Source organism: Pagrus major, chromosome 1, assembly GCF_040436345.1.
Source record: "Pagrus major chromosome 1, Pma_NU_1.0".
Taxonomy (NCBI): Eukaryota; Metazoa; Chordata; class Actinopteri; order Spariformes; family Sparidae; genus Pagrus; species Pagrus major.
This window is the reverse complement of record NC_133215.1, coordinates 5,010,263-5,154,441: the sequence shown is the minus strand read 5'-3', so window position 1 is coordinate 5,154,441 and position 144,179 is coordinate 5,010,263. Positions and strand designations below refer to the sequence as shown.

General features: G+C 41.5%; 3 protein-coding genes across 3 annotated transcripts in view; 2 read left to right on the top strand and 1 right to left on the bottom strand.

Moving 5' to 3' along the window:
* Window positions 1-18, top strand: part of LOC141003442 (slit homolog 1 protein-like) — a 58,916-nt gene extending 58,898 nt beyond the window's left edge. The window contains exon 38 of the mRNA XM_073474787.1: window positions 1-18. This exon is cut by the window's left edge and continues 245 nt beyond it. Within this exon, the coding sequence (XP_073330888.1) occupies window positions 1-18 (18 nt within the window).
* Window positions 19-32,120: 32,102 nt separating this feature from the next.
* lcor (ligand dependent nuclear receptor corepressor) lies at window positions 32,121-107,815 on the bottom strand. The gene is made up of 7 exons (XM_073478492.1): window positions 107,719-107,815; window positions 63,074-63,139; window positions 54,650-54,729; window positions 49,819-49,951; window positions 42,403-42,864; window positions 38,902-38,992; window positions 32,121-33,267 (listed from the first exon to the last, which is right to left on the bottom strand). Exons 1-7 carry the CDS (start codon window positions 107,813-107,815, stop codon window positions 32,121-32,123), a joined length of 2,076 nt encoding a protein of 691 aa, XP_073334593.1.
* Window positions 107,816-113,871: 6,056 nt separating this feature from the next.
* LOC141006222 (MORN repeat-containing protein 4-like) lies at window positions 113,872-126,473 on the top strand. Its single transcript, XM_073478374.1, has 4 exons — window positions 113,872-113,938; window positions 121,677-121,791; window positions 124,945-125,054; window positions 126,271-126,473. Exons 1-4 carry the CDS (start codon window positions 113,872-113,874, stop codon window positions 126,423-126,425), a joined length of 447 nt encoding a protein of 148 aa, XP_073334475.1. The 3' UTR covers window positions 126,426-126,473.
* The last annotated feature ends 17,706 nt before the right edge of the window (window positions 126,474-144,179 follow it).

Genomic DNA, 144,179 nt, shown 5'->3' with positions numbered 1-144,179 from the left:
TGCAAGGACTGTGTGTAGTACTGTGGGAATGATGGTACACACACACACACACACACACACACACACACACACACACACACACACCAGACACAGCACACACCAAGCTAAAGAGGTACACACACTGTAGGGATTCTCTCACTGATAAACTGACATTTTCTGTTTGTTTGGTGTGCTCCGGCGCACAGACGACGTTTTGTAACATAAGACAGTTCTTCCCTCTCGAGTCATGAAATCAACGAGTCAACCTCATCGTCATCTTCCTCCTCTTCACCTGCAGCAGGAGAGCCTGCGCTAACTACCTAACTCCAGCTCATTTTTAATACTTGTGTGTTGAAAAAGCCTCCGTATGCCTTTTTGTATGTGTCCCGGATGTTTGGCCGGTGAAGTGCTGCTCTTGATTCCCTCACAGCTACGACGGTCGCACAAAATAAAGGTACTAATTAAAGCCGGGGACTCGTTTATGAAATTGAAGGTTTCTTAGTGTTAAATTCACTCCAGCTTTATCTGAAATGTAAAAAGCTTGTCAGGCCTGTCAGACTTCACAGCAGCACTGAGGTGTGTCAGTCTGATAGAGGAAGGTGAAAGAAAATGACATTTGAAGTATTGTTTTCCTGCAGACGTGACTGATGTTTCTCCTCCGCTGTTGCTTTAAATAATTGACGTTATTCAGCAGGTGTGAGGCGGACGTAATGTGCTGAAGGTGAAAACATCAGCCCGTCATCAGCCTCGCAAATTTTGTGAAATGAGCTGTAGACTCTCAAAGATTCTAGTATTTCTAACCGCCAACTCATTACCACACAAATACTCTCAGACTGGAAAATACTGGAAGCTGTAGATTATTTAAGACACAACCCAGAGTACAGAAATATGTAAACACGCTATGTAACTTGAGTTAAGATATTACTTATTAAGGAGTGGATGTCCTGCACAATGTCACAACACAGGAAATTTGGTAAGTTAAATGTAGACAGTAATGTGATGAAGGTTGTGGTTTGGGGGGTTTTGTCCATTTTAAATAAATGACACTCATCGAAAAATGAAACCTTTTCTCACAATAGAAAATCTCTAAATTGTAAAATAAACCCGTGTCATTGAGTTTAAGGCAAATTCAATGTAAATAAAAGGGTCATCGACTCACTGCACACAGCATGTAGGTCAGAGGTGACGGGGTTCACAGGGGACAGCAGAGGGGTCATGACACGTTCCCATCGCTGCTCACCAGACGCCCGTCCTCCCAGTTTCCTCTGGCGGGGGTGGGGGGGGCTGGGAGTGTGTGTGTGTGTGTGTGTGTGTGTGTGTGTGTGTGTGTGTGTGTGTACTTCTATCTTTGTGAGGACCAGATCTTTGTAGACCTTGAGAATGAGGAGATTTTGTCTGTTTCCACTTGTTCACAGGTCTCTTTCAGGGTTTAAAATTGGTTTTAGAGTAAGTTTGAGTTCAAGTTGGAGCCGCATGTCGAAACCTCAGCTCTGTTATGTGTCTAACACCAGATTTTGATGGTTTTGGCTACTTGAGGGCAGTGCAGTAAGCCGTTAACAAAACATATATTTTCATCTTATACATGAAGCTGTTGGTAAAAGTGAAAAATGGAAGATACCTCGTGCACAGCAGTGCTTCTCTGCCAGCACTCACCAGGATAAAATTAACACTGTTGTATTAATACGTAGTTACATTAAAAGCAAGAAGGAACGATCTACACGTTTCGCATGTATCTTAATCATTTGCCCTGTGCTCCTTTGACCCGACCATCCATCGCCAACCTCCTCTCTACGTGGGCTTTGTCATTTTTTTGTTACTTCGCCTAACTTCCTCCTTTGCTGCTGTAATAATTAATACGGCCACTAGAGGTCACCGACTAAACAACAAACAGAAATGGGTCATAATAAGCTGCTTTCACTGCCTGGAGGAGCGACTTCTTTAATAGGCATGCACCATAATATCAGCACGTCATCGCTATCTGCTGATAAAGTGAAATATTGACACTGGCCGGATATTAACATTTCCTCTGATATGACAGGCGGATAAGATGACACTTTAATTATGCAAAAGAACCCTGACTAAGTCATTTTCTTAAATGTGAATGTGTACACTTTGGAAAAGCACGATAAGAGAAGACATAATGATAAAATGTTGATACCACTACAGGACAGACTCTGACAGGACAGACTTCTCTGCAATGAGGTGGATAAGATATAATATTGATACCGACATTAGCAGTCAGCCAACAGTCCTTGGAAAATATCAGCATATCGGATATTAAAATGACTGTTTTATAGAACAACATGGTTATAGTCCTTCAAGTGGAAACAACTTCCCCATCCCAGGCATTTAAAAAAAAAATGCCATTATTGTTGGCGCCGTCGATGCAAAGACAACCAGATCGCTCTCCGTTTTAACTTTTAGCAACTACAAACACCAGTTAAGTGAGCCTTTCATTTTCATTTGGAGATAGAGACAGAATAGTACGGTGAGAGCGAAGTTTATAGGGAACCAATCCAAACTCTGGTGGTGTCAAAAAAAAAAAAAAAGTTGTGAGTTTGAAGTGAGCTATCACCAAACTGAAGGTATCAATACAGCCGCTGTTCACCCTGCTGCCGTACCACCAGACTACAGAGCAGCTTCACTCCGGCTGTGAGACTCGTTAACTCATCCCCAACATAAAAAATATTGTATCCTGTGTAGCATTGAAGGGACTGCAACTTGGCGTACAACCCTGTGCTGCAGAATGAATGAATGAATGAACCTTTATTCAAACATTCAAATATTTAAAGTAAAACAGCCCAGAGGAAAACGTTGGGATTAGCTGCGATGGTTATGGGACGTATTATGTGAGTCAGGGTCCTCACAAGTATAGAAATGCAGTGGTGTGTGAGTGTGTGTGTGTGTGTGTGTGTGTATGTGTGCGTGTGTTTGTCACTGTAAGACGCTTCCAACAACAAGAACGCTGTCCCCCATAATGAGCTTCATTATACGACGACGCAGCGTGTTTGTTCGGATCAAACGCTTCCTCTCCGATTTGTCAGACGAGCCAGTGAACGCTTCACAGAAAAATGCCACACAGAAAAAATGTAGCTTTTATATATGATGACATGTTATTTATATGGATGTGAAACTAAAATAAAGGTGCGTGATATTAATTTTTAACATGTTTTTATTTGTTTTTGTTTTAGTTGGATGTTCCATAAAAGCCGCGTTGTTGTCATGAATCACATTCAAACTAATGTAGCTTTTATTATTATTATTATTATTATTATAACTGCAATACATCTACACACAGTAACAGCCTAACAGATTGTAATATATATTATACATTAAGCTTATAATGCATTTGATTTTGTCATAGTATTTTTATATGTTGAAGAGGATGTTGTCACTGTATCATCTGTAGACTGTAGAGAAAAAAATCTTTGTTTTTTAAGTTGCCAAAAAAAATGTTTCCAGACCAACCTCGCATCATTGATGGGAATTTTACAAAAAGAAAAAAAAGGAAGAAAAAAAATAAATATGGGGCTAGTGTTTGGGTTCATGTCGTCTCACCTGAAAGCAGACGCCAAGTAGTGCTTCTTTTTTTTTCCTATTTATTTAAATAAAGAGCTGTTTCTCCTCCATTGTTTCCCTCTTCTCCATTCTTTCCTCCTCAACCTTGACACTGGCTCTGGTTTCTCTTGTTGTTGTTGCCCTGACCTTTGACCTCGTTGTGTCACGGCTGTCTAGTGTCCGGGGCTGAAGTCGATGGGCGATGGCAGCTCGTGGAGATGGAGCAGAGAGAAAAAGGGGAGGATAGTGGGGTGGGTGGGAAGAGGAGACTCTGAAGAGAGGTAGACGGAGTGATGGAGGAGGAGAAAGATGGAGGACAAAGTAAGGAAGGATGGAGGGAGAGAAAAAAGGGGGGGATGCGAGGGAGGGGGCAGCGCTCTGAGACTGAAGCCGTTTAATGAAACAGTGATTTATGCGTCCCCGCGTAACCATAAAACATAATATATACCCCCATCGGCTTTGACGGAGTCCCTCCTCCCCCAACACACACACACACACTGAAACACACACCCTTCCAGTCTGCTCTCTAGTGCAAACTGCTGCATCCCCCACCTCCACCTCTGCAACCCATCCAACCGGCCTCCCACCCCCGCCTTCAACCTCCCTGCACCACCATCTTTACCCCTTCCCCCCTCTCCTCTGCTCTGCTCTGTCTTTAAAGGAGAATAAAATCATGGCAGCAGCACCTTCCCAACCCCCCGATTCCAATAAAGCCTTCACATCTTCTCACACCGACGATCTGCTGCCGCACACAAAGGACAAACACACACACAGCGATGGAAAAATGGCAGGCTGATTGTCGGCCGCATTGACAGAGACGATTGATCGCGCGCAGGATAACCGAGGTGTTTCATCTCCAAACTGCATGAAGAGAAACAATGCGTCCAATTTGGCTAAAAATACCCGTATCATTGAGTTCATTCAGAGGAATTTATGTTGAGGCGAAACTCAGATGAAAAGAGGAAACGTATTCGATCTCTGGGGGGAAATTGGTTCATTAAATCAGAAAAAAGAGAAACAAACTAATAAATTGGCTCTTTCTGGTTGAGTTTGTCTGAATTACAGTCGCACGCCGACAAAAGTGCCTTAAAGCCTCAAATCTACATAATCTGTACACACAAATACTGTTTAAATACAAACAGTGAGTACATTTACGTGCATGTTAGTATCCCAGATTTTTGCACATAAACATGTTGACAGGTAGACGCCTGATAGCTGGTTGGATGGAGGCGGTAAAGACACTCCTGCATCGACACAGATAATCAGAAACTTGAGTGATGTTATGATCGTGTGGATATAAAAAATATAAATAAGTCCTTCTTGTTTTTTAAGTTCCACGTAAACATCCTGAACCTGAACGAATCCAGTACGAGACTCAAGACCGGGAAGCTAATGTCCAAAAGCTGAGAAGACTTTTAAACACACTAAAAACAAATAAATAATAATAATCATCATTTTGTTTAAACAGCACACGAGACCAAAGGACTGTAATGATGGGAAATTAAAATATTACACAAATAAAATCATAATAAAAGATACAAACTAATAATTTATAAAACATAAAGTCAGCATCATTCATGTGCTGATGGGTGAGGAAGGAGACAGTCCACGAGTCAGTGTATCAATAACGTATCACTAGTGAAGATATTGATCGACGTATTGATTGTCTATATCAGCACTTGTCCAGCTCATTGGGACAGACGTGTTGTTGTCAAACAGACAAGCTGTCAGATATCAAGATAGTTTAAAAACACTGGTTCGGTTTCCCGTTATCAGTAAAAGTTAATGATTGACTCACAGTAACTCCTCCACAGAGCCCAGTCCTGTCTCTGAGAAACCATCCTCACTCAAGGTCCACTCACAAGCTTTTTCCAGGACTTCCCACTTCTGAGAGGACCGGTACCTTCCAATAGTTCTGATCAGAATGTTTCCAAGGTAACAAGTTAACTTTCAACCTACAGATTTACCAGTTTGTTGTTATACGACATGTTGTGTCCCAGGCCCAGTTATTAGCATCCCTGATGTTGTAACGTCTGACAGCAGCAGAGGGCAGCAGGTTTTAAACACCTGCAGAGGACACACACACACACACACACACACACACACACACACACACACACACACACACACACACACACACACACACACACACACACACACACAACTGTCCAACTATCAGTGTTGTCCACAGAGTCAGAGGTGTTTATACCCGGCTGTCCCTTTCCTCGTGTTTCCTTTACTTATCTCCTCTCTCCTCGTTTCTTCTCTTGTTTCCTCATTTCCTCTCCTCTCCTCTCCTCTCCTCTCCTCTCCTCTCCTCTCCTCTCCTCTCCTCTCCTCTCCTCTCCTCTCCTCTCCTCTCTTGTTTCCTCATTTCCTTTTGTTTCCTTTTGTGTCGTCTCCTCTTGTTTCCTCTCTTGTTTCCTCATTTCCTTTTGTCTCCTCTACTCTTGTCTCCTCTCCTCTCTTGTTTCCTCATTTCCTTTTGTCTCCTCTCCTCTTGTCTCCTCTCCTCTCCTCTCCTCTCCTCTCCTCTCCTCTCTTGTTTCCTCATTTCCTTTTGTCTCCTCTCCTCTCGTCTCCTCTCCTCTCCTCTCCTCTCCTCTCCTCTCTTGTTTCCTCATTTCCTTTTGTCTCCTCTCCTCTTGTCTCCTCTCCTCTCATCTCCTCTCCTCTCCTCTCCTCTTGTTTCCTCTCCTCTCCTCTCCTCTCCTCTGCTCCTCATTGTTTTTGTTCCCTCCTCATCTCTCCTGTCCTTGCCCTCTTGCTGCCTTCACCTCTTGTGTCCTTTCCTAATCACTCCATCCTCTCTCCTCCTCTCGTTGAATGAGCTCCTTTGTTCCTCTCTCGTCTCCTCATCTCTCTCCTTACTCGTACTCTTGCACTCCTTTTGTTTTTCAGCCTTTTTTTTTCGTCTCTTCTTTTGAAAGTGTAGATTAGTGTTGTGTTTTAGATAATTAATTCACCCTGAGCATTTAAGTTCAGGGTTTCGCTCAGAAGATGAGCCCGGACTTATTGTCAGGTATCATAAAATAAATCAGTCTCCTTTACAACTTGTTTATCGGAAGAAGCTTGTATATTTCTTTGTGCCACTGAAGAAAAGTTTGAAGACTTTAATCCACTGGAGAAGCTTTGTTTGGCCTTCAGAGTTAACGTCTTGTTGTATTTTGATTGCAGGACTGAAATAATAAATATGTCCTGACATCACCACTGCAGAGAGGAGAAACACTCGAGTTCAACTTGTCCAGGATCCCCACGAGACAAGGAGTCTTGGCCTTGAAAGTTTTGGGAAATAGACAGAAATAGACATTGAAAGTGCTTGGATGTATATATTTGTGCAAGAAGAGAACTTAAAGTTTGTTGTTTTTTTTTTTACTAAAAGAGGAATTCTGATATTTTTAAACTTTTAAACACCTGCAACGTAATTTTGGAGCAACCATCAAAGTGACGTCCACTGAAAGTTCTTCTTTTTTGCCACCGACAGGTTCAGATTGTTTTTTATCCAACGAGAAGTCTCGAAATAAATTCCCGCTGGCGTTTCCTCAAAGTGAAACTCCTCCCTCCGACTCTGACTCACGTTTCCACTGTGACAACTCACATCTCGGGAGATCTCAGAGGGAGACTCCTCCCGTCGAACGAGACTAGTGTTTGTGGTCACAAAAAGGATCTTAGTACTTAACAAACAGGTCAATCTGTTCTCTGTCGACACTTTTCAGAATCACAGCCTCAGACTGTCGGTGACGAATGAAAGCACTTTTAGTGGACGTTACTTTGAGGCAGTTGCCCCGAAGGATTGGCGTGTCGCTGCTGATCTACTCTAAAACTTTTATAATTTCCCTTTAGCATTAGTCGATATGATATGTTTTGCGTGTGTCTTCTGCAGTTGTCTGCCGTCTCTGCAACACAGCAGCACAGTTGAAACAAAGTTGTAGTTAAGCCTCGATCCATGTCTCAAACTGTGCCGTGTTGGATCCTTGAAGTGAAAAGAATTTGGCCTGGAAAGTCCTTGAATTTCATGTTAAAGAAGGTTGCTCATCTTTTCATCCTCAACTTCAGCTCCTTTTAACAGTTTTTATGTCATTTTCTTTATTTCTCTTCTCCCTTCTTCTTCTTGTGTTTACGTTCCTGTCATTTATCAGTTTCTTTTTATTTCAGCTCTTCGTTTCTTTTGTTTTCTGTTCTCATCCCCTCTTTGTTTTTTTACTCTTAATTCTTCTCTACGCTCAGTTTTTATTTATCACATTTCATTCGAGCCCATTTTCTCTCCTCTCCCTTATCGTCCACTCCACTCCTTACTTTTCTTTGTTCATCTCCTCCTCTACCACCTTCTTCTTCTTCTTCTTCTTCTTCTTTGTTCACATCCCTCGTCTCTCCTCTTCCTTTTCCTCCCCCACACTCTCCCTTTTCCTTTCTCCTCCTCCTCTCCTTTCTTACTTTCACCTGTCTCTTGTTCTTCTTTGCTCATCTTTCTCCTCTTTCATCCTCTCTGCTCTTCTTCTTCTTTGTTCACTCCCGTCCTCCCTGCTTCTCCTCCTCTTTTTCCTCCCCCATCAACACACACACACACTCCCTCTCTTTCGTCCTCCTCTCCCCTTGTTCAGGTCTTTCTTGCCGTAGAGCAGATGTCCTTTTATTGATATGATCATGGTTAGTGGTCTCTAGGTGCTCATTGGATCCACTGTATAACCTCTCGCTGCCAGCGGCCCGAAACACACACACACACACACACACACACACACACACCCTGCGGCTATTGCATCTCTTGAATACAGTGAACCGCAAAAAAGGAAAGAAATGAAAAAGAGAGGATGAATTGGAGAGAGGAGGAGGAGGAGGAGGAGGTTGGGATGAAGGCAAACAAAAATAACTAAAAAGATGAGGAGAAGAAGAAGAAGAAGAAAGGAGGAGAAAAGAAGTTAGGAGAGGAGGTTGGGGGATGAGTGACAGAGAAAGAAGAAAAAAAAAGATGGGGGAGGGGTTTGAGAGCGCCGGAGGCAAACTGAATATTTCAGGCAGTTGCCAAAAGAAGGAGTCGAAACTACCAAGGTGACCTGGGAGGAGTTCCTGATCGAGACGAACGACAGAAAGAAAGAAAAAGGTTGCCATCAGTCCCCCATAGAACAGTGTTTCAATCATTTTCAATTAGGTTTGACCTTGTTGAACATTTGCTCTCCTTTCAGTGTCAGATGAAGTTGCGATTATGAGGTTTTCATTTCGTTCCCTGAGTGCGTTGCTTTTATTTTGTGTCACGGCCACATCGCTCAGAGAGCTGAAGACGTCCAATCAGACGTGTTGGCGCGGAGGTCTCTGGTTCAGCGTCTTGAAGGCTGCAGACTGAAGCCTCATTCACATTCACACTCACATTCTGACAACACACGATGGAGCAAAGACAGTGAGAGAATCGTGTAATTTGTGGATCAAGGAAACCTTTTTATAATCCGTCTTCTATCTCATGTCACTGTGAAGCACGTTGTGATCTCTCGTACAGAAACGTGCCGTATGAATGAATACAGTTATTCTACTCTGTAATTCTACTTTTAACATGAAATAATGACGAATTTTGAGCAGATTCTCTGTGATCACAGTCTGAATTTTGACAAAAATGAGTAAACCAGATGTTCACAGGGTTTGAAAGCCTGCAGCTCACCTCCAGTTAGTCAGAAGTGAAGAAGCTTCTTGGATGAGCGGTGAAACGTCTTCAAGTCCAGTTGCCTACGATCCAGCACTTAGTATCACCGTGACCTGGATGACTCAGAACCTTCATCAGCATGATATTTAAAGGAGCATTCTGTAGTTCTGCCAAATAAACAAACTCTCTTTGTTTTCATGACTGAATAAACTGAATAAACACACAATTTCTTACTGTTTTACTTTGTTTATATGTGGCGGACCCTGCGTTTGTATTATTACCTCATTAATATTGTAAACATTAATATTCTGGGTTTGAATTTCTTCTCCAAAAACTACATTTTGCATCTTTAAGTCAGACTTCACATCTGGGAAAAGTGATTAGGGATGTCATAATTGTGAGTTTTATCTTCCAGATCAAAACTGTTTCTTTGGAAAATGAAAAATTAATCAAACACGTTGACTTTGTGTCCTGCTTTTCCTTGTGTGTTTCACGATTAATTATTTAAATTAATTAACGCTGAGGAAAGGGACGAAGAGGGCGCTCGGCAGGGAGAGAAAATAAGAGACTTGCTGTAAATTGTATGATTACTAATTTAAAAAAGTGTTGCTTCTTCAAGGATATGAGTTAATTTGATTCTTGTTTTCTTACATCTGCAAACTGGGACTATAAATGGAAATGAATGAGCTCAAACACAAATCAAAACACTTACGTTGCAGCCTCTCCTTTACAGCTGAAGCGCTCAGTGTTTGATGGAACGAACATGATGAAATATACGAACTTATAATTTACACGCCTGTCAGTTAAAGCTTAACAAGCATGTATAGTTTGATCAATAGATGAACAAATAAGTATAAAAGACGAGAATACCTATTTCCAATTGACTATTTAGCGCTATAATCACCTATAAATAGTTGTTTTTTTCCTCAGGCTGGATGTATAAGTAAGTTTTTTTTAATGATTTTAACTGTTAGTCAGATTAAAATGACTTAATGTATGATATCATGGTGGCTCCTGTGGTGCAGTAATGTAATATAAATCCATACACTCAGCAGGGGATAAATGCTAAGAGGCTGATTTGTATTTAGATTTAAATGTTTAATTACAACAGATTAATATTTGCACTCACAGCAGGTCTGTTTACATTATTGTGTCGTTACCACCCTCCGCCACACGGTGTCGCTGCTGCAGAATTGAACGTCGTGCCGCTTCCGGTTGTTCCGACAGGTGATCATCATGGCGGGCTAAACAAACTCCAGGTGAGGGGAGAAAAAAGGCGGCAGATTTACATTTTTACAGCGAGAAATTAGGAAATGAATTATCAGACAACCTGAACAACAAGAGAGGACGGCGGAGCTGGTGACTGTCGAGCTGAGGCTGAAGCTAACCGGCTAACAAGCTAGCTTAACCGGCTAGCTTACCTGACACGAGCTAACGGTCGCTGCACAAGTCGGAACAGCAGCTTTGGACTTTGGACTTCATCATTTCGTGGTTTAATAATGTCTGGATGTGGATGTTTCTTTCAGGAGGGAGAAGAAAAAGATGTTTTAATGAAGGTAAGAGCATCATCTGTACTGCTGGATTAATCTAATGAGCTGTGGTTGTGACAGTCTGGTTAGCTACTGATTAGCAACTAGCCAGGTAGTGTTCAGGTCTGATGCGAGCGCGCTTAACATTCAATATTTAACCAGTGAAGTTACTTTACTTTAGTATTTACATTTACATTTTACATTTTGGACGCGAGTATTGTGCTTTTTACTCCCGATATTAATTTAATAACTTTAGTTACTAGTTACTTTTCAGATTACATTTTATCGACAATCAGATAAAAAATGCCGAATACTGAATCTGATAATCGGCCAGGCTGGTGATGGGTTGTCCCATAGTATACAGCATATGCATACAACTTTACTTATAAAGCCTAAAATCACAGTCACAGTTTCCTCAGTGGGCTTTACAGTCTGAACAGTGGACGACATCCTCGGTCCTTATGATTTCTAACCCTCTAATGTTCACCTGTGACTGACCGGATGTTGCTGAATGACCTCTTTACTGACATACAGGCAGAGCTCAAGTACAAATCTACCTGCCTGAAGTCAGTTTTTACTTGCGTCTAAACATCGTATCGTTGGTTTTTCCGTCAGATTGCCAATGAAATAAACACATTTAAAAATGTGCTTCTTTGTGGCTCTGATGCAACATCCTAATAACTGATTGGTAACGCTCTCTGTACAGGACCTGAAAACCTACTTTAAACAATTAACCGATAATTATAATGTTCCTGTTCTTCTGCTAATTGATTTATGTCACATCACCACTGAACTCCATCGAACGCTACTGTGCATCGGCAGCTGGAGCAACGTATTAATAATTCATGTCCTGCATGTGGGTGAAGGGTAAAAGACAAGTGTATTTGAGCGGCACCTTTCTGAGGCAGGGGTTAATAAAATCCGCTTCAGGTGAGCAATAAAAGAACATTTAAAAGAAAAGTCAGACTCGGTATGTAAAAAAAAAACTAGGTTAACAGTGAAGTGAGTCACGGCGGTTCACCCTCCACTGCTGCATCGGTTTCTGTATCGGAGCTTGTTAGCAGCCGCCGTCCTCGGTGTGTAGCAGCTAAACGCAGCTCAGACAGGCCTGGGGAGACGACCGCATGGGGCTGGCGCTGAGTCTTAATTGAATGGAGCTGATGCGGTTCTATTAATCAGTAATGGGGAGCCTTGCTGGGCCCAGCCACCACACACCGCAGCGGGAGGGGTTTCTGATGGGGCCTCTGACATTTTCACAGCAGTCAGTATGTATTTGAAAAAACAGAGAGCGAGGAGGGAGATGTGTTCGTGTCTCCAGAGTAAAGGTTGGAATGAAGAGAATATTTTACATAAAATGCTTCGGCTCGTCCCTTTCTTCAGCACACATTTCTGCCATGCGCTGTGCGGCAGGACACAATGGGAGCCATTAAAGCTCTTTATCACAAGGTTGCTACTTCTGCACTTTTGCTCCATCATCTCACACTGGAAAGAATGGCAGCAGCAGGCAGTTAATGGAGAGTGTAAATGCTAGAAATGACATTTCTGCTCCTTCTCTGCTGTGTCCTGTCACATGTATACATGTGCTGCAACATGTCGTCGATTGATTTATTAAGTCGATAAACTTAAAATTGATGGTCAGCCATTCTGCTCATCGAGTAGTTGTTTAACTAATTATCAACCAAAGATACAACATTTTTCTTGTTTGCAGCAGTTTATTTATTCTTGTTTTAATATATACCAGCGTTTAATTAAATATGTTGGCATGTTAAACTGATGACAATGGGCTCTGGTAAACAATTTTCTGACTTTTCATTGTCTAATTAGTGTCAGTAAATTAAAGAAATCAAGAGGTGAATCAATAATGCTCCCACTGATTGTGAATCTGTGAAAAAATGTGCAGACAGCAGAGCAGAGAACGAGCTCAGGTGATAAGAAATCAGTCAAAATAATGTCTGTAAGTGTCATAAAACCGTTCCAAAGAATAATGAATCAAAACACCAATTAATGAAGCACAAACCTTTCAGGAAAGCAATATTTTCAGCTGCTTTACCAGCAGTCTACCATCCACCCGTTCCCTGTTAACCTCCATATCACTAGATAATTTTGTCTGCAGCCGGGCATGAGAAGGTTAACTGGCAATCTATTTCTATTATAGACTAGATGATTGAGCAAACTCTCGTTTCACCTGTGTAGTTGTTATTTATGACTGTAAGGGATAAAAGGAAATGATCCAGTTGTTTTTTGCAACAGCAGCGTCAACAATAATACCACTCGTAAGCACTGGGGGGGTTGTCTGTTACCACTTTAACTTTCCAAACTCTTCATTAATCTCCTCATGAAGTCAGTTTCACCTGCATCTTGCATACTGTATTTTCCTGTGTGAGAAAGAGGAGCATACTTCGTTTTTGGGCCATGGGTCGGCTTGTAAAGAAAACACAAAATGCAGGAAATATTTCTGCTGTTTATTTTAAAAAACGGTACAAATTAAACAGCAATTCAGCTGAGCTGCTTTTGCCATAATTGTTCAGAATATAAGGTGAAACCAAATGGCTCCAATGTAAAATCTGAGTCCCACCACGGCACTTTCTATCTGCATACTTGAGGCGCAGAGTACAATGACCCCGGCTGCACGTTAGGAATTTTTATTCAGATTTTTTGCCCCTGATTTCCATTTCTTTTCCACAATTTGAAACATCCAATTCCCTATGCACTGCAAAAATGGACCAAAAATGAATGCATACTGCAAACACACACATATAGACACTGGGGTGAAAAGCTATTTCAGTATGTGTTTAATAAAGAAAAGACTCGATGAAAAAAAAATGAGGTCAGACCTCCAAATATTCAACATCTCGGTAGTCAAATTCAGTCAGACGCAGACCATGAGCGGCCATATATGTGCAAATGAGCGAAGTATGAAACCACACACACACACATGCATATAGTATCTAAAGAGGGAGTCCTCTCGGAGCCTTAGGCACAGTATGAGAAATAAATATTTGATAGGAGGATGACCTACTTCCTGTTCCCTGAAAAGTTATTTGTCTTTTTCTGCCTCCATCCACCGCAGAGGCCTCTTTCCTCAGGCACAGTGAGAGAGAGAGGGAGAGAGACACTTAGGTGGAAAGAAAGACGAGAGGGAGAGCGAGGAGGAGGAGGAGATGCAGGGAGACAAAAGAGTTGGCGAGCAGAGTGAGAGGTGATCTGGAGAGAGAATAGATGTTGGATTGAGTTTTAGTCCCTCAGAGGCAGAGACAGTCCGCCGGTAGAAGTGATCTCACCGGTTGAATTAAACCTTTGGGCACCAGGGCGACCGACTGAACAACACCGATGTGAAGACGAGCAACACAAGTAAACAGCAAAAACTTGTGACCCCCACGAATTATATTGAGATTTGTAGAGTGACAACAGAGGGAAGATATGGATTTTCTTTTCAGCTGATACCAATAAGATCACAGGTAATTTTCAAATGTCTCTATTTTAAAAAGTTTCCAACCTGTAGTTTCTGCACACCTGACCGCCAGCCGTCCACCGATTGCAGACACTCTAGAAGATGCTCGTGCTTCCACCGTTTCAGCGGCGTCCAGAAGCAGCGCTCTGCTCTGCTCCGTGGAGAATACACACAGTCTATTTTTGATGGGAGGTGGACTGCAGCCGCATCAGATCTATCCAGACAGGAAGTCAGACAGCGAAACCGCATAGTGCATCTGGTCAGTTTTCAGAATAAAACACCCCGTGCAGCTTTGGGATCTACAGCACAACAGAGTCATAAAGATGAACGATAAACACTCCGTGGCACTTCTGTGTCGTGCTGTAAGCGGGTCATTAGTTTATGATAGCGTACTCCATTTCAAAACTAACGTTAGCTACTGTTGCTCTCTGTCAGCGGAGCGGAGAGAGGCGCTGGAGAGAGTCACAATCCAGCTGCATTAAACAACTTAAGCAAATCATGCACAGGCTCTATGGGCAGCAGAGAGAGACGGGGATGGTCACATAAAAATACATTTAAAAAGTGATTAATACATGTAAATTGCTAGAAATTGTTACATGTAGCCCCTTTTTAAAACAGCCCAAAAACAAAACAATTGGATGATGAAGTACTACTAGTCGACTCAACCACAGTAGATGCACAAAAGTCAAGGAAAAATATTGAAATAAACACAATCCAAGCAGCTTGACAGAGCTGTCCCTTATTGGCTATACTTTCATCCAGCAAGACACAGTCTCTCTCTTTCTCTTTCATAATTCCCCAATGCTTTGGCCCGAGGGGGACTTAGCTTAAGCCCGGTGGGCCGCCTCGTCTTGCGGTACACTGGTGAAAACCTTGAACTGTAAACTGAATATATATCCGTTGGTTGTGTGCAGCAGGGAAAGAGGTAGAGCGGGAGCGACTCGCCACTGTCCTTCCTGATCGACCATGTCAGCTCAGAAAAAAGCCGGTCGAGATCAGATGTTTTTTTCCACCTCGGCCTGTTCGTGTTGCAGCGCTGCTCTCGTCTCTCCTTCTCGAGCTGACCATCACTTTCACTGGTTGAAATGAGAAACATCGCAGGCGATATGTCAAAACAGCTGCTGCTAATTAACAGTGATTCTGATAGTAACATGATAGGATGACATGTATGTATGTATGAATATATATATATATGTATATATATATATATATATGACACGCATACATGTATGACAGATTTCTTTTCTCTCCAGCTGATCACATCACATCAGCTTCAGGAGTCGTACACGACCTGCAGTATTTTGATTGATAAAGTGTCAGATGAAGAAGGCTGCAGCTGTTATTTCAATGTGTCAGAAACATATTAATCCACATTTAAGTGTCACATTAGACTCAGTATTAGCAGATACACAGTACTGAAGGATCATATAATATTATTACATTTTATTTTGATGCTGTTATTATTTTATCAATATGATATTGTTGGTACATCATATAGGCCTATCACTGTAACATCAAGACTGTCTTTTTTCTCTCTATCTGTCACTCATGCTGTGACTTACAAAACACAGATGCATATCACTGACTCTCATGCAAACACACACACACACACACCCTACCTACCAACCACAATCTAATCTTCACTACCGAACTCTTATCATGTCACTACATACACCATTATAACTGCTTTATGTAACTCTATCTATCTATCTATCTATCTGTCTGTCTGTCTGTCTGTCTGTCTGTCTGTCTGTCTTCTTTTCTTTTAAGGATAGGATGGAGGCCAGCAAAAAACAACAACTCTAATATAGAGAGCTAAAGCTGCTGTTCAGCTAGTGATCATTGCTCATTCTGTATTTTCTCTGAGTAAGATTTTCCTGGAAAATCTGGAAAAACATATTTTTACTCTTTCTAAAGGTCCATTTATTGAAACTACATTATGTGGCTGTAGCTAATGGAACAGAAGGTATCTTAAACAGGCTGGGTGGTGGATCTCCGTGCACATCTGTAGCAAAGCTTTTTGAAAAATATGTCTAATGTGCAGTACAGAGAATGGAAAGCTGTCAAGTGCTTAATGCTGGCATTCAATGTCTGTTCAGACTCACAGTTGGTGGGCACTTGTTTTCTTTTTGGTCCCGCTTGAATTGTGATACATATGATGTTTGTCAATTTTTTCATCAAACTAATCAATTATAAGACTGTCAAAACACGTAATTATAAAGACTACACACCTAACTTAAACATTGTAGAGCTGCTCCTGTATATTAGCAGCTCACAGGACTGGCCAACTCTCCTTTCACATAACTGCAGTTGTCCATATGACCTGATTTATTGTGATGTTCACCTTTTTGTTAATACCTTTTTCTGTGCCGGGGCGGCAGCCATGTTGGTGTTGGTGACGTATGTTGTGTGAGATGATGTAGTTCACAGAGCGGTTTAAGTATAGTAACTATATTTTTTATTAATTTTACTTTATTTACGACAAACTGAGACTTTCTTGACTTGAAAAGTTATCTTTATATTTTCAATTTCATCCTTTTTCTTCAGTTTGTCCATGTTTACGTGATCCTTCCAGTACTGCCTGTCATGCAATGTGCAGCATTTTGTCTTGAGTTCAATGAAAATAATACTAGTGTGGGTGGTTACTATGACTTAAGTTTGATGGCTCTAGGTCGAAAGTTCATAGCAAAACAATAACTTCATAAAATATAAAGGATGTTATAGAATTAATAACCCAACAGTGTTTGAAATACGCCCTCTGGACCACCTGCAATATTAAAATACTGCTTTTGTGTTAATGCATCAATAATTTAACACTGAGCGGGTCCATGCTTTAACTTGTATTCCCATGTGTTAACTGGTGGCTTTAGTGTTTAGTTACTGTAAGTGCATGTGAACATAACAATTGATAGATGGGTCTAGGGGACTTTCCGGGTCATTACATTTATTTAATCTGTCACAGGGAAGGGATGGGAATTGAAGCAGGTTTTCGAAATTGTCCAATCCATCAGAGTCGTCGTATGCCTCTGAGCTTATCAATTTTTTTTTTTTTTGTTGATGCCGGCATTTTCAGACAATTGTGCATTGCAATACAGTGACATCAGACTGGAAACAGGAAACAGTGTTCAAGTAAAGGTGAAGACACCAGAAATACGCTGAAACATCTTCCCCAGTTGGACTAGTGACTTGCTAGATTTAGTAGCCCGATGTGGCGTTGTACTTGCCTGGGCAATGCTTATTACTAAGCCCTGCTGTTGCCACAGCTAGCTTTCAGGCTACGACAAGCTTGGAAAAACTGATCAGGAATCAAAAAGGGAATCTATAAAGGATCGGACCAGTAAGCAGGATCGATAGTGGTATGAGTATTAATATAACCTAATCGATTCCCATCCCTATATGGGGGCCAGTTGTAAAATATAAATTTCAGTAATCTTTGGTTAACACAAACTTTCATGTAAATGGACATTGAAAGTTACTTCTAGACCGACAAGAAGCGTCTCAGCAAACGGGCCAAGTTTGGGGTTCAAGGTCAAAAGATCACAGACAAAAACACTGGAAAAATGTACAATCTCACCAGCAGTTCTTCTCATTCAGTGGCGATTTTTAAGTCAGAGGGTCATAGCAAATCAAGATAATATTGCTGATGTAGCGTCTGCTGTAGTGATACCTCTCATAACAAGTCGAGCCTGTGAGGCGGATGCTGTCTTTACCTCCTGGTTGTTCCCTTAGAGTACTTAACCTTTGGGGACCTCTTCCTTTATCCAGGCTGTTAACCCAGGGAGTGGAAGGGAAGGCAAGGGTCAGAGGTCAACCATGTGCCTTCACTCAGGAATGGAGGAGTAGATGAATGTCTATCTAAAAGGAGAAACTCACACACCTGTAGTTCTTGACATCCTCAAAACAGTAACACCAGTTAGATATATATACAGAAAGAAATCAACACAAATGAGACACGTTTTATTTTCACAACAAAATTTATTAGAAGAATAGTGGTTTTGAAAAGAAGGTTCTAGCATCCAGTGAATACTACCTTACACAACATTACAGCTGAAATGTGTGGCAAAAATGGCAATTTTCTTTTTTTTACCAAATTGAATATAACATAACCAGTAAAATATTTTACACATGCACAAAGACAGATCTAATCAGCGTCGCCTGACGTTCAATGCAAAATGAAGTTTAAAAAAAGGACTGTAGGAAATAAAATCATCAACTTTCATCTTTTTGTCAAAAAAAAAATCACAGACATTATGAGACAATTTATTATTCATTAGCCCAATCAGAAAAATCAGATTTTGCATTCAAAACAGGGAGAAAAAGAGAAAACAAAATAGTGCAGTCAATCAAACTAAAACCAATTATTGTGATCCTTGTTAAGTGCTCATTTACACGGACATCGATAATATAAGCCTAGAAGAATAAAAGTCCAACTCACAAGGTACAAAATAAGAACGAAAACCAAAAAAATATTGTACATAAATAAAACTACAATATGAGAAAAATATTTTTTAAATTATACAATTTTTTGTCAAACTGTAAACAGTAGATATTGAAAAAATGAGGTCCATTGGGGTATTTGGAGAACCTGTGTGTAAGTGTGTAGGTGTGTGTGTGTGTGTGTGTGTGTGTGTGTTTATGTGTTTGTGAGAGGTACAGTCCAGGTGGGACCAAATTGTGAAAGGGGGCTTGAGCGTCCTGAGCATCGGTACAGTGCCCCCTCGGGCCCGCTGGACTGAAGGAATGAGGTATATCGTCAAACCCAAAAGCAAAAATCTCAGCGGAAAAGAGGAAAAAGCCCAGCAGGCCCTGCGGCGGGGCATCCAGCCACCCGTTAAGAACCGAGGTGAGATTACGAAAACGTCAGAAACCTCAGCAGGACAGAAATCGAGACTGAAGAAAAGAAGGAGGTTTGTTGTTCTGTCCAAACTAGAGTCCAAACCCCTGGACAACACTTCCTGCGTCTACCCAAATATCATAAGCCGTTTCCAACCCAATCAGAGCTATCTCTATCACAACAAAATCAGTTTACTACCAAAACCAACATCAGGAATGTAGAAGGTAATCTTAAGAGATCCTTACAACATAAAATACAACTTATTTTTTAAGAGCCTTTACACAGTTCTCACCAAATGTCACTGATTTGATTGTTGTAAGAGGTAAAAAATTTCGGCAAAATTCGAAATACACTCCTGTGCCTCTAAACCACGTCAATAAATATCTGCTTCTGCATGACTAGTTCTTAGTGAAACGCAGACTAAAGTCTACAGGAGACGTCCAAAAATCCAACCCAACACTTAGCGACATACAGCAGAGGTTTCAACTAATCACAGCAGAGAAGAGTGGCTGTCTAAAAAGTACAAATGAGAACAGTTTCACTAAAAACTGCAAGCCTTTTCCGTTTCTCGCCTTGTTCCTTCACAGCTCTACAGTTCTGTAGGTTTGGTAACACAGCGCCAAGCTGAGCTCCGCCATTTTCCTGGTTTCACTTGCGGTGAGAGAGGCTTACTTAGTTTTCCCTGAAGCTTAAGAAGAACTAAAGGCAGATCTGTCACATTCCTCTGTTGTGTGTAACTCCATTGGCGGCGGAGAGAAAAAAAACTTTGTCAAGTTAGCAATTCAACCAGACGAATACCCGAACATGAGGTACTGTAACTGCAGCGTTCTGTGGTTTTTAAGCCAACATCCTGTATGAAGGGTCGTGTAGGCTATTAAAAAGCCAAATCACTGTTTTGTGCACTTGTATGAAACGTTTTTTAAGAGGTTAGCTTGGTGTAAGTCATTGTTACGTTGGTGATTTGTAGCCACACAATACAAGAAGGATACGTCGATGCTTGGCACAGAATAAAAGCCTCGGCACCTGACGCAAGTCAGAGGGAGAACAGAGTGCAAACAAATACACAGCAGTCCTGAACTGAGAGGAAGATTGACATTCATAAGATACTAAAAATACCCCAAAAAATAGAGTAGAGACAGCTTAATAACAGAAAAAGAGAAATAAACCCATGAGTAGAACACAAAATAACAAAACTCTGAGGGTGCGAAAAACTGCTTCTGATCATTTAAGAGTTTGGCGCTATTTTTTGTCTTCATAGGAACAGGCTATTGAAAATAAACTATAGTTAAGGTTGATCACTGCTAGGCCTCGGTGTAGATTAAGTACCTGAATAAGAGTGAGAGCAGTGTTGTCAAGGGTCCCTGAGGGTGTCTGGGTAATGTAATTTGGGTCTGTAAGGCGCCCAGAGAGAGGCATCTTTTCCTACAGACAACCAGGATACGTTCAGAGATGCAATTCTTCAAACTTGTACACTGTTCCATTAAGTTACTGTAAGAGCACAGGTAGATTAATGTTCCTTTAAAAAACAGCTCTGAGGCTAAAATCTGTTTGAAGAAAAACTGAGGAAAATCAAAAAGAGCCAGCTTTTCACATTATTTCTTACACAGCCACACAGATTCACACTCATACACACTTTTTTTGTTACTTTACACAAGGAAAAAAATGATTGCAAAAGAGCTTTAGCCAAAAAACCACTACGAAAGCTGTTGCGGTGACAAACAAACACCTTAGGTGCTCCTTCTCAGGAAAGGGATTTTTTCTTAGGGGCAATATTTCATATTCAAAACATCAGAATCTGTCCTGCGGACAACATCCAAAAAAAGCGCTTTTGGATTAACCAGCCTCTTCGAACAAAAGGACTGATACAGGGGTATGTACACCAGCATGCAAAAATATCGAGAGGGTCAACGTTCACGAAACCGTACGTCGCTCCCAGCAAAGCTTAAGGGAGATGCGTTTTCTGACAACTTCACTGTCTGTTGGGTTCTGTAGAGAACCTGAACAGGATCATCACCCCCCCGCCCACCCTCCACTTCCTTCATTTAAAACAGTCTTTACTTTGCTAGACATAAAAACACACAAACCGTTCCTCCTCAGTGCCTTCAATATACAGTTCCTCCTCACCTGTTAAAAAGACAGGCGAGGGTTGATGGGTAAAGCAGTTCTATATACAACTGTCCTGAAGACATCCCACCCCCTGCAACCCTGCAGCTCCCCCCCGCCCCCAAAGTGACGCCAACGTCCAAGTCATCTTCATAAATATACTGTCTTTACAGTGTCCGCTTCAGAAAAAAACCCTCCCGCCCGTCCCGTCCCCAGTTTTCACATAATCAGGCTTGAAAATACTACAACTACACTAGATCCTAGTTCCACTACTTCTGTTAACAAAAAGCTCAAGTCGCCCTGCCCCTTCGCCCTTTGCTACATCATGGGGAATAACAAGCAACAAAGTAAGAAAACGAACACCAAAAGCAACAGAGTGGGAGTGATTTCACCTAACATACTGCACTGGACTTCTGTATTGTTTCCCTGAATCATTAATGGAAAAAGGCTCATCCTCTTCCTTTTCAAGATAAAAGTTTATGACATTAGAGATTTGTATATACATATGCATTTGTGTTTATGTATGTGTGGGGCTTGTATAGGTATATCTATGTGCACATATAGAGTATTTCTTATTCTTAAATATGTATAGTTAAATTAGAGGTTAGTTGTGTTTGCGTTTTTTTTTTTTTACATTCAGTTTTTAACGACGATAAAGAGTAGATAAGTAGATAAAGAGGTATGCAAAAGGAACAACATTGGGAGTGTGTGGTTTCAAGTGTTCCACGTATTGGCCTTCATCCTTTCAGCAAACCCACTTTTAAAATCAAAAGACGGCAGGAATTTTTTTGTTACGCTGAAATCCCATCTTTTGCGGGGATTTTAAGACTTATCTTCTGCGGATCGTTCAGAGCTGTCGAATCGTCTTGAAAACAACCTCCTTTCCGTCTTTCACTGAGGAACGCAAGGTGGGCTGCAAAGTCTGAGACCAAGAATGTCCACAAATCAAAAGACAGAAGACGTACGAGGATGTGAAACCAAAGGAGTATAAAAAGCTATGGAACCTCCACTGGGCGCTACACATTGCATGGCAGAAGAAGCAAGAGGGGAAACAAACAAAGACAAAGGAGAGCAGATGAAAGTGCCCAGGAGACGAGTGTTGATGGACAGGATCTGACAATATGTGGAGGTTGTCAAGGTTACATGGATTTCTTTTCTGAGGTATTCTGTGTTGTAAGTTTTTTTTTTTCTTCTTCTTCTTTACATTTTTGCACACCAAGAAAACACCAAGATGGAAAACATTATCAAAGACTTAAAGAAAGAACGAACACTCAACGTTACTTTCCCAAACGCAGATTCAGTCAAAGCGCTCGTTTTTTTTCTTTCCGTTGTTTTTTTTTTTCTACGAGCAGCTTTCCTTTATTTTGACATTCGGGAAGGCAACAGTCCAAGTCTTGTAAGTTAGGTCTTCAGAGGACAAACGAGGTGGACCGTTAAGTCAGCTCCACATGCGCCTCCCCTGCTGAGAGTTATTCATATTTACAATCCTTGCTGTTTATAAAGCACTGAAAAAGTATTTGGCTGAAAATAATGTACAGAATCAGTCAAAAATAATAATAATAATAAAAAAAGGCTTTTCAAAGACCCTTTTTAGTGATGATACTCCGGCTCTCATGAGTCAACTCCAGCCAGATGAGTTTGAGGTGCTCCACAAGAGTTTCTGAATAGTTTGTTATGGCAGTGGGAATCATCTGCATGACATTTAATCTTCTGTACTGCCAAACTTCCTGGCCGAGGACTGAACTCCGATATCCGCTCACCAAGTGCCGGCCTGTCTGACCTGACTATCGATCACGCCCATGAACCAGTGTTTAGCTCGGCTATAAATACACTGGCTGGTGTGGTTATCTGCATGTAGTGTAGACTTCACAACTGATAGGTAACAGGGAAGGTAAGGTTTCAAACGCAGAAGACGTCAAAACTTCATAGACAGCAAAAAGAAGCTACAAGAGGATCACAGCATTGCACTGGCAATTTAAACAAAACAACCCCGCTCATTAGCTGATTTTTTTCTTCTTGTTTTTCCATTTTTAAACACAGAAACTAAAAATCAGGCCTGAGCCCGCTACCCAGAAAACATCAAAACAAGAGATCAGAGACATCATACAACATTAACGGCCAAACCTTTAAAATATTGAATCTCTTTTGTGGAGAGAGTTCATGAAATTTTCACTAAGGCTGAAATATTAACCGACTGCCAAACATACTGTTTGTGTGATGTATGTTGGCGTGTTTTTTTCTTCTAAATATTGCAGAGGATAATGACCACCCTTGTTGCTAAAAGAACATCAAGCCCTGTCTTAAAAACTCTAAATATGCAAGTTCCTCATCAGAGGAGAAGTGCGGCAAAGCCTCTGTGAAAAGATAAAAGAGAAAGAAAAAGAGAGGTTGAGGGTAGACCATGTTCAAAGTCCTCTGGACTGTGTATACAATCCCAAGAGGCGGCAGTGAGGTTTATGAAAAGGCCTGATGAGAGGTGAAGGACCTGGGACTGCCAAGGAACACCCCATCTCTCCTGGGATAAACAAGGGTCTGTCAGCCCCTCGGCACTCACGCTCTAGTGGCCAAGGATGCTGAAAGGATGACAAATAGTTAGGGGGCGAAGGTGAAGGGAAGGCGATGGAAAGGGTTTATGACTTTTCATCAAAGAAAGTGACAATAAAATCAAACGTTTACAGGGTTGTCGAAGAGGAATGCGTGGCCCTAACCGACCACCTACGGCAGTGCAGCAGCATCACGGTGCGTCTCCAGAAACTGCACACCTTTTTGAGTGACAGGGACAATCAAGATCTGACACATTTCCGAGAGGGAAAACGACAACAGGAGATCGTAATAGTCAGCAAACAACCCGAGGACACAGTGTCTTCAGGGACTGCCGACGGGAGAGATCATCCGGCTAATTCTTTGCTGCATTTAACGTTCATCAAAACCCAGACACAGACATTCTGTTGTAAATATGTTGTTCGCCAGTGTTGGACAAAGACTTTGTATAATCATGTCTTCTGTCAATAGCATTTGTTTTGAAAATGCAGCGGGCAGTGCCAGATGAATCGACATGAGAAGCTGTATTTTTTGCAACACGATGGTATCAATTCTACCAAATTTTTCAAACTCGACCCAAAAACCTCCGTGCTCATGTGCGAAGACGTGCAGGTAATAAACCAGTGTTAACAGAGCTGGATTTGAGTTCAGAGCAACAGAGACCAGCTGGTCCATGTAGGTGGCTCTAAAGGGCCAGACACACCTCCACATGGGAACAATGCTGCAAGATTGTCATGGCAACACACAAGGGCGCCTTATGAAATGCACTCTATCACAGAGCATTTTGACCAGATTCCCTTCACACAGCTCTGTTTTTTATTTTCCTTTTCATCCTGCACATCAGGTCTGATATTTTGTCCCTAACAATCCCCTTCCCTCTCTAAGTGGAGTTTCAGATGAAACCGTGGCACCTGTTAATCATAGGTACACTGTGCCGAAGTAACGTTTGTTTGTGAAGTGAATTTCAGCATCGTTCCATTAAAAGCCTGTTGTTTAACTGTGGCGTGGGGGTGGGGATGGCGACCTTCAGCGGCCTTTATTCTTCTGTACTTCACTTAGATTTCATCCTCGCACTCCCATCCACCTCCTCAGACCGCCACGTCTATCTGGCAAACTGTCTGTCTGCCATCTGTAAGGAGGCTTTCTGACGAGGCGGAGGGGTGAGACGCACGCCAGCTTCGCGGGCTCGTCGGAGGCGAGAACAGCCAGTGTGAGAAAATGTCTGCCTGCGAGCCTTTCACAGTGCAACATAATAACAGGGGGGGGCTGGGAATTTAAGCCAACAAATTTGACCTGAATCTCACATGACATTTTGCTTCAAGAGGAGAAAGCCGTTCTTGAAGTGACCGCTCTGTGATTTCACACGGGTGGTTAGATTATACGTGATTAGGAAACCAACCCTTAGCGATTTAGATTTGAGATTGTGATTAGAGTCTTCAAAAGGCACTCCTGATTCCACTGATTGAAGAACAACACATATATAATCACTTATTCCTGGCTGCACCGTCAGACTGAATGTGAGTAAGGAGTTAAGTGTGGTTCGTGAAGTTGATTATTGGGCCAGGGTAGGAAAATAGAAATCAACAGCTTTGAAAAATATCAGGAGGGAAATTAGAAACCATATTATATACTGTGCTGAAGAGGAATTCAAGGTTCGGTTTTCAAAATCCTAATTAGTAGGTCACACTGTGCGTGCTCTTATTTTATCTGAATTGTAACATAATATAATGGCTCAACTTCACATTTTAACATTAAGATTTTAATCTCCAATTTTCACACTCTGGGTCAAAAACTGGCATTCTTTCCAAAATTCCTCCTAATCATTAACCCACTGCCAAATTTCTTGTTTAGTTAATTATAATGGAAGGGAGTGAAGGTGTCTGTTGTGTTGATTGCTGCGCATCAGCATCATTCCAGAGGCGTGTCTGGCCTTTAAGATCTGTACTCAGCTCTGCTTTCAAAGCCAGGCTGCTACTGGGAGACTACTTGTCACATCTTCACAAATGCTTTGACATTTACAACACTTGGCATCGCACTCGGCGACGGAGGAGATGCACATTTTAACAGATCTGTTCGCGTCACTTTGACAAATGTCTGTGGGGAAAAATGACAGCATGGCGAAGCTTATAACACAGAAGGAAAACTGTAACTGTCAGTCCAATGCGCTGATTATTATTTTTTAAAAATGCACTCAAAGTAGGATGGATCTTGTTAGAAAGAGAGGCAGTCGTCTTGGATGTGTAGTGAAAAGAAAGATCCACCCAAGAACACATCAGGCAGTTTCTCAGATGGAGGATTTAAGCCTAGTGTTGGACTTTTCACTGAAATAGTCCAAGACTCTGGACTGGAAACCTGACCTAAAATATGAAGTTACTGGTGATATCTTAATATTCCTGCATCTATTTTTTTTTAGCTTGTAGTGTTGTTTGTGTCTTTGGGCCACAGCAACCTTGAAAGGCTGTCACATGACACAAAACAGGAGCAATGCTCTTTTTCTTAACTGGAAAATGTTTTTGTCCTGTGTTTGGATTGTAACATTCTTCAAACTAAAAACTCTTCAAACTAGAAGAGAAAGAAATGTCTCTTTAAAACGGACTTTGTAAATATGAATTAAACAACGTACTGTGAAAAGGACATGGCTGCCTTCACAGTAAACTGTAAAACTGCGGGCAGTCACTGAAATAGACGAGGCAGGTTGAAGGAAGAGATGTGAAAAACAACAAACGTAACTGCAGGAATGAGCAGATCATAACAGACTGGTCACAAACAGTGGGACAACTTAAGGGAGGATTTGTACTTTAACAAGACTGGTGGGTAGATTTTTTTTTTTTTTTTTTTTAAAAGAAGAAAAAGCAGTCTTTGTTGAAAGCAAGAAACAAAACAAAGTAATTTTCACAGAGGCAGTGCCAGCAGTGTCCCAGTGTGCCAGATCAAAATCAGCCAGCAGGGCTGATGTTCTGCAGGCTGCAGACGAAACACACCCACCTGCTTCTAAAAGAGAAACGACTCCCAGCTTCATAATTATACATATAACCCGCCCACACAAAGTGTGGCTACCTGATGAGGAGGGAGAGTATACAGTATGTTTCTGTAGGTGCGTCATGCCTCTATATATGTGTGTGCGTTCTGCATGTGCTAGAGAGAATACAGCATTGTATTCACAGAAACCTGGCTTCTGGCTTTTAAAGAATTTGTCTTTTCTTTTTTTTTATAAGAAAACAAAGACAGGAAAAGAAGACGTCCTCAGAATAACAACAGTAGGAACGACGACAACAAGAAACGACAATTATTCAAAAACTGCTTCCGTCGGTTACATCTAAAAATCTGGAGACGTGCCGTACTAAAAATCCTGATTCTTCTTTGTGTGTGTGTTTCTAATGTACAATCAGCTGCTTTGAAGTGGTCGGACCTGAGGTATAAATGACAACCAGATATGCAGCGTGACACAGAAAGAAACAGAAGAAACCTCTCTGCAGAGAGGAGCATGGCAATCATATACATTATGGGTCTTTCTTTCCTGGCAGCCCGCCTCATCACACACCATCCTGAAACAAAATGGCATGTCATGGGGCGTCTACTAAGTGAGGTTACAATAGTTGCTGTTTGACATTTTTCTCTTCTTTTATCACGTATTTGACAGTCTTTCACTCAAAAGAAATAAAAATTAAGTCAACCAAAAAAGTGAAAAGCAAAAGAGAAATCGATTGGCTTACCTGAAGATGCAAAAACAGTAAAATAAATACATATATATTCATAAGTATATAGCTTTTTTTTCATCATATAAAGGTACATTTTCCTGTGTGTGGGGTGTTTTTTTTGGAATGCAGTGTAAAAGATTTTGGATAGGATATTTATCTTTATACAAGACAGCAGATAAAGGAAGGTTAACTTGTCCACCTGTCCCCCAATCTCCCCTCTGGGTCTCTGATTTCTCTGGGTGTGAGAAATAAAAACAAAATGCACAAGTTTCAACATGGAGTTACGTTACACCTAAAAACAAACAATAAATCAAAAAAAGAAAAGGGAAAAAAAAAACCCTCAGTGAACAAAAACACCTTGTTCTTTCTCAGACCAGGGTGGGACCGACCTGATTTATCGCCTCCAGGGTGAAATCAGACGACTGAATCCCAAAATGTTTTGACGTTCAGAGGATGAAATGAGAGGTTTATGGCCCTCCCATTCCAAACCCATCCAGTAATAAGATCAGGAATATCTGTGCAATCCCTGTGGGTCTTTTCTTTTTTCTCAATCTGTTGCTCATTATATAGGTCTTTAAGGTTCTGTTGTTGCGAAAAAATACCTGAAAAGAGGTAGGGTGGCAAATATTGGTCAGTCAGACATTTGAAGCGTCTCCCTCCTCCCTTTGCAAGAGGGAGGCGAAACAAAGAAAAGAAAAACGAACAGATAATAAAAGAAGAGAAACAGCGGAGGATACTATATTTCCCAGAGTATCGGCTATCCCTTCGCCAGGCTCCCAGATAAGGTATACATAAAAGTACGAGGCACGGAAAGGAGTCATTATTCTGAGATTGAGGTATATCACTTGGTCTCTGCTGACCAAGTCGACATATATTTTATATACTGTATATATAAGTCTTTAAATTACATCTAGTACAGGTAGTTAAGTCTGTGCCATTTTCCGACTGACAAATATTGCTGCCCATCCCATTGGCTCGATCCTGAGACATTTACAGTACTGAAGGCTACTGTTGCACGCCCGCGTCAGAAAACGACTGCGTTTCCAATGCAAGCAGCGTAAAGTGAAAGTAAAAAGCAAAATAATAAAAACAACAGTCTGTTAAAAATGAACTGACAGTGCCATCTTTTTTGCAGATCACTGTTCTGGATTTGTAAGTTATGAGATATTCAGTTCACTACATTCATTATGTATTTGTTTATATATATGTCTATAAATAGATATATACTGTTCTCTTAAGTATATAATCTAGTATGAGGTTTCTTTAAAAACAGCAGTGAGACTCAGTTGCAAGAAGGAGGACTTTTTCGGACAGGGGGAGCCGTTAACCACATGACTACAAACAATCAAAAAAACCCAAGAAAAATCTAATTAAATGAAATAAATATGTCTTAAATGGCATGCACCTCAGTAGATAAGATCAGGCTGAAAATGGGACTTTGGAAAAAAATGTAATAAATCGTGCTTTTTAGAAAGTAATAGGAAATTATCGAGCCAAATGTACAATAAAGGATTTAGTGTAAGTTATACACAGATAGTTTGACCGTCGAGGAATCACCTTTCTCGGGAATTCAGTCTAAGTGCTGTTGAAGTTTATCCATGCAAGCCTGTGCATTAAGTGCGAATTACGCTATTTCTATACGTAGATTTTCTTTTTTTTACTCGCACAAATCCATGCTTTACATGCATTACATGAAACAGGCTAACAGAGTGCCTTTTACTTTGTTTTGTTCTGTTTTTAGATGGAGGGGGCACACTGTAAGTCGTGCTTTGTCAAACTGTATTCACAGCTGCTGGCTAAGTGAGCAGCTATCATGCCTTTCATCAGAGGCATGTACATTAGAAGTGCTTTGCTATCAACACTGGGGCTTCGATCCTGTTTTAACTATCAGATCAGTGCATTGTCCTTCGCTCAGTCCAAACCTGACACGCACAACAACCTTTTAGACACCTCAAATGCTCAGCATTGTCAAAGTGTTGGACGCATTTCATGCATGAGGACCCTGGAAATACTGTTGTTCCAGGGGTTTTTTTTTTTTTTGGAGCTTTTCCATTGGCCGTGCAAACCTGCCCATCAAGCCAAGGGAGCTACAAAGCTTAAGGTGGATAACCAATAACCACTGAGGGGAAAATTAAGATTGTATGCAACAGGTAGTAAATCATTCTAATTATAATTAGATTGTAATCAATTCATAACTTTGAATGAGAGTCTCTGGCTCAGGATTGATTCAATTGAAATCCTCTTATTACAAACGTATTAAGGTGGTCTGACCCCAAAATCAGCCAAAAAAGTGGTGCATGCCATTTTTAAGATTATCAAAGAAAAAAAACAAATCAAATAAATAAAATGTACAATACATTTCAAAAGGAGTGAATCATCATCGTTTCATCTGAACATAGAGGTACAGTTCTCATGTTTAAAATCTCAAAGACTGGGTGAGCACCAGGCAGTGTTAGGAGCGACGAGCAACATTTACCACAGAGCAAAAAAACACGACAAACAAAAAGCTTTTGTCATCTCCTCCGGTGTTTTCCTGATGGAAAATACCAAAAGAGCTTCTTTTTTCTTTCCACCTGTGTCCTCTGAGGGATATTCTTTCCCCGCCTGGTTAAAACATGATGATAGATTTTCTATCCCTGGTGCTTCAGCGGCGAGGGGAGGGAAAACGACGAGACGACACTACACAAAACTCAACTTGTTCAAGCTGTCTACCATTTTTTTCTTGTTTTTTCTTTTTTTTTTTTCTTTCAATGGTGGAGGTAATCGAGAGGGGGAAAAAAAGAGTAGTTTGGGTCCAAGCTGCAGCTTTCTGAAAGTCTTCACACACTAAAGCTTTTTTCTTCCATCTCTCTGTCCTCCTCATCGCTCCCTGCTCCATATCCCCCAGAGAAGAGCTACACTACATGCATAACCTCAAACAGCTTTTCTTTCTCTCTTGTTTTTTCTTGTATCATGAAAAGTGCTATTTTAGAAGTTAAGCGCCATGAGTTCGATCCCCAAACCCAGCGTCAGTGTTTTCTGTTCTTTATCTTGATTCGTTAGCAGGTCTTTCTGCCATCGCTGCCATATTTACTCACATAGCCCCTCCTGAAGACAAAGCATTAATGAGAGGCGTGTCTTGTCCTCCTGTCTGTCTACTATAGGTCCAACAGGAAGTGGCCGTATTTGAAACCCACATCATCTGTCTCAGTTACCCTGAGTTAAAATGAGGAGAAAAGAAATCATCTAGAATCACGGATTGGCTTTTACATCATCAGTCATAATAATTTATAATATATTAAATCTGCCTTTCCCTCGCCTCTATCAACTACCCCTCCCCACTGCATATTGCCCACCCACCATCCCAAAATGAACACCCCTCTATAAATGCACAACTGCCTTTAAAACTGCCTTCAAAGTTTGAGGGAGAAGAATTTCTTTTAAAACTCAGCTTCGTCGCTTCTGCTTAGTTTGATTAGAAAAGGATAAAAACATCAGCAATGTGTTGTTGTTAGCTAAGACTAGCTAAAACTCATTTGCTAAGGCTAGCTGAAGCCTTATAGAGGAGCTAGATAATCAGCTGGATAGCAGCAGGGTTTCACATTCTGATCCTAAAAGGCTTTCATCCAATAAAGATCTCCATGAGGGGATGAGTTCACCATCACTGGTCACCATTTGGAGGACGACCTGAAGGCGGCTTTGGCATTCCAGGATCAGCAGTGAGACACTGATGGAGGCCCATGAGGTAGCATTACGCCTTAAAAACAGCTGATCCATAATCAGATTACCCCTCAACTTGTCCCTTGGCAAAAAAAAAGAGGGTTTTTAGAGCTTCCCGGGATCTGATTATGGATCAGCGTATGCAGGCGATGTGCACCTCTGACCCGTTGTGAGGTTGCAACTGGGCTTCAGAGACAGACCATAATAAGTGCATGATGCAAGGGCAACAATGCCGAGGTAACCTGGTCTGTAAGCGCCAGACCCAAAGTGTAGTGCAAAAGAAAGCAAAACAAATCAAATGAAAAGATAAAGATAGAGGAAAAGATGTCGATTATAGAAGTCAGTAGTGTCCACGAAACTCACAAACATGCATCCCTGAATGACTTGTGTGTCTTTTCTCATTCAAAAAGGACGGGTTAATGTTGCTTTCGTCCGCACAGAGATTAGCAGAATATCTTAAGGAGGAAAGAAAAGGTTTGCAGTTAAAGCGTCATGGCTACCTGGCAATACGAGAATGGGCTTTGATTCAGAACCCTGGTGAGGAATATCAATGGTATGATAAAACCTTACAGTTGGCTTCGAATGTAATAGACAGTTCACTTACCAATTTTCAGCTAGTACTCCATGAGAGAGGGGAGCAGTAAAGGGACTAATTTGTCAGTTTTTTTAAGGAGTTAATTTTCAACTTTCCCCTCATTTTTCCCCAAATTGGAATGGTCCAAAAGTCCAAACTGCTTTCATGAGCAGCAACGTTTCAGTGTATCAAGTTCAGAAAAGAGGGGGATTGGGTTTTTGGGCTGAGGATTATCAGCATGCTTGTGGAAATTTCATTAATTGTCATTTAACCAGTGTCTTTAGCTGCATTTGTTAAGCCCCTGGATATAAAAGCTAAACAAATGCTTATACAGCACCGCTCAAGCGATGCTTGTTAAAAACCATCCGATTAGTTGTTTATCTCCAGTTTGTTTTAAGAATCCTCCTCATATTATCCCTGCGTTTGTGCTCACCCAGATACTGCAAAGTAAATTGGCACAAATAAAGCCCCATCCGTTTTCAAATTACTTTAGTCATTAGACTGAGGTTTACATGTGTAAGTCGTTTAGTCGATTGGTTTGAAATTGTCATCAATCTCTTCTTTGACATTGTCCTTGAGCTCAGCAGCTGCCAGCGGCTGGCCGTTATCTCGTGGAGTTGTGGTGGGCGTGTTCTCCGACTCTGCGGGAAAATCCTGGCCTCCTGCTTCCATCTTCATCATCAGCTTGACCTTCTTCTTTGGGGGGTTCTTCAGGGTTCCCAAGCGCTCCTTGACCTTGTACTCCAAGGTGCTGTGCGGGATCCCGTACATGTTCTGAGCCTTGGACACGCTCATCTTCCCGCTCATCACTACTGCTATGGCCTCCTCCAGGATCTCACTGTTGTACTGGCGATAACGGCCCCTCTTCTTCCGCGGCTGCTTGGAGTTTGGGTCCCCTTCCGCGTCGGAGGTGGAGTACGCCGGCCCAGAACTTGAGTGGTCCAAGTCGGAACTCCAGTAGTCAGTGGCCCCATCTAACAGGCTTCCAAGGCTCCCTCCACGGCGGTTCTGCTTAGGCAGGATGGCTCTCAGCTTCCGGCTCAGGGTGTTATCCCCGTGGCCACCAACCCCAACCCCCATGGCACCAAAGCCATACAGCTCAGAGGCATGGGAGTCCCAGGAGAGATCCATGCCCCGAACTTGTGGGATTTTTAGGTCGACAGGAGGTGAGTGGCCCTGGTCTCTCTTGCCATCATTATGGTGGTGTTGAGCCTTGGAGACCTGATTGTGGTGATGGTGGAGGGAACTCTTGAAGGAGAAGGCTCCATGGTGGTTGTGGTGGTGATTCTCCAGGAATGTTGGCAGGTCTTTGAGGTCGCTGAGGGCCCCGCTCAGAGCTCCACTGGCCTGTTTTAGCTTCAGCAAGCTTTCGAGGTGGGCCTTGCTTCCCCAAAAAGAGGAGGAGCCCTTCTGGCCAAGCAAGGAGTGGGACTGGCCATGATTGAGCAAGCCGACTGACTCTAGATTAGCCAATGAAAGAGCAGCAGGCTGGCTCAGGAGGCGGTGCTTCTGGCTGAGGAGCTCTTCCTTGATACGCAGCGAGCGGGCCAGTGGAGGCTTGAAGGAGTTGGAGTTGACGTAGCTCTCCCTCAGTCCGTCCTGCAAGCTTCTCTGCAGCAGGCCATCCTCCTCATCCACCTCTGGCAGGCTCTGATCCACTTTGGGGGAACATCTGGATGAGAGAGAAAAAGAGGACAATTTAGGAACAATGTCATTTAAATTAATCATCATTTTATTTTTTACCATCCTACACACGGGGAAATGTTATCAAAACATTTTAAGATAAATCTGACCTTAAAGTCAACAGCTTTCAGTGTCTACTTACTACTACCTTTTGTCCCTCAATGACAACAAGTATCACTCATGGTAGTATTTTGTGACTTAGATTGATATATTACTATACTATACTATAATGAGGCCCACCAGGTCCTGCTTAGAAAAACAAAGCGAATCTCAGTAATTCTTGCACATCAGTCTTTCTTTTCATACAAGCAGAACATCAGTAGGCTTACAATTTCACAAAACAGTCGCAAACAAGTTGTTTTTCCACAGCCCTCAATTATTCAGCATCAGTTAGTTGTTAGTAGTGACTCTAATTGCATTCAAACTGAGGCAGCAAAAGGATGTGATAGTCATTAGGTTTTTAATCTTTGATCTCATTAAATATCAACAAATACTCTCTATGCAACTTAAACTTATTAAATGTATAATTCAGATCACATCCAAAAGGATCAAATTCAGTAATTAGCTTAGCTCTCTTTTTTCTTTTTTTTTTTATTATTATTTTTTCTCTGCATTGGCAATCTTGGGTTCACTCTGGTGTATACCAACTTACTATTTTGTTTTTTAGTGCCATGTGAAACTACTGTTTGAATGACATTGTGACTATTCAGATTTTGGGGGTGAAAAGATACGTTTTTATATAGAATAAATCAAATAAAATGTACAGTATGTAATAGTAATGTCTGCTAAGTGAATTACAAATGAAACGGCTACAGACTGGAGAAGAAGCCTCAAAGCAAGGATGCAACAACAAAAGCAATCATAATGGTTTTATCCCACTGATACTTCAATATTTCATAGCTGTGATACTTTTTTTGTAAATTTTACATTATCAGGCCGATTATTTATCTGTTCGATATATATCGTGCATCCCTAATCTTAGATAATTAAGTTGTATTGAACTGAAATTATAACAACCTGTGTGTCTTCTTGCCAAGACCCACTAGTCTAAAAGCAATCTCACAATTCAATATTTCCAATAAGAAAAAAATGTCTCTGCTGCTGTAACATATGCTTACATGCAAAGTGCCGCCACTTGAGATGCTGCAGCCAGTGTCTCCACTGCTAAGTAACTATAGCAACAGTGAAAGGGCTCTTTAAAAAAAAATGCTCCCTTAGGTTTAAAATAACAGGAAATAGCTTGTCAAGTCAGCAGATCGCATGGGGGAGAAAGAAAACTTGAGGGTGTCTCTCCATGGAGACGTATTCGGGTGAGCTACAGTGCAACTGACTTTGCGATGTGGGGAGTCCACAGCAGGGGCTTACAGACAGATTACCACAGTGGGCGGTCTTGGGCACGTTGAAAACAATACAGGGTTAACGAGAAGCTTCTGAGTCTCCACTCGAGTCTACACTTTAATAGAGCGTTCAGTTACAGTAAGCATACAGTCATCAGGGAGGCTGCACCAGACAGTAATGGTGGGTCTGAGGATTCGATGTGAGCAATGATTTGAGGAAATGAAAGGAGCAAAGAAATACACATCGTGATTGTTTGAGCATCTGGGTGTATGATCTGTGTTCCCAGAACAACATTGAGTGAGTACTGAAGCTCAAGTGGTTTATAAAAAAAAGAGTGTAGTTTTACACTGCAGCCATTACTTACTTTAGTTAAATGTTTATATCTAAGCATTTTATTTTAGAAGCTCTCAGTAGATTGAATGTATTTAAACAAATAGACAGTCAAGGGACAAATCTTCAACCAAAACTAATTATCCTTTTTTGCTTGTAGCTCCTAAACAGCTTGTGATCAACCAATTAAAAACAGTAAAATTATCAATTACAATAACACTTTTAAATCAAATACCATGTGAAATCCAAATAATAAAATCATATACAGACTAAAAAATAAGAAAATTATTTTTTTTGTGTGTGTTTTTTTTGCACAAAGGCCAGTAACCTGTAATGAACACACAGACCTGGTGTGTGCTTTTTGGATTGTCTGCCTGTCAAAGATGAATGTGTGTTACTGGGGGTGGTACTGTAGGGTCCGCCTCCTCCTGTAGTTAATATTACATGACCCGATCATTAGGCACTCCCGGTGAGGCTCGTGGCCTTAGGGCCTTAGAACCCTGAGGCAGGAGACAGAGTTCTGTCCTGAGGGGATTAAGGTGCTGTTTCTAATTTTGCTTTCAGTCCTTTGGAAATACTCCACCGTGCGTATTTTAGCAGGTAATATCTTGTTGTGTTAAGAGTAAAAAAAAGAAACCTTACGTGTCTGTAGAAAAGATTTTGCTGAGCATATTTCTTTTTTCTTTTTTACATTTCTTAGTCTGAGAGATCACCGTCTCCTCAGCGTCTGTCTACACATTGACCCCTTTTAAATGGAGACTTCCTTTTCTCCAGGAAACTGACAGTTCCTGGGAACATTGAAACAATAATGGTGACCTCACTCTACTTGAATTGGTCAAAACAAAAAGACTCATGAATAAAATATTGCAAATGTCTTTTTTTTTTTTAGTATGTGAATGCCTTTACAGTTCAGGAATGTCCTTCAGTGTTTTTTTCTTCCATTTCAACAGCAAATGTTTCATCAGGTTTATCACAACTTGGGTATTAGTTTAATATTTTTGGCCATCATTTCTATCAGTTATGATAACACTGTACTCACTTAGGTACCTGCTGAGATCAGCTGCCAATTCAGTGAAAATAAGAGCCAAAGTGTGAAAGACTAGAAATATCCTTTAAAGCCCCTGCCAGATGCCAGGTCCATAACTGAAAATCTGTGGCTGCTCTTGATCCATTGATACATTTTCTTCCAGTTAGGGTTAGATTACAAACTAGTGTGGTAAACACTGGACTTGTTTGATAGCTCTGTATCTCGGCAGCATTACCTTTCAACAGTAAGAAAATGCATGTGTTGGCCGCTTGGGATTTGTGTTAACTGTTATATCGATGCTAAACTTATCAAACCTCAGTTCAGAGAGTAACTGAAGGTGTATTTGCGGCTCGATCAAAGAATCACTGCCCACATGGTGGGCGCAGGTTTTCTATGCCCACAACTGCCACCACTGCGTCCTCGCCGCAATCAAGCGCTTGGGGCTGAGTATTGAACCTCTACTAATCCATCTTTGACCTACAGATCAAAAGTATTCCTGGAAATGGCAACCACGATTAGCGTCGATTGTTTATTCCCTCTTGATGCAAGAAAAGTACGATGGATACAGATTCAAACATGACTTCAAGGCAGAAAACATGGTCATCAATAAATGATTGGGCTGCAATGCCGAGAATTGTCAATAAAGGCACTGACTTCTAGATGAAACGAGAAAAGTAGTCACAGCCTCCGTCACGTGTTTCACACACATTGCCATTGAACTCTCACTCTGGGGTTGGGGGGGTGGTGGACGTGGGAGGAGTCTAAATTATAAATACCTGTACACAAGTATGTATAGCCTTGCCATGGGATTGATGGCAGCTCATTGATCGATCAGCTGAGCCAAACCAATAAGTAAGATATGGAAGGTGGGAGGCGTCGGCAGATCTTGCTCGCGGACGATCACGGGGGAATTAAAGTATGCGCCCACAAATGTAGAGAGGCCGAGCGAGGGCACGGCCCTTCTAAGACCTGCAGAGCTTCGCTTTACTGTGCTCGTGAAGGTATTTCTCTTTAAGCCAACTCCTACCTACCAACAGGTAGTGGTTAGACTTTCTACGACGTCTGAAAGTTTATCTTTGTGAGCAACTTATTGTAAATATAACCGTGTTCAATAGAGCCGCTAGTATTTCTTTCCAAGTTTGATATGTTAAAACAGTGATGTTTATCGTATAGACTGTGTGAGATTTTATCACTTACTCTTCCAGCAAAGTTGTGATTAAACCCATTAAACCAACCCAATATAATAAAAGTTTAAATGGTTTTACACTTTCAGTAGTTTGTAATAAGCACTTGCAGAGAGTCAAACACTGTAAACATAAAATCTGCTGTGTGGCCAATTAAAACAGATATCTGCAACAGCTTGTGTGTATTTACAGGACAGTAAGTAAAGTACACTCGGATGGGAGTCAAGGATCAGAACTCTTGAGAGCAGTTCCAAATTGTCCAAACTGTTGGTTTTTCCGTTCAATTTATAAAAACAATTAAGTCAAACTTCTGCGTCTGTGCTGCTGGAAACTAACAACACGTAGAAGTCCTGGCGGAGAGGAAGAAATGGTCCAAAGCGTGGCTTTATTTCAACTAGAGAGATGACAACAGGGCTGATCGTAATGTCAGTAAAATGATATTTTCAGCCCTTCCCAGGATGAATATCCATTTATATTTACATCAGCACCACACAGGCAGGGTTAGCAGATTTTTTTTGGACGAAGAAAACCGAAATGAAAATGAATGCTGTAAGAGTCTCTCATTTTTAGATGATAGACAGATGAAATCTCACCAATTCCCACCCCTAAACTCAATTTTGCATTTTCCAGTGAGGCATGAGCAGAGGTGAACTGAATGCTTACAAATGTCATCATGTCTCTTTTTGGTGCTGCTGCTACACAGCAGTGGAATTACTGTTTTGCTCATCTTTACTTCATGCATCTTTTATGAGAATGTTCAAGGATCTTCCTGGTGCTTCTGCATGCTTTCTCCCATTTACCACATTTGACTTGAAGTCTTTTACAAGCTGCTCTGTGGTTGGGTTGAAATTTGCTGTTTGCAGTAATGTGCATGCATTTGCTGTGAGAATGTCAGACTTCACAGACTTTAATGTATTGTTTAATGGAAGAAGCAACTACTGTCATATTTTTGTTTATTTCCCTTTTTATTTTATACTTTTGCTGGCAGCATTTTACAACCCAAGTTTCGGATGTCGAGTCATGTGGAGTAATTTGTCCAATAAGCATAGCTATCTAGTTGTTGTTGTTAGCTAGTTGGCTAGATGTTCATCCAGCGCAGATCTGCTAGAAAATGAGGTGACGTGAAGTTTTGAAACAGAAGTAAGAGGACATTAAATACTGAAATCTTCACCACTCGCCTGAAAAGTCGATTGTGGACACCTGCAAGATTGATCACGTCTAAAACCGTCAGATCGCCTAACCCTTGCTACTCCACAGTTGTACATTTGGGATGTCCTATATCAGAGCTATTCATTTGATAAGCAAAAATAATCTATAGAAGGCTGTCTTATCAGAGCTACTTCAGGAAATGTGTACAGTGTACTGCGTCAAGTGTCTCTTCTCAGTTTGATTTATTTTAATAGTTTTAGAGTTGTTAAACAGTGAAACTATCCAGTACTTTACAAGAACAAAGTATAGAAAAGTTGAAGCCTGTCTTGGATGGTTGTCATCTGCTTGTGAAGTCGATATTTGCTGGCGAAGAATGAAGCTTGACCTGCAGTTTGGCATTCATATACGGTCCTGAACCCGAATCATCACCTCAGGCCAAACCTCCACACAGCATTAAGACTGACACGTGCTCTCTGGGAGGTGCAGTGCAGAAACACAACAGCACTGACTGCTTTAACCTCTCCAGTGTTGTTTTAGGCACATGACTGCGCCGCTCCGCTAACAGAGGCCAGTTCCACTAATCCTGTTGTCTTACCCTTTGACCCCAGGCGCAGGAGAGAAGCCGGGGAAGGCCTTGTGGCTGCCAGCGCTGTGGTTCTTCTTGGTGGAGAGGTCCAGGACGCCATCTGAGGGTAAAATCACACAGGAAAAAAAGAATAAGAAGGAGATTCAAGCACAAACACATCGAATCTTATTCAGAGCATTTCTGCTCACATACCTCTATGAATTTGTGTTGTAAAATGTAGGTTGGTCATTTTGTACGTTTGTTAAGCAGTAGTGAGATGGATGTCAGACTCAGAACTGGCCTTACTGGGTAGGTACGTGTACTTACAAGGACTTTGACTCCAGTTTACATTGCTCTCAGTGTACTACACACTGCTAGGAATGAGTACAGCAAAAACTGAGAGAATGAGATAAAGAAGGACTTTTTAAAAATGTTAGCAAACATTAGCAATTTGCGCTTAAAAATGCAAGTTGAGTGAGTTATGTGAAGCACGCGACTTAAACATCCGATGAAGCAACAGAAATGACATATTTCCGTCATGTTTTATGCACGTTTTTTGTTCGTTTATTGTAGTTTCCTGCGAGTTCACCCATCACAGCGTTCCCCCGTGTTAGTCTTTTAACGACGCTAAAAATGTGTAAAATTTACCTCATTTCCCTCCACAGCGAGAGATCACTGCTGTCGATCTGTTCATTAATGAACTGCATCTAATACACGCCAACAGCTTCGGCAACTTCTCGTGTTTGTGCGAGTCTGCATATGTCAGACTCACACTTCCGTTTTTTTTCCTCATTCTGTGGCGAGCTGACGAAAAAAGACTTGAGATATCCTGTGTGCTTCAGAGCAGGTGGAGTCTCTGTGACACTTCAGCAATGAAGTCTGGGAAATATGGGAACATGCTGTGTGTGAAATCTCAGTTTATTTGTGAATATGTTTGTCAGGCAAATCAGGTCACCGAGCACGCACGGAGAAAGACACATCATCAACGGAAATTCAAGTGAAAATGAGTTTAAACTGAGCTGCTCTTTTGAAAAATCAGATTATATTACATTTGAAAACAAAATATTGAGCTTTATTAGTATTAAACTCTGACTGTGCAGCTCATTGTTTTTTTCTTTCATGACTTGAGAGCTCTATTACATGATTAGGACGTGAAGTAACCCTGAAAGATAGAGTATGGATAAGATATTATTCCTGTCTGATGGTGTAACTTTTCATAAAGCTCCTAAATTACTGCTTTTTTTAAAGCCTGAGATTGAAGAACATGCAGCATCTACACACAAACATGCAAACATATACCACTAAATTCATGAACAGACTTTGTGTGCGTCTCTCTGTGTGTTTCGCTGGTGTAATCCCGAGAGTGCCGCTGACCTTCTGACCCCTCTAACCCACACAACCCTATATGGGCATAGTACTCACTAATCTTCAGGGATTTTTGATGTTTAATCGGACAAAAAAAGAAAACATGAGGTGATATTAAAATGAAAAACAGAGTGACCGTACAGCCCAGAGACGGAAAAAAAATAATCTAGTCACGTTTATGGTAGTACAGTATACACAGCACACACACACCAAAGAACATGTGTGTATTTTGGCTCCAACATGAATCTTAGGGATGACGGCCATGATTAATTATGCATAACAAGATGCACTCGTGAGGTTCTCTGAGCTGAACACGTAAATTAGCATCTACATTAAACTGAGCTTTCAGTTTGGATCATCAAAATCAAACAAAGGATCGGCGATTCTCCCAGAATCCCGCCTGTCTAAAGGGGAAAACAACACTCTGAAGGGTTGGAGAGTATTTTTCTTGCTAATCTTTTTTATTTTTTTAGAATAAAATCAAGCTGCTGTTGTAAAATGTTGAAAAAATACCTGCGACATAGCTGTCAGTGCTGAAAAAATCTATATAATCAAATAAGATATGGAGTCATGACCTAAAAGTCAAAAGTCAAATCGAACAGGGGATTTAGAGAATCTTGTACTATCGTAAAACATCGTATTATGATATAACTTTTGATTTAATGTCTTCATTTTTATGTTCAAATATTTTATGTTCTGTCATTAATTTATTTTCTGTTACTAATGTTAATAATTGTTTAGTAGGAAGTCAGACTCATTCAGCATCACAATTAGCCAAAGAGTCACTGAAAGTCTTAGCTGTGATGCTAATTCAGACATCACCGGCCTGATGTGGGTCCAATTTACTGGAACAAAGAAAAATAAAAAGGAAAATCTATAAAGATTGAGAAATAAGATGTTTAGTGGTTAACAGCCCTGACATAAACTAAACATAACATCATCTTAGGAAACAGTTGGCTCTTTGTGTCCACCTGTCCAGGATTCACTCCGCCTGCTCACCAGGCGGTCTCTATCTGTGTCCGTCTGCTGGCTGGTAATGCGGGTTGATCAGAGCTTGAAATAGGTGCCTGCTGCTGTTGGATACAGGTTTGATTAGAGAGCTGAGACTGAACCAAACGGTAAAAGTGCCATAACACCAAAAGAGGTTTAAAAACACTCCGTAGAGTAGCAGAGCCCTGTTGCTTCGTCACCTGATTCATTATTAATGTAAATATATTGAATAGTGAGCATTAAAAATGTAATTTTCTTCCTGAAATTACATCTACTGTGTAATTTAAATGAGTGCGTGCGTGTATATGATCCAGCTTTGAGGATAATCTGAGTCAGAATTCGTCTAAAAGGTGTTCGTGTGTGTGTGTGAGAAGGAGAGGGAGGGAGATAATGTGCGAGCATGAGGTGGATGTAATGCCTAAATCTTTTTTGTAAAAAATTAAGGAGGCTTACTGTAAGCAGATTCCAAAAAGCTGGTATTAAAGTGGGGGACCAGTCACACTGTGGTGACGGTTGAAACAGCGAGCTGTCGCATCAACCCTGCAGCTCGCTCTGCGAGCGAAACGCAGACCCCCTGCTGGTTTGGTTTGATTAAACGTAGATTGAGCCCTGAGCTGCATTTCAGAGCTCAGTATAGTGCTGCAGACCCGATCCAAAAGATGACGGCTTTTCAGTGAGCCGTTCACGGGGCCCGATCTGTATGTGATGGTTGTGAGTCTCTTCGTGCAGTCGTCCGTCTTTGAATAATGTCAAGGTGGTGAAACATTTTGTGAACATTTGATGTGTAACTCTTAACTACAGATGTTTGTTGTCCAGAAAAGAAATGAAAATACCTTTTTAGATTCATAAACTGGTCCTGAACAAGGCAATGGACCACATGAATATTCAATACCATGATTAGAAATGGGGAATGCTGACTTTCTCCAAACATATTGAGAAGACACCTTATATATTTTTTTAAATATATAAGTTGGGTTAGACTTGCAGCTGTCATATTTAAGGTCGGGTTAAGACTCCAAAGAATTAATAGGAGTCAATAGTCTGATAGGTGAGAAAAACGTGTGTGTGTGTGTGTGTGTGTGTGTGTGTGTGTGTGTGTGTGTGTGTGTGTGTGTGTGTGTGTGTGTGTGTGTGTGTGTGTGTGTGTGTGTGTGTGTGTGTGTGTGTTGCTCTCACCCTGCTGGCTGGGCTCTGGATCTTCCTGGTTCTTTTTAACGGAGAGGTCCAGCGGGCCGTCCTGGTCGGCCATGAGAAGCTTGCTGAGGACGGGGTTCTGTGCAGAGGCAGCAGCCGTTCCTCCTCCTCCACCATTACTGGCTCCTGTACCGTTGCTGCAGGCGGGAGCTGAGGCGGCGGCAGCGGCGGCGGAGGTGGGGCTGAGGCCCGGCCCTGGGGTCGGGGACGGGGAGGAGGAGGCAGACGATGGAGGGGAGCTTGGCGCGGGCAGGGGTCCTCGCGGGGAGCTCGGGGCCAGAGACGCCACTCTCGGCAGGCTTTGGTCCTTCATGATGCCGTTGGGCAGGGGCGAGTCGTCCTGAGTAGTTTTTGAGGTATATTCGGCAGCGAACTGGCGGATCATTCGCTGCATGATCTCACGAGCCACTAGAGGAATGTGAGGTTCTGAGAAACTTGGGAGGTCTGCAGAGAAACAAAACACAGGACCAAACATGTCAGCATCCCGTCCTCCAGGAATTTGGTCAGTCATTGCTACGTTTGCCAGTTTATTTATCCCATTTCATCCTGAATATGTAATCCTGATGCTATGCTGAAATAATCCAAAAATCACTCGGAAGCAGCACTTAATCCGGCCTATTGACCATGATGGAAGCACCATGATATCAGTGCATCCTGCAGATTATCACCACTGTCTACAGCGTCTCACACTTGACTACTTGTTTCTTTTCTCTGTTTTTTTATCAGTGTAAATTGAGTAGTTTACTGTTGGTTGGACAAAAGTATCAACCTGAACACATTGCCTGGGGCCTCTGGGAAATTGTAACATCAGAAATAAAAACATTGACTGTAACCATAGTGGAAAGATTAATAGCATGTGAAGGTAAGTGTTAGCTGCAGCCCTACTGTCATCTACAGTAGAGACTTCTTGAATTTCACAGCAGTTTTTATTCTGCAGCTCGTTAGTAAGGAGTTAACAATACAATGTTATGAAGATTGTGATTATTTTAAATGTTTAGTCAGATGTCATCTACAGGAAGAGATGCTTCTTTATCAGATGGTAGTGATCACATGATGCCTTTCTGTAATGCACTGTACTGTCAGATATCCTATCATACCATATATTATCTCATCATCTCGAAACAAATCAAATTAGCAGCTTGCATTTGTGCTTTTTTATCACTAATCAGTTCCATTTACATTATTATATATCCATACTTTACTACCAGCGTTTCCCCTCGGTTTGTGGAAGGATCTGAGTGTCCTTCGCTTTAAATAAAGAATAAGCAATTCCACATCATTTTGGACCACTGTAATATATCTGTGCAACTTAATAAAATATACAAACAACACACCAAAAGCTTTAATATTAAACTTGCTAAAGGAGTCCACTGGGGACCAACTACAACCGTTGGATCTGGGAATAGTAATTTAGAGCTGGTTTGATGCTCTTCACATTGATTTTACGTTCATTAAATAAGCCTGATAATGGAACGGAAAACGCTGAGCGCAGTGAAACAGACGACATAAATAAAAGACCTGTTTCAAAGTGCAACAAGTGGCAGGACAGCACTGAGAGTCTGTGAGAAAACACAGATGTCAAAAATCAAACTGTCCATTATCCCCCGCTGCGACAAAACAAACCCACTTCAAACGCTCGTCATTGATCTCATTTGTTAATACACATCGAGCAAAACAGCGACAGTGACGACACATTTGTTATTAATGCATTAATCTGGCGTTGTCCCAGATAAGTCAACTGCACTTATCTCTTTACAACCAGCATCTACATTATTTGGATACATACATGCGTGCGACTGAGTCGGACCCTAAATCCTCCGAACAATACATTAGCCAAAAAAAATCTAATCCCACAGCTATACTGAAATAATCCCAAAAAAGAATCACATATATTCCATACAGCACTTAATCCTGCCTATTGAGTAAGGCTAAGGCTCCATAATGTCAGTGTTCAGCAGTTACATGCTGGTATTTTCCAGCACATCTGCTTTCCCAGCATGCCTGGGAACTCAGTTATTTTCAGTTTTTTTTTCCAATTATCGCCTAGTTTTCTCAACTCATTTGTAATAGTTCTGGGTGTTTCATAGCCTGATTACTGTCTCATCACATCGTGAACTCCACACTACAGAAGCAACGAGGGTTACCAAGTAAATGTGTGACAAATACTGTAAAACCACCGATGATCTATCGCGCTCCATTTGAACTTAACTCCCTTGTGGGCAAACAACAGCCCGAGGCCTCAAGATTAAATGCGACTTATTTATTTTGCAGTTCTGAAAAACTTATCAAGCACTGTAACAGTGAAGAATGTTATCAAAACAAAATGTTTTCAAAAAGTGTTTTACAGATGATTTAAAAACCGCTATGACAATTAACACTGGAAATGCCAGACGTGAACAAAACACTGGAGTCAAACATGCAAGAAAACAAAGAGGCAAAAACAAATAATGTCAAAGCCTGTTTGTTCTGAGAAAAAAATGTCCTCCCTTTAGTCGATGTTTGATAAAGACATGAAACTTACAAGAGTGTTTAAACAACAATCTGTTCAACGTTTTGGATGATAGTGGAGTCAGTCTTGTGATTTGTACTGATCAAACTGAACTTGAAAAATCACAAAATCAAGGAAATGCACTAACTACCACAGCACTTTTATTCTACATGTATTCTGAATACTTTTTATCTAAGTTTATCTTGTGTTTTAAATCTGATGTTTTTATGTTTATAACCACAGGCTGCTGTAAAGCTGTGTCACAGACCTCTGTGTAGGAGTTGTTGCCATTTGTTATTTGTGATAGATTGCTTAATCCCTTGTTAATGTTATTTGACCTAAACATCGCACTTAGTAATCCCTGCCACTGAAATGATCCTGTTGACATGGCGATAAAAGAGCTTAACTACCTGTTAGCAATTAACAGATTCTCAGAGTTGTTCTGGTATGGAGATACACTGTGTGGCCTTTGCCCACTCTGCAACAATCAAACAGGCTTGCCGTGTATGCTAAGAAAAAACCCAGGGAGCGGATTAGTCTGCTGGAATTGTGCCCTAATTATGCAGCTCCATTTTGACAGGTGCAGGTTTCATGCTGCAGTGACTTGCTGGGATAAGGCCCGTTGTGTAACACTACCGGCTCGCGCAAAAGGTACACAAGAGGTCTCGGCTCGCTACAACAAAGCAGAGTGATTTGGCAACCGCATTTTTCCTGAAGCATTTCCTCCAGTAGCTCAGGAATTCAGCCGTCCACCCTGAGAGAGGAAGCTTCATGACGGACGCAAATGGCTGCAGCGCAGCACACATGGGTCATGTGTTAACGTGTGTTGATTTGCTTTGTTTATTTCTCATATGTTTTGCAAGACATGGAAAAGGTCGCCGTCTTTGCAACAAGAATCAAAGTTTGATCGATGATACTTGAAATAGTACATTACTTTATAAAGCTGAATTTAAAACGCAACAACTTGAGAATAGGAGGTGTTTCAAAATGCCTGCCGCAATCAAGAGAAAAACAATATTTTGGATGATTTGTTTTTAAGCGAGTTTTGCAACTTTCTGTCAGCACAAGAAAGGAGTCATTATGGTGCATGGACCTGCATTTCTATAGCGCTTTTTCCGGTCTGCTGACAGTGTATGAATGTGTGTGAATGAGTGGATGTGACAAGTTTTGTAAAGAGCTTTGAGCTGACGGCAGAAGCGGCTCATCAGGTGCAAGTATCTTGCTTCAACGTGCAGCTGAGGAGCCGGGGAATCGAACCAGCGATCTTCCGATTGTTGGACTTCCTGCTCTACCTCCTGATCTACAGCCGCCACTGGAAGTGCAAATGCTAACAAATGCTACCGGATGCCTGTTTACATTCTTTAATGAAGCTAGTCCTAAGGGCAATATTTTAATTGACTTGGCTCTGTTGCATAGCTGCTTTATCTTGGCAGGTAAAAAGCAAACATTCTGTCTGCTTTGACTGTATCTGTGACCCCGTTTGAGTTTTAATACAGCTGATTGCACCACATGACTCATTTATGTCTTTATGTTTTGTTTGTCAGACATCAGCGCAAATAGAAACTAGAATGGCCCTCAGTCCTGTAACTCAACAACCCTGTTTCAGTGTATACATTGTAAACCACCCCTACCTGCTTAACAATAATTTAAACTTGCCCTACAATGCAATGTTAAAGAAAGTGAGAAAAAATTCCTGCCTCTGTCCCTTAATAGAGAGATGAACTGACACCCCTACCGGTGGACCTCATGGGTACATACAATAGTCAATGGAGAGAGACATAATTTTTGATCCTGTTTAAATCGTGCCATGAATTACAAATATAATGTTGCAGTTTGTCTTCAGGAGAGTAAAATATCATCTGGTTTCATGTCAAACCGCTCAGTGAACCACACGTCTCACTCAACGTACATCGCCAACACCAACATGGCCGCCGCCTCGGCACAGAAAACAGCATTAACAAAAGGTACAAATCACAATAAATCTGCTCATATTGACAACTGCAGTTATGTGAAAGGAGAGTTGGTCACTTCTGTGAGCTGCTAATATACAGGAGCAGCTCTACAATGTTTAAGTTAGGGGTTTTGGTGAGCGTCCGACGACTGTCGCTTGTGCTTACGTATTTTCACGGTCTTATATTTGATTAGTTTCATGACAAACTGCAACTTTCTCAAGTTGAACGTATATCTTTTTACATTGACAAACATCATATGTGTGATTCATGGCAAAATTCAAGCACGATCAACACTGTATCTGACTCTCAACCTTGACTACTGTACAAATTCTTGGGGCGTGACAAAGTTAATAAACAGTTATGTGGTCTGTTTTGAGACCCATCCTTCATCCAAGTTTTATGGAAATCTGTTTGGTATTTTTTGTGTTATCCTGCTGACAACCACATAAACCGACACAGATGAAAACATAACTTGGCGGAGGTAAAAATGATTACACTGATCTTCTGCGAAATACTAACAGCATCGTCAGTCACGCCTGGTTTGTAACATCTAGCAGATTGAGCACTTGTTTTAACAGTGTTTATGAGCCTCACTACGTGCTGACAGGTCCGTTACTGTATTAAATGGCAGGGTGAGTGTGTGTTTGTGTGTCTCATCACGCTGCCTGTGTGGCTGTTCCTCTGTCTATATATGGCTGCTCCACAGGCAGCTTTGCCTGTGTGAGGGAAGCCAGATTGATTGGGGCCAGGCATTGATTGAACAGACATCTGCTTCCTCCCTCTCTCCCTCCCGGAAAAAAAACACAACACAAGCGACAGTCTATCAGGCTCAGCTCTCCTCACAAAATAGCTGCCTGCCTCAGGACAGAACATGATCCACTGCCAGTTTGGAGGGGATGATGGCAACTCAGCAAGTATTCTGACTGTGAATGGGAGCTGATTTGAGGCGTGCACCAAAGCTGACAGTGCATTTAAATACAGGCTCTTTTAGTTTGGGTTACACAATGACATAAGCATGTCATCGGTTGTTAAAGGCCTCAAAATGAAAAATCCGCATTTGCCCAAATGCTGCTATGACAGGACTATAAGACGGCTCTTAAATCATGTGCATGCCTCACCAACCGTTCACCTAGTTTTCTTATTTTTCCCAGTGAATGTGTACATTTTCAAAAGCATTCTTCGTCCGCATCTGCCTGTTGGCTAGGATTCTCATTTTTACTGCAAATGTAAACTGGTTATCAGTCTTCCTGATTGCTAATAATTAGGGCTGCAAGATATGGTAAAAGCCAAATCATATTTATTTTCATTTCATTTTTCATTTTAACAGATATTGCAAGGGCAATATGATTCACGATTAGTAGGAATGAGCTTTTTGGCATCATCATTTTCATTTTCACTGACAAACTATTTAATGTGTGATAATGATGTGACATTTGTCGAGGTGAGACAAAAAAAAAATGTTTTCTTAAATCTGGGGAACAAGACTCGCATCCTGGGCATCTCTGCAGCACTACTGTACTTCATCATGATGAGATTTTGTCACACATTTTACTTTTATCAAAAAAATTGCATGATCTTTTGATTTGGATATTGCATTTTCCCATAATTCAATTATAATTAGATTAATTTTGCAGCCCTACTAATAATCGGTATCAGCCGTGAAACAAAAAACACATCTTCAATCCTAGCATACAGTCAACTGCTATGGCAAAACTCACTTCCCCTTTTCTGAACTTCCCATCATCCCAGATTCAGCGCTAGTTTCTCGGCATCAGTTCTTGCACGCCATGTAAAATAACCTCCTACGGTTTCCCACATGGCCCCTCATAGTAATGATGGCACTCTTAGTACAGGTCGGAAAAGTGGGTCGGCCTCTCTGGCCCAGATCTTATCTGATTTAGGGTCTACCTGGAGGGTAGAAATGTCTTTGTTCCAATTGTAAAACTTTAAAAAGGGTAACATATGGCGTCCCTCAGGGATCGATCCCTGGTCCCCTTTATATCCAAACTGCACAAAAACTACTTACGTTAACCTCCAACAGAGACTTGAGTCCCTGATCTGATTATGTGTAGCAAAGTCCTCGACTTGTGCACGATGCATAGTTTTCCACAACTCAATGACACTTTAGTTCCCGCTCCCACTTTAGTTTTAATACCTGTTAAGTTCACATCTTTGTAATCATTAATGTGCTGCAACGTCTCCGATCCACCTTACAAAACCCTGAAGATTTACTGAAGATATTACAAAGTACAGCAGGCCAGAACTGTCCACATGTAGACGCACCAAAGCCAATAAAGTTTACTTAATGCAGATGAGATCATTCTCACTACTTTCACTTTATGATGTAAAAGGATAACAAGAACATTCGACCCTGTTTGATTTCGGTGATCATGGATAGGAGAAGATGAAACTATGTGATTTTTGATCATTGGAGATAATGTCCAGTTGTATTGTGATTAATAGCAATATAAAGCAGATCTTCTACTGTGGTCAGTTCTATAATTTTTCCATTACTTTGCATAACAAAGAGCTTTTCTACTCCTTAAAAAATTATTAATTGTAAATGGTCTGGTTTGAAATCCATTTGGGGATCCAAAATAATTAAATGCAATAAATGTCTGAAATATACAATACACTGTGGTATTGTATTCCCCTTATAGGGATCATTTATGTGAAATCCCCTTATATTTACTGATTTCCCTGAAGAATTAACCAAATTTTCTGAAATACACCTCTGGACATTCTAAGATATTCCAGATATCTAAGACCAGAGGGAATGTGAAATGAGAAATGAAGTGACTGATGAGGAGTGTGTGTGTGTGTGTGTGTGTGTGTGTGTGTGTGTGTGTGTGTGTGTGTGTGTGTGTGTGTGTGTGTGTGTGTGTGTGTGTGTGTGTGTGTGTGTGTGTGTGTGTGTGTGTGTGTGTGTGTGTGTGTGTGTGTGTGTGTGTGTGTTACCTTTTCTGTGGAACACAGCATTGAGGAAGTCTTGGGCCTGTCTCTCCAGCCGGCTGATCCGAGACTGCTCCTGTTTGAAGTCTTCACAATCCGACAGCACCTGGCTGCCTCCACCGTTCTCTCCGCTGTGCTCCTGCAGAGACGAGCACAAATGCATGAGTACTGTCAAAAAATAATAAACCCTCATACACCAATCCCTCCGTCCACCATCACATCCAGCTGTAGCTGCTCATGGTTCTGCTCGGCTCTCCGGTGCCAATAGAAGATGTGTTGGAGCCGCAGACTTTTCCATCCTTTTAATCTCAAAATGGTCAATTTTGCTCCAAGCCAAAAACTGAGTATAGTGATTTTTTTTTCTTCCCGATAAGAGAAGGTGGTCTCTGCTCATAATGAAACATGTTGTGGCTTCACTGCAATCTGCAATTGATCATTTATCTTTGTGAGACTTTAGACTCAGATTCCTAGATATCCACATTTTTAATCACAGGGCTTCAAGTACCGATTATTATTTTTATTGATTAAAAGGTGCTATTTGTAAGAAAATATTGATTTTTGAGTCTCAATCCTAACTCGTCAAAGCCTGACGCGTCAGGATGGCAGCTGACCCGTCCTACAATCCCAAAGCGTCATTATTTGACAAGTTGGGAATTAGACTCAAAAATCAACTTTTCGTACAAATAGGAGCTTTTAATCTGTCAATTACCTTTTATCTTGTTTGATTAATCAATAATGGTGAAATCTTCAGTTGAGTTGACCAATCAGAGCAGACTGGCCTTAAAGAGACAGGCACTTAAAGAAAAGTGTTCAGACATTGTTTTTTTAACATTGAAGCATCAAAACATTTTCTAGCAGAAACGCCCCAAAAAAGCATGAAGCTTCAGTGATAAATCGTTTCAGCACTCCATAATTGTTCTGATTGACGATCATACTTGATATTAACAACTACAGAGAAAAATGACAATTACTAATGCCCCTGCAAGTTTTAAGATGATGTTTTAAATATGTATGTGTTATTTTAGGAATGGGACACACACAAATAAATCCTGATCAGTCTACTGTGATAAGTGGTTCGTAATTTTGGTTTCTACTCTCACAAACTGCTGTGAAGTCTCATTTTGGGAAGGGGAAGGATAATTAGGCTTCAAATCATGATGAATGGGGAGAAGTGGTGGCAGGACAGCTCACTTCTCTATTGAGGTGCCATTGTTGTAGGCGGGCCTCTTCGAGCTGACAGCCAATAGAACGGCTCCCTCTGGGAATCCGAGGTATTGAGTCTGACGAGACACGGGTCTGCCAATGAGAGATTATTAAGAAAGAAACAACCACTAAGAGGGAATGTGAAGGAGGGATTACCACCACTGTTAGCTTCACTTGTAATGAGCGTGTCTCCGTTGTCTTTACAACGCTAAACGGGGATTTTGTGTGTGTGTTTGTGTGTGTGTGTTTGCCTCAGTTGCAGGAGACAAAGCAACAAACGGAGATGATATGAGTGTGTTTTTAAGGCTTTCATTATTCCATCCTCTCTTTATTTTTAACCCCCTCAGCTCTCTCTATCTGCTGGCAGTTTGCATGGCTCCAGATCAATGAATCAATGGTTCCCGCCCACAGAAGCTCCTCTGGCATTTCACAAACAAGCAGAGGGTAATAACAGTGAGACAGAGAGAGCTTTCAAGCCCTAACGGATGAATAAAAGATTAAAAAAAAGCGTCGAGTGTGGAGAGGAATACAATTAAGGCTGCTGCAAAATTTGTGCGAGTATTTGTGATGGTTTGCACACTATGAGTGGCTAACTCATTATTGACCAGTCAGACAACACTGCTGAAAAGACCTGCAGTAATCCCTGCTAGGCTTTGTTTAATTGAATTTGCTCTGTTGATTGATTTGGATTTTTTTTCTTTGTTAGTGTATATTTTACATACATGGACGATGTCAGTGAGTGTTGTAGCATCGTGCTGTAGCATGGCTTTTATTAGCATGGGCATAGAGACTGGAAAAGGGAGCGCAGGGACGGAGAGACAGATGGGGGTTGATGAAGGGGGTCGGCGGTGAGGCAAGGATGTTTTTTAAGAGACAGATGGCCGACCTTGGAGGTCAGACCGAGGTCACATTGAAAAACAAGCAACGGCCTACGGAGGGAAGGACGCCCCCTCCTAACTTCCTTCCCACCCTCATTCACTTGCTCAATCACATCCCAAAAATAAATTAGGAGATGGAAAACACAGACAAGAGGTCCTTGAAAAGTATTGGAAAGTTTAAACATGTAGAACTGAAAGACGGTCAAAAGCTCCAGAACGAGCATGTAAGTGGACCTCGACATTGTCGACCTGTGAGAAGAAACTCCAGACTAAAAGCAACAGACAGATGTTTTTTATTTCCTCTATTTCTAAAAATAAATCTTAAAAATTTAATTAAATCCGTGCACGTTTTTGTTTTTTTAATGAACCACCTTTATTGAACAGGCAATTAGATCAAAGAGTTAATTAATAGCCACAAGTGACTGATCCATCTGTCATTACTGCTGCCCACCTAACACTGCATTTGTTTGTTTTCTAAATTAATCAGTTTTTCCTCTTTACCCACATGTACCCTGTGGTGCTTCAGACACACCACTGTGGTGATGACGAGGGCCCACGTCTGAATCAAAAGGGGGGCGCTGCACCCCCCGACAACCCTGCTCTTTTTCCGTTGAAGTGGAGGCCTGCGTCACATGAATGCTTTGTCTGCAGCAGAGGACACACAAGCAGGTACCACAATGTCCGTGTAATGTATGTGCATATGTGTGTGTGTGTGTATTAAACAGCGGTCCGTCCAATAAACTCATTATTATTCTGCTCTGATCACTTTTCAGCAGAAACTCTGAGAGGAGGCAACACAGTCTCACTAATTTACACCCATGTCCCCGTCCTCCTCCTCCCCCCGATTCGCACACACACATATCTACACAAACACACCTCCAAATCATTGTGTCGCGTTCCTTTCATAAGCTAAATTGGGGTCAAGACCGTGATGGTTGAACAACACAAATAACAAGTACGCAGGAGGAGGAGGAGGAGAGCGAAAGATGTGGAGAAAGCTCAAAAACGGTGGCAGACAAAAACACACAACATGTGCAAACAAAGGGAGGAAATTACTTCACAGAAGTAACACAAGTGCTGTTTTAAGTATTAAGCAGAGTTTTTCTCTATTCTGCAGACGATAAAAATGAAAAATGTGACGGAGAAACATTGGTTCACTTTTCATTTTTACCTTGTTTTATGAAAATCTCTGCAGTGTTAGAGTGAAACGTTCTCACCCCTCCCCCCTCTTCATCCTCTTAATTCACACAAACAATGGTCGTGAAAACGGTGAAGATGGTTTTCGGGTTTTATTATATTCTGAACATAGTGGATATTATTTAATGCAGTTATAAGATGTTGACAATGAGGCTATTGTGAGCTTTGGATAAATATGCTGTGAAGATTCATATATTAAGCCTGATAATTAATAATGTCGACAATGTATCAAGGCAAAAAAAACAAAAAACACTTTGACAAATATGCAACTTCAGGTCTACCCAAAATGTGCCTACCAGCAACTTTTAATTAAACTAATTAACACATGATTTCTCATTTGTTTAAACTCCCGGTCTTTATGCTAAGCTAAGCTAATCCTGTTGGTTCGAGCATCATATTTAGCACACAGTTGTGAGAGTGAAGTCGAGCTTCTCGACAAACTCTCCAAGAAATCTGAGAGACCGCTGAGAAAGTGTGGAGTAACAAGCCGTCAGACTTTTCCTTCAAGTTATATCTTTAATAATTAAATAACTATGAACTTTTTTATCATCCAACTGTCCAAGAACAAGACGGACACTTTGATCAAGGGTGTCATTTCCACTGGGGATGTTATAAAGGTTTAAACAGTCACCAGAGTATTAGCTAAAGTGTTGTAGTGGTGCTCTGGGAGTTGTTTTTGTTTATCTCTCAGGCTACTCTAATATATTACTGAGGGTTGTTCAAGCAGTTTGTTTATAAATAAACAAACTGTCTTTTTTTTTCATGACTGAATAAACTGAATAAGTAAACTGACCTTGAAGGACAACACAACTTCATACTGTTCTAGTTTGTTTATACGTGGCGGACTCTGCCACCTTTCTAGCTTCAAACAGTGTTCTGGGACCTTATTTTCCTCTGAGAACAGCTTGTTTATTCACTTATGGAAATAATAAATATTGCTGAGTACTCATTAATATTGTAAATATTAAAATTCTGACTCTGAAGCTCTTCTCCAAACTACATAGTGCCCCTTTAAGTAGGTTTGGCATTTCTAGGTTTTGTCAATTTACCTCCCCGCTTCTGAAACCAAACCTAGGAATGGCCGGAGTGCTGCTAATACCCAACATGCATGTATGTATTTGAGGAAAATCCCTGTGAGCACGAGGAGACGCACAGACCCTTCTCCACCAACATGGAACCGGTACCGTTCTGGTTTGTGCGTTGTCTAATTTTGAACCATTTGGAGCATTTTGACCAAAAAAAACATGTATTTCTTTGACTTGAACTGTGAACCAAATGGAACAAGTCATATTCTACAACTCATGTTGGCTGGTTCACGAGATGGCACCGGGGTTCAGAGAAGCTTGAATGCGTCTAGTTCAAGAACCAGAGCTAATTATGTGGAAAAGTGTCTTCAGAAGAGCTCCACACCAGCCTGGGTCGGTTTGAACCGAGTGCTGTGAGGCGAAAGTGGTACCGCCCACCAGCTTCTGACAGTTAGGACATTAAAGCCATGTAGTGATGCTCAGAGTCACTGAGTCTTATCTGACGGGGGGAATAATTGTTGTGATGACTCCTACCTTGACTCTCTCACGTCTTAAGCAGCAGAAGAGACAGTTTTCATCGAAGGACCAGTCAGACACTTCCTCCGGCTCGCAGTCTGGGTGAGAGAGGGAGACAAAGGGCAACATGTTGAATCAAGACTCCAACTCCCATAAAAACCCTCGATGCACTTTCCTAAATCCAAACCGCACATTGTTAGTATCTGAAGTCCTGTCATCAAGCAAAGCTCTGAGGAAAATCTGGTGACAGTGAAAGAAGATAGTTTTATAGTTTTGTTATAGTCTCTCTGATGATGTGAGGTGCAGATGGATCGACGGAGAAATCGCGTGTTTTCATTCAACATCCAGTCAAGCCTGCGGAGAGTGACAGCCGAGGGCCCACAAACCACAGCAACGAGAGCATTACAATGATTCACTTTTAATTACAGCCGAGGATTAAATTACAGCGGTGACTAACTTCATGTGTCAAGTACGCCATGCAAAAAAAATACCCTCCGCCGTGATTGACAGATGAGCTCAATTCACTATTGAATACATCGTTGCCTAAAGAGCACAAATACTGCATGATTGCCTGTGTGTGTGTGTGTGTGAGTGCATGTAAATATAACTATCTGTTTGTGAAGTGTTCATGCCCTAAAGCCTTATTTGCGAGGAACTAATTACGCCTTTTCCAAGACTGAACTCTGTTCGTGTTCAGTGGGATGAAGAAATTCGCTGCTGTCTCCTGGTAGTTCAGCTGCAGCAGATCATGGAACTGAAACATCCTGCGTTTGATCGCCTCCCTCCCTCTCAACTTTCCTGTCTCTCTTCCTCAAATGGAGACGGATGTGTAGATCCTCCAGTAATACGATTATTTTTACCCAGTTGTAAATCCTCATTTGAGGGTTAGCAAACCAAGTCGTACTTTAAATGCCAACTCACTAAATAAGGACTGCGACTAAGCATTATTTTCATCATCGATTAATCTGCTGATTATTTACAATTAATCGATTGATCGTTAAGTCTTTAAAATGAAAAAAAAAAGGCCGATTGATCAGAGGGTCGTCTATCATCTGTCGCTCCGTTGAAAACTTCAACAATGTAACTACAAACAAATATCCTGCAGGCGTTTGTGCAAACCTCTTGTGCATGAACGAATGCAGTAATTACTTCATAAGTGGATCAACAGGAATTTAATTGGCAGTCGTTCTGATAACTGATTCATTGCTTTGAGTCTTTTTAAGAATGATGCCAAACATTCTCTGGTTGCAGCTTCTCCGCTTCCTCAAGATTTTCTGTTTTTCTTTTGTTTTTATTTCATTGGAAAACTGAATTTCTTTGGGTTTTTGATTGTTGGTGGGACAAAAGGAGACATTTCTTGACATTAACGAGGACTCTGGGAAAAAGCGGCGAGTTTTCATCACGGTTTTCTCCACGTTTAATTGATAATGAAAATAATTGCCAGCATGCGATGATATGTAGGAAATGGATTCCAGATTCCAGGACCTTGGTGAGAAATTCTAAATTGGAAAATTTGCAAGTGAGATAAATCACAAGATGGAGAGTGTGAACTGTGAGGTGAGGATCGGGCCAGTGTTGGCGTTCTCTCCACTGCGTTTTGGTATCAGTTCTGACTTTTCTCGTCTGGCCTTCTTTCTTTGAAAATTAATTAATTAATTGAAGAAGTTACTGAAGTTAGGGGCCAAAAACAGCATCGAGAGCCAACTTACAAAAACAAAACCCTTCAACAAACATGTTGATGACAAAGAAAATGAAAAAGAGTATTTTGAATAATTACAGACATGGTTACTTCATACAGAAATCAAACGATCTCAGGAATCGAGGATTGGTCGTCGATTGTTGCTCGTATCAATATTAATCCTGTGCTTGTGGGCTCATGTTTGATTCACGTGACGCCAGCTGTCAATTCAGCCTCACCGAGAATCATTGCCGTTCAGCATTGTGTAGTCACGCAGGTTACAAACATGCGAGTCTTCATCCTTCAGAATGTAAATGCACAATCCTGACGTGCAGATTACCAGCAGAGCTCCTTCTGAACCGAGCTGAGCTGAGAGAGAGAGAGAGAGAGGCTGCCGTCCACTTGGTTACACCTGAGCTGTTGCCATGGCGCTACACTTTCTTTAAAAACCTTCAATTCAGTTCGAAACACATCAGCACAGTGACATATACAGACAGATACAGTGTGTATATATATATATATTATATATATATATATATATATACAGAGAGAGAGAGAGATGCAGTGAAAGAGAGGAGGAGGAGTGTGTCACAGACAGGAGGAAGAAGATCGAGTCAGCTCAGCAGAGAGAGAGAGAGCACAGAAACGCAAGAACAAAATCAATATGGTCACAATATACTGTGAACATACAGTATATGTCACATCACAACCTCCCGTCTCCAAAATGTCACCTTCTCAGCTGCGCTGAAGATGATCATACTCATCACCCGTCACTTGACGTTAAAATGATAAAATAAACAAACCTGCATCCACAATTTTACCAGCGATGTGCTAAAATATACAGCGATCAGTCAAAGCCCTCAAACCGCTGACAGGTGAAGGGAATAACATCGGCCATCTTGTTAAATTGCTAGATTTTTACAGAGAGACCACCTGCCACACCACAAACCTGCTCAGCAGGAACGTGACCTTCAGTTCAAGCTGCCAACCTCAAAACCCTCAAACTCTTTTTGATCTTTGGAGAAAATTAAAACTACAATCCCGATTTCTGTGATGCCAGAACATGCAAGACTATAACTGTCAGATAGACTATTTCATAGGAACGTTATTTAGCAGATTTACATCACAGCAAACTGTTTTCAAGGCTGTGTTTCAGAAAGTGACAGGATCTATTTCAACCATTCTGTTTTATTTCCATCCACATAAAACGCTGTAAAAACCTGTCATTTATATTGTTTATATGAAGAAGGATCTCATTACTGTGACAATTATTATTATTATTAGAGCTGCAACGATTAATCCTGAAATTGATTAGTTGACTGAAAGAAAATTTAATTGGCAACTATTATTATGATAATCAATTAATCGTTTCAGTTGTTTTTAAAGTAAAAATGTCAAAAGTTTGCAGGTTTCAACTTTCAAAATTTGAGGATTTGCTGCATTTCTTTGCCATTTTCTGGCAGTTAATGAGACTTTAGGCTGCGGGAAATTATGATGAGACTAATGAATTAATTGATTAATTATGGAAAGTATTGTCAGTTGGAGCCCTAACTATTAGTTTGTTATACTTTTTTTTGCAGTTTGCTTCTTTATTAATGCAGTTCAGACTTTTCACACCAAGCTCAAATCTTATAATGTATTAGCAGCCAAAAATCTGATCCGCTCCTTTCAGGAACAGTGACGACATCTGCAGTCGTACAAAGACAAGAGGAACCGAAGCGCTCTGCTTCTGCTGCTGTATTAGATTCCTATCTGAATCCCCTTTTTATTCCCTTTATGTGTTTGTGTGCGTGTCCAAGCAACAGTTCATACACGCTGCGCTCCTTTATAATAGAGCAGATCACATCTCGGGCTTTTTCCAATCACAGTCCACTTTCCTCACATCCCTGTGCGACATGCAACAGATAAACGACAGTCTATTTCTCTCTCTCTCTCTCTCTCTCTCTCTCTGTCTCCGTCTCTCTGTAATGAAAAGGTCAAAGGTGAACTTTGCTTGAACCCCGTGGTTGTGCCCCTTACAACATCCCTGGGAAGGCGCCAATTAGCTGCAGTCCCACTGCTAACGTGACCCCCTACCCTCACAGCAGTCGTGTTTCTGCTGTGTGTGTGTGTGTGTGTGTGTGTGTGTGTGTGTGTGTGTGTGTGTGTGTGTGTGTGTGTGTGTGTGTGTGTGTGTGTGTGTGTGTGTGTGTGTGTGTGTGTGTGTGTGTGTGAGAGAGAGAGAGAGAGAGAGAGAGAGGGGTTGTGAGCTTTAGGAAGGTGTTGACAGTGTTTACATGAGGCTGTAAGTGTGTGTTCCTGCTCAACACATGCACCTGGTTCATTCAACATGTGAGTGGAGAAACACAGAAAGAAACCTCGGTAACAAACTAGATATTTATAAAAGAATGTTCTCAGATTTAAACTTGAACTTCGTCTTAAGATTATTTCTGACTTGTGTTTGATTGATAAAAGATCCTGAGCGTAAAAAACGTTGCTGAGTACGGTGCTAAGAAAACATTTTTTTAACTTTCATACCTGTGATCTCAAATCAGCTTAAATGGCGGCACCTGCTTTTTCAGTCTGGAATAACCGTGATACAAAACAGAAAACCAAACGTTGAAAGATGAGATCAAGTCAGTGGTAGAGGAGACTGAAAGGCTGGCAACATGTATCACTGTTGTGCCGTATATTATTTCTAAAGCTCATACAAAGTTCATGCAGTGTCCAAAACTGCAATACCGCAACATAACCAGAAGGAACATCACTTACATCAAGTCTGTACTGTGTTTAGAGATCATTTTCCAGCAAACTAAGCTTTTATAAATAACTACTTACTCCTGGTTTTCTTGATTCAAGATCAAAACTGATCTTAAGCAGAGCTCGAACCGATATCTGTTGGCCGATACTGGCACATCACAGATATATCAGTATCGGTGCTTATGTTGTCAGTATCAGCTGATATGAAAACTTTTTGGTTTTAAAGAACAGAATGCAGAAACGGATGCCTGGGGTGATTTTTAACTGTTAAATTTCAATTGTGGTTTGGCCACTCAAATGTAATCAGTTCATCCAAAATAGAAGACACTACAGCAGAGAGAGCGAGTTTGATAAGAAAATAATTAAGGCGACTGTGCCTTAAAGCCGGTTTAATCACCATGGTACACAGCTCAGGGGCCGTTGAATGATTTCTGGTTTCAGTTTGTTGTTTGCTGTGTTTTTGTCTCTTTGTGGACAGCTGGTAAAAGACAACTTATTTTTAGACAGCAGTTGTTGAAGTCTGATATCAGTATCTACTGTGAACATCAGAATTACAGAGCAAAGACTCTTAAACTACAGTTTTCGAACATTTAACATTTTCGACAATTGCAGCAGAAATCAATCTGCAATAGGCTGAGAGATCGACGTCCGCACCCACACACAGAACCAGACCGGACAGTAATACAGTCACAGTACATGTTGGCTTTTAATTAGAGCCCGACGGAAACCTGGTTTGTTTTGTTTTTTGGCAGATGACAATACCAATATTAGAAACTTTAAAAATCTGTGATAGGACAATAGCAGCTGTCGTTTAAATCACAAACACACACCTGGCTGTTCAGCTGACTACCTATATATGTACATGCCAGTGTAAAGTTGGAAGTTTCTGCATTTGCCTCAGTGTTGCTGGACCGGACAGACTGAGAAAGAGACGAACTCGGGGAAAGACTTCAAGACTCATAGAATAGCTGATCAGGTGTGATGTCTGATAAATGACAACCAGAGCCACTGTGAACGTCACATGACCACTTTAACACTGAACAGCTTGATGAGGACTGACTGCAGCGGAGGCAACAAGCATGTGTGCCTTCTTTAAGTATGGAGTGCAACAGGGAATTCTGGGAAATGTAGGAAATCACTACTCCCTGATGTAGAAGAGGATGAAGGCAATTTGAGGGGAAATCATTTGATAAACCGCTTTCTTTCTTTTAAAGTGTGAATATTTCAACGTTGAGAAATGTTTATGTTGCACGTTTATGAAATCGGGTGTGTGTACGTGTGTGTGTGTGTGTGTGTTTGTAATGCACAGGTTTCACCGTCTGCAGCTCTGTAAACAAGCGAGTGCCTTTCTTTACTCGATGAGAGAGTGTGTATGTGTGCATATATGTGGAAGTGTAACGCATGAGTGAAAATGACGTAGACGAGCCAGAAATATTCTAAAAATGCCTTAAGTCGGTGGGGGAAGGGTCACATGACTCCAGGACACCGCGGTGACCTCGTTTCTCCGTGATAGGACGAGAGAGAGAGAGAGCGAGGGAGAGAGATCTGGGTGTTTAGGTGAGGTCGGACTTGATGGTCGTTTTTTTTTAGTCTCATGATGTCCATATTTGATTTGTGACAGTTTCAGTGACTTCTGAAATATTTTATGGTTTATGAGTGCAGACTGTGTTTCCCTTCTCACAGGACTCTGTGGCTCTATGCTGCGTAAAAAAACACATAAATACATACATTCTGTTATTTCCCTGAGTAGTGTGCAATGCAAAATGACTTACAGATAAATAAATGACATAAACGTGAATGTAAACACACAGGACGGCTCATATATGGTCCTGAGATGTTTCAGGCTGTCTGCGGTTATCAGACCAAATTTAGGACAGATTTTTGGACATGCACTGCAGGCAGTTAAAAAGGTATGTAGTGTATTTATGTGGTCACAGGTTTTTTGAAGGAATATGGTTATTAGGGTGAGGTAGGTTGATCTACATTTTGCGAACAGATAAGTGTAATTCTGAACTTAAAAGACAGTATCAGGTTCATCGGCGGGTTCAAAGATTTATAACATTAAAAATGTGGACGCAGAAGAGCTCGATTTATTTTAACAAAAAGAAACAGATGGATAAATTAAATTAGATAAAATATTTGTGGCAATCAAGACCAAATCCAATTTTGAGACTATTTAGACTTTTCAAGGACCCGCAGACATCCAGCACAGTTCCACGTCAGAGCAGGTTATAGACCCGCATAAGAGTGGCGGTTTGGCTCGCCACGGTGCGAAAAGTACCGCTGTGTGAACAGAGGGTGACGCAATTCAGACAGCCAGAAAGTCTGCATGTGTGAGGCGAACATCCAGTGCCGAGCGAAACCACCGTCTTTTCCTGAACCTAACCAGGTCTGTTTGGTGCCTTTATTTGAAAATGTGATTGGTTGTGGCATGTTTGTAATCGGTACCTGTGTTTGTGACAGTGACACATTGGACCAGCGGGGTTTATTCCACTGCGTCGGTCTTTGTGCATCATAAACATAAAAACAACAACAACTCTTTCTACAGTTGTTTAATCATGCTGCCATCACAGCTGTACATCTGACCGAGGTCTGTCCAACACTTGATCAAGGGTTCCTCCATTTTTTCATTATTTTTTTCATCTTACAACTTTTTGGTCTATAATGAGCATCACATGGCCTCTAACATGTTCTCATTCTTTTTTTTCAAGCGGTCCAAGTTTTTTTTTTCTCACTGGACCCCGCATCATCTGATCAGCCTGAGCCTCCTTTCATGATCCTCTGAGCTGCCTCGCCTTTCACTGTAATGGCCTAATGGACTGTACAGAGGGAAAACACAAAAAAACTTTTATGCTTGAATAAAATATCATTCATTAAAACCTCTGAGAGCACACTGAGGGAGAGGCCTCATTTACAATGGTGCCGAGGCACAGAGACACAGTTAATCAAATACAGTTAAAATGAAAGGAGGAATAAGTTTATTAAAAAAAATAATATTGTTGAAAGGTAAACGTGAATGTCTGCAACGAGACCAACAATGTGATTACAGCCGATTCATTTTGCAACTAGTTTTTGGCACTTGCAGCTTGAGCCACGTTTGTGACCGACAGTACAAGACAGCAGGGCAGAGAGAAGAAACTGAGGGTAGCTTCTGTAAAATACACGTGTAAGTAAATAAAAACAAGTGCTTATGAAACGCATCACACACAAAACTCTACATGTGGTGTTCAGCTGTAACATTAGCTGCCACCTTTGTAGAAAAACACAATACCAGACCAGACAGACTGGTTATGCTGGGGGGGGGTGGGAGACCAACAGTTTCTGTCGTCTGACCTGCAGATTTAAGCAGCTGATCCATCAAACAGTGTTTCTTCTCATTTAGAATCAGAACATCTCAGTCCAGTTAAATCCAGTCAAAGGCACCGTAAAACCAGCCTCATTAACTTCCATACTGTGTTGTTTTTCTTTTTTTTTTTCCTCTTTAGTGACATCTGTCCGGTTTTTCCAGCCTCAGTTTGGCATCAATTAAACATGGCTGCAGCATGAATTAATCATATTGTTTTGTATACTAAACAGTTTATTCTGGAGGCATGGAAATAAATGTCTTTAAGACCGATCAATAAATAGATAGGGGAGGTGCTGTTTGGATATATTTATTGAACACCCATCCGCTCTCTCTCTCTCTCACACGGAATAAACAGTGAACTAGATTCAGAGCTGAGAAATAAATAAACCATGAATGCAGGATAATGATTTTTTTTAAACAAAGCTCGGTCAAACGTAAAAAGGCGATCCACAAAAAAACAAAATCATTCTGGTGCTTGTAAACAATTCTATTGGCAGAAATACTTCAATATTTCTTTCCTTGCTTATTGAGCTGTTTTTTTTATTATGTCCACAGCATTACTGTTTCAACTCTGAAGCATTTTGTAATTCTGTTTTTATGAGTAAAATGTAAAGATCTCTGAACATGTGACTGTCATTCACAAACGTATATGTTAGTTTGTGTGTGTGAGCTTGTTTACCTTGGAAAAGGGTGATATCTTTGACTAGTCCCGGCCCAAACAAGCCTTCCAAGATGCTTTCAAAGCCTGCGACAAAGAAAAAAGAGATGTGAGGTTAATGCTCGCTGACATGTTTGCCATCAAAACAACATGACGGCAGCTAAAACACAACGTCAAACTGTAAAAAAACAAAGCACTTCGATGACTCCAGTGTTGTTTTGCAAAAATCAAACATTTACACAAGAAATCCATCTTAAAAGGAACCATTACTTTATGTTCTGAAGGGTGAGGAACATAAATGACAAAATGTTTTTTTCCCGTAGGACTTATTTTGCTGATGCACAGCCTCCGCTGCTCAAACCCAACGACCAAAAAAAAAATAAAACGGAAAGAAGCGATTTGTAAATCTGAATTTATGTTTTTTAAGATTTTACGAAAACTGACGACAACAACACAAATAAAATACATACGTTCACACACCTACATAGACAACGTATGTAGGTGAGAGCGCTGAAAACCCAGAAACACACAACAGACGAGGCGCAGCACAGGCTCTTTTTTGGCAAACACAAAACACACACCGAAACATCTACAAAGACGAGGCTGGCTGAGCACCTGATATGCATTTACACACACACAATAGACACACACACACACACACACACACATTGACACGAGTGCGCCTATACAGATAGGGTGTGGAGGCATTTATTAGTCTCTGTGCACAAAAGACACACACACACACACACACACACACACCTCGCCTTTCTTTCCAGCTCTTAAAGCAAATTAATACACCGAGCTAATGTCACTCACTTTTTATTAACTGTAAATACCCTTATTCTGCTGTTGCTTGGCAACCGCATACAGAGAAACATAAATACATATTGCAGTTTTCAACCTGACCCCCCCCCCCCCCCCCCCCGCCTCCCTCCCCCATCTCCCACCCCCCACCTCACCCGCCATTAAATGCAAATGGAGCAGACAGAGAAACAGAGACAAAGACACGTGTGTGTGTGTGTGCGTGCGCATTTTTAGCATGGATTGGAAAGGTTAACAGGGCGCACACACACACACACACACACACACACACACACATACACACCCAGAGTTCAAGTGGAGCCACTTGTTAGGCCACATATTTTACATTGCAGGAATAAACTAGCTTGATAAACACAGTCTGTATGGAAATGCATTTCCCCGTTATAGAGTCATTACGGCTGACCTCAGGACAGCAGCGTCACCACTTCAGCTCCGTCACAAGCGGCCGACAGGAAGGAGGTCGAAGATTCAAGGAGTGTAGCTGTGTTTTTACAGGGTTCAGACCGAAAATCAGTCAAATACAGCAGCTTGGTCAGTGATCAAAAAATGGCTCTAACTAACCCTCTTCTGTCAGTATTTTAATGTGAACGGCATATTATGACACCATTGTGACTTTGTGACCGGTATTAAAGTTGTCAAGCGTTCGCGGTTTGGTTAGGTTTAGGAAAAGATCATACTACCAAATCAGTCTTGACTCTTGGTCACAAACAAAAGGGGTGAACCCCAGTCTCTGGAGGTAAAGTCCAGTGTATGACCCACCCAGACCCCTGACTCTGACTCTCACTGCACTAAGGGGGCGCTTCAAGAAGTGATGCTAGAGGACCACAGCGTCAAACTTCGAAGCGTACGGCCACCTGTATTTGACACGTTGGGACTGAGACCGGGCCGTACCGATCCATTCACCAGAATAAAATGATGCATTTTTGTGTTTCCGAAAACCTCAGATACATTCAAATGCTTACATGTCATATTGACATTTATATAATCGTGATATATCGTGTTCATATTACATGTATATGAGCGGACTTTCATGACGGCAGGCAGACAAGATGGTAGTAACATTACAGGTGGGGAAGACGGCTGCCAAGCCAGAGAGCAAAGTTAGAGACAGCGTTTCATTTGTGAGAATGAAACCATTGGATATGTTAAAGACTCGTTGGGACATTTGTTTGTAGCAACAAAACCAGATAATTTAAGCCAAAAAACCCACAGACATATGGTACTGCAACCATCTTTACTTTTTTACTTGGATTACTGGATGTAAACACTCTGAAACTAAACATTTTCACTGCATAGTTTAGTTTATGTAATCACACTGCATTCATTTGTTCAGAGGCTTTTTCTGTCCAAAGCAATTTTAAACACAACAGAAGAAATTTGGCTCCAACAACACATTTACAGTTAATTAAACCACCAGGGAGGAAGTCAAAACAAGCACGGAGGATTTATATAGACTATAGCAAAAAGATCGAGATCATGTCTACCACAAGCTGCAGTAATTAAACCATCTTGTGGCCACATCTCAGCCAGCACCATGTTGACATAAAACACTGAGGAGGAAGAAAAAGGCAAGCTTGTGGCTTCACCTGCAAACTTACACCTGGAAACACACCTGTACCGTCTGCTCTGTGAGACCAACGCACAAGATTCGAAAAGCACTTTAAATAGTCCAAACAAAACCGAAATTTAAAGTGTGTGTGTGTGTGTGTGTGTGTGTACAATCCCTCATCAACAGTCCTTTAGTCCTCTCAGCTTGTGTTGGCTCGATGCCAGAGACAAAGTTGTGTTATTCTTTAGATTCCAGCAAGACCCTATCATGTGATGATGGTATGATGATAGACACATTAGTGCACACACACACACACACACACACACAGGGCCAGAGCTTGGCAGGGGGAAGCTTGAGTCGACTCTTGATGAAGAAAACTGCAAAAAATAAGAAAACATCTGCTATTTTATTGGAAAGATTTTTTACATTTTGAACTTGGACAAAGGATCGTTGGACATGTTACGCCGCGTCCCTTTTTGGATCCACAGTGGTGCAAATATTTGGCTTCATGCAAAGTGTTTATAGGCTCGAATGTTAGAGGTAGAAATTCAGATGAAACCCGTCACCAATGTATTCGTTCTATTGGCCAAATGTTCCCTGACGGGCAGCCAGCATCTTCCGCTTTTCTACCTCTTTCCTCGCTTTCTCAAATTAGTACAGTACTGCTGCATATAGTGGAAACACACACACACACTGGCACATCACAAAGTTCCCTTAAACCTGCGCATGCAAAATTCATGCGGCCTACAAAGGCAGCTTTGATAACAAAAAAAGGGAAGCTTCAAAGAATTTTCAAAAGCTTCAATTTTTTTTTTTCCTCCTCTCCAACTGCCAATACACACTGAAATACTGCTCTCCTTTCAAGTCAGGGGGGGGAAATAATTAGGGTTGCAGCGCCGCAGCGTGAGAAATCAGCCCTGAGAGTCAAAGTTACACGGGCCCCTGCGCTATTTGGGCCACAAGATGCAGAGCGTTTTTCATATTTAAAGTGACACGAATGCATCCCCAGCAGCGGCCAGCGTAAAGGAGAGGATGACTCTTTTCCCCCCGCGAGGGGCCGAGGCCGCGATTGGACGGATGAGATGGAGGATGTGATTGGACAAACGAGATTAGGGGGATGCGATTGGCTAGATGAGATAACGGCGACCAAGTCTCCTGAGCCACAGGCAAAAAAGCTCCCGAAATGTAGGTCAGTTAGTGAATACACTCTGGGCCCAAAAGCATTCACACATGACATGGTAGAGAGAGAGAGAGAGAGAGAGACCACACACACACACACACACACACATATATATACATTATGGTTTCTGGGTTTGTCTCAGTGTGTTATGCAAAAATGCACGTGAGTACACACACACACACACACACACACACACACACACACATACACAGAGCTGTCCCCAATCTCTGAAACCTCCATTGTGTCACTTCGTTTCACTTCACAGAGTCCAGCAGCACAGCTGAGAGCAGCGTGACACACACACACACACACACACACAAAAATACACACAAATACATGCATGGAGGGAATCACAAGACATCGAGCTAATCCACATCTGCACCAGAAAAGGACAAACAACCATTAATAACACACTTGAGGACAGATGTGGACACGCTGACGGCACAATGAAGCCTCGCTGATTGGCTTACAAGATGTGAAACAGAAACATGATTTTAATAATAAAGCAGAGGCGGACATTGTGAACAAACACACAGTATTTAAGCACATGATTCATATTCCTTATTCACATGTAGGGATTTACTGATATGAATTAACGACCGCTAAAAACCAGCCAGCATCATCAGCTTTCAGTCAAAAGAAGGGACGCACAAGTTGCTTTAACTTTGTGTCTCAAGCCACCTGAAGAAGGCAGCGACTTAAAATTGCTAAAAAAAATTTAAAAAATCCATCCAAAAAGTCCATTTTATCCTTACATCCCATCACACATTACAGGCAATACAGATATATCCTCCAAAGTGGATAATCTCAGTGTGGACGGGGAAAACAAAAGCTTTGGTAAGATAGCATCATGTGCGACACAAACTGCTGCTGTGAGTCTCTTATTTTGAAACAACATACAAACAGAACAATCATGCTTTCATTAGCCTTTATGTTTCTGATGTTCACATAAACATAATAAGGTTGTCAGGATGCCAGAATTTGATACGATACTGATACTCGATACCTCTTCTGACACACGTCAAGAAGATGAGAAACTTTCTTTTTTTTAGATAACCTGCACACAGCGTGTAAGAGCAGCCTTCGGTTGAAATTCTGATTGTACATCCGTTTGTTTTTTTAAAGCTTTGGTACTTTTGATGCTATCGAATGTGGGTGTCGTGTTGTTTTAAACACGTGGTACTGAAAAAGCATCGAAGTACCGATACTTTGAGATTTTGTTTTAAGCTCGTCCAAAGTATGACTTTGCGAGCATTCGTTAGCGTAGCACAGTTATGTTTATAGCCCACTTAGCATCATTTATATCAGGTAGAATTAATGATTAAGTCGCTCTTAAGCTCATTCAGTTGCCTGACAACAGAAGTGGGCAAATACTTCAATGGCAACACTGACAAGAGACAGGAGAAGACAGTACAGAGGTTTCATTTTCAGACACAACAGCCCAACTAACACTGGATTTTTAAACAGAAAAAAGCAAAAAAAATAGTCACTTTTGATAAGGATCCCTTGAATCTGTTTGAAATAGTTTTGTAATGAGTAACTCAAAGCTCAATCCACTTCAAAAAAAGACACCGCAGCCCTTGGAAGTGAAACACTGACCGTTAGCTGCCAGTATAGACGTTAAAACAAACAGCAGGTGTAATATCTGGAAGATCGAGGAACACTGGAGACTGTGAGGGAGGTGTGGCTGACGGTGGGTGTTGGGTAAAATCAATAGGAAATATCTGTTATTAGCAAAATACCGGCCCGGCCAGCTTATCAGTCGAGCCCTTGCAATGACCAAACAGAGTAACTGTGCAAACGGAGAAACAGGAAGGGCCATTAGCCATTTTCCTTTTGTGAGGAGAATCTCTCAAAACTGACCAGGAAATGCTTCAATTATCTGCCTCGCTGTTTGGACACGGCAACAGGGAAATCCAGCAAGAAACATCAAAACATGTGAGGATAAGAAACACTGCTCTGCTGTCTGTTGAGAGCAACTGAGCTGCTCAAAAATTAATTCAGGGTATGCTTGTCAAATCAAAGCACACATACACACACACACACACATACACAAGCATCACTCCCGTTTCCAGCCGCCGTGGAAAGGAACTGAACACTGAAGGAGGCAGCGCAATCAATCTGAGAGGAGAGGGAAGGAAAACGGGGAGGGAACAGGGAACCAATGTTTGGCTTTTCCTTGTGACCACTGGACCTCCGCTATATATAGTTCTGCATGAACATTAATAATTTAGCATGACCAAAGCCCTTAGAACAGGGCCTCTCGCCTGGCCCCGATCAAATCAATACCTAATTAACCCTAACACGGGTCTGGGCTTAAGGGAAGAGGAAGTGAGACAACATGCAGGAGAGAGTGAGAGGGAGGAACAACAAGCCAAGTTAACTTAACGCCTCGACCCGACACTTTGTTTGTGGTCACTGCATTAAAGTCTATATTCCCCGTGACAAGGCTGGTTATACTTTATATTGAGCTCCTTGTAATCAGCATTAGTTAATAGATACTGAAGCCCCTTTAATTCCTTTCATGGTGCTTTTATTTTGGCGTAGTATTACCAGTGACAGAAGTAAATTCATCAGCGTTGAAGAAGAAAACACGGGTTTTGGATGAAGAGCAGCCGACTTTGAGACGATCACTGCCCACAGCATCTTTTTTCGACCATCCGACCCGACCAGTCGGACCGCCCCCGGGGAGGAACGGGGAGAGATGCGAGGTGGTGAGCCATGCTCATCAACAGGAAATCAACAGGATTTCCGCAACAGGAAATCAGAGACCTGTCTCGACGGGCCGCGTTAGGAGCCGCACAGGACCACGGCAGGTCGAGGAGAGGTGGACTCTGTGTTTACGTCATTGATGCTCGTTGTTGAATTACTCGATGTCAAACTTTCAATATGAAAACGTCGACCACAATATCATCACTGTCTTCTCGCTGCTGTTTACAGTCACCCAGAAGCAAATTTAATAAATGCACTTCGTGTTTTTCTTATAACAACAAGGAATGTAGTTATTATGCTTTAATTAAAACTTATTTAATCTTAATGTTAATCAGAAATGACATGGGCCTTATCATCTATTAGTTAACACTTATAAATTGTAACAGAATAATGTAATAGAGACTGCACTGTACAGCCGTGTGAATATGATTCAGTTTGAGCCACTAATGCTGAAGCATGAATTAAACAGTTGGTACCAAGTCAGCTCATGCAAACACAGCTTCAGCACTCTGTCAGGCTGAAGATGCTTAAACAAGCTTTGATTTTTTTAAGGGTTAATAAGCACATGTTGATGAGCTTTAGCCAGCCAGAAGGCCTGAGACTGTACAGTCAACCAACATAAAACAGTAAGAAGCAGCCTTAAGGTGCTTAAATGTGTATTCTCCTGCAGTATAAAAACACTTTGTTTGGTAGAGTCAAAAGGAGACGTACCACACAAACGTAGTGAAAATCTTTTGATCCAAGATGGATGACGCCCTAAAAATCAATGGTGCAACAGACCTCTCTGATCTTTCTGATCTTTGCTCTCCGAATCAGCTCCAATTAGCTGCAGCCTTTTCCACAGAGGCTGCTTTGCTTTTTTTTTAGGTAAAAATAACATAAAACACTATAATGCTTTGCACTTTGACCCTGATTTGAAACGTCCACACAGCAAAACTTAACTATAATCCAGTGGTGACAGAGAGGGACGTGACACGGGGGACATCACATGTCGGCAACCAGAAACACTAAAACAGAAATTTATGGACGACTAATCCATTTTTTCCACACGTTTCATTGATTTGGACTCCACAGTCACTTTAGTATGCCTAATGTGGCAGCTAGTTCAGCGGACAGTAGGGTGATACATATAGTTAATCTTAAAGTTAATCTGTTTTATGTCTAAGTATGTTCCTTTGCATGGTCATCATTATTGGAGCACCATTTTGACACACCAGCCAGACAACAGCAGCACTATCTTTTACCACCATGCACATGATACAAATTTAGATCTTTTCACAGATTTCAGCTGCTTAACAATGCTGCTAAAGCGAGCGCTAACTCACGCTAGTTTGCTTACATGCCCAGCCTGAAATGGCAGCAGAAATAGGCCGCCAAAAGACAAATATTTAACAACTCAAAGACAGACATTTTTTGGACTTGGAAGCAACACTTACATTTGTCAATTGGCCCAAAAGACGATGCCCATATCGCTCTGTTTCTGTTAAAGGTGCAGGCAGTTGTTCGATAACATGCTGCATCCTAGCTAAGCTAAAGAAGCTAAATTCTACGCCTTTTGATTGAAGTCTCTGCCCCCTAGAGATCAAAAACAATGTCGCGTACCAAGAAAAAGCTAAATATAAGCTAATATAAGCAGCTCTAATACTGTATATGTCCATAACAGGGCTAATAGAGTGTAGCTGTAAGCAAGATATATTTTCCTGCTAATTTTGGTAACTGTAACTGCGTTTTCTGTCTTTATTCGTTTCTTTTCTCAGAAATAACACTAAGACATGTATGTCCTGTATGTTCTGTGGCCTCGATGGTTGAAGTGAATCCCTTTCTGGAAGCTCCACTCCCTCTTCAGGATCGCTCTCTTTAATGCGAGGTTCCTGACAGTGTACTCAGATGGCGCCCCAAGGACCAGCTTACTGGTTTGACTGGATGACGTTTGACTGACTACTGGCTTCATCTTTCCGTTGAAGTTTGACCTTGGTGCCTCGGTGAGGCGTTCAGGGTCTGATTTGTAGGTTTTTCCACTCTCTCTTTTGTGGTGTGTTCTCATCACCAAACTCAGCATTTCTCAATAACTTGGTGACCGATTTTGATCTAATTTGGTGTAAATTTAGACCAAGAGTCGAGGAATGTGATTAGTTTTTCATGAGGATGCAGATTCATAAACATGTTCTACTAATTTCTATAATTAATAACGACATTAAGTATGTTAAGGAAAGGTCACATTGTTTTTTTTTATGCCTTCTGTTCTTCATTAGTAGACAGTTGATTTTCTTGTTAAAGAATGAGTGAAAAGATGTTATTTACATCTGTTTTTGAGCCACAATCTTCACTGTAGCTGCTGAGCTAAAAGCATTAGCAGGTGCATGAGCTTGTCTGTACATAGAGGGTATAAATTTGGGATCTCAGAGTTTGTGGGGACTGAAGCTTGACGAGCTGTTTTTCTTTACATTCGTTATATTTTTAAGTTTTAAGACAAGTCTCCAGCTACTTCAGTTGTTTAGGTTTAGGATCTAAATTCCTGGAAAGCGAGGAGTCATTTTACTTTACTTTTATTTGTGAGCTGTTTGAGAGTGCGGTGATTCACAAACATCACAGAGGAAACATCAGCCAAATCATTTCTCTCTCTCTCTGCAGGAAACAAACTTCACTGGAACTGTCGAACCATTTTTGTCTGTGTGAGAGCAAATAGAAAATATAATAGCTTGTTTACAAAGAGTCACAACCACCTCTGGCACTGTGTGTGTGTGTGTGTGTGTGTGTCTATGTACAGTATGTGCATGTATGTACTGTGTGTGTGTCTGTGTGGGTGTGTGTCGTGGGGAATGAGGAGGAAAATGAATAAAGCAAATATGTGCATGATTGGCCAAAGGCGTGGTAAAACACAGAGACTCAAACAAACTGCAGGAAACACACACACACACACACACACACACACACACACACACACACACACACACACACACACACACACAACGTAACACACAGCCTAAACGCACTGTGTCGATTCAATCTGACGGCTTCTCGGCAAACCAAATCCCTAATCTCATCTCATCTCTCTCTCTCTCTCTCTCTCTCTCTCTCCCTCTCTCTGAAGTATCCGGTGATGAGCTCAAAGGAGGCTGATGTGCGCTGGCAGCTATTTCTGTGACTAACACACCACCGCTGCACACACACACACACACACACACACACACACACGCTTGTTAACGCAGCAGAAACGCTGTAAAAAGCAATCAAAATTGGGCGGTGTCTCGTAAGGAGGTGAATCAACCCAAGAACACACACCTTCACATCAAACAGTGGATTTGGTTTGTTGTTGTTGGTTTTTTTTTACATTATGTTGCCATGGCGTTGAGCCAGTCACACTTCCAACATTTGATCGTGGTCATGGCTCAGGGAGAGGAAGGAGAAGAAGAAGAAAATAGGTCGAGCTCTCTGATTGGTTGACGAATCACCCCCTAACATCAAACAGCAGCACGACGGATGACTGCGTGTGCGCAGCGAATCCCTCTCCTCTCCTACAGAGACACACGATTGGTCGAGGCAAATTTGGGTCCCCGTTTCCCCCCCCCCCATGATGCACTGGGGCAGGCTCAGATGGGTGTGGCGCTGCTCTAAATCTTCTTCTTTTCCTGCGCTCAGCTCTGCAGCCGAGCAGATGTCACAGCGGGAGGAAAGGGGAAAAAAAATGAATCGGTCCAATTACTCGTCTAATTATCTAATTATTTCATTATGTGGTGGAGAGCAGGAAGGAGGATGGAAGACGGTCTCTGTGTTTCCTTTCTCCCTCTGTGCTGCGTTCCTGGTGACGCCACCTGCAAACGCAGTCCTGCGAAGTATTACCTCTCTGCTCTTCCTGTGCAGATTTCACTGCAACTTGCTTCCCTGACCTCCAACACAAACACCAACCCCCGCTCGCTTGTTTAACCACCACCCCCCGTCTGTTTCTACGGTGGAGAAAAAAAGCGAGGAGAGAAGGAGGTGCAGGCGTTTGAACGTGTTAACGAGAAACAAATTGAAAACAATTAAAAAGGGAGCGATGGGAGAGTTTGTGTTTTCGCGCAAATGAATGAGGACATCGGGGGAGGGGGGGGAGATAGCGGTGATTAGAGAGGTATTAAAGAACGAGAGTGGTAATTGGTGTATTCTTTTATTTTCTGCCAAGTGGTAAACAGCAGGGGTGTGATGGAGCAAAAGACCTGAACAGAATGAGGAGGATAAACTGGATACTTGAGGTGAGAGGTGTGAATCTGTCGTCTTCTGAGTAAATGTAGATGCATTCTGCTCTAACGGAGTTAATTTAAAGATAAATTAACTTGAAATCAGATTTTTTTTTGGCTCCCCTCTGCTGCCAAACATCTCCAAACTTGGCAGGATGACTAAACATCTGTCCTGCAAAGGAGTCATGTGACTTTCATTTACAAGGCTTCATTTCCACGCACGTGGTCGGTTTGAGCTTAAAGACATCCAACTGCAGGTGTGATTGCACCTTTTGCAGTGAGCTTCACTGGAGGGTAAAAATAAAGACAAAGCAGGAGACGACAACATGAAGTTAACCGACTCCCTGGTTTGTGTCGGTTTGGCTGTTTTCCAGCTAAATTTTACTCCTGATTGCTTCTAAACCACAGAGTCGGCGCTCGCGGTCAGTCTGGATGCACCTGCACCATCTGGACCAGCGGTTCTCAACCATCTGCCTCTGAGCCCCGAGAACACACTGCCGGTGTCTGCAAATTAACTCCATGGTTTTCCTGCCAAGATGCCACAAATGCCAAGAATTTTTTTTTAATTTCTGTTCCTAAATCGTATCAGTCCATCATCCATCGTCTTATTTTCGTATCCCCACAGCTGCTACGTGTTAGCACAGGGGAGTAATCTTTATTTGTAATGTTTGGTTAACACGTGGAGACGACGGAAAAACAGATGCTGTCTTGTTTAGAGCAGTTTACACCTAAAAGAAAACCGCCACGTTTCACATTAATTTTATATTTTCTTTCTTTATCATGTGACGGGTGCGAGGCGTAAGTCAGGTAGGCCGGCGTTTCTAGCATCAGTTAGTGTTTAGTTTCACGTGTTTAGTTTCACTTCACCTGGAGACTGGGTTGAGGGCTCAATATAGAAAATATTCTCGTTTTTTAAAGCTGAAACGAGAGATTGTTTGGCATTTTTTGACTGATTGATAAACTCTTGTAGATTATTTTCTGTTGCATAATTGAACATTTGACTTTATGTTTTGCTTGGAAGGAAAACTTTAACTTCACCACCACGCCGTGGATCTTTGAGTCGTTTCATTTGAATTAGAAAGCGGGATGTGGAGCCTCACTCATGCTTACGAGGTCTAACCTAGTGCCTTTTCAGTCTCAGTGTTAGCTGTGTCTTCTTCAAGTGTTTTCATGTCCTTGCTGTGTGAAGCACTTATTGATAAAAAAAGATATTCAAAGCTGTGAATAATTAAATGTGATTAGACTTGACTAGACGGGCGATGTGAAATGGGTCAATGTCTCGGGTTTGTTCGAAGTGGCCTCTTGTAGGACTTCTGCACGCTGACACAAACAGTGTCGACACGCTGCCAAAAGATGAACTCAAGATGAGGACCTGCACAACACTCGGCCGGATCTTTCATTCTGCCTTCTCTAAAGAAAGCAATTTGAAATTTTCTTTACTTTTCAAGTATTTTTGCTTTGATTCTGCTAACACATAAAATGTTTCACCTTTTCCACATGAAAATACTCTCCTTTCTAACCAAACACGTTCCTGTCCACATTACTCTATAGGCATTTCATTATTCTACAAGGTCAGGGGCAAAAAATGGAGCGAAAAAGGAAAAATAACAGTAAATTAATGTCATAGAGAGTTAACAATAAAACACTAAATCTAACAAATTGACATTTTCCTTCCTCTTTAAATTCTTTTCAGGCAGAAGAACAAATCTTCACCGCAGGAATGAAAACATTCTGAAATATTAGCTTTGCAGCTGGGAGGTGAAAGAATGTAAAAAAAAAAAAAGAAAGAGAAAAGGTTGTAAATGGTTGATGAGAGAGTGACCTTGCCTTTTAAAGACCATCTCGCTTGAGTGCAACATGCGCCCCCAACAAGCACTCCAGACTTGATCATTTCTAAAGGGCAGCGCTCCGCAAATTCACTGGAAACAGAAACCTTTCATACTGACGACACACGGCCGTCCGTCTGGCCTTGAATTTTTCTTTTTTGGCTGATGTTGACGCCCGTCTTAATGGAACACCAACAAACTCCCAGTTGCCGTGAACACACCACCCTCGGCTACTAGGGGTATTATATATATATTATATCGATTCTTTGGACAACAATACAATATTTGCCGATATCACAAGACGTGCCACGGGAATTTCAAAATGAAGGCATATCAACGATGGCAGCGATTTGAATCGATGTTTTCACTTTGTATTGATGCTATTGGATCGTTGATCGCTGAATCGATACATCGATCCGGATCGATGCATCATTACAAGTCTCCACAGAAAGAGAAAAAAGCGCCTTGACAGAATCGTTACAGTTTCCATCACGTGTGCCTGAAGAAGAGGAGGAAGCAGCCGAGATCAGTAACTAGAACCCGTGTGAGACCAGCCTTCTTAAAACTGATCAACAGAATAAACAAAGCTGGAGTCATTCGCTTTAATGAACGATGATAAGTATCGGGGAGATGATGGTTTACGTGAGGCGGCACCGTCCAGTGAACAGGCAGATAGTTTTAGTTTTATTGGTCCATTTTTTTTTTGAAGAAGAAGAAAATTAATGGTTTTTATAAAGTTTTTTGTTGATTGTTTTATTACATTCATAAAGACCGGATACTGCAGACGAGACAGCAGAATTTGGACTTGACCAGCCCAACAAAAAATGACTTTGGACTTGTTCAAGACTTTTGCAGTAAGCGACAGCCAATCTGGGACTTGTATCAGGTCAGATCTAAAGTATATGGAGTGTTTTCGGGTCGGGTCCTGCTGTGTTAGTGGTTTTCTTTGTTAACGGTCACCAAGTCAAGTCTTCTTGATCTCTGGACCTCACGTGATTCTTTTATTTAATCCACCTCTTAGTAACCTCAAACTCTATGAAAATGCCATACTTAATTGCTAGAATGCCCTTTTATAAATACAACAGCCTGAAGTCACTTATTAGCTCAATCACAACCATCAATTTGACAAAGTAACGTAGGGTTAGTTTTACTGTAGGCTCACGTGGATTGCATTGAAATTGGCTGGCAACAGCAGATATTTTTAGAAAGTAGTTCTTGGAAAGCTGTAAGATGTTGAACACATTACAAACATTGACTGTAAAAATGCCATCTAGTTGCTGTTGAATCGTTGGAGTGAGATTTTTCAGTGCTGTAATGGAGCAGATCTCAAGACCAAAACTCTGCACTTTAAAAACCCTCAGTTTCAATGACTTGTGACTCGAGCTCTACTGCCTGTTAGAAAACATCCATTTCACAGAGTCATGTTTACACAGAGGCTGTCGGAGCGGATCACGGAGGGGCTTTAGCCTCTTGTCTCGGGGGCTTCATCACCGCAGCATGCGGAAAGCTTTGTGTGAAGTCTGCTCGTTGTGGCGCGTGGCAAGGTTTCAGCACAGCATGCAACACTGTGGGAAAGTTCTGTGGCGCCGGCACACGAGTCAACAATCACTTGCTCGATCTCCTCGTTAGCACCAAGGAGCTGTGAAACCGGAGCCTTTGTCTGCTTCATTATCTCCTAACACGGAGCCTCTGAGCCCAATCCTCCTCTGGTAATTATTATCAAGTTCGTTGCAAAGGGAGGCGGGGATCTGATCTAAATTACCTTTTTTTTTCAAGAAAGTAAAGCATAATGGCTCCACAGTGTAACACAAAAAAACATCCACGGCACAAATGAGGCGTTCAACTATCAAATGAGAAACATCCGGGCTCGGATGGAAAGCAAACGAGGCCGACATCTAATCTTGTTAGTTGAGCTGATGCTCTGCTGCTGCTGCTGCTGCTGCTGCTGCTGTGTCCTGTGCCATTCACAACTTCAACATCATTATGTGTCCAATCAGCAGCTGGCTCTCTAAAAGGACGAGTTATTATCAGCGCTGACCTGAGTCCAGATCAGACCTTTAATCAACATCAGAACTACACCGTGGTCGGAAAGTTAAAGTATGGAGTTTGTCACAGTGGTGACGTGACGGACTTCGGGTCAGAACCCACCCAACACCTGAAAGGTCACAGGTATAATCCACTGCTTTTACTGTGAAGCAGCTACAGGAAGTGTTCTTTTGATGCGATCTGCAGTGGACGTTCCTGCTATTCTTAATTAATCCTTGACTTTTCCTTTAGTGCCAAAATGTTCCCGTGTACACAAGATGCATCAAACTCTAAAAGGCAGATCGATTTAAACTTTATTAAGATTATTCTTGCCCCCCAGAGGATGAACTATTTTCCATTTCTGGCACTTAATAAACTCTTTATTGCCTCCCGGAGGCCAAAATGGATTTTTTTTGTTGTTTTTAATTAATTAATCTCCAGATCCACAATTTGATTTAGACCTCGATTGTCTTTTGTTTTCATGTTTTGTTTTGGGTTTAGAAAAGAAAATGGGGGGAAGTTCTGGGTTCTACTTGATCAACTACAATTTTTGATATTGAGAACACAAAAGAAAACTATGACGGCAGATTAACTTCATACATTAACTTTAAAAACATTTCTCTTAAGACCAGTCGACGGAGTACTAACGAAATGCAGCAAAAAGTCTTGTTTCTGCTGGAGACTTTTGACTCTACACGCTCTTTTCCATCCCAGAGTTTTAAACCAGCGATGTTCTGGTCACGAGTCTGCTTCTCTTAAAAAAAAATTAAATAAATGAGGCTTGAAATCATCATTTAGTGTGTCGATGCCTCTCACATGTAAGAGCTGAGCTGAACAACACGCTGTCAGGAGTGTAAGGCAACACAAACAGAGTCATTAAATGTTCTCAAGAATCGAATTATTAAAGCCGTATAATCCCAAATTAAATAAGAAAATCAATTCCCACTGTGTAACAGGATGTTTTCTGAAAGAAGGGGGAATTTTCAGTGTGGACTGATTTTACACTTTTTTTTTTGTTTTCATGCATCAGAACTTTATTTTCCTGCCGGCAGAGGAAACAAAAATCCTTCAGTGGTGAAAACAGCTTAAAGCAGAACGCTTTGTTCAGAAAGGAGCTGCTCATGGACGGAAACAGTGACACAGACGTGACGTGGGAATTTCAAAATAAAGGCGTATCTTAACGATGGCGGCGACATGAATCGATGTTTCACTTTGACTGGATGCTATTAGCTCGTTGATCACTGAATCAATACGTATCGATCCGGATCGGTGCATCGTTACACCTCTATTATCTGTACAAACTGGCTCCTTATAATACAAAACACTATAAAAAGGTGGAGCTGAAAGTTCCTGGTGAGGGAAACACACCATCTTTACTCGCTGTTGTCATTTCCAGTCGAGAAAATATCACAAAATAAAACGTGTGTTCTCTTTAAAAAAGTACAAACATAGGAAGATAGGCCTTCTTCGCAAATTCATCCATCTTCTACGATACGATACGAATACTTTAACTCTTTTATGTGAGCGGTTAAGTCTCTGTTAAGCTGACAGGTATGCGTTATTGATACAATGCATATTTAACGGACTCAGGGTGGACATCAAGCGTCCGACACCGTGATGCATCAGAGTACAAAACTGCTATTGCTGATTATTTTTGGTCAGAATTGGTCATTTTATGTCGCAGCAATCCCCCCCAAAAAACCTCTGCAGCAAAACCCTGGACATAAAAAAGAAAAAAATAGCTGTAATGGTCCTTTAATACAGAGGCTGTCTAGGAGCAGATTAAACTACTGACCCTGTTCTGGAGTCAGAGGAGAGGAAAGAATCCAGCAACAGTTCAGAGCTTATTTTTTTAAACGTAACTAGATTTCGAGGAGCTTCAGCCTGAAGGATTCACACACACACACACACACACACACACACACACACACACACACACACACACACACATCTAATGAGATTCAGTGACTCACTGTACCATCACACACGCAACTGAGTAAAGATGCAGCGCTTCAGCACACAAGCCTTACACACACACAAACACACACACACACACGCAGCATGATGTAAGAAAACACACTATTTGTTTTGTTTTGGAGCAGCAGAAGCATCAGGCTGCGTTACTGCGCTAAACAATCTCATCTGGTCCCCACTTGACCTACATTTCACTTGAATTAAAACTCGCCCTGTGCATGAGGGAGAGAGAGAGCGGGAGAGATTTGCAGTGACATCATGCTTAACGAACAGCTGAGCTACTGGACAGCAGGAAATTCAATTTGCGCAGGCAGGACCGCGGCCACCTATCGCACCGCTGGGGGCCGACACCCTCCACCCTCCGGTCGAACCACAGCAGCCGAGGGGTGGGGTGTGTTTTCTCTCTTTTTTTTAAGCTTTTAATGCCAGTGATTAAAGGCCGAGGCGAGGTTCGAGGGTCTCCGCTAAGCACCGAATAAATGTGTTTGTTTTGTTTTTTTCCCCCGGCCGAGCGGAGCTGAGCGGACAGATGTGAGGCACCGGCCGTCCAGAGCAGCTGTGACCATCACGTTTAATCTCTGTCGCTGGATGCATCTTATTCAGGCTGTTCTTTAAATTTTCAAGAATTTTCATGTGTTATTAAACTCCAGCAACGCTTGTGGTCGTCGTCTCTTGTTGTCATCCTTTGTAAAATTTTACCTTATAGAGCGAAGCTGAGGATGAAAAAAGGCTCCGGCTGGCACCGAACTGTGCCATTTGTGTCATGGCTCCTGAACACACCACAGGACAGAAGTTTGTTGAGTTCAAAGACAAAACTCCTGAAAAAAAAGAGACCTGGAGCAAGTTTTAAGTGTGAAATGTGTCAAAATGTTGAATATATGAGAGCATAATAAACTGCTTCACAACACGAGCCTACACACAGTAGTGTCATTAAATAATGAACCGCTGAGCTCGTTTATTTAGGTTTTCTAATTTACTTCAAACTCTCCGCAGAACAAAGAGCTCGTGTTGCCTGCAGCTGTTGACGTCTTCTCTTCTTCAGATGGATTCCCTCATTTTCTTCGCTTGTTATTTCTAACAGTGTGAGCGCATTAACATGGGCTGTGAGTGAACATTTGCTTAAAATGTGAATATTGTCGTCACTCAAACTCCACAAAACCGATCTTGGAGGGACTTCTGAGTTAATCCATCGCGATTGTTTAATTCTTCGACAAAAGAACGTAAAGAAGTTTCAGATCTTAAAATGTTTTTTGGTTTATGTGAGCGATTGTGTCGATGAAACGACCGATTATGTTGTCTAAACCTCGACAACATGACACCTTTTCAGATTCTCACCAGTGGACACTCTTTCAGGAGTGGAAACAGTTTATGAAGCGAAACAGAAACGAAGAGATGCATTTTGTTTTCTTGCTCTGGTAGCGGGGGAATCTCACACAAACAGCTGCAGCATGACGCCCCGAAACAACCAAGCAGAATCGGGCCTGCAGTTTGTTTTGGTGACACAGCGGGGTGTCGACGTCTCTCGCAAACCCAACTGAATCTTAATGTGTGAAATCTCCGTGTGAGCCTCATTGTTCAGTCCAAACAGCACTCACGCCTGCCAGGCAGCAAACTACATCTCCTATCGTCCCGGGTTATTGTGTCTACACCTACATCTGTCCGTCCTCTTGTGATTATTGTTTTATCACTGCCGGTTAAACTTCAAGGTCGTCCCTCTCTTTGTAATCGTTTTGAAGATTTCAGGGTGGTTCTGGGTGTTTTCTGTCCCCGCCGGCTGTCGGGTTTAAAGGTTGATAGCGGGCTAAACCTCTTTAGCCGGGGCCCCCCAGCTCTCTCTCTCTCTCTCCTCTCCTCTGGACCCCGCCGGGGCACGTGGGTAAATTCCTTATGAGATTTAAATGTCGGATGAGACAAAAGAAAGCAAGAGGGCTCCACACACACACACACACACACACACACACACACACACACACACACACACACACATATATTCACTCACAGGAGGCTTATGTGATCACTGTAGAGTTGTATTTACCGAGCCTGTTCGGGTTAAAGAGAGCAGAACACACTGAGGCAGGATGGATTGAAGGCGACCTTCAGCCGGAGAAACATAATACACCTGATGTTTCCCTCTCTCCTCTCAGTAATATCCTTTCTATTCTCTCTTTACGTCCATGTTATTCATTCATTCTTCACGGCTTTAATTACACCTCTCTCCGGCTCTGTGTTGAAGGCGAGCATACCTCCGTCCTCTCTCCTTCAACCCTGCTCCCGTCTGTGATCGCCTGCAGTTAAATAAACTAATGGGCCGCTCTTTAACATGTCACATGTCAAGAGATCCAGTTAAGAGTGATACAAAATGATTTCCATTTACTCAGAGAAATGACCTCAATGACTGGTTATACATTTTCTTTCCATCAATCAAATGTTTTATTAATGAATTAAACATGTTTTTGCATCTTTGTCCAGTAACGTCGCTAGTTGGATTTTTTGTTTTGTTGCTATTAAAATGCCTTAAAGTGTTTTTTAGTCTCAGATTAGATTAAAATACTCTCGTTAAGATTCAGGTCACATTCTGGTCGAGGAAACTGAAACGACCTTCTGCTCTGGATCCTTTATGTTCATCAGACAAAACTCATAAATAGTACATTTATAGCTATTCTAACTTTAGTAAGCAGTTTTTTTACTCTTATAAACCATTTATTGAGCAGTTTTAAAGGTTTACAACCATCAGCTGCAACGACCATGAAAACAATGTTTGTCCATCAGGTCTCTTCAGTTTGGGGATCATCGGATGTTTCAAGCGAAAAAAAGTGTAAAAGTCTGTTTTTAAAAATTAAGTTGCTTCCTTTTTGTGGGAGGTAAAAATATTCTTTAAATGTGTAGGTTGTTATTATATTAATTGTTTTGCATAATCTGAGCACGGAGGACCGAGTTTCACTTTGTGCAAGAAGTCGTAGAAAATGAAGGGAACTCGGGAGGTTTGTGTCATTTTACATCTCAACGGTACAAGACGATAAAAAAGTTTGCCCTCCAATAAATTTCATTTTTGTCCCTCTAACGGAAAAAGTTTGAGCACTCCTGTTACAGATGAACTGCACAGTGATTATTAACCATTTAAGTATTTAAAACTTCAGAAACAACTTTACAATAAACAGTTGTTTGATAAATCCTTTCAGCGTTTGTTAACAGTGAAATAACCATTAACTAAAGTTTTATTTACTAACATTTATTCATGATGTTTGTAATAAAGTGAAACAAAATGAAACCAGATGTTGAGCTGCTGTTCGTTCATTTCAAGGCACAAATTAATAATACATAGTTTTCCTCTGTCAGCGAGGACTGACTGATTTTTAAGTCTTGTTTGTTTTCTATATAAATATTTTTAATGTGTTCTGTTTCTGTTTTTCATGACGTGCAAGAAAAAACAAATTTCGGCCTTTTAGCATGTAAAATGTAGATGTAGAGTATTTTCTATTCTGTTCGAATTTTGAAATGTGTTTTATTCACCTCAAAATCAAATGAGTGCGTCGGCAACCAAAAAACAGTCGGCATGCGATTTAAGATGATTTCTACGATCAGCTGGTTCAGAGGTTTGGGCCATAAAACAACAGAAAATTGTGAGATTTCCTAAAATGCACATCGCCAAGTTCAAACTGCTTTTTTGTTCTAAAAATAAACCAAAGAAAACAAAAAACATTTAGCTTACACTCAAAACAAAACCAGCAAAAATATCTCGTCTTTTTTGAAAAGCTAGAACCTTTTTATTTATTTAGTTATTTTTTCTTGAAAAAATAATGTTATTAAAAAGTAACTAATCAAATAATCAACGAATCGTTTCAGCTCGAAAAATGAGCAAAACTTTCCTCTAACACGGCTGAAAATAACTATTTTCTCCAAAATATTGAACAGAATCTTTTTTTACGGATGAGAAAAATGTGGAAACACTCACAATTTTCTATTATTATTATTATTATTATTATTATTATTATTACTATTATTACTCCTACAGAATCTTCACATGACAATTAAATCACAATAACAGGATGAAGAAGACAAGGTCATTAATATAGTTATAAGTTATTTAAGGCCAAATGAGGAAACTCAGTGTTGAACTCAATATTTACACCGTCACTGCATCAACGTCCTTTACTTTCTATACTGGAACTGAACCATCACACAACACTTTCACATTGTGACATTTGTGCTGCTAAAATATAAATTTTTGTCTGAATATTGACGGTTTTAAACTCGTATTATGACATCCAGTCATTTCCCCGGCTCCGATCACGCAGCAGCCATTGTCGCCGCTTCGAAATGAATGACTTCGACAAACTGAAGAGTTAAGACTCAGTTATATCAGATTCTTTTAAAAAAGAGGAAAAAAAAGAGAGAGGGCGTCTCCTTTCTTTAGTGAGACACAAAGGATCTGATGGAGCAGCGATCCTCAACGAGCCCGGAGAGAGGCTGCCCCGCTGCGAGGCTCCATCCGTCTCCTCCCCCTCCCTCCATAAACACACGGTGCAGGCTTTTACTGAGGCCTCCTGCTGACTGACTGATTGACTAACTGTATATTTATGTATATGCATGTGTGTGTGTGTGTGTGCGCTGTGCAGGATACATGCACTTAAAGGCAGCCAGTGAGCCGCATGCGTCGACTGACGAACAGGAATCAGAGCGAAGCCATTACAGTGTTAAAGCCCAAAAAACCTGCCGCACACACACACACACACACACACACGCACACACACACACAGGCAGATTAATGCAAACACGCCTGGCCGAGCGGACGCTTCACCTCCACCTCAAACACACACACGACCACATGTGCAGACAGATGTAGCTCCCATTTCAAATTACATTGTAAGAGATGGGAGTAAAGCAGCTGTCCTCTTTTATTTAAACCAGCTAAAAGTCTCATTTTACGCATTTTTGTTTCTATTTCAAGACATGACAGGTCGACACAGCAACACGACATCAGTGTAAATATAAAATAGATGACATAAAACAGACGGAGGAAACTGTCACATCAGCTGTGGTCAGTTTGGATGCATCCTGCAGCTGGAAACTAGAACCATCTCGTTTTTTTGTTGTTTTTTTTCCCCTTTGTGTTGCCGATCACAGCTCACCGTGTTTCGGCCTTCAGTGGATTTCAGCCACAAATGTCATTTAATAAAAAAGGATTTTATGACTATTAAAAGTCCAAACGAAACCTGATCAGCAGTCTGAGTTGAGGCTTCTCTCGCTGCCATTGAATATTTGTAAAGTGATCAGAAAGTTGCTGGATTCAATTTTAATTTTGCCTTTTTTTATTCTGTATTTGATTCAGACAAAGTTCCTACACAGATGTTGTTTTTTTGTGTTTTTTTTGTTAGAACAATGTAAGAATTTTGACCTAATTGGTTTAAATGTGAGCAGAGTTGTGTTGCTCAGAATAAGGCATTGAAAAAGAAGTGTTTTGATATTAATATCTACTGATATTCAGAGCTGAAACCTGTGAGGACGTGTACATCTTCAATTTGAAGCAAGAATATTAATTATTATAAGTGAGGGCAGCAGGTACGGATGTTAGATGAGGACTGAAATGTCCTGTGTTTCCAAAATAATCATTTAAAATCAACCGAACAGATCAGACTCTGCACTTTTATATGATGACACGTGAAACAGCAGTTTGTTATTCATTGTAACAAACCTCGACTGTGTTCATTTAAATAATTAGTCTCTTTCTTTGCACAACCTTTAATCTGATTTACTGGAGAGAAAGTGCGAACAAGAAGCGAACTGTAAACATGCAGTCTGTCTGTGTCCAGTACTGAAAAACATGAGTAAATGATTAACAAGTACGAATAATGTGGCTCCTAAATTCTCCATGAATACCAGATGTTTAAAGCCGGATTTGTGGGAAAATGTGTAGAAATTGATGCGCGAAACATGAAGAAATATGTTAATTTGATGGAATCTTATGTTTGAATAGATCACTTAGAGTAAACATCATGTAGTTTCAAAGAAGAGCTGAAACAAGCGGATATATAATATATGACAATGTGTAGGGGGTCATGATACTCCAAATCCAAGATTCAGTTTACATTTTCAAATTATTCTTCAAAAATTAAAAAAAATAAAAGATTGGGGTATTTTACAACAAAATCTTGACTTTATCCTGGCAGCTTTGTGCAGGTTAGAGTAAGAAAAGTTGAAATAATCTTTAGCAAAATTCAAAGTTAAAGTTATAAAACAAACAAACAAACAAACAAACAAAAAGTATGAAGAAATTTGGTTTCTCAGATCAAGGTGATACATGTTAGCATCACCTACAAACAAAAGCAAAAACAACTGCACTGCTGAGCTTTATAGCAGAGAGATGCTGTTTGCTATACATTTGCCCTCACACACACACACACACACACACACACACATAGACACAGGGATCATTTAGCATCAGCCAGATGTGAGGATTGGTGGAAATCTGGGTGAGTTAACGAGGTCAGGAGGCCCAGAGCTGCCGGGACATAAAGACATATTTTTGGACTTGTGCTGTGTGTGTGTGTTTGTGTGTTTGCAGTCTTAAATGTGTGTGTGTGTGTGTGAGAGCTGCTTGTTATCATATGATTTTCACATGAAGTCGTGCTGCTTAAAGTTTGAAGGACAAAGGAGGCGATTCACAGACAGCAGAGCGCGTTAGAGGAGGATGTATAGATTTAACAACAGAAAAAATCCCCTAAAAAACACACAAACACGATCTGCTGCCGTCAGCCGGCCGATGTGTTCAGTGACCAGCGATTCTACAGACCACAGGCTTCATCACCAGCTTTGTTTCACTGCTGGTCTCGTCAGATAAAGACGATTTTCAGATGTTTGAGCTCAGATGAAGACCGACGAGACAAGATTGTATCGTGGTTTATTGTGTTCTTGCAGGACTCGGTTGGCGTTTATTTGGGAGGTCGTGGTGAGAGAAGAGTTTTCGGTGGTCTGGTTAGAAAAAGCAGAGAAACGTGTCCTGCAGATGTTTACAGCCGGATATAAAAAAATAAATAACAGCTCTGCATGAGCAGTCGAGCAGAGAGATCATTTCCTACAAAACGAGAACACTCCTCGTGCACCTGCACTGCCAACACACACACACACACACACACACATACACACACACGCCCACCATGGCATTAAAAGGAACACCCCATGTTGAGAGGCTGAGATCTGAAGCCATTTTGGAGCCGAGGCTAAGTGCTGCGCTGAGTTTAATAGGGGGCAGCCATGTGACGCACACACACACACATACATAATTGCAGACGCACGTACACATATAAGCTTGTGTATGCGCAGACACACACAGATATGACCATATGGCTGCTTTTAAGTAGTCTTACACACACACACACACACACACACACACACACACAGTCCTAACCTTCAGCAAGCGTGGCTGAAGCACAGGAGGTCATAAAATCAAGTGTGTGTGTGTGTGTGTGTGTGTGTGTGACACTGTTGGCCCACAGCGAACACACTCACACACATATATGGACGTAAAGTGATGACAAAATATTTGAGCACAAAACTGATTTAATTTAAATGCAGCTCCTGACTACACATCACTGTAGCCTTGTTAGCTTTGTGTTAGCTTTGTACTGCTAACACAAAGCTAACTAGGCTACTAACTGAGTGAAGTGTTTTCTTATTTCATCTTTTTATTTAAGATTTTTAAAATTATGAAAAACATTAAAAGAAGGAAAAACATTTGGTTGCTGCAGCCGAGCAGCCGGTAGTTTCTTAAAATGTCGCTGAGTTTTTGGTTTTTCGGCTTCATTGCTGAAATAAGATTTTTTGAGACGATCGCTGCCCACGGCATCTTTCAACCACCCAACCTGACCGGCCGGACCGCCCCCTGGGCAGGAGAGGAAGAGGGTCGGGATAAGAGTCTTGCTAATCCAGTTTGGACTTGGAGCTGCTTCTGGCTAATGTCCAGTTGCAGGCAAATGAAATGGACTCGGGGACTGTTGTGCCAACATCATTACAGAGACCTTTCTCCACCACAACATCCTGGATCAGGGACAAAAAACACATGTGCCAATATCGGTTTCAGCATCAGCCATCGACCAATAAGAGCTCTCGACGAAAATCCAATTATCGTTCCTCCCCTTTGTTACATGAAAAGACGGATGTGGATGTTTCAGCTCGCTCGTGAAAACCATTTGGGTCTTTCAGATCTCAGGTGCTCAGAAGCTTCTGGAAGAGCCGGAAAGAAAAACTGACTCGAGGAAAAAAAGAGCGAGCACATGTTCTGAGTTTAAACGCTCGAGTCTGTTTCCGTGTGTCGACCTGCAGCGGTTTGTTTTTGTGCTCTCTCAAATGTTTTGTGCGTTTGCCTCCATATACACATGCACGCACTGTACCCACGAGAGCTTTAACAACTGGTCATAAATATTTCCCTTTTTTTGCAAATCAAAGGTCTGATGAGAGCGGAGGGAGGGAGGGAGGGAGGGAGGAAGGAAGGAAGGAAGGAAGGAAGGAAGGAAGGAAGGAAGGAAGGAAGGAAGGAAGGAAGGAAGGAAGGAAGGAGGGAGGGAAAGAGGGAGAGCAGATCTAGAGTTCAATATTGACACAGCAGCAGAGGAGCCTCCTCACATTAATAATAGATGATATTACCACTGATATGGAGGAATGTTCTCTTCGTTAGCTCCGCCTACAGCTCAGCACACACACACACACACACACACACACACACACACAGGAAGTCAGCCCTCTGTGTGTTTTTATTGCCGTGTCTATCCTTGAACTGTTCCCTAAACCGCCTCCTGCCCAATTCGTCCTCGCGGTCCAAAGGTGGACGGTCCAAAGAGCCCGCTGATAGGCCGCGACACACCTTAGTTCACAAAATGTTCCTCACTCATTAACCAGCATCCCAAACTGACACACTTGCAAAACAATGTGACACCGATAACGTCACGCTCCGCTCGGTTCATCTGAGCAACGTGAGCTCAGTCGCCTGAAAACTCTCAAATACTTCAGCTTCTCTCTGATGGATTTTAAAATGTGTTGTTGACCATCACATCAGGAATCCAGTTCATCTGACGTGACCAGTTAAGAGTGATTGTCTGATATGACTTGGTCGTCTTTAAATCAGAAGTGAAAGACAAGTCCTGTCCAGTTTTTATAAACACTCAGCAGGAGAAACAGCAATAAAAACAAAATAGTAAGATAATGAAAATATACTCCTTCACTTTCTTGCGATGGACAGGAATCGATACCAGTCTCAGCAGCCAGTTAGCTTAGCTTAGCTTAGCAGTAAGACTGGAAACAGAGGAATGAGTTATGGAGGTACTTTTTTTTCATTTTTTTTAAATGAATTTGTTTCATCAGATGCAATCAGATTTTTTTTTAAATTAGAAAAACACTGAATATCAGATTTTCTATCTTTAGTAAGTTAAACCCTGACTCTAAACTGTCAGGAGGTTTTGTCTGGATGTGATTAACAATGTGCAAATGCAACATAAAGTATTTTGCACAAAAGTGTGATTAAGTGTAACTGTTACACTGCAGTGTTATTCACTCGAGTATAAATGCACCAATACATAAATTAATTTGGTAAGAAAATCATCTTGCGTCGGAAAAATATTGTGAATCTCGTATCAAGATCACGACGCAGCTTCTCGGAAAATTATATTAACTTATTATTATTATTATGCATAAATTACATCTATGATAATACTGCCAACATTTACTATTATTATTATTATTAACATTTGTCCTGCAAGGACATATGATTGAACCTTCGAGCCAATCAGAATCAAGTATTTTCTGCAGTCTTTGTTTCTCTTTCAACATAAGTGAAAAGATGTGACCGTACAGACGAGTGATGGTGACACACGGCTGCTTCTGACCCGCCGCAATAATGACATTTTTCTGTCTTAACGACTGTTTTCTTTAATATGACTCACATGAGTTTGTCCTTGTGGTTCTGATCTCTTACACTGATTTATACAAGCTTCTGCTCTTCGCTGTGAAACACAGTACATTCATTGTTTATAAAGGAAAAAACTGTAAAAAGATAAAATGTCCAAATTGCAAGAGCAGTGACAAGGCAGCGATAATGAGCCAGAGAGAATGTGTTTAACGCAGCTTTTTAAGTGAGGAAGCAAAATAACTGCAGTCTTTTCACTTCATTCACACGCTCCGAACCCCAAAGAAGAACCTTAATATTATTTTTAACGTGTCAAAATACTCTGAACCACTTCCTCCCGCAAGGATTCATGTCTGAGCAGCAAAACTGAACAGAAAGAAGAGCGTAGCAAAGGCTGAACCACTGAATGTTGAGGTGAGGTGATGCTACATGGCCAAAACTGTGTGGACACTTGTTTCAATACTGGTTAATTCTTATTTAAGAAAATCCCCAAGCTAACAGCGTGACGTGATACTTCAGACGTTAGCATGTTTCCTGTTCTAACATGAGCTCCGTAAAGAAAATGGTTTCCCCATTTCTGGTGGAAAAAACTGTAAAATAAACATCACTTATAGACCCCTGGTGACATAATTATATCAGTGAGAAATTAACCAAAATGTTGAAAAAGGAGAGAGAGAAAACAGAATCGTTCAATCATTTGTCACGAAACGAGTGAATCATTCTCTGGTTTCAGTTTCCCAAATTTCTCTTTTTATATCACATGTTGAAGATTTCACCTCCGTTTCTATTCAACCATTTTATGAGTTTGTATCCTGAAGAGATGATGGATTTATTGGAAACATAACTGTCAGATTAGTCGTAATGAAAACAGCTGGTGGTAGCAGCCCTTGTTTTTTCAATTTAGGGTTAGTTACTTTCATTCTCAATTAATCTGTTGTTTTGTTGTTGTTTTTTAAATTAATTGATAAAAAGGTTGTGGGGAAAATGCTCATCACAACTTCCCAGAACCTAAAGCGACGCCTTCAATTGCTTCTTTTGCTCGACCAGCAGTCCAAAAGACCCAAACACTCTTCGTCCACCGTCGGAAAAGACGAAAGAAAAGCTGCAAATTCTTAAAAAGATGTAAGAAGCCGAAACTGCAGATATTTCACATTTCTGCTTGAAATAATCGATCGACGGTCGATGAATCGTTACAGAAACAGAACTCGCAGCGGTCCGTAATTGTTTTGATGTTGCTCACCGCAACGCTCCTTGGGAGTTGTAGTCCTTCTCGTCAACACATTCTTTTCGACGTAGCTCCTGACTGATCTGCAGCGATGATTGAACCGATTGAGCTTCAGGTCCATCCGGTTTTTTTGGAGAAACTGAAGCAGCTGTTCATCCGTCACCGACTTCTACCTCCAGCCCAATACAACCCCACCCACTTCACCACCCTACTATTACTACCACTTCTCTCTGAGATGATGTTTCAGAGGAATTCGTCCTTCTGGTTTTGACCCTTCACACTCAGCTCCTCACACAGGGCTCTCATTGTTTCATTGTCAAAACTGCAAAAACAAACCGAGCCGCTGAAATCTCGCAAACTGCGTCAAGCCTCGTCGAGTTAATTCACCGCGGAGAAAATGTGTTTCATGCTGCTTTTTTGAGTGAAGCGTAGGAAATGACTACAAATCACAGTGTCGAGTCACATCAGCAGAGATATCTTGTTTCTTTCACATGCTCCGAACACTTTTTTTAAGCCTTGAAAAAGCAATTACTTTGAAAATCCTTTGCTCCACATGGATCACAATTCATCTCCTAGTTAGAAAATACTGAACGCACAGAGACTGCACTTTGATTTTTGTCTCCATTGTTCAGCTTTGCTCAATTAATAATGAAATCACATGTTTAAACAGAGTTTTCATGTGTGTGTGCATGTAGCTGCTGAAAAGATTTCTTTACTCGATCAAACCACAGCGGCGTGACGTCATTACACGCCTATAAGAAGTTATAATATTAATAATGAGAAGAAAGTGTGTCTAACTTAAAGGCCAACTCTGAAAAAACACCAACAGACAGGGGGGAAAAAAAGCTGCCTACGCCTCAATTAAGTCTGAGACGAAAATGTCTACAGCCACCACTGCAACACACTCAGCGCCTGTGTGTGTGTGTGTGTGTGTGTGTGTGTGTGTGTGTGTGTGTGTCTACAGACGCAGGCACACACTCGTTTGAGGGTGGGTGTTCGAACACCTACCAGAATAAAATAAAAAGTGGCTGAACACAAGTGCCTCTTGGCAGAAATGGAAAGAAATTCAAGAGATCCTTCAGCAGACGGACTCACAACGGCTGACTTGATTCTTTTATTCCAGCCTTCTAAAACAAGTCTGAACCAGAGGAGACGCTGTGTGACATAATATACATCCATAATAATCTGGAGTAGACGTGGAAAGAAAAAAAAAAAAGCAAGAAGGACAAAAGAAAAGCAGATCAGGGGAGGGAAGATGAGAGGACGGACGTGGAGGTGGTGAAGAGAAATGGCAGAGAGTAAAGTCAGTGATGAAGACGACTGAAGAGGAATCATCTCAATATCAAAGAAGAGGAAAGGTTGTGAAGATGTGAAGCTAAACAGGACGAACAAGAGAGGAGAAGCAATAAAGTAGAGCTGCAAGGATTAATGGCTTGGCTCTCAGCTGAGTCGCTAATTATTTTGATACTTGATTAATCAGTTTGAGTACTTTTTTTTTAAAGAAAATAAAAGTGAAAACTCTGATTCCAGCTTCTTAAATGTGAATATCTGGTGGTTTCTTTCCTGCTCTCTGACAGTCAACTGAATATCTTTGGGTTGTGGACAAAAACAAGATATTTGAGAACGTCGTCTTGTCGACCAAACAACTGATCAGTCAATCAATCGAGAGAATAATCAACAGATTAATCGACATTGAAAATAATCTACAGTAAAGAAAGAAGAGAATTAAAAGAGGATTCAGCAGGGAGACGAGGAGGAGGAGATAAAAATACAAGTGACATTTCTCCTGATGGTAACGGTGGCGGCGAGCAACGTTTGTTGCTTGACCTTCAGTTTTTATTGCTGTGCGCGCACGTGTGTGTTTCTGTGCTTGTGTGTGTGTGTGTGTGTGTGTGTGTGTGTGTGTGTGCAGCAGCCTGGTGGGCTTGACACCAACTGAGGGTGACACGGTCACACACAGAGGAGAGCTGAGAGCCTCCAGCTCTGCCAACCAGCCCGGCCCTCACACAGCACAGCTGGCCCTGTCACCTCCACTTATCCTGGCCGGCTCCAAGTCTGCACGCACAGTAACTCTGTGTGTGTGTGTGTGTGTGTGTGTCTGTGTGTGTGTGTGTGTGTGTGTGTGTGTGTGTGTGTGTGTGTGTGTGTGTGTAGTAGTGTGTTGGGTGAAAGCCAGATCCAGAGGGCTTGTAAGCGTTCAGGTGCATTAAATAATATTACTGTCCCACTGCACTGTGTCACCATAAATTATCCGGAGGTTGCCAGGTTTGTTGTTCAATACTGACGACTAATGACCGCTCTAAATCAGAGCTCGTGCTCGAGTTACAACAACAAGGTCAGAAAATCTTCGTCTGTGTTTAAACTTCAGGCTGACCGGTTGTCTCACGCTGACTGACTGTATGGAGGGCCGCCCCAAAAAAATAAAGTCTCCTAAAACCCAGATATAAGTCAGCGCTTTTACACTTCCGGGTCCCTCTTGTAGCCACTTGTGAGTTTTAAAGAGCGTACGTGTCCAAAACAAGTGGCTAAATGAGACTACAGAGGTTGTCGGGAACATTTAACGTCATCACAGAGACTCTTTCCAACTTGTAGATCGATCAGTTTATAGTAAAGTGCGTCAGGCGACCGCCATGTAGTTCATCTGAAACCCAACATTAGCTTTTTACCTTTAGCAATTTAATTTACGGAGAAAAGTTCGGAGTCGGGTGCTAGAGCCTGAGGACCGTGGCTCCTGGGATGGGGTGTAGGGGTGGAGGAGGTCTGCTGGGTACTTTTAGCCTTAGCCTTTAAACCAGGAAAAGACAACACTTGTGTCACATCACCTGATACTGTGATATAAAGTTATTTAAAATCCAAGACGATACATAATCTGACGTGAGGATTACAATATAATAATGGTGGTGTTATAATGCTACCTCCGTCTTCGAAGGGTGTACTAATGCGACACATTCACTGTGTTCACCCACAGAGAAACGTTAGTACAGCGGGAACAAAGGTTACACTTCTCGTTTTGTGCATGAATCTACCGAGTCAGTGGGTCATTATGTGTGAAGCAGTCTCTCCGTTACCTCAAGGTGGAGAACACAAAAGACGACGACAGTGAGGCTTCTCCTCGGCCAGATGTTCTCCATGACTTCACCAAACCCCAATTCATTTCTCAGCTGCTTTCACGGTGCCGTTTGTGCCGGCGGACAATGGAATATATTCACATATGAAACGGACACAATAAGCTGCTTCACAAACTCTGATAATTAAGAGCAAGAAACCTATGTGACTGTGTACGCCTACACATCTGAGCAACAGTGAGAGCAGCAGGCAGTCAGGAGAGGAAAAACACACAAAACAGGGTGAATGACAGACTGCAGGTTTGTAGACAAAGAAGCAGAAATGGCTGTTAAGGTGGGAGTTAAGGTGGGCTGTAGGCGGTGCTCAAGAAACGGCTCAAGTCTGACAGAGAAAAATCTGCATCGCTGCTCATCGGGATGCCATCGACCGCTCGCTGGATCGAATGGCAGTTTGATCCGAAAGCCGTTACGAGCCCGCTTTTGGTCGGGACGACAGAATCAGAACAATCAGAATAATAAGTTTGTGCACATTTTGTCAGGAAGTGCGTTCTATAAAGCAACTGAGTCGGCCCTGCTTGGTTTGATAAATTGATTGGTTGATTGTGATTGGATTTGCTGTGGATTTGGAGCCTGACTGATAATGATTGGGTTGATTCCTGCTGCTGAAAATAGTCCCAAACAAAAGCACCTTGTCCTCCTGTTTGAGTAACATTTGTTAAAAACTACAGTTCCCAGCTATTTTAGAGAGAATCCTGTTTTTGTCTCATTTTTTTAATAATACAAGTGTGAATTTGTGATCAGGGACCAATGGACCTAGGACTGTATGAAAAAGAGGCCATTAGCATTATAAACAGGCCAACACATTGTAGGTTCTGGTCTTTTAATGGGACTTTTGTTGTCTCCTCCATCTGGGCCTCAAAGATTTAACTTACAAGTAGACTCCACTTCCTTTTCTCTGAGTCTTTCATCGATTATCTACATTATTGCTGTGTGGACGTGGTTGGTTGATCCTCTGCTGGCTGCGTGGTGTTATTCTCTCCTCCTTCCGGCTGTGAACGCGTCGGTTTTCTGATTAAAAACTGTTCAATTATTTTTTTTTGTCCCAAATAGCAAAAAGGAAAAGAATCGACCGTGAATCACCTGCTGTGGCCCGAAGGGGACGACAGCAGCACTCAAGTGTGTCAACACCACTAATAAAATATGAGCAGAGTGGAAAACAAAAACAAGGCTTGTTGAAAGTGTCGGGGCATTTTGTGTCCATTTATTTTTAATCACGTCGGTGTTTTATGAATTTTAAAAAGGCTCTTTGCCCCCCGAGCTGCCATTAATGTCAGACCTCGGTCACCGAACTGTCGGCTTTAGATTCAGATGCTCTGTTGACGTGACCCTTTTTAATTCTGAACAGTTGGTTTGTGCTTCGTGCTCTCGCTAATTATCATAAACAAAAATCTAAAGCCCCAGCAGCTGCTTGTGGAGGCTAAAAGGTGACAGAACAAACTAAATACCAACGCTTCTGCTTTCCTCAGGTCGTCACCACTGGGCTGTTCACTGCATTTTGCGTTTCAATTACGGGCGCTCAGGGACTGCAAACTCAAAGACCTACACTCAAATGCCCACTAAGGTTGTTTCTAAGTTTATATTGAACATTTTGATTTTCCTTTTTGTTCGGTCGCATCCGTCATTACTTTCTTGTTCTTTCACTGCAGCGTTTTTGACAGTTAGATGCTAAAATCACAGCCATATCCACTTCATTTCTGCAAAGGCACATTTTAAAAATTCACTTTAAAGTTTGTCGTAACGTCGTCGCAATGTTGAGCTAATGTTATCACACATTGTAGATATTCCTTTGGTCTGATTGTAGTGATGAAGGAGAGTTTAGGGGGGGTCACCAAAAACACTAATAGACGTCGTTATGTTTGAAAACCATAGACACAAGGGAGACTTTTGGCTTCGTGGTGGCAGAAGGAAAGGTCACAGGACATCACAATGAGGAAATATCTGCTGTAACTGTGAGGAAGCTGCATCCATCTCTAACAACAGGTCCAAACAGACGGTGGCCTGAGCGAGAAGCTTCTGCCCTGACCGTTGTTTTCGTGTGGAGGAACGACAACGAGGTCAGTCTTCCTCGGGGCAGAGTGTGAGTCACGGCCTGCAGCTTCAAGAAGCCAATCGCAGGAGAAGACCCTCTGTTCTGCTCCCTGTACAATGGCTGCTGTGTGGTTTTAACGGCGCCGACGCGGCCCGAGACCCCCTCTGTGGTCGCTGTGTTGTCGAACGCTGCAGCGACGGCGATCGCTCTGGAAAAAAAACAGCTCATTGTGACAGAGCGGAGAGGAAGGGCTCGAGCTGAGGCTTCGCTCACAGCATGTAGGGTAAATTTGTTTGCAAAGATAATTAACCACAGAGAATAAAAGGGTCAGGATGGTGCTGACAGTCACAGAGGCGATGAACAGTGAAATGGAGCCGAGACAGTACGCAGGCACGTCGAAGGAGAAAGAAAAGTCAAGTGAATATTAGGAAGTGTTATTGTTTACACACACACTGAAGATGTGCACAAGACGAGTGGATGGAAACGCACCAACTGGCTCTCAGTGAGAAGGCTGGTGCTTTGTGTTTCCGTTCTGTTTTCTCAAGTCTTTTCCTGCCTGCGCTCGTCTTCCTGACAGGCTGTCAGGCAGAGAAAGACCAAAACACACCAGAACAAAAGGTTCTGCAGCGATAAAAGCCGAGCGAAGCAGAAAAAGCAAGCCTACAGGACTTGTTTTGCGGATTCTCTGTCTGAGAACGGAGGATCGGAGCGAATTAACAGGAAGTGACACAGCGACGTGGTTGGCGATCGAACAGATGACTTCTGTGTCACCGGACGATCTCGCTGTTACGCTCTCTGAATCCCAAAGATTTCTCTACATCTTCAAGGAGCAAACACATTTAAATAACATATTGACGTAGTCGTCCTCATCAAATGTTGCTTTAAAACAAGCATCCAAAACTAATATATCAACGATTTTCATCTAAATTGTCCTCAGTTTTTCTGAGTGTGTTCTTACTTTTAGTCTAGTCCAAGTTTAAACGTCCACGGTTAGAAGTCTGGCAATCAACGTATTGATCTGTTGGAGCGGTGCGAGGTCGAACAGGTTGAACCAAGGACTTCTCAGTCGTGGCGAGATAATAAATTAATCCCACAGTCGTCTGTTACCATAAATTCTTAGTCCTGGTTTGTGTCAGTATTTAAAAGTAAAGCCCGACCAAAAGTCGATTTTGGGGCCGATACCGATTATTATGTACGTACGAAGTTCTCGGCCAGTATACACATATATTTTGCAGCGATCCCTCAAATGCTATAACCAAACACTTGTGAGAAGGATTTGTTACGAAGGAGGGATATTTTACAGCTTTACTGTCAGCAGACTACAACAGTGAACTTCACTGCGGATTTAACTATTATTATTAAGTTATCCAAAGGTTCTTTTTCTGCGTTATAATCTCTAAAACAAATATCGGCACATATCGGACCCGATATACGCAGATACCCAGACGTCTTTGAACGGCCAGTATCGGCAAATAATTAAATTGTGATTCATGAATGTCAGGCCAGATTCACAATCTTGTTTGCTTATTTTTTTGGATCAGATTGTTAATTTGAATCCGACCGTTTCCAGTTTTATTATTTTATTTTGGCAAATTTCTTGTTTAGAGAATCTTAATTTGGCTTCCTTTGTTAAAACATGTATTTATTAGGATTTAATATGGCTGAACTGTATTTCTGAAGCTCATTCATCACATCAGAAACAGTGATGAAAGAGTGTTTTCTGTATTTTGAGTTAATTTACTTCCATAAACCTTCTTTCATTAAAATCATCTACAAACATTAGATCTGCTGGTGCTTTAATCGTCGGGTGCACTTATAAACCACAGCTTCCTGTGTGAGGCGGCAGCAGCGGAGGGTTTACCTGCAGCGTCTCCGTGTGCACTCTCATGTCGAAGGCCACATCGTAATGAAGCTCTGTTCAGTCTTTGAATTGCAAATAATTGCTCATTGTCTCCGTGTCATTTGTTTCCACGGAGCTCATCCGTCATGTGTCCTCGCAGGGTTTGTTGTCTGTAAGCAACACACCTCACTAAAAACACTCCCTCCCTCTCATCCTCCCCCTCACCGTCTCTCTCTGTTGTTCAGACTCCCCCATCTGTCTCCCTCTCCCTCCCTCCCGCCTCTCTCTTTGAGGAACTACATTTCCCAGGGTGCACCTGTAGGCAGGCAGCAGCTTGGCACAATGCCATGCCCAGTGGGTACCGAGTCTTTAAACAAACATGCCCACATTAAACCCCATCACCTCACACACACACACACACACACACACACACACGCTAAAGCACTGCTCAACAACCAGAACAACAATATTATTATCGTCATATTGTTTTACTCGATGTCTGTAAAGATTCTCCGTCATCTCCTCTGTCCATGTCTGTGTCTCTGTACAGCACTTTGAATCGCCTTGTGTCTGAACGGTGCTGTATAAATCTTCCTATATTAATCTCCAGCTGAGGCTTATTCCTCACTAATGATAACTCTCTTGATTTAAAGGCAGGGAAGGTGTTTCTGGAGAAAGATAGTTGATTGTGGGGTCAGTGTTCAGCCTGAGATTCTGACCCTGAGCATCAGTATTTGACGACCCGGGAATGAAACTCATCAATCAACCGTCTTTCTCCACAATCACTTTCTCTAACTTTAATCATTTGGTGTTTGAAAAATGTCAGAACATGCTGTAAAATCCCCAGAAACCCAAAGGTGGCATCTTCAAGTGTCTATAACCCAGAGATACTCATTACACAATGATATAAGTGAGTTTTTGTGGAAAACTGTCTTAAGCAGTTGCCTAATCGACCCGTCGCTGCAGCTCCAGTCTAAACACCGATGCATCACTTCCTGCTGCAGTGGAAGAGTTTGCTTTACACTTAATTTGACATCAATCAGCGAACAAGATAATAGACATTTATTCAAATGACAGAGTTGCAGATTATTCCACTAATGATTCGGAGCAGCTGCCCGCGGACTGTCCCTTTAACTGAACCATGACAGCTTAACACTGCTTAACCGACTGCTCAGCCTCCATTATTATCTCATTAGCTGGTTCCTCCCGTTCAGGAATATACCGGAGTGCCATTTAGTATTAATTAATTGTTAATGACGGGCTGAATGACACACACTTTTACTTCAGATCCATTAATACTGAATTCTCAGGGAGAGACTTCCTTCATTAAACATAATAAGACATTCCCTGAGCCTGACCATCACGACTACACCCTCTCCAAAACGTGTCCTCGAGGTCGAGAAACTGGTCCTTACAAAGACAGAACACACACACACACACACACATACCATTGATCAAATACTGTGAAAAGCAAATTGCTCAAATATGACCTTCCACACAAAAGCAGCCATTACTGAAGGACCAGGAAGAATTCACTGAAGGCGGGTCCATGTAAACATTCCTGCCGCTCCAAAAGCCTTGACACCTCTCGCCAATCCTGTACTATAAGTGTGTGTGTCTGTGTGTGTGTGTGTGAGTGTGTGTACTCCAAACACAAATGCTATAGTGCACAGTGAATGAGCCCACATGGCGTCTGTGTCCAAAGAACTGTACCCAGGAGGTCAGGTGGCTCGCGTAACAAAAGGGACACACACACACACACACACATACAAACACACACACACATATATACACAATGGAACGCTTACATAAATTTTGGGTCGTGTCGGGGACGCCGTGTACAAAGTTAAAGGAAGTGGAGGACTTTGGTCGCTGCGTGAGCGAAGGAAAGAAAAGAGAGAGAAGATATCTGCAGAGTTTAAAGCCTGCAAAGAGATAAAACACTTCAACACTCAGAGCTTTAAACATCTAACAGGATTCTGTACATTTAGTTTTAACTGTAATGTAACTTCAGCGAGAGGTTAGGATCACAGTGTCGGAGGTGGAAGTCAAACATCAACCTCTAAAATATCAAGAAGTCCGTCTTTATCATCCACATCACCGGGTTATCAGCTGAATACTGGCCTCACAGCCGGCTGAAAGATAAATGTAGTTACATTACTGTGTTTGTAGTTTGTGACTCGCAATATCCTGCAGAATAATGAGGGAGATCACTGCACAGTGTGGGGTCATGTGTGCATTTATAAAAGCCAGTGTGTGTAAGTGTAATCAGCCGTATACACAAAACACACCCGCAGAGACATTCATAACCACGATTATAAAAGGCCTGCAGACCCAAACTGCATCTTTGTTTTTTGACTTTTTCTTATTGATAAATCTGCTGGATGTTTTCTTGATCAATGACTGTTTTTGGTTTATTAAATGTCAGAAAATTGTGAAAAAAAAGTTCAAGGTGAGAACTAAGAGTCCAAAACTCCAAGATTTCCATTCAGGACTCCGGACGACATTTGAAGAAGGTGGAAACTTTGGATGATTTTAAATTGTTGCACATTCATTTTATCTTTGTTAGCTCACTGATTAATTTAAATAAGACATGGAGGTAAATAAACAGATGTTAAGTGAGGTTTAGGACACTTTATCTGATAGTTTCATCAAAATCTAACAACATACTTTTTGGCCTCTTGTGGTTTCTGTGCATTTCTCTTGAAGATGTTGAAAAACAACAATTAAAAGTTTCCCTCTCCCCATCAGATACAACAGGAAGGTCTCAGGGGAGGAAACACTGCAAAACACTCTGCAAAAATAAAATAAAATACAACAAAGAAGCAGCTTTTTATAACAAATAACAAAACAGAATGACAAGTCTCCTCTCCTGAGACTCAAAAATAGTTTGTTCTTTCAAAGCTGTCACACTCTGCTGCTTTTAACAGGCTGACGAAAAAAAGGCTTGTTTTCTGAAATATTTGACTCGTTTCTCAACAGCCGGCAAAAAACAACATGAAACAGTTTCCTCCTCAAACACATTCAGGCTCGAGGCGTGAGTCCATGTAGTGTCGTTCTCTGGGATGAAGGTTGACTGCACAGCTGACAGTCACCAGTAACATCAAGTTTCTGACCAATCATAAACCGTCACACACAGTCTGAACAAGCTTCTCCTCCGTTTTCTTGGCTACCAGGATGATGAGTCTCACGCCCTCCAATACATGACAAGAAGAGACAGTGAAAGCTTTCTGAAACTAACACCGCTCAGAGCGGCTGCACAGAAAAGACTAAAAGATACTGGGTGGAGCGCTTTCTCTGTAGGGGCTGCACGGTACTGGCACTGACACTGTTTAGTGCGATACGAAACAACGCAAGATTTATAAAATATTATAAAAAATAGAGATGAAGTAGCTCCATCAAGCCAAACAAAACAATAAAGCAAATAACGACTAGCCACGAAATATACGTCTCCAAAAACCAGCACCGCAAAATCAAACAGACCTCAGTCAGTCCCAAACCAGTTCACGACCGCAGCAATGAAGAAAACTCAGACTTTTGCTCTGGGTTTTACTTTACCTTCGAGGAAAAGTATAACTGAACACCTCTTAAAGTCAGAATTCCTACCCTGACTCCACGATACGGTCGGCAGAAGTTTTTTGTTAGCTTTTGCCATCGTGCACCTGGAACACTTAGGAAATTTTGACCTCCGCTGTTGATTGGACCGACAACTCCGACCGGGAAAAACACAGATAATCCTCCTCCTGACCCCCAGACTTCCAGATACGTGGATCATGTTTTTACCACGAGCTGGCTACAATGACGCAGACTTTACAAGGTGATCCGCTGCAGAGGAAACCTGACGAATCCGTCCTTCACTGAGCCAAAAAGAAAAAACACTTGGTGACTCAGAGACACACTCGCTGCCGACAAACTGTGCACCCAAAAACCTCTAAATCAGAATAAACTGTGACATCAGACAAACTTCTATTATAGATTAGTCATAGGAGAAGATAACCATGCTGAAGTTTTCCTTTAGCATCAAGCAGCAAAACAGTTGCAGCGTTGCACGTCCTGCGATGTGACCGCTGCGTACGCACAACATCGCCATGTCGATGTTGAAAACGATGAAGCATTTAGCCCTCACGTACACTCTCTCTCTCTCTCTCTCTCCATTGGGAACAATTAAAAAAGACCCTGATGCTCGTAAAGAAAAACACTTTATAGACACACGCCTGTAGACGATAAAAGAAGCAGGTGTGTAAATAGAATTGTGGCAGTTTGAATCCTCCTGGCAGTTTAGATAAATGTGCGTTAGCGTGTTTGAACGTGAGTCAGGACGTCGCTAGAAAAAAAAAGAGCACAGCGCTCGGTGGACGTTGTCTGGATAAACAGAAGTTCACACACTCTCTCACACACACACACACGCACACACACCTTCTGTCAACATTCACTCAGTGCCAGTGGTGTATTTTGCTTTTCCACAGATTGCAGTCAACCCCCCCCCCACCACCACCACCACCACCACCACCACCACCACCCCAAAGAGAGCAGCCCTCCTCCCACGGGGCTCCTGGTTGGCATGGATCAGCCCCCGAGATAGCTACACACACACACACACACACACATTGCTGTCAAGCAGGGTGTGTGTGTGTGTGTGTGTGTGTGTGTGTGTGTGTGTGTGTGTGTGTGTGTGTGCACGCATATGTAACGAAAAGGGTACGCAGAGATTTACAGTGTTGGCACCCGGTCCGGTCAAATGGGTGGACCGCTGCCACTTTCCCCCACCGGCTCCCGACAAATGTGCCATGTTTTGTTTTCCTTTTCAAAAAAAAACCCATGAAAAGAATTAGCAAGATGAGAAAGTAGCAGGCAGATCTCTGGAGACGTCCATCTGTCCATTACTGAAATAAAAGCCGTCAGCTCAGAGAGGGTGGAGGGTGGAGGGTGGAGGGGGTTCTGTTGACTGGATAAGACAAGGATTTGACTCTAAGTACCAGTGGGTAATCGAGGGACTAGATAAACAGATAGATGGACGGATAGAAGGAAAATCAGGGAGATCTGTTCAGTTAATGACACTCTAAACCAAAATGGATGATCTCAAGCGGCGCTACTTAAATGTGAGGTATAGGAGGAGACGTGCAGGCTTTATAGACTCTACCCACTGCTGTCAGAGCCTCGACAAGAGCAGCGTGATCGTCTCCAAATCATTCAATATTCAGCAGTAAACAAAAGGAAAGAAACCGGAAACACGCAGCTCAGCACAGTCGTGTGATAGTGATGAACACTGGCAGGTAGCAAAGACGTAAACTGTAGAGCTGCAACAACTCAGTCCATTACTCAGTCGCTTAACGTTTCTCTGAGAAGCTTCTCCGGAGGGAAATCTCATACTTCAACTTTACCTTAACCTCAGTTTGTGGACCTGGAGGGCGATGAGGAGCTAGCTACGTATGATGAAAGCTCATTTTTATCAAACGGTATGGTGCAATGTACTCTATGGCACCATTTTGGTCATATTTCTCTGATGTATCTCATGAGAGTTACATACATTAAAAAAAACATCACTTACTTATTGAACAAAAGCCACACCAAGTTAGCTAAGTTAGATTAGCTAGCCTGTTCAGCCTTGCTGAAAAACGTCCAAGCTGGAAATAGCTCGTTAGCATATGTTTATATGCTAAAACATGCTAGTAAAGCTTTAAACAGGAAAACCTGTATCAACTTGATACTAAAGAGTTAGCAGTTACTGTCTTTTTAGGGGTTAGCGCACGAGAAACTTAAACGAAACCTGCGTATCCCATGGTAACAGGACGCTAATCCTCATTCTTGGAGCGATTGGTACGGCGCATCATTCATTCTTGAAAATCTAGGTTAGCCACTTTATTGAGTAAAAACTCATCAGCCCACTTGGCTAACACTTCCAAGGCCTTGAAAGTGCCGCGATTGCATCAATTATTTACTTCTTAAGCTCGTTCCACTAAGTAACGGATGTGCACCCGCAGTCGTCTCTCCAGCAGCCTCCCCGGGAAACTCGTGGATATGTAATTTCATTATGATATCCATACGTATGGTGCTATTTTTTTTGTTAATTATATTGATAAACCGTTAAAAGAAAAACAGCTGTTAAAATGTTCACGAGTAATCCAGTGAATAAAATACCTGACAAATCAATGTAGTTCAAAACCCTTCAACAATTACCACTGGCAGTCTTACTCACTGACTTCCAACCTGTCCACAGTGCATTTATAGGCTACAGCCACAGGTATTAAAAGGGAAAGCCAGCAGAAAAGTATGTTCAAATCTCTACCGTCTCTCTGTACATCATCACACCGCCTAAACCTGTTCAAAACGAGTCTCGGTCTTGGAATAAGTCGGCAGATAACCACCGAGCATCGAGAGCTTTAGTACATCGTAGCTGCGCTCACATCGTTCCTGTGTTTGGAGACGCTGTGCCTGTGAGAAGGGTTGGCTGGCTGGCTGGCTGGTTGGTTTGGTAAAGAAGCAATCTGCCGCTCAGACTCACACCTCTCCCTCGCTCTCCCTCACAGTCTGTCTCTCTCCAGCACTGCCACAACCTTTCTGCAATCAAATTAGCTGCACTCTTTCTTTCTACCCAGAATGTGTGCCAGAGGAATCAGCAGTTGGGCTGTAATTGCTACCAACTAATAACGTTAACCTTTCTATGGCATATAGACCGTACTTTATTATCGGCGGAGAGCAGGGCGAGGACGATGATGATGCCGGCCGTGTCGACAAGCTGCATCCTTTCACATCAACCGGGAACTGTTATATACTGCGAGACGTCCACCTTTGTTACCTGACCTTCTTAGACCATAATGTCTCCATCATAATGATCACTTTGTCCTTTCTAACACGGCTGTTGTGAGAAAAGGTATGACACACAACGTATAGTGTGATTTTAATTTTCACCTGTGTGGGTTTGTTTGTCAGCAGGATCTCACAAAAACTACTGAACAGACTTCCAGGAAACTTGAAATGAAGGACGGCTCTCGTCTCCGGATCAGATTCTTTTTCAACATTTTTGTTAATTTCTCGAGAACGTATGCGTCGATCTTGATGAAAAAAAATCACTTGCATTAAGGTGGCTGCTATCTATGAGCGACTACAAAGGGGACTGTTTGGCCTTGGCGGAGGTATGCACTCTACTGAGTGCCATTGTAGCTTTTATGTTGCTGATATCAACACTGAAAGTGTCTCAAGAACTGTTTTCAATGTCGAGCTTGGGCTGCAGCGGTTAGTTGATATGATGATAAGTCCATTGAAAGAAAAGAAGTTTAGTATTTTGATAATTAAGCATTTCAGTACATTTTCAAGCAAGAAGGTCAAACATTTGCTTCTTAAATGTGAGAAATCGCTGCTTTTCTTTATCATTTATGACAGTAAACGAAGAGTCTTTGAGTTTGAGACTGTTGGGTTGATGTTTCAAAGACGTCACAATTCACAATTTTTGACATTTTATGAACTAAACAGTGAAAATAATCAGCAGATTGAAAAAAAAAAATCACATGTTGCAGCCGTAAAATACTCAAATCAAGAGTTTCAAGAACTATTTTTAACCTCATGACTTCTTCCAACTGACATAAAAAAAAGGTTTTAAAGATATCTAGAGTTGAAACTATTAGTCAATTCATTAATTAGTCGATTTTAAGTATTTTAGGTCATTTTCCAATCAAATTGCCAAATATTTCCTGTAGTTATTCTGCTTTTCTTCGTCTTACATCATTATATATTCAACATATTTAGGTTTTGAACTCTTGCACTGACAAAACAAGATTTTTTTTACGACTTTGTGACATTTTATTGCACAAATCATCGTACCAAAAATACCAAAAACTCCCCCGTACAGGACGGCTGATAAATAAATAGAAGTAATGGCTTCAACTCTTTTACACACTGCATCCCTCAACATTTCAAAAAGCACGCTGCACTTTTGGAAACAAATTCTTGAGGCGGTCAGAAGACAAACATGTCTCATGATGTTCCAGTTTTCGAGCCGATTAGCCTTCAAACAAATAAACATGTCAGACTTCAATCTGAGGGCTGATAACCGCCGCCGCCGAGCTCGGCCCTAAAACTCGTCACGCATAGCGAACCAATGAATGTTAACAGCCAGAGATGAGGAAATATGCCGAACTAACACACAGCCTCCACACACACACACACACACACACACACACTCAGCACCCAATATAGAGCTTAAGTAAGCTGTAACATCCAACTGTGAGTTCATTATTCTGCTTTGTGGCGTTTGTATCCCCCCACGGTATCATCGTCATATTACCAGATGGATTCAAGGTGCATATGGCGAGCTTACAGTGTGTTTATCATGCTGATGGTATCTATTTCGACTTCAGTATCATTATAGCGTTCCTGCAGAGACTTATAGTCTCACACATATCCTTCCAGTGTTTATTACAGGTTTACATAAAGCTCCTTTTCATTACAGGGGAGCTGCAGCCCTCCCAAAATGTGTCACACTTTTTAAAAGGAGGGACCGACACGCGATCCTCTGCTGCTTTTAACTCAAACCCAGTGACCCACAAAATCATTAAAAACAGCCCTAATTAGGCTATAAATGTAGGCAGAAGCAGGACACAACGCAGGCAGTGCAGTCGTCATTAATATGTGACGGTAACATATAGGTTAACGCTCGCTTTTAATGAGTAAAAAGCACATTTTGGTGTAAAATCCATCAGCTGATCATCAGATAAATGATCGAGGAACGAGCCGTCAGTGTCCTGTTGTTTACACTGCTGCCTGTGATTCCTTATGGCTTTATACTGATCACACCAACTGGAGGTCAGAGATTACCCAACCTTTTAATTCAACACTGCATCTCCTCATTAGGAGGTTTTGTCTTACTAAAAAAAAAAAAAAGAAGCCCCGCTGGCCTGCTGGGAATCAGGCCATGTGAGTTATTATAAAGCGGTCGGATGGGTAAGTAGGTGACAGGTCAACGCTCAACATCTGGACATCCAAAAACAGAAGTGGAGCTGCAACACCCCGGCACTGCTGGTGCTGGTGCTGGTGGTGCTGGTGCGTTATGCTGCCTATAAAAGCCAGATTAGGAGCCGGGCAGAGAGCCGAGGAAACCCGGAGAGGTTAGGAGATCAGAGGCGAAGAGTGGATGATAATCTTGCCATAACATCGGGATAGGTCAATGTAACCGGATTAAACTGAGCTAATGAAATACACCAGAAATGGAGGACTGGGGGAGGAGGAGGAGGAGGAGTGGGAGGGGGAGGAGGGGCAGTGGGTGTGAGAGATGTATGGATGAAGAATATCCAAAATAAAAGCCGACATGAACTAATGAGGAGAGCAGAGGGAGGTTATAAACTGCATGATGATGAGTAATAAACAGGACAAAGACTGACACATGTGATGGCCGCTGCTCTGACCTGTCCCTGCAGTGAGACAGACAGGAGGCTGTTCTGTCATCTACATTAAAAACAATCAGAAATATGTCTTCTGGACCAGAATCTCCACCGCAGAGTTTTTCCACCGCAGCCAGGAGCGTCGTTTTCAACAAGTACCGAGCAGAGCGGCTTCCCTCCCTGCTCCTCCTGCTCCTGCTCCTCCTCCTCCTCCTCTACCTTCCGCCTCAAAATACAAAAATTATTTCCTGACATTTCCCCCAATGCAGCAATGCGCGCTCCCAAAAGCTCATTTCTAGGGAAGTGGAGGAGGAGGAGGAGGAGGGGGCGTCATGTTTGGAGACTGAGAGCGCGCACCGCCTCCCCTCCGACCAAAAACTCAACCCGGCGGCGCGCACGCGTGCACGGGCCAACCTATAGCGGGGCAGCTGATTGGCCGAGGCGCAGCTCCATCTGCACACGTGACATGCTCCTGCTTACAATAAACAAACAGCCATAGAATAATGTATAAAAACACCCCCAGCGGCCCCCAAACAGCCGACACTGTGACCCAAACACAAAGTCAGGAGCCCAACAGGACACACAGTCAAAGCGCGCAGGTGTAACACCTGCCGACGTGCCCGACACGAGCCCACAAACTTCGAGCTGAATATTTTTTTGGCTGTGTCCGGTGGGAGGCAGGCAGCGCCAGGCAACAGCCGCGCGTAACAAAAAAAAAATGACAGCTTCATGGGAGCCTATAGGTTTTTCCAGTGGACATTACAGCCGCGGCTCTCTGCGCTCTCCACTCCCAGAAAAACAAGCCCAACAGCCACCGGCACCGTCCGGGACCACGCCACACACACGCGCACACACAATGCCAAGAGAGCTTACCTACACAGTGAATGAGTTTGTGCCTCCAAGAGTCAAGTTCCTGCCGAAAGCCGCGCCTCTCTACCGTGCATTGCTGCCTTTTGCACAGACTCGCCATTTTCTATCGGCCCCTCCCGTGGGCGCGCACATACTGCTGGGTGCTTCCCTGCGCGCACGTCACCGGTGGTTTTTATTCTAGGGCTGGGTGGAGTGAGATATGAGGGGGACGGGGCTGCAGCATCCCCCTTTCTATAGCGCTCATTTGTCCCACCCACCAAAAGCTCCCCCTCCTCCCCCCTCCTCCATCCCTCCCAGCATCTCTGCGCGAGGATGTGCTGTCATTGGTCGTTTAATGGGATGTTTGTCTGTTTTAATGTTGTGTAGGACACAGCACATGGCGCCTGTGCTCCAAATTTGCCACGGCTCAGAGCTATGTGTGTCAAAGGGCGCGGGTGTGCCGCGGATTTAAAAAGGAAATGCGCATAAAGACACTGCATTGTTTAAATTAGCAGATATGTTATTAGTGCAGCTCTGACAGGCTAAATAAACTGTAGGCTGTGTGCACACAAAGAGGCAGTGTTAGTGGAAAAAAACTGTTTCAGTGTCATTAGATGAAAATGAGAACAGCCCGCAGCTCCACGGCCCCAAAAACCCCCCAATGTTCCCATAAACTCCCACCAGGAAACAGCCACTGCCACCAGTTACAACACTAATATTCTTATTTAACCAATTAAAGGATTACGACGAGTTCTCTTTTAATGGATTACGTTGCTTTTTGTTACTGAGTGGTCTTAATTGAATTAATAAATCGGCTGCTTCCACACGTGCTTTGCATCTTTTCCACGGCTGCCGTCTGCACAGAGCTGACATACAGAGTGTAACCAGGATGTCACGAGTCCAATTTTCCCCAAATAGAGAAGAAAGTGAAGAAAATGTGGCGTTTTAATTTTAGTTTCTGATCTTTTCCCCCCCCAAGATTTATATAAACTTCAAACTAATCTAAACTCTTGGGAACATCTACCCCTCCTGGCTCCTGCTGCCTCATATATTGACAGATCTGGATCTTCATACCCTGGATCATTGCTCTCCTCTGTTTTATGATCTCCTTATATCTGTACTTCTGTAAAAATCTGATGCCTCTTATTTTATTATTTAAAGGTTTAATAATCAGGGACAATGCACATTAATAAAAACATTTTAACAAATGTAAACATGCCAGAATTAGCCAAAAGGCTATTTTACATCTGCTGTCCCTGGACTGATGTTAAGAGTCACCCTAAAAGAGAATGAAATGATTTAGTTATCGACATACAAATAATACATTAGAAGATTAGAAAACTAAATCTGAATAAAGGTTAAAAGGCAGAGAACTAGGCAAAAGTCCATACATACACACACATGCTAACATAAACTCAGCTCAAACAGCAGCCGCTATAGACAAAACAGAAGCAACGTTAATGCAGCAACACCAACATCGACAAAAAAATAAGAAATAAAAAAAAAAAATCATAATAATTACGACACAATAACAAACTAGCAGGTCACAAACAAGCAAAACAAAAACATAAACACTAAACACATTAAAAGCACAAAAAGCAACAGTAATACTAGACGATTAATAAACTGACAGACAACATGACGGATGGCATCAGAAAGCACCGACAGGCAGAGCAGCAAATGTGGGGAAAAGATTAAGCACTAAAATTCAATGTTGACAGCTTTGACCATTAATTAGCCACTTTTTAAAAAAATATTTAAAAGAGGCATAGTTTGAAAGATTTCTAATGTGAGTTGGAATGGAGTTCCACTCATGAGCAGCCCTCTTCACTCTGATTTTCTCTGATTTACTGCTAATTATCTTGTGTGGCCTGTCCTCTTCCAGGTCACCACGGTGGAGAGGAGGTCGTGTGGCTCGGGCACCACTTGGAGAACCTCCTGGATCCACACGTTACATATATTATATAATCTGTATCAGATATTCTGTCAATGCAACTTGTACACTGTGATTTTGTTGTTCTGTTCTGCACATGCGACATCTATTGCACGTCTGTCGGTCCTTTGAGAGGATCCTGCTCTGTGGCTCCCCCTGAGGTCTCTAACATTTTGTTAAAAGAGTTTCTTTTCTCAACATGACAAGTTTTTCCTCGCTTGAATCGAGGGTCTGAGGACAGAGGAAGTCGTTCACTGAACAGATTGTAAAGCCCACTGAGGCGATGTGATTGTGATTTTGGGCTGTATAAATAAAACTGATTTGATTTGACTAACTCAATAAAAAAAAAACTGTCTTACAGCTGCCTTTAATAGGATTACTGTACATTCTTTTTAGGAAAGAAAATGGGAAATCATTCAGAAATCACAGACCTGCGTTAAAATGTTTTTTCGACATCTTCTTGTTGCTGCCAGGAATTAAACTCTGAATGAGGATACAGCAGTCAAAATACACTGTATTCATTGAATGGGTTTTTTATTATATCGGGGAAAAGTAGGCCTACACAACAAGCACACACCACAGCAGGTAGCCTCTGACCTAAACTAGCTCAGCCATCCACAGATGACTACGTGATAACATTACACACAGCCTGACAGGACAACATCACAGAGCACACACATCCATACCACCAACATCAGCATAAAGACTTAATTAAAACCACTTGATGGCTCTTTAAAAACTCTAATATGATCAAATGTAGTCAATAATAAAACCTTAACACGTTTAATTGCTTCAGAACAACTTCTGTATGTGTGACACCCTCCAGCTCTGCTTTGTGATTTCTTTGTCAGACCTGGGTCAACTATGGGAATGAATCCAAAACTTTATCGTTCTGTCCCTGACGCAGTTGTGTTTTATATGTCCTGATGGGAGGACAACGAGGACGACCAACAGAGGAGACCTCGTGACACAGCACAGATCTTCTGAGTTTGGCAGATCAGCCCTCTCTCTTCACGCAGCCTATTTTTGGACCTCAGTATCGAGTAATGAGAGCGCTGCAGCTTAACTGGTTTTTAATGCAACATAAAATCAGATAAAATCAACCCAATCATGGATTTATGCATGAATACAAACATTAAATCTCAAGACATCTGGCTGTTATTGTTGTAGTGTTTTGTTTTGATATGTTACTGTTGTCTGGGTTGCTGATGTTTGGTGATTATGTATGTACTTTTTTTTTGTTTTTATATATAGTGTAGTGTTAATTTTCACTTCTACAGAGATGTTATCTTCGCCGCCTGCCCAGGAGCTACAGAAGTAAATTAGCTTGTAGGTGACAGAGGGACATTAACTGTCTTTATATTATCAAACTAAAGGAGAGTTTATAGCTTATAGGTAACTCTGGACAGGTAATAAGCTCCCTTCCCTCCCCAAACACATCAGAGACTGTACAGACCTCACTACCTTCAACACACGCACCAACACTCACCTTTTTAAAACTGCTTTTAATGTATAACTTGTCTCTTTTTGTTTTTAGTGTGTTGTTTTTATTATTCTGCTTTTTAACCTGTAAAGTGTCTTTGTGTACCCTGAAAAGCGCTATATAAAATAAGTGTATTATTATTATTATTATTATTATAAAGCTGTGCACTGTCCCTGTCAATAAACAAATAATTAAACAAATAAACAAACAAACATCTATTTGAATATATTTAATGGCTTCCTTTCCTTGTTTATTCATTCTTCATATCCTCAGTATGACATAACACACATCACAAAACATGACAAAAAAACACAACTTTACATAAATAACATAACATACATCACAAAACATGACAAAAAAACACAACTTTACATAAAAAACATAAAAAAATAACAACATACTGTACATTACAAACATAACATACATAACAAAACATAAAACATGACATAAAACAATGTGACACAACATACAAAACATAACATAAATAAAAGGTAACTTGGAGGAACCATGATGAGACACAAACACACAATAAAAAGAGTAAAAATACAGGTAAATAAATTAGTATTATTAATAAATCACATACATTAGTCAGATAAGTAAGATTCACATCCAAAATCTTAATTGGACCATTATAAGTCATCATAAAATGATGATGTGGACCACGGCTTCATCCTGGTTTCCCCTGAGAAACGACATCCTTGAGCAGACTCGTGTTACCTTGCTGTTTCCCTTCCTCTCAGCTTCACGCTGAATTAAAGCCTTATTGGCTTTAAATCCACATCACCTCACGGCTGCAGCCGTCACCACCTCTGTGCAGATGTTTTACCAGCACGGGCAGAACAGTAAATCAAGTTGTATGAAACTGGGCCAAACGCGGGTCTAATCACCAAATTGCAACATGAAATGACACAGTATCATTAACAGGAAGCTCGGCTGCCTCTTTACGGTCCTGCAGAGCACGTAAAAAAAAAAGAAAAAGAGGCAAGGGTAAATGTTTTTAACGGAGGAGCACTCCGGCTAATGAAGTCGTTGAACCCGTTGCCCTCGACAAAGATGTCTCCCGCGGAGGGAGGCTGGACGAGGGGCGGCAGCCAATGGGAGAGCGCCTTGGAACGACGTGGAGGAACGGCGGCCAATCGCGTCGCGGCTCCTTGGGGAGACGCTGAGGCAGCTAGCATAAACGGTGGAGGAGGAAAAGAAGCTAAATAGTCGCTGAGAGGAGCAGAAATCCTCCAGCTGCCGCGTTGTTTTTCAGTGATGTAGAGACAAAGGACCGAGTTGCTGTGTGTGAAAACAGGTAAAGCGTTTTATGTTTCTCTCCACGTCAGCTCACCGTGTGTGTGTGTGTGATGGTGTGCGTGTGTGTGTGTGTTTCGGAGGCTGCCAGCGTCATGCCGGCAGGATGAAAGGGATTTGGGCGCCGTTACTGTGGCAACATTAGATGGAGGATGCACACTCCTCCTCCTCCTCCTCCTCCTCCTGCACGGTGACAGCGCGCCTGATGGCATCCGAGCGATAATTCAGCCTGATAACGAGCAGGCCCTCCGTTCCTGAAGCCTAAACGTGTGTGTGATGCTCCTGTCGAGGCTCAGGCGCAAACAATAGAGAGGAGATCCCCCTCAGAGGACAACAGTAAACACAGCTCATCATCAGGTATTTGAGTGAAACTGAAGAATTTGGAAATAAAACACAGGCGGGACACAGAAGAGGATGTTTTCATCCCACGAGAACAGACACATAAATGAACAAAAACACCTCAGCTGTAACTATAAGTGTGTTGTTTTTTGTAGGGGGGTCATGTTGGGAGCACAAACAGGTGAGGGATCAGCATCACACACCTGTAGTCTATAACACACACCAGATCACCTGCTTCAGATGTTTTATATGGAAAGTTTTGCCGCCTTTAGACTTGCCATGTTGGTAGGTCTCGCATGGGTGCACGTAATCAAAATCAAGGATGTTGTATTAAAATCTGGACCCATTCATTCCTATGAAAGCCGCTAAGTGGCGTCTCGAAGTCAAAATGGCCTCGACTGCTCGGCTGTAAAATTACCCGGATCTCTCGTCGACCCAGCCAGCCAGCTTCCAGTTTAGCTCCCTGTTAACTTGAATAGAAATAAAATAATTTAATCTTGCAGCTCTTCTAGTCTTTCCAAATTTGATTGGACCCGAACTTGCCCCCGGCGTTCTGCACATGCACCACAGTCCCTGCACCGGGCATTGACCCGGAAGTCATCCATGGCATAAATCTGTAGCAGGAAGGCAGGAAAAACAAAAGAAGAAGTCGACGACGAAGGTATTAATACAGTATACATTACGTAATGCACAGCGCCGAAAAGTCATCCATGTTTTCCCCGTTTGCCGCTTCACAACTTGTTTGGTATGTGATGTAATAGGTCAACCGGATGAAGGTCCAGTAGCAACTAGCTGAAACGGTGCACATCGCCACCTACCGTGGTGGAGTCGGACATACTTCCATCAATCAATCGATTCTCCAGCTTGGAGCGTAGCTCGACTTAAGTGTGCATGGAAACGTACTGACTGTGTCTTGACTTCGCTGGGAGACGGGATTGTTGGTGGTGTGTGGTTTGTTTCTGTGTCTGTGCTGCATTAACTGGCTGCAGCGTTCAAAAACTAGCAATTAACCCACACTTCATCTGATGAACTCTGAGCTGTGTCAGAAAGTCACAGCATCAGGTGAGGAGCTCCAGGTCTTACATGACGGTTTCTGTGTTGTTGTTGTTGTGTGCCAGCAGGACCCATGACCCTGACACGAGGTTCCTTCAGCTACTCCAATGGCGAGGAGTACCACGGCGAATGGAAAGAAGGCAAGACCGACCTGCTCACTCACCTGTCCATCCTCCATCACTGGCCACATTTGCATGCCATGTTTTAATGTCATTAACACAACAATGCATGTAAGTCAGTCCATGTAAATATCACACTTGTATTTGATTCATGTAATGAGGCTCTAGATTGAAGTTGAGGGCGACCACAGTACTCAGACTTTATTTGCATTAACAGACAGCAGTTAGGACATGTACAGCCTGAAGGCGTTTCTTGATCCGAGGTCACATTGAGTGTGTTCTCAGCTCACTGAGTGGTGAAGAAGTCAGCACTGTTTCTATTCTCAAGACAATAAAGATTCATGCAGGGCTGTAACAGACAGAGGAGAAGACGGAGAGGTACTGACAAGGGAAAAAAAAAAACAGTTTGCCAACCGCCAAATAAACTTCAAAGAAGAAGAAACAAAACAAAACTACGAGAGAAAAATGGAGCGAGGTCTTCAGGAATGTTTTTCCTGTCGGGCAAGTTGTAATTATTCTGTAACCCTTACCCGACAGTAGGAACAGCTTCTTCTTCTTCTTCTTCTTCTCTTGGAGTGGAAACAGCTGATCAGTCGAGTCAGTTAAATATTCGCTCCACCAGCGCGACGAGCGACTGGTCGTTTCAAAACAACAATGGCGGCTCCTCAAGACGTTAGCGTAGCTGCTATAGCATCAGTTTATATCAGAACTGGAGGGTTTATTTCATTGAAAGAAGAACAAAGAGCAGCACTGAAGGCTCCTCTCTCAAGTGGCTTTGACAAGAGATTGATTTACCAACTAGCTCCAGTGGTGGCAGCGCTCCGCTACTGTTGATCTGATTGGTTGAAGTTAGCCTGGGATAGCCAGTTATAGCAAGATAGTTTGTCCAGTTAAGTTTTTTTGACTGCCCTTTTCTAAAAAAAAGTTTCCACAAACGATTTCCCAGATGGTTCAGTGTAACAAACCATCAAGCAAACATAAAAACTATAATTTTGGTGATTTTACATGCGATTACCTCAAAATGTGCATCATATATATTGATGGAAACATGGCTAGTGGGACAAAAGCTGCAAAACATGGATATAAGTCTGTAACATTTTGTGGGGAGAACAGAGAAGGGGGAATTTTTTTGAAATTTTGTTGAATCATTAAAGGATAGTACATTCTCACAGCCGTCACAGAATCATGACAGTTTGTCACAGCACCTCAGGCTCTTACCCCCACAGCATGTCACAGTGAATCTGGAGCTTTCTGACTGAGTCTCAGATCTCAGTGACAGTTTGCAGAGATATGGGCAGGGCTTTCCCTGAGCGCTGCCACTGAGCCACACAGAGAGCGTTAGTCAAGTTCAGCAGTTTTCCTTCACAGCTACATGGAGCCTTGTGGGTGGTGTCGGCGGCCCATCGCCCCATGGTACGGGCCAACTCGCCTTTCAAGCTCCCATTACAGGTCTGGATACCCCAATGAGGCCCTCGTCTCCCATATCCGGGGGAGGTCAGTCATTCTGACATGGTGACGTAGTGTGATGTCAAGAAGTCACAGAGTTAAAGGCGAGACCACTGACGAGGTGTTTCAGGCACTTCAGGAGCAGTGTTTTCTGTGGGAGAGAGGAGCTGCCGTTGGTGTGGACTATTAATTTTATAGACCTAGTGTAACACTAAAGGAAAGGGAATAAAGAGGTATCTTACTGCTGGAGAGATGGCCCTTCCACAAACACTGTTTATGCAGTAGAAAGACGCAAATGTTTTGTACCTTTTTGGCGAGTAACACTGTACGGACACAAAAACTTTTGTTTGATCCCAACAAAACTCCACACAGCACCTTTACGTTGTAATTGAAGGGAGCAGCTCATGTGTATCAACGAGGCTCGAGAATGTACACACCAATGTTATCAATACCATAATGATGGGACTAGTTTGAGATGGATTTCAGCTTGTAAACAGTGTTGCACACATGCACGTAGACCATAAAACTTTTGCTGCCGTGGCTGTGCAATGCATCTATGTCTGATAAATCTTTAAACACATTAATCTGTTACTCAAACTTTCTGGATCATATTTCACGCATCACCGGTCCCTTAAACAACATACGGTGTTTTAATGAAGGGCTGATTTCAGACAGAAATCCACGTTAGGATGCCTACAGTATTAAGATTTAATACGAAAGTTAGGACGTATGATAAAACTTGGTATACGTGCTAAAACAAAGGTGTCTCTAGCAGCTGTTCAGGACTGACGGGAGGGATTTGTCAGCCTGGAGGCTCAACCGGAGTCACAACAGTGAAACTAGTTAGCTTTTTAACCAACCTGCTCTCACACAGATTGCAACTAATTGGCAAAAAACAGAAATGAGTGTCAAGCTGAAGTCTGTAATACAGGAAGATGCACACACACATGCACACAGAGACCATCTGGTGACAGTAGGCTCGCTGAGCCAGGATATCACACCACCTAAACCCGTATTTGCAGTTTGACAAAAACAATTTGACGACCTTTAGGGCAAGGTTAAACAAAGAACAAAAGTTTGGCACCCAAGCGAGCGTGAAGCTGCGGGGAGAAACATATGGTGTCTGCACGGTTTGTAAAAAAAAACTGTCAAACAGGTTTGGCTGTGATGCGCTCTCAGGTTTTAGTCCACAGCATGGTATGTTTTTTTAGCACAGGCATTTCTCAGTGATAACTGAAGAAATTAGTCCACTAATGACGCTCATGCAGCTCTGTGTTGGCTGTCGGGAACAGCCAGGATTTCTTGGCAGTGTGTTGATTCTTTGCAGCCTTGTTGCCAGGATATAATGTTAGCAGGTAACTTTTCGTCAAACCACAGATACGTCCAAGTTTGACGTGGCATAGGCTGTGTACTATATTGACATTTGCACAAAACATGTTAGTTCACAATACATGTTTATACACTGACACTGAGGTGGAGGGGACGGTGGTGGAGTAACGTGTGATGAGGCTGTCAAACAGGCGGCCGCAGTTCAAGACTGGGATGCGGCGTTTGTATTCGTGACACTGGATATTTTTAAGCAGGCGACCTCGGGACCTTTCCAGCCGTGTTTATGGCAACTGAAACACGATATTTTTGATGGACGGTCTGCCCATCTTCAGAAAACAAGATGGAAATATGAAATTTCTGTGGCTGAAATAAAATGGTGCGACTATTAGAGCATTCAGAAATATTCAGCCCCACTCCCAAAGTTCCCCTACCCTTGGAAAATATATCCAGAGTCCTTTGTAGGCCATTGTTGGCACCTGGCAGCCATCTTGGCAACGCCCCCGGGCAGTAGGGCTAACAAGACCATGGTCCTATCTAAATGAACGGGGACAGAGCCAGAACTTTAATGGTCACCTCTACATGTATAGAATCGACAGTCAAACTTTTTTTTTTTTTTTTTTAAAAAGCCTAAAAAGTTTGGCGACTTTGCTACAAAACTTTTTCACGCAGGTTATGCTTCTACCGCGTATGCACAAGGTTTCATGATACAAACTTCCCCACCAGAGCACTTAAACAAATGCAAGTTTAGTGTCTTATCTTTGAACAACCTCACCTTTCTCAGTAATCACATGTATTTGCATGATATCCTCCTCCTTTATGCTTGAAACCGTCATGAATCCTGCTCATGTCGGTGCAACAACGCACCGGCATTAGAGAGATTTGTTTAACCATATCTGGATGTTACTTCCTTTCAGATTGCTCCCTTTTCACACATTTACTTGTAAATGGTTATTTTTTTACCTGCTGTTAATAGCTTTTTAATTAACAACCTCCCCCCACCTTCCACCCTGCCTGTGTAAACACAGTTAAACTCCTCCTGGGGAAACATGTTACAGCACTTCACACACCTTTTCCCTGAGACACACTTTTTTTTTTTTGCATGCCCGAAATATGTGTGTTCACATTTTGTGTGTGTTTGTGTGTTGGGAGGTGATGTCATGGACACAGATTGATGCGTGTCGCATCGCTGCGTCCATGCATACGAAGTCACTGTTTGCACACAAACATGAAGGTGTGTGTCGGACAGAGGTCTGTGGTGTCACATGAATAATTCAGCAGAGCGCTGGTTGAAGACAGGCCCCGGGGGCTATCGGGTTACAGGAAGTAGGGTGGGTACATCCACAACAGCCGAGGCACAGCCAGAAAGCATTTACTACTGTACTTCGCCCATGCAGTCATTTAACATCGATGCATTACCGCTATTGATTGACATAAAAGCCGGACAAATTCAGCTAAACCGTAATTAGCAGAGACCGTGACCCGACCCGAGATTGGAGGGAGGCGTTACAAAGGAGCTGAACGACAGATTAGAGTCTGTCTGGAGGGATCAAATCCAAAGAGACGGAGAGGAAATAACTGTCCCTTGCTGCAGCCGTCCACTGATAATCTGTCCCTTCAGAGAAGAAGTTAGCTTCCCAGCGGTCTGTAAAGTGCTTACACTTTTGTCACTTGATTTCATTAGATTCAATAACGCCATTCATACTTTGTTGCTCCCCTTATCCCTGATGGGAGACGCTCCTTCTCGGCGTTTGTAGCCAGACGACAGCTGCCTCTTTGACACACCACAGATTGTCATTTTTCAGCGGGCCAGTCCGTGAAATTCTCTCCTCGGGCTCTCACTTTGCTTGTCAGGATGAAGGGTAGGATATAAGCCCCTGTTGGCCCTCTTCTTTAACCATATATACACTTAATCGAGGCCTGCTTGTGCACACACACACACAAACACATCTGCACATATGGATGCAGAATGGAAAGAAGACTTTGAAAATGGAATGCACAGCTCCAGATTTAGATTCTGCCAAATCTCTTCTCCAAATCTCCCGTGAAAACCCTGCTGAGATTAGGCAGAGAGCAGCACTTTAAGCAGCCCTGACAGATGGACTGCCTAATTTACTTTGCCATTAGCTGGGAGCAAGGGACAGCGCTCGCTAGGCTCACCCTTGCCTCACCCCCTGCCGAGCGGTCCTCCCCCCCGTTCCTTGTAAATCCCAATCCGCTGCGAGGGTCTCCCCCCCCACCACCAGATCTTCCCCTCTTCTCTCCTCTCCATCGGTTTTATGCCACTTGGCAAGCTCACAGTAAATCCTATTCCTCGCTTACAGCTGCCACGAGGAACCCAGGACCTCCTCAGCCCGTGTCCAACTGCGCCTCACATCCAGTTATTCTCCTAATTCCCACTGGGCCTGCTAATAGAAGTTGGCAAGATGAAATGCTCACTTCTTTCCCTGCCTGTCTACTTCCCACTGCCATCCTCCCTATCCTCAACATTAGTCACAGAATTAGAGGGAAAATTAGGTCTCACCTCCATGGGAACGTTTTAGGAGGCGTAAAGTAAAAGAGAGCAGCAATTACAACTGTTACCTCCAAATTAAAGTGTTAACATAATGATACTTGCAAAAAAATCTTTTGCACAAAACCACAAAAAAACTCCTCCTCACAGCTTCCAGTAATGTTCTTAAAATATTGAATGTGTTACTCATGCTGAGATTAAACCTGCATGGAAATCTGTGAGTGATATCACAGACATCTGTGAGCCTGTGGTTTGGGTTTAGCGCTTTAGTTCCTCAACTGTCTCAGGCGAGAAAATCCAAATTTGTGCTTCAGGGCGAGGCTGAGGCGGGATGAGCCTGCATTAACCCTCCCAGCTGACTGAGGTAGGCTGACAGCCCTGTCAATCAAGCTGACAAGCAGCCTCAACATGTTTGTAAGCAGTTTATTATTGTTTTATTCGACAGTAATTAAAACTTTGAGCATCTTGCAAAGGATACTAAGAGACAACACCCATCCACTGTTCACCCTGCTGCCATCTGGCAAAAGATACAGAAGTATCTGCTGCCGTACCACCAGACTACAGAGCAGCTTCACTCCTCAGGCTGTGAGACTCGTTAACTCATCCTCAACACTCCTCCATTAAAAAGTAGTGTTTCTTGTGTAGCATAAAGGGACTACAAATTGCATTTCATTGTACAACCCTGTGCTGTAGAATGACAAATAAAAAAACTTTAATTTTTCATTTCACGTTTTGGCTTTTTTGTCATGGTTCCAGTTTGATCCTTTTTTGTTTTTTCTAGGATTCGTGCCAAAGAGTTTGCCAACGTTGCTCAAAAGTAATAACATACATAAAATGGAATGAACACAGTGTTATGTTTTCATGGACAGAATCAACGGTGCTTCTGAACTGATGGATCGCAGTTTGCATTTTATTTCAGAAACTGACTGTAGACTCTCAGTTCCTAGTTGGTGTCATTGAGGAATTCATTCATTCAATCTTTATTTAAATCTCAAAAAAATCACTGAGGGCAAGCCTTCATGTTCAACGATGTCGAGAGCATAAATAAAAAAGCCACGGGTGCAAAAATGTGAGAGCAAACAGAAACAACGAACATAATCACAGAGCAAGTTATAACAGATGAGAAACAATATGACAGAATACAAATAAAACAGAAAAAAAGTGCTTGAAAATGATAAGAAACTGCAAACAAACACAAATAAAACAGAGGTGCATAAAAGATAAACGGCAAGACAACCGTACAGGACAGCACGCAGTTAAAAACAGTTACATTCAGAAGCTGGGTGGTTTGAAATCAGAAGAATAGGCGACGCTGTGTTGAGTTGTATCTCGTATTTTACACTGGGATTCTAATAAATTTATCATAAATACTCAGAACTACACTCAAGTTGCACAATGTTTGAAAAAAAGTCAAAATAAGAAGAAGCAGCACGACTGCAAAACTGATTCCTGATGTTGTCTTTGCATTTCTTCCTTTAGAGAAGTAGAATATTTGGTTAACTTTTACCGAGGAGTGATAAAAAAGCATCCCGACTGGAAACATCACAGACTGGCGTTGGTTCGTACATGGCTCAGGACAGGAAGGTTCATCAGCGGGTGATTAAAACCGCCCAGGACGTCACTGGTACCATCTACAGAGCGTTAGCGACAACCCAAAAGATACTAAAAGACAACGCCGGACCCAGCCACAGTCCGTTCATCCCGCTGCCATCTGGCAAGAGATACAGAAGTATCCGCTGCTGTACCACCAGACTACGAGGCAGCTTCTTTTCCTCAACTCACCCGCTCACAGTCCATTTTATAAAACAGATAAATACATTGACCCTGAACCTTGTCCCTTCTAATATAGAAAAATTACAACAGTAAAAGAACAATATCTGAGCAATGCTTGATTGATTGTCTGATTGTTTATGTTCTGGTCACAAACATCATCCGTAGAAGAGGTTCTTGAAGACAATGCAATACACTTATTTGTCCAATTGTATCACATATCCTTGAGGAGACAAACATGGTCTGGAGCTTTGTCTGAAAAAGACGACATATCATTGATAATATAATGTAACCAAGGCTCCATTCAGGTTTCGGTACTTCAGAACTACTTAGTTTCATTTCGCTGCCACACGTGAGTCCTGAGTTTCCATCAGCGCTGCCGACTGCTCGTTGTGATTCGTGAGGGAAAAATAAATGAAAATTGATGTGTTGTTGATGTGTCCTGACCTCCAGAACCTCCTGATGGTGCAAAGGTTCTGTCTTCGGACTCTTAGATGAGTTTTTGCCAATAACAGCATTTTTGGGATCCGATGACAAACTGTCGTAACATCACCTGCTGTTGTTTCTGCTTTTTTTTATCCATCTGGCCCATGTTTTGTTTTTAAATAAACTGAACACACTGTGTGCGTGCGTGTGTGTGTGTGTGTGTGTGTGTGTGTGTGTGTGTGTGTGTGTGTGTGTGTGTGTGTGTGTTTGCTGCTGCAGGTCTGCGTCATGGCCTGGGTCAGCTGACCTTCAGCGACGGGACGTGCTACACCGGACAGTTTGAGAACGGCCTCTTCAACGGCTGTGGGGTGCTGGTCTTCCCCGATGGCTCCAGGTCTGTGTGCTTCACTTCCTGTTTACCTGACCTTTGACATTTTTCAAAATAAAATCACTCATTTAACAATGATTCCAAAGCTTCACCTAACAGTAGTTACAGTGGCTGATTTTTTAATTTCTTGAGCCGATTGTATTGTTTGTTGAACTGGTTAATTGTTTAAAGAAACAGTGAAAAAAAAATACCCGTCATTACTTGGGGTTGTCTTAAAACATATTCTTTTGTTAACTAGTCCAAAAAAAAAAATGATAATCAGTTTCAAGTGATATTTCACAAGAAAATATGCTCATCCTGTCCCTTGATGAGATGAAACCAGACATTTTGGGGCGTTTTTTCACTTTATTTTCCTTCCATCGAAAGGTTTCGTCTTCATGCACATGATAACAGTTGAAAACCCCTGACCACGGTGTACTGTAGGACTTGAACCACAGATTAATCATAAAAATAATCCAATAATTAAAATAATCAATCAATTGTTCAGTCTGTAAAATTAAGATGGTAAAAAAAAACATATATAACGATATATGGAGCTAAAATAATGCTTAATGCTGGTAAAAGTGTACAGTTTGGTTGAGAAGGTCACGTGTAGATCTGCAGATATTTTGTTGTTAAAGAAATCCTTTCGTCTAAAAAATCTTTAAGTACGCTGAGTCCAGAACAGACGGAAACATCTGCTGCTTTTTCTTTGTTTATCGATCAGAAAAGAATTTAATTAAAGGACGTGGCTCCGTGACCCAAACGGATACAGAAAATAGTTTGGATTCATGCTTCTTCAAAAGTTTTTAATCCGCTCTTTTCTGTTTAGCGGGAGGTGAGATGTTCAAGTACGAGCTGAGGATGTTTAAGAAACAAAAAGTGTTTCCTGTTCAAGGCCAGCTGTTGAGAAGAACAGTTGATTCATTCCCTCAAGGGGCTTTTGGAAACATGTTTTTTAAGGTTTTTAATAAATATAAAGCAGAAAATCTGTCCTTTGAGGATCAAATCGACCTGAAAGGAGGCTCTGAAAAATTAGTGTTGTGCTCCTTCAGCTGCTTTGATCCACAGCAGCTACAATTAACTGCAGCTGAAGTGTCATTTGAGAAAATAAAGAATAAAGAATCTGCTGTTGAACTGTTGATGTTTGAGCATCAATCAAACTTCATTTTATCTCTGGGACTAAAAGTCAAATGAAGGCGAATGTCACCGGCTGCCAAATCAATTTCTCTTTCAGTTAATAATTAGTTATTAATATTAATTAAACCCATGACACAGGAAAGTGCTTTCTTTATCTTCCTGTCGATGTTTGAGTCGTCTGCCCTCCTGCGGTTCAGTGTTGTGTCAGTGTGCAGCTGTGTGACATTGAAATGATGCCCAGTTTATTCATGCTATGTGTTTAAAAGAGGATGAGGTCCTGCCCTCTGAATTAAACTATTCCAGCTAAAAACTTCTGCAAAACTCTGAAAGCTGAAAGCTCTGAATAATGCCATTAATGAATAAAATACAAACCTGCTTCCTGCTTGTAAATAAAGCAGCTTTATTAGTGGGATACTGTCCGATTCTGTATCGCCTGTGTTGGGAATTTTTTATATAATTCACTCGTGTGAAGTTCGTTAAGGCTCAGCTGAGTCCAGTCACGTGATCTCGAGCTCTTGGCCATGTTTTGAGAAGCCTTTTGGATAATTTTTTAATGCAAATATCTGTGTACGATCAAAACAGGAAACATGCGGGGGAGAAACAGGAGAAATGTTAGAAGCGAAGACGCGGTTGAAGAACAGGAAGCGTAATCTTACTGAGCGTGAACTTGAAGTCATGATCGATCAAACTGACAGACAAAAGAGTTTTATTTGGATGCTTCAGTTCTGGCTTTAGCAACAAAATGAAGCAAGTGAAACGGCAGGAAGTGACAGAAGTTGTGAACGCTGTGAGCTCAGAGTCACAGGCTTTGGAGGGCTGATGTAGACATCTAGACACCTGAAGGATTCATACTCCCCAATTATAAAATAATCTTTATTTACATATATAAAGATCATGTATTTTGTTTATTTACATAAGGATCATTGTCATTATAATTATCATAACACACACTGACAAACATATTAAAAACAAGGTGAACAACTCGCACATCACTGTAAACATAGTGAAGGGTTTATAAACTCTAGATGTAATCCTGACACCATGTAGTGAAGTGAACAACATCACTGTAATCAGGCTGAAAAGAAAGATGTGTACCAGTTCTCTGCCTCTATTTATAATCTGTGTACGGATGGTTTAAACATTTGGTCGCTGGAGTCGAGGAGAACACAGAGTTTGTTGTTTTTCTGTTTTCTTTTTTTAAGTTCGCTTAAACTCCACCTCATTGCCCATTTTTGATTAGCCGGGGAGTTAGGAAGGGTCGGGTGCTGCCAAGATGGCGACGGCCGGTACCGCCCACCTAGATCTTCGTTCTGGCTCTGGGTGACGTCACAGCGGCTCAGTTCACTGAAAATGTAACGGTCACAGTTTGGTTAGGTTTAGGAAACTTACAACCGAACTGGAGGACGTGTTAGTTTTACCCATCCATCAGACCCAGTGTCCACCCTGTCTCGCTCTTTATACCTCGTCAGCTGACATGTTTTATGCAGCGTATTCGGATGCTAGCAACATAAGGAGAAGGGTCGGCACATCTCCCGCACGGAAAATCAGACTTTGCTTCACGTACTGCACAACTTCAAGCTGTAAGGTTGTGTTATCTGTACGCAGATTGAAGCTCCTGCTCTGCATTGTTTCTGTCAACTCTAATCTAGTTTCTAAACTGGCACGTTGTGCGAGAAGCGCTAAGAAATGCAGCGTTAATCACCTTCTGTGTGTCTAATGATTAGAGTTTAATAAACTGAAAGAGAGCAACAAGAAATGCTTTTTTAGATTCCCCCAAAACTGACAGCTGTGCTGCATATTCATGGTGCCTGTCTGCCTGTTAAAGGTTTCAGGTAAGTTTTGTTTCTACAGTACATTTTTAACACCAAGCACAAATAGTTTATGCTTTTTTTTCCCATTTTCATACCTGAAATTCCAACATTCAAGGCCAATATTTCTACAGTGCAGCAGCCGAGCCTCAGTTTTTACTGACAGCATTAAAAGCATTCCTCACGCTTTTGAAAACTTCATCAATGTGTTGGACGTCCTTTGTCTTTTCAGGTACGAAGGTGAATTTGTTCAGGGCAAATTTCAAGGCGTCGGTGTCTTCACTCGCTTCGACGGGATGAGATTCGAGGGCGAATTTAAAGGCGGCTGTGTGGACGGCTACGGTGAGACCACTCGACTCATTGTCCTCAAAAACGAAAGCAAATGAACCAGAATGTTCCCATTTTAATTACTCTGCGCTGCTTTTGAATGCGAAGGTCTGAAGATCATAAAAACCTGTGACCTCACAGCTCAGGGTTCAATGTGGATTGGATGGAATATGCAGGGCTCTGGTATTATTTGATATCAAACCATTGTGAAAGAAAAAAGTCAGTCAGTCAGTCAGTCTCCGGCTACTTCAGCTGTTGAGGAGCTTCGACGCTGTTTTGCTGTAAAAGCTCCAGAAATGTTTTGTGGACTATGAAACTTACCCGACTTTCCCTCAGCATGTGAGGAGGAGATGATGTCTGAATTTTCATTTATGGGTGAACTTTTCCTTTAATTTTCATCCTGTTAGTGAAGGTAAAAACAATTATAGCCTTTCAGAGTCTTGTTACAAAAGGATGGTGCATCAGAAAAGAACATTTCTCAAGGTTTGTGTTTTTTTATATCTCAGTTTGACGACCTTTGAGTTTCTCGCTGCACTTCGCGTCTCGCGTCGTCGCAGTGTGATTATTATGTTCTTTGTTCTGATACCAAACATTTTAAATCCTTTTTTGATTATATTCAACTGTGAAACATGTTAATTGTCTGTTTGGAAGCCCGCTGTGTGTCTGCGGCTCAGCGTCTCTGGAGGCAATCAACACGTTTTTATTTGAAGGCAGCCGCGTGGCCGCGGTGGAACAATGTGTCGCAGTGACAACTGCCTCATTTTTGTGCTTGTAAAAATAAAAGGTGCAACACAAAGATTCCTTCTGTTCCCTGAGATCTGACAGCAGAGTGGTGTTTTTAAAAGGATGGGCTTCGTTCCCTTCATGTTTCTCTATGTTAAAAATTAACCCAAGTTCAGGTAACAGTTAACTATAACCCATTGTATGAAGAGAACAAGTACTCAAACTGACGACAGAAGATTAATGAGTCTCAGTTTAGCTAATATTAAACCAGATATTCTCAAATAAGGGACTTAACAAAGGATGGAGAGAGAGTTCAAAGAGCAGCTGGGAAAAGTTCAGTTTCCTTTTTAGTAAAAAACTTCTGAGAAATTCATCCAAAGCAGCCAAAACAAGGACTTATCCCTCAAAATTTCTACATTTTTCTAAAGATTCAGTAGTTGTAAAAAAGCTGCATGTCGCTCCTGTTTGCTTCGATGAAATATGTCACGAGGAGTCTTGTCTGATCCAGGAGTGCTGACGTTTTCGGACGGCGGCCCCGGCGGCGGCGGCAGCAGCCACGAGGGCCTGTTTGAGACCAACCAGCTGATGAGGAGGGAGAACAGCCAGGGAGCCGTGCAGAGAGCGGAGGCGGCGGCCGCCAAGGCCCGAGCTCTGGCCATGTGACCCCCCGGACTCCATCACCCACAGTGCCCCAGTACCAGGATCGTCCTCCTCCCACCGTCATCCTCTTGGTTTGAACAGCTGGTTGTGTTATTCACCAAGACGTTCATCTCCAGTTTTTTAAGATTTAGGTTTTGTACTTTCTTATTTTATGTCTCATACGTTCGGTATTCTCTGGAGTACAAATCAGCCGATATGTGTTCGTCGTATATTTAATTCTCTTTTTTTCCACATCTGATCAGAAGCCACTGATTCAGGATCAGCCGAGCCAAACAAAGATTCTCTGTTCAGTCGACACACTGGTGCTAAATCTGCTTCAGGCTCAGAGAACCTGACAAAACACGACTCTGGATTCAAAAGTGCGTATTTGTTGTTTTCCAGTAAACTTTTGATTTGTTGATTTTCATGTCAAACAACTTCCAGACGACTGGTTTTTAAAACTGGGCTGAATATGGTAGAGTAGTTGAAAAGATTTTGAATCTTTATATTAAATCTGTATTAAATCCCTGATTGAATCACTTATTGATACTAATTAGGTTCAGTTTTTTTTTCAACTATTGAAAGCAATCAAAGTTCTGAACTACTAAAACTCGAGGAAGCAATTTAGATGTGTAATTATCTTTCACTGCCGGAGAAGGAAGAACTTTTTTTAGTGGCCGCCTAATTAATCTTAACAAACAACCTGAAAATGAGATGAGCTGCAGGAGAAGAGAAACATGTCTGACACGTTGAAATAACAGCTTCTCCTCTCCTTCTTCCACACTTTTATCATTAGCAAGTTACTTTTCTGCAAAACTCAACACGCATATAATAAAGTTAATAAGCTTAAGCCGTTGATATGATGTGGTTGAAAAGATTCTGACTGCTGAAACTGAAGTGATGAAACTTTCTGATTAAATAAAACAAGTCGACATCTTGACTTCCCAATAATCTCTCTTCACAGGAGGAACTGTGTCATTCGGTACTAATTATAACGAACGAAGTGTGGAATTGGTACCTTCAATTAATTAATTCCAATTAACTCTTAATTTTCCCGATCTGAATTTCAGGTCTAAGGTCAGAGGGTGTGTCTCCGGCTGCACAGACTCTAAAACGCTTTGAGGGGAAAGTAATAATTTGTGATTTTGAGCCATATAATTATTTTTTTTGTCAGCTGAGCATGCAAAAACTAAAAATTTGACCACAGGAAAGCATCAAATATGTCAAATACAATTTCAAATATTAATTGATTGATGAATAATAAAATTGAGCAATCACCAGCTGCTTAAAAACTAAACTAAACGCTTGCTTGCTTGTGTTTTCCTCATAATTAAAGGTCCTGTATTGTAGAATGTGAGATTTCCTGTCCGTCCCGATTATAAAGCAGGTCTAGGTGCTATAAAAATACTGCGAGGTATCAAAACAATGCACACGGCCCATGTAGAGAATCTGTGCCTTTAAACGAGCCGTCAGCTGATGCAGCCTGTGCTCAAGCCTGTGAGAGCTGACCAATCAGAGTGGACTGGGCCCTTAAAGAGACAGAGCGTTCAGACGGAGGGTGAAAATAGATGCTGCAGCAAAAGTAATGGTGGTTTTTGAACACGAAAACATTTTCTAGTACACAAAATAAAAGTATGAACCTGAAAATGAGCATAATATGGGACCTTTATTACAAAATAGTTATTCCAACAGGACTTGATAAAAATAATAAAGGGATCAAACCTTTCCAAACTTTCTTTTCAACCATATTTCGCCCAGTTTTAACTTTGAAATACATTTTAACCTACAAACGTCCAGATCAGTGCTTTACTGGGTTGTGCTCTCCTGTTAAAAAGGCGCATTTGCTCTGACATCTGACCTTTTAGTGGTGCTCTAGTATTTAAATACAGATTGTTTACTATAAGTTAATTTCAGGAAGTCGATCTTGGCTGAAGTAAATGTGAACAGTATCTTTTTGTTGTTTTTCTTTCACTCAGTGCCGTTAGTCTGATCACAGATCAGCGGGAACATCCCCCCTCAGTGCCAACCACACAGTGCCAACAGGCTGCAGCTGATCCAGAATCAGTGGCTCGTCATGACAGAGGAAGTTGAGCGGGGTGTAGAGGATGGAGGGGAGGGGGGGGAGGAAATGCCTGCAGTGTCCAGGGTACAGTAATGAGTGCAATTTCTGTTTTGAAGGTGCAATTTGATAATAATGTGCAATTTCTGCCTGAAAGCAAGATTCCCCTTCCAGTGGGGTTTTTACATTTTGAGATGAGGAGCCGGCTGCTTTTGTCTGCGTAAGAGGCTTTGTGGGTCAAAGGGAGGCTCGTCTGATGAAACAGAGGCTGGGTGTCGAACGACTCTGAGAACTCGAAGGCTTTCATTACAGAAATACATGAAAAGGACCTTTTTTTTCACATGAAATCTGATATTTTTTCTAAAATTCGTGATCATTTGAGAGCATCGTTTCAGGAATCCATTATGTGCTTTAACTTTAACATCAGGAATAATTTACCAAAACGAGACTTAATGATCATTTCGAATAATTTCTTTTCTTGTGTTTTTGAAATGAAGCTCTTTTCCTTCAACCTGGGAGGCAAAAAAACAAACAAAAAAAAACGCTCTCGTCTGCTTCACGCAGCTTGTTTTTTTTTTTCTACTTTTCACATTAATGATGTCACTTTCAGTGTTTAGTGTTTGTGTACAAATCACCAAAAATCCCCCCACACCCCTGTCAGAGGTAAAAAAAAAGAAAAAAAAAAAAGGTGTAAGCATCACTGTTGTGAACTTAAAGCTTGTGACTTAGCTCTAACTAACACATATTTCATACGTGCGTCGTGCCTGCTGGGAATCAGCGTCTGTCTGTGTAATGAGACCGGTGTGTAGACGTGCCATATGTGTGTGTGTGTGCGTAGTCGTACTATGGGGTTGATGGGTGGGTGGGTGAGATATTAAATGGGAAATGGAGTTAATTGTCGGTTATGTGATTATCTCGGAGAGCGATTAATTTAGGATGTGGTTTGGGGGGCTGATGTCTTCCCCACTGACCAATTTGACAGCGACATGGAAAACAGCCGGACTGATGGAGGCATCTCACACCTTTTAATTGGCTCTGGGTATTCGAGCGGCGGCACCGTTAAATGGAGCCGACTGTTGCCTTTAGCGGAGGTGGTTTTCAGTCTTAAATGATCTGTCAGTCTTGGACACTGTGTGTTATTAACAGGCAAAAACCTTGTGACTTTGTTTCTTTTAGCGGTTGTTTTTTTTTTTTTTGTAACGTTGTTCCGTATTGATCCCACGTTCGTTCACGGTTTTGAGGAAAAAAACAACCTTTAGGGATCACCGAACCCTTTAAATCGCACCTTAAAAAATCTCAACTTGAAAAGTTGCCGTTTGATATTAACACAGATGATGTTTTCACTCAACAGCAGCGGTCGTCGTGAGCAACACTGTCCATTTTGTCGACACGACTGATTTCATGTTTCACTGTGATGAAGGAGGGTGCAGTCGAAATCCACCTTAAAACAGAATTCACACGTTTCTTTCCGCCTCGGACCAAAACTCTGAGTCTTAAACAAGATCTTGAGAAAGCTGAGAGTTTTTCTGTGGAACCTAAATATTGAGTCATTTTATCCATCAGCTCTGAATACCAGTGGATATTTTTTGGGGGGGTTTTCTGCAAAATCAAAAGAGCAACATTAATCTTAAAACATGTTTTTAAGGAGGGGACACAATGATTATCAAAGACCATTGGAATAACACAGGAACAGTTTGTTGCCGAATTAAGATGTCCTCAACTCGTCTAAGCTAATTGTTAGCTTAAAGGAACAGTTCCAGATTTTCAGAAATACACTTAAACATGCTGCAGCCAGCAGGGCGTCAGCTTAGCTTAGTTAGCATGAAAACCATAAACAGTGCATGGCTCTGTCTGCAGTCAAAACAGTCCAGGCAGGCAAGCTGTTTCCTCCTAAGCTAAGCTATTATTAGTGCCCGCTGTGATAATAATCTTCTCATTTAACTCTCGGTAAGAATGCAAAAAAAGTGTATTTCACAAAATGTCGTTTCGTTTCCATAATTACGGACATCGCTAACATGAGAACGAAGCTAATTTTCTCTGTTTTTAGATGCACATGGAGCTTTATTAAGACAAAAACAGGACAAATGATGCATGGCAGCACACAAGTATTTATTAAAGGATTAATGAACCACTAACGTAACACATGCACTCGATGTTACACAGCTCTCAAGTTAGCTATCTAAATACGCAGTCAAACCTTTCACTTAGAAAAAAATATATAAATACAGCTGCATTATAATCATCAATCCGATAGCTAATTCATTCATGCAAACTTCGACTACTCGAGGCATATCCTGGACCAAAAAACAAACTTGAGGAGTTTCGCAAACACATCAGAGATCACAGACTGAAAGAGCTTTGTGGAAACGAGGCGTGGATCTTGTTTATTGTCGTTGTCCGCATCATGATGAAAAAAAAAAACGATATCCCGAACTATGCTAGCAGTTCCCTTCTGTTTCCAAGCTTAAGCTAAGCTAAGCGAGGCTAAACACCTCTTGGGCCTATAAAATTTGTATCAATCATTTAACAACATCAAAAAGTGTCTTTCTAAAATGTCAGACTGTTCCTTTAAGTTTAAACGACGTTCTAGCATATTTTTTTTATATACAGGGATAATTCACGCCCACCTGTCCGGCTCATATCTGGATCATCCGACGTCATTATCTAAAGATCAGGAAGTGATCTTCTTTGCTAAAAACTCGTTACAGATGTAAAAATGAAACTCTTTTTTTTGAATATTCTGTTTTAGAAAGTGATTTCAAACCACGTGAGGAGACTTGATGCCTTTCAACTGGCTTATTGTAACAAAACATGTCAATTTTGAGATTGTCTTTTTTTTCATTGAGGCTATACGACTGTTTATTTTACACCAGGACTGTGTTCTTGTTGTTCTTGTTGTTCTTGTTGTTTTTCTGTCAAAATCTTCAGTTGAATGTAATTTTTTTTTTCTCTCTGTGTGTTTTAAGAGGCAAAAATCTGAGTCTGTGAGGACAAAATATGTTTACTTGTGTCACTTATCCTACACACACACACACACACACACACACACACACACACACACAGGAGGCCTGGAGATGTAATCTGTGACATTATTTCTGATGGCTCCACAGTGTTCACCTCTCACACTCTCTTTCACACACACACTAAAGCCTGTGCCGGCCTGATGTATGGCACAAACAAAAAGCCAAACACATTTACCATAATCACCACTATAATGAGAAACCAAGGAAAGAGCATTCCACTGCTCTGGTAATTGTTGTTCTACAAGGAAAAAAAAAACAACACAGAGGGAGTTTAACAAGTGCCTGGAAAAAAGAAAAAAAAAACCTTCTTCTACTACTGTGCTTTGAATACTTTGAATACTGCCTGACTGTTTTACTAACTTTTTCTTAAGTGTAACTCTTTTTTTTTAAAAAGCTATTTGTCTTTTCTCTGCTTAATGAAGAAAAGTAAGAAAAAGGCAGTGCGGGGGTGGAGGGGCAGCGGTCGACCATGTATGTATCGCACTCCGGTGAGGTTATAGCCTGATGACCGCCGACACGACGGACTCGCTGCCTTCACATCAGCTCTGGGCTCAGTTTCAGGCAGAACAGCTGGAAGACGGAGAGTAAAACAGTACATGTGACTGCATTCACATTAAAGCTTTGAAATAATACAACTATTCAGGAAATATCTTGATTTTCAACAACGGAAGGACGAGAAATTAAACTGTTCAGGTCCCACGTTATCTAGCAGTGATGAGTTTATTTTGAAATCTGTTTCGATACCAGCCACCTAATTTTTTTTCATCAATCCATGAATGATTCCCAAAAATGTCAAAAAATTCCTTGATCCATCTCTTTATCGGGATCCGTACCAAAAGTTAATAGGGTCTATTCTGGGCCGAGTAACATCCTCCATCGAAGTTTCACGGGAATCTGCTCAGTAGTTTTTGTGTAATCCTGGTCACAAACCAACCAACTAACAAACGGACAAACTGACAGAGGTGAAAACATACACACCTCCTTGGCTAAAACAAGCAAAACAAAGTTGAGTGTTAAAGGTTATTTCCAGATAGTTTGCTCAGTTATGAATGTTTTTATTTCACACACTAAGAAACGTCACCTTCAATTGTGAAAGTACAGAAAAGACAATCAAATCTCCAGTGTAGGTCTTCGTTGATTCTGGCGGCCCCTGTGGACAAAAGCGGCATGAGCACCACTTCCTGGGCTTGTGCATGAAGCTGTTTTGTAACCTTCTGTTTGAAGGATGCATAGCACTGAAGTGGTATCTATTAGTGGCTATGTAATACGATGACGGTGACAGAAAGTAAACTTTTAGTGCAGAACAACCAGACTACAGAGCAGCTTCACTCCTCAGGCTGTGAGACTCCTCGATTCATCCTCAGCACTTCGCCATAAAAAATGAATATAATCTTGGATATCTGATCCGATGACGGGCATTAAGGAATAAAATGTTATCGTTTAAAGGCAGTTGCTTTGCTGCTACCGTCTCGTAATACAGAGGTATCTGCTGCCGTACCACTAGACTATAGAGCAGCTTCACTCCTCAGGGTGCGAGACTCATAAAAAGAAACTAATCCGACCCGGTGACAGTCATTAAGAATAACTACAGTATAATGACCATATAGAAATAGCCAGCCTTCTTGCTGATGGTCCAATTTGCTTATGTAGGTCATATCCGAGTATCAGTATTAAAACTGAGACAGTTTCATAACCAGTTTAAAGCTCCTTGTTGTATTTTTGAGGCTGAGCTGTTTCTGAAGTTGAATGTGGCTTGAAGCTGCAGATTTATGGCTAAAAAGTAACTAAAAGCTATCGTTCTCGAACTACTGATGCCAGAACGTATCCTCTATTTTTTTCATCCGGTGAATAAAATCTAGATAACGTGGGACCGTTTGAACAAACCCCTCTGACACAACATGTTGTATGTTTCACACGGGGCTCTGTCCCGGTTCTGGCACCTTTAAAAAACACTGACAAAAGCATCTGAACACTGAAACCTGTGGCCCGTTGTTGTTGTCACAAAGCCATAATGTCACTTTTGTTGGGATTTTTTTTTTTGATGAATTTGTTGCAAGATGATGATGATGTCACAAAAAACAAAAAAAAAGAATCAGTCTTCGGGGCTTTTAAAAATGGAAACGAACCCGCAGGGGAACAAATAAAGGAAAAATGCATGAAACTCAACCGGACTACGAGCTTTTTTTTCTTCTTTCTTTTTCGTTTGTGTTGTTACCGAGCAGGAGGCCGCTGGGACACATGAAACACTCAAACCGCAATGAAAAGGTGCACACAACCACAACACACACACACACACACACGTATGGAGGGATTTTGAACTCTGATCACACACCTCGGCAGGTCTGGTGATTATTTGTGGAGCTCGGCTGTCAGATATCCCTCCTCCCCTCCCCCTCGCTCCGTCCTCCCTTCCCCCCACCCACTCGCTGCTCCGCTGTCACTAAAATAGCTTTAAGGTGTGTTTAGGTTGGACTTTAACCCCGCCGCCTATTTCGTCTCCTTGGCAACCGTCCAGAGTTGCCTTAATTTGTATCATCTCAATCTCAAGTGCTGCAGCAGTTTTGCCTCTTTGCCCCTAATCATAGAGCCTGTTGCCATGGCAAAGTATTTAAATATGCTCTGCAGATCATCTTCACCTAACGCACCAGAAGTGGCAGCTGTGTGTGTGTGTGTGTGTGTGTGTGTGCGTGTTTTCTTTTGTTCCTTCACTTAAAAAAAAAAAATGAATTCCTTCCTCCTTCCTAGCTTCATGCTTCATATCTTGACTCTCCCTTTCTTAAAAATTAATTTTCCAAACATGTGATTTCTCTTTGCTTTTTTTCTTTCCATCTATTTCCCACCGGGAGGGAGGGAGGGGGGGGATCACCTATTTTTTTCTATTCCACGCCTTCCCTTAAAGAGAGAAAGGGTCTTTGTCTGTTATCTTATCAGTGAAGCTTCACGGCTCCCAAAAGCTTTGGCCATGTTTAGAGAGGAAGTGCAACGCGGCATACTGATAAGAGCGAGGGCCCGGCACTGCAGGGAGACGCACGCCGCCGCCACCACCACCGCCGTGCACGCAAACTGTCAGAAATAAAAACTGGCGGTGTAACGACAATAAACAGAAACACACCCGGCCGGGTTTTAATTGCTCTGGGTTCCCACCACTCTCAACGGCACATTTGGGAGTTTGTGCCTGTGTGTGTTTGAGTGTAAACATGCATGCATTAGTGCGTTGGGGGAGGTATATAATAGGTGTATTCATCTGCTAAATAAAAATTTCAGCAGCTCGTACTCTTCCTCTCTGAGCTGCTGCAGCTCGAGGATGAGAGGAGGAGGAGGAGGAGGGTTAGACGGATACATCAGACTGATACTGGCTTCTTATTATTAAAAATCATATATCAGCTGCTTCCAGGAGAAAGAAAAACAGGAGTCTCGCTTCTGTGGCGTTTTTTACTGAGGAGAAGCAAAGTCTGATTATCTTTTGGGATTCACAGGTTTCGACTGAAGACACAGATTATTTATTGATACTTTGGATTGAAAAATAAAATGTTTTGGATCATCCAGAGACCGAAGAAACACGACCATACGACGGCAACATCCTCAGTGAGATCCTGGCTGTGGAGCTGTTCTGCATCTCCGTCCTCTGTCTGTATCACTGCTGTAAATATCAAAAACAGGCAAAATGTGCAACAATTTTTTTAAACCTGATTAACTGTAAAACATTCTTCTTCCTTTTGTCTGTTTCAAATCATTTTAGATTGAATATATTTGGGTTTTGGGCTTTTGATTGAACAAAACAAGACATTTCCAGAAGGTACTTTGGCTCTGGGATCTTGTGATGGGGCATTTTTGGGCACATTGGTAGTGATAATATTTATGAGTTGTGGCCCGAGGTACAACTACTTTAAAAAAAAAAATCATTCACTGTTCATGAGGCCTGTATATAACAACTGTAACTGGACAAAAAACCTACTAGTGGCATTTTTTACACCAAAATTAGCATTGCACAAGGTTTTTTTTTGTGACGCAACCCAATAAATGTAGGCGACTGACTCCAGGAAGAGGTTGCCTTTCTTTGGTTTTCTTTCGCATTACAATCATCATCAAAAACGCACCAGAAAAACAAGGAAAAGTAGAACTAGATCAGACGACATTAAACTCATCGTAAAAAGTCTTGTTAAAAAACACAGCTTTAGATGAAAGGAAAGACCTGAGAAGTGTCTGAACTGTGCCGTCTGACACAGTCGATACCAAAGAAGTAATCGACAGCCATGTTTCCAAAAAATGTCGAGCGAATTCTAAGTGAACTTTTGAAAGTTTGCAAAAAAAGAGAAATATCAAAATGTGAATCCGTAGACAGTTCTGAGTGAATGGACTCGGCCACGTAAAGCGGTGTAGGCGACGTCACTACATCTCGCGTGGATGTGGAAGTAAACAGAGGCTGGAGGTGAACAGACCAGGAGGGCGAGTTGTAATCGTTCTTGCATGTCAGCTAGCATCGGCCGCGTCGCGTTCTGTCCGGAGACGACAGCGGAAACAGCTGATCAGTCATGTGAGCTGAATGTTCGCTACGTCAGAGTTTATTTGGCAAATCTGTTTCCATCAAACATTGTGTGCATTGACTCTGATTCAAAAGACAAAAACCACCTCAAGTTTTTTTTAATTATTTTGCCATTTTCATAAAATTTCTAATGCCATATTTAAAAATGCTTTATGGAAACACGGATTATGTCGTCGTCTACATCGCCTTCCTTTCACAGTGTGTACTAAATAGTGAATGAGCAAACAGTTTTATGCCTTATCTTGGTTTCAAGTCAAGTCAATTTATTTATACATCCCAAAAATCACATCACATTGCCTTAGTGGGCTTCACATCAGTATACAGTGAACCACATCCTCTGTCCTTCGACCCTCGATTCGAGTGAGGAAAGACTCCCTGGAAAAAAAAAAAAAAACGCCATGGAGCGAGGAAAGAAACATGGAAGAAACCTGGCATTAAAAAGAGGCGTGCAAATAAATTTTACACTGGAGAGTTGTCGTGCGACGTGCTTTTATTTGATTTGAAAATATGTTTAAAGATCCTCAGAATTCAGAGAGTCAGACTCTGATCCACACATTCATTTTTCTTCTCCACATGATCAAGTTATTACAGTTCTCCCTCAGGCAAGTCATCAAAGCCCATCTTGATTTTAAGACCAGGACACATTAATTTTATGGTTATATTTTAACATTTCAACATGCTACCGCCTTCTCCCTGCAGGTGCTGCAGGCGCAAAAAGAAGAAGAAAAAGAAAAAAAAGAGTAGAGGATGAGCAGATTGAAGGAGGGCGAGAGGGATGGAGTTGCATGTATAAATGTTGGAGAGGAGGAATAACACTTGAGCTCAGCTAACAGACCCGAGGAGAGGAGGAGGAGGAGGAGGAGGAGGAGGAGGAGGAGGGATGGGAGGGCACAGAGGGATGTGAAGACATGATCTACATATTCAACATTTTGAGTCCCATCAAGGGAAAATCCACACTTTGATGCTCAGATACATCTCATCCATCCGCAGCGTTCACTGGATTCCAGACGTGTTGAAACAGATTTTTGTTCTTCAGCTCGGAGATGTTTGAACTTCGGCAGCGGTGGAATGTAACTGAGTACATTCACTAGAATTCGAGATACTCAAGTATTTTCTCCATCTGATAGCTTTAGGCTACGGAAGCCCTGAGGATGTTTTCTGGTGCTCCTTTTTCTAAAGTTATGAATTTTTTTTTCTTCATGTGTGAAACAGTGAAAAAAACGTTTTTTTGACAATATTGTTTTTTCATGTGTCGAGCCCAGTGAAAGATACATTTTCACTTGGGACATTTTTTTTCCCTTTGTTCTGTGAAACCAAGTGGAAAATATATTTGTGAGCAAATACATTGAGTCCTAATCATGATGCAGTCCGAGTTCACCGTAACTACACTTCAATGAATAAATAGTGTTCATGTATCAAACTTCCATTTTCAAATGATATCTCAGGCTGAGGGATACCACTGATTGTCGCGCATAATTTGGGCACGTGAAGCAGTCAGTCTGATCGCTGTAAACAAATAAATACTGCGCTGACACTCGTGCTAGTGCTGATGGATGCATGGATTTTCACTGTCCTCGCGCAGCTAAAGGACAACGTGAGTTGCAGAATTAATAAAGAATGTTTTCCAACCTCCATCTCAGACACTTACTTTTCTTTTTTACTTAGTTTTCTGTCATTTCTTGACAGAAATATGCACTTTCTTCATCTTCTTTACTCCTCTCAACACATGAAAAAAAATGTTTCACTTGTGGAAAAAATCAATTTTCACTTGTGAAAAAAAAATCAATTTTCACTTGTGAAAAAAAATTTACTTGTGAAAAAAATGTTTTCACTCAGCTCGACACAAGAAAAAAAAATTCCTCATCTTCCTCAAAAATGTTTCACTTGTGAAAAAAACAATTTTCACTCGTGAAAAAAAACAATGTTCACTCATGAAAAGAAATAATTTTCACTTGTGGAAAAAATAATTTTCACAACGTGAAAAAAATTTTTTTTTTCACTCGTGAAAAAGAAAAAAAGATCCCTCGTCTTCCTCAAAAATGTTTCACTCATGAAGAAAATAACTCACTCATGAAAAAAAATTTCACTCGTGAAAAAAATGTTTCGCTCGTGAAAAAAAATGTTTTTCACTCAGCTCGACACAAGAAAAAAAAAATTCCTCATCTTCCTCAAAAATGTTTCACTCGTAAAAAAAATAATTTTCACGCATGAAAAAGAACAATTTTCACTCGTGAAAAAAAAACAATGTTCACTCATGAAAAGAAAAAATTTTCACTTGTGAAAAAAATAATTTTCACAACGTGAAAGTTATTTTTTTCACGGGAAGATGAGGAAGATGAGGAATTTTTTTTTTCTTGTGTCGAGCTGAATGAAAACATTTTTTTTCACGAGTGAAATTTTTTTTTTTTCACGAGTGAAATTTTTTTTTTTTCACTCGTGAAAAAGAAAAAAAGATCCCTCATCTTCCTCAAAAATGTTTCACTTGTGAAGAAAATAACTTTCACCCATGAAAAAAAATTTCGCTCGTGAAAAAAATAATTTTCACAACGTGAAACATTTTTGAGGGAGATGAGGAATTTTTTTTTTCTTGTGTCGAGCTGAGTGAAAAACATTTTTTTCACTCATGAAAAAGAAAAAAGATCCCTCGTCTTCCTCAAAAAATGTTTCACTCGTGAAATAAAATAATTTTCACTCGCGAAAAAAATGTTTCGCTCATGAAAAAATTTTTTTCACTCAGCTCGACACAAGAAAAAAAAAATTCCTCATCTTCCTCCAAAATGTTTCACTTGTTAAAAAAACAATTTTCACTCGTGAAAAAAAACAATGTTCACTCATGAAAAGAAATAATTTTCACAACGTGAAAGTTATTTTTTTCACGGGAAGATGAGGAAGATGAGGAATTTTTTTCTTGTGTCCAGCTGAATGAAAACATTTTTTTTCACGAGTGAAAATTGTTTTTTTCACGAGTGAAAATTGTTTTTTTCACGAGTGAAAATTGTTTTTTTTCACGAGTGAAAAAGAAAAAAAGATCCCTCGTCTTCCTCAAAAATGTTTCACTCATGAAGTAAATAACTCACTCATGAAAAAAAATTTCACTTGTGAAAAAAATGTTTCGCTCGTGAAAAAAAATGTTTTTCACTCAGCTCGACACAAGAAAAAAAAAATTCCTCATCTTCCTCAAAAATGTTTCACTCGTAAAAAAAATAATTTTCACGCATGAAAAAGAACAATTTTCACTCGTGAAAAAAAAACAATGTTCACTCATGAAAAGAAAAAATTTTCACTTGTGAAAAAAATAATTTTAACAACGTGAAAGTTATTTTTTTCACGGGAAGATGAGGAAGATGAGGAATTTTTTTTCTTGTGTCCAGCTGAATGAAAACATTTTTTTTCACGAGTGAAAAAAAAAAATTTTCACTCGTGAAAAAAAATGTTTTCACAACGTGAAACATTTTTGAGGGAGATGAGGAATTTTTTTTTTCTTGTGTCGAGCTGAGTGAAAAACATTTTTTTCACTCATGAAAAAGAAAAAAGATCCCTCGTCTTCCTCAAAAAATGTTTCACTCATGAAAAAAGAGTGAAACATTTTCTTGAGGAAGACGAGGGATATTTTCTTCCTATTTTCCTGCAGTGAAAAAAATGTTTTTCACTCAGCTCGACACAAGAAAAAAAAAATTCCTCATCTCCTCAAAAATGTTTCACTTGTTAAAAAAACAATTTTCACTCGTGAAAAAAAACAATGTTCACTCATGAAAAGAAATAATTTTCACAACGTGAAAGTTATTTTTTTCACGGGAAGATGAGGAAGATGAGGAATTTTTTTTCTTGTGTCGAGCTGAATGAAAACATTTTTTTTCACGAGTGAAAATTGTTTTTTTCACGAGTGAAAATTGTTTTTTTCACGAGTGAAAATTGTTTTTTTTCACGAGTGAAAAAGAAAAAAAGATCCCTCGTCTTCCTCAAAATGTTTCACTCGTGAAAAAAAAAAAATTTCACTCGTGAAAAAAAAAATTTCACGAGTGAAAAAATAATTTTCACGAGTGAAAAAAATGTTTCGCTCGTGAAAAAAAATGTTTTTCACTCAGCTCGACACAAGAAAAAAAAATTCCTCATCTTCCTCCAAAATGTTTCACTCGTAAAAAAAAATAATTTTCACGCATGAAAAAGAACAATTTTCACTCGTGAAAAAAAAACAATTTTCACTCTTTCACGAGTGAAACATTTTTGAGGGAGATGAGGATTTTTTTTCTTGTGTCGAGCTGAGTGAAAAACATTTTTTTTTCACGAGCGAAACATTTTTTTTCACTCGTGAAAATTATTTTTTATTTTTGAAGAAGACGAGGATCTTTTTTTCTTTTTCACTCGTGAAAAAAAAACAATTTTCACTCGTGAAAAAAAACAATTTTCACTCGTGAAAAGAAATGTTTCTCACTCAGCTCGACACAAGAAAAAAAAATCCTCATCTTCCTCTCGGCTGTGGCTGTGATTCACTGTTCACCGTAGACACCCATTGATGAGAAGAGCTGATAATACCCAGAATTCCACCCGTGACACTAAGGGCAGCTTAGCGCCATGTTTGACATATTCCTCACCAGAAGAAAAAAATGTTTTTCACTCGGCTCAACACATAAAGAAAAAAATGTCACGAGTGAAAATGTATTTTTTACTCCCTCAACACATGAAAAAAAAAAAAAAATTTAGAATTAGAGCACCAGAAAAAAGATGTCTCCCTTGCCCCTCAGGGCTTCCATATTAGGCTGAGTCCACACACTACGTACTTTTTGAAAAGAGGGTGTTTAAATAAAAACCATCTCCGTCCGAACGTTTCAGGAATAATCTCCGCCCATACGACACACCTGAGAACACGTCACATGACCGGTTCACGTACACGTGACATTCGCGTGCCGGTGTACAGATTGTTCACGGAAAATCCTGTGGATGATTTTTACTTTTACTCAGTCTTTACTTTTAGTTTCTTTTATATACGTATGTTACAGGTGAAAACAGGAGAATAAAGATGAGGCAGTGAAACTTCACAGATTCTTCCATTTAATGCTATTTTCTTTTGTTTTTAATTTAATTTTCTGTTCCCCTAAACGTAATTTGCAGAGCTTCTTCTCGACATGTCAGTGTTGATGGGGGATCGTGTGGTACTTGATAAATTAAGTGTAATGATATTATTAAAAGCCCCAGTATTGGGTTTTATTGCTTTGCTTTATTTCTATTTTGATACTCGGTCTGTTCGTTATTTCCAACTTTATTTATTCCTCAGTTTCTGTTGGTCAGTTGGTTTTTGTCGACCCAACCGCCAGAACACATTTCTGCAAAACCACGGTTAAAAAAACACTTGTTAGAAAATCATCATGGTTTGGCTTAAAGATGCCTGTTTTGGTCGCCACGATCACGGACGGAGATGTCTGACTTTCCGTACGGAGATCTCCTTAAAAAAACCAACAACACAAAACTCGACACAAATGGATGGAAATATCCCCCAGGTGTCCTCAAACATGTCCAGTGGTGTGATTTGAATGGTTTGGCAGCTGGCTGGTAACAGCTCCACCTCCATCCCCTCTACATCCTCAGCTAATGAGCATTTCCATTGACCTGGTTGCTGGTTTCTCTCGCCAGACCTGGCAACACTTTCCTACAGGTGCCGAAGAGGCCAAACACAAGCTGCTCGCCTGCTGAAACATTCATTTACCGATAATTCACTGAATACACTTCCTTTTGTTGAGTTTTGGAGTCCTACAGCTTCTCTTCATCACACTACTGTTGCTTTGGCTCGTTAACGAGGAGAGTAATTACTCCTTGTTGTCAGGTAAAATAAAATACGGGTCGTTTTAACAATCAGTGCTGATTTTCCTCTCTCCACTTCCTCCATTAAAAGCCAAGAAATAGGTCACATAGCTGCTCAATTATGCTTAATTTTAGATCTACAACGCCCAGTTTTAACTAGCTGTTAATCAGGTTGTCGCTAGTTTTGTGGCTCGCTGCTCTCTGATTGGACCGGCAGCCAAGACTGAAAAAAAACCTGAGCCATCTGAGCGAGACATTATGTTAATGTTTGGATGTTAATCCATCAGTTTTATTCGTTTCTTCATTTGTTTCCTTTTCTACTCTTCATCCTCCACCTCCTCCACCACTCCTCAGTCTGATCCACCTGCACAGCCTTCATCGTTTCTGATCTCCGTCCATCTTGAACGTGATTTTTCCTCCCCTACACTCCTCTCTGTCGCTCCCTCCTTTATTTTACACTCTCATCCCTCTGCATCTCAGAGATGTGGAGTGATGAGTTCGACTGTATGACGCTGAAGGAGGCAAAAACTAGAAAATGTGACCTCGTTCCTACATGTAAAAGCTGCATTCACGGTCGCATTTTCAGGTTGTTTCGGTAAAAACCTTCATCCTCAAGCAAAAAAAACAAACTGTCCTCACAGCGAACAGAGTCAGACACTGTGGTTTTTAATCAAACAGGAGATAACAGAGTGGAGCTCTACGGCGCAGAGGAAGAAGAAGTTTCAGAGTTGATTTTTGGTCTTTTTCGTGGGATTTGTTGGCTGTAAAAACTAAATGACAGATAACATCACCAGACTCAGTTCCCTCCTGCGCCTCTGTGTCTGCTGTCCTGCAAAAACATTCGTAATTTAGTTTTGTAAACTTTTCTTGTCACGTCGTAAAAAGGTACAACACGTCAGATTTCAGTTGAAACTGAAATTACAAACACACTGTGAAGAAATAACAGTTTTGACGTCTACAGATTGTGTTGCAGAGATTCGGATATCCACTGAAGTTAGCATGCTAACCAGCTAACACGGGGCTCCAGACTCCCAGCTACATGGCTAGCTGAGCTAACTAGCTAACAGCAGCCCCAATTAGTGATATGCTGCATAAATGGCTGTGGCGTGCTTTGGAAAGGTCAAAGATGGACAAAAAATGAGTATATATAGAAGTCTAAAACAAACAAGTTCATCTTTTTAAATAGAAAAACTAAAGTTCCTGAGGTTCACCAACTAGTTTCTTATAAAATCTGGTAAATTCATCCATTCTCAGACAAATCAAATGATGTATGACACTTCATCAAAAATCTAAATGAATACAGGAGAGTCAGACGGCCAAAAAAACTGTTCTAGGTGGTTTCCCTTTCAGTGAGTCTCTGATCAGACATCTTCACATGTCGACTTCAACGCTGAACAATCTGACATTTTTGTCTGATGTTTAAAAGTCCTCCACTAAAGGCCGAACCTGAAGTTAAATTCATGAATGTGTTGAAGGTGACAGAAAGTTTACAGGCTGGAAGTCTTCGGCGGTGCAGCAGGTTTAAACCGAATCATTGTGTCTTAAAGTGTTTTGAGGCCAAAATACAGAAAATACAGTTTTTATATTTATCTGGCTCAGTGTGGATGTAACCTCAGAGAGAGAGAGAAGGAGGGTGAGTCAGGCAGCAGCAGCAGCTAACTACAGGGAAGGAAAGATGGGGGAGGAGGAAAAAGATAGGGAAGGCAAAAAAAAGGGGGGGAGGGGGAGGAGGAATCTGGGAATGTTTTTAAAGCTTGGTTTTTAATCTGGAGCGAAAAGACAGAGAGGGAAAGAGAGAGAGAGGGACCAGGCATTACATGCTACACTACACAGAGAGGTCATCACATCGCCTGGAGGGGTGGGAGGCAGAGGGAGGGAGGAGGGAGATGATGGAGGGAGGAGAGAGGGAGGAGGAGGGAGATGATGGAGGGAGGAGGAGGAGGAGAGAGGAAAGTGAAAGAGAGCAGAGAGATGATGGAGGGAGGATGATGACAAACTGTCAGGTGTGGAGGAAACAAGAGGGGGAAGAGTGTGTGTGTGTGTGCGTGTGTGTGTGTGTGTGCATGTGTGTGCATGTGTGTGTGTGTGATTTCAACTTGCTGTCCTCTCCATGTCATCGTCACCCTCCTGCCTGTGACGCTGCAGCGCTGAGGGCAGCTTCTGCTGACTCGCCACTTGCTCGCCCCAGAAGCAGGAGTGAGATACACATCCCCCCACCCCCACCCCTCCCTGCGTGCCCACCGGGCGTGTTGGCATCACTCCCCCCCCGGGGGGGGGCAAGATCCTCTAATTGAGATCAAAGGGATGCCCTTGACGCAGAGCAGGCAGCCAGGCGGCGTGGTGGGGCGTGTTGCCTC

Bases quoted from the DNA above. Each gene is read 5' to 3' on its own strand.
- lcor (XM_073478492.1), bottom strand. From the start codon at position 107,815: ATGGCGAGTCTGTGCAAAAGGCAGCAATGCACGGTAGAGAGGCGCGGC. The intron at 38,993-42,402 runs GTGAGAGCAACA...TTTTACCCTCAG, and splicing joins TCCAGAGCCCAGCCAGCAGG to ATGGCGTCCTGGACCTCTCC. The intron at 33,268-38,901 runs GTAAGACAACAG...TCTCTCATCCAG, and splicing joins CCTGCGCCTGGGGTCAAAGG to ATGTTCCCCCAAAGTGGATC.
- LOC141006222 (XM_073478374.1), top strand. From the start codon at position 113,872: ATGACCCTGACACGAGGTTCCTTCAGCTACTCCAATGGCGAGGAGTAC. The intron at 113,939-121,676 runs GCAAGACCGACC...TTGCTGCTGCAG, and splicing joins CCACGGCGAATGGAAAGAAG to GTCTGCGTCATGGCCTGGGT. The intron at 121,792-124,944 runs GTCTGTGTGCTT...TTGTCTTTTCAG, and splicing joins GTCTTCCCCGATGGCTCCAG to GTACGAAGGTGAATTTGTTC.